Source organism: Carcharodon carcharias, chromosome 10 (assembly GCF_017639515.1).
Source record: "Carcharodon carcharias isolate sCarCar2 chromosome 10, sCarCar2.pri, whole genome shotgun sequence".
NCBI classification, from domain to species: Eukaryota; Metazoa; Chordata; class Chondrichthyes; order Lamniformes; family Lamnidae; genus Carcharodon; species Carcharodon carcharias.
Genome location: NC_054476.1, coordinates 57,906,784 through 58,050,962, shown reverse-complemented (window position 1 = coordinate 58,050,962; position 144,179 = coordinate 57,906,784).

Below are 144,179 nucleotides of genomic sequence, written 5' to 3'. Positions count from 1 at the left end.
AAAGGATGTATTCCAAGCTCTGCATGAAGGCCAGGACCAAATTGATGGTGGATTCCTTATGGCACCTTTACATCTGGAAGGTTTTGCAGTGCACCAACATTTTGGTTGTGTAGGCCATCAGCCTTCTTGTGGCCTGATCCACTGAAGACCTAATCTGCCACCTCTGCAGCACAACTCGTGTGTGGCCTCACACTGAGAAAAAGGATAAGGATTGGGTTGGGGTGAGGGGAGAGGAGAATGTAAGAAGTGCGTGCTTATGCCCTCGGCAGCTTGTGGCCAGTATTTTCTGTCCCCGTTGGCGTTGATGAGTTGAGTGGACAATATAGCGAGAAGGCCAAAATTTGGTTTCACGCCGTTGTGACTAGTTCGCTCCGCCTGTCAATGGCGGGCTGCCTTTCCCACCGCCGCAGGTCGGGAATGTCATTTCAATATACCTGCATTTCATTATGAGCCCTGCTCACCAGAATCATCCCCCTAGGCTGGATCAGCACGCTGACGTGTTTTGCAACTGTACATAAGTGATGTGCACCTGGCGGGCTGCACTTCACTCAGGACTTTGAGGTTTGTTTGCATACCTCTCTTCAGGCAGCACCAGGCTTCACAGGCCTCCACATCACTTTAAGGTTGACACACAGGCAGGTCTCTACCTACCAGATCAGCCGTAAGGCTTTTCAATGTCAGCAGGTCTAGGGCTTGCTTGGGGAATGGGGAGATGTGGCCTCAGACAAGGGAAAAGGTTGCAGGGCAAGGGCAGTACTGGGGATTAGGGTATCCCAGGGTGTGTGTGGGGGCACATGTTGACCTGAGCAAGTGGCCTCAAAATGATGAGGGCTGAGGAGGCAGTCTCCAGAGGAGATGAAGCCAGATGGAGATGTGAGGATGTGTGTGCGAGAGTGAGTGGTGATGTCCCTTGAGCTGGCAGTGAGTGAGATGCCAGTGAACATGCAATGGCCTTGTGGGTGCATAAGTTTAGAATTATGAAATGGTTGCTCTACCCTCACGGCACAGGTGAGATCATTCATCTGTTTCCTGCACTGGATGGTGGATCTCTTATGTGCAGCATTGGTACTGACCACCTCTGCTACTGTCTCCCAAGCTGGAGTGGTGAGACTCATGGTCCTCCTGCTGCCAGAGCAGGAGCAGAGGACATTGAAGCAGCCACAAGGTGTCCACGGGACATGTCACTGAATTGGAGGACTGCATTCTTCTTGGCTTTTGAGGCCATGTCTTCACTGGACTGCAAATATTGAGAGGTGTGCGCGCAGCTGCAGTTTAAATATGGTGCCCTGTGTGAGGAAGTGGCGAGGTAACAGTATGGTGGGCAAATTAGAGGCTGCCCGCCAGTGAGACAGTGTGTTTCCTGGGGCTACATAATTAATGAGGCAGGAATGGGACAATATTGCGCGATAAGCCGCCCTTGCAGCTGGCAGGTAAAATGCCCTTTCTCCCTTCTGCTACTGCAATTATTGCAAATCTGGGACAATTATACCTGTGAGTCAGAAGAGATTGTGGGTCGAGGGATAAGTGGGAAAAAAGAAGGAGGTTAGGTAGGCAGATACCCTTAGCACCCATCCCTTCATTCCCCCCCATACCTCTGATGATGGCCAGCACTGTCTCCACCATAGGGATAAATATGTGGAGGTGCTTGTCCTCCTCCAGTTCTTTCCTGTTACATCCTGTTTGCACCACCTTCTCCTGCAATAAAAGATAAAGTGTGTCAGTGAGTGTGTTGCAATATGTTTAGGTGATGTGGCTAATATGGTTGAATAGCTACCAATGTTTGTGAGCTGTTAGTAGCGAGTGAAAACCTTGCCGCAATGCTATGTATGTGAGGTGAGGTGAGGTGAAGCAGATAAATTGAAGTGCTGAGTAATGATTGACAGAGATTGCTAGTAGGAAGGTGATGAGAGTGCAGTGAATTGAGCAGTGGATGAAGCTAGTGATGCATAGGTTATGCCCCTTGACAATTCATGCAGTATTATGAAACATCTTCCTGCATTGCATCCAGGTTCTTGGTATGGACCACCTGTTCTCACTGCCTCCTGGATAACTGTCTGGGGAGCATTCTGTTCCCCTGAGGATATCGAAGCTCTCTCCTTCTTTCCACATCTTGCACCAAGGCTTCCAATGCACTATTGGAAAACCTTGGTGCATGCTCACTTATCTGTTTAACCATTGCTTCAGTCTTTCACAGCACAGATTCAGTTCATAAAAGACTCCCACCACTTCTTCTGGTCACTCTTGAAGGGGTGCAGGCTTTCTTTAAGTCATGCTCATCATCTATGCAATCAGAACCCGTGCTGATTCATGCAGCCAATGAACAATGTGGGTAGCACTAGCAGAATGCAGAAATCAGTTAAAGCAACAGGCAGAATGAATGTAATGAGCAGCCTATAACACAATGAAGCAGCGTGAGTTAATCACATATCATCAACCTCTCGTTTGTTTTCAGTGGGTATCCAATTTAGCCTCCAACAAATTTAAACTCATATCTGTTGTTTGCATGCCCACATGTTAATAGGTTATATGCCTTTATTTTTCTTCAACCTCAGTCAGGTTTTGTGTAGCAATATAAGCATGGGAAATATTGAAAGACATGATAGCATAAAAATTCAGAACAGTGTGGAGAAGATTAACCTATCTACTTATCTACTTATCTCTTTGCTACAGCAGTGAGTACACTTCAAAAATACTTCATTGGCCATAAAGCACTTCGGAAAGTATTAGTGTGCTGAAAGGCACAAAATAAATGCAAGTAATTTTTTTCTTTCTTCACAATTTATTGGTTCTAATTCTTCATGAAGGCGTGAAACTTAGGGAAGGTTAAAGGGCATTAATAATAGATATTAATAGAATTAGATTTATGACAGTTTTGAACTACAGGCTCCATAGGATGTGCAGAAAGTAAAATCTGTTCTTTAATGAACTTCAGAATATGAATATTTCGATTAACTATGCTGCAGGCAAAGGATTCCATTTTTCTTCATCAGCTCAGGAGGAATAATTGAAAACTGTCATTTTGCATTTTAAGAAAAATGGTTGATCTTCCATGAGATCATCTTGCCAATAGATAGAATGGGCATAAAGCACACAGGCCTGATTTGGGTCAGTGACTGACAGGTCTGAGGATCTGCATCACTACAGAACAGGCAAGGAGAGGAAAGGAGTTGGCTTCTAATGCTTGCCATGTTTATCAGATTGCCACTGGAAGGACAGGGATCAACAAGTGTGTCCTAATTACTGCTCCATTTCCAGCTGAGGTCAGGATATTTTCCCTGTGTCATTGTGAGCACATTTTAGAAGTGGCATTTCACTGGTACGTAGATTGGTAACTGTCATGGCTGCTTTCAGTTTTTCAGCTTATAAAAGGAACTCTGCATTCAATAAAAACAGCCCCTTTGTTGAACAGGTAGATTTAGCAGTGCTAAGGAACAAATGCTGCACTCCAATTCAGAATCAAAAGTGGCATTAGCTTTGCTTGGAGCTGTATCTTAAAAATAAATTTGTCCAAATTTGGTTGTTTCAAACTTGACTGTACCAGAGACTAAAAAAATTCCGTTCACGTATGGAGCAGGTAAAAATTCTACTCAGGTTGTGTATTCTGTCACTTTTCATTGACTGCTGAATGTAGCTCTGCTGGACTAATGGGAATGAGAGGAAGAATGTAAGTGTCTAATTCTTGCTGGTCTTGGGGAAAAGTCAGAATATGCTATAATCCATACCGACCTCTGAGAAAGGAACATGCATCAAATCTGTACTGGTGTAGTGGGGAGAATGAGAGAAGGTTCTAGGTTCACTTGGTTTCCTTCACGGGGTGGGCATTCAAAACACATTCAATTCAGGAATAGATGTATCCAAACTCTGCTGCCCAACAGCAGGTATGTGGTCAAGTCCTTGCGGAGGCTGGGGTTGGTGGCGGGGGGGGGTGGTTGTCGGGGGTGGGGGGTGTTGGGGGGGGGGAGGTGGTTGTTGGGTGGGGGAGGGGAGTGGGGGGGAGTGCATGTTTGGGAGTGTGATTGGTGCCTGGAAACAGGAACAGGTGCAATTGGATTTTCTTCCATCATTAACATGCACTACACATGAGGTAAAAGGACATTCCCAGCCATTCAACCTCACTTTCTAATGTGCCTCACTACAGGCTACCAAATGCAAGACGTCCCAAAAAGCTGACAGTGAGACTTGTTCCAGATGTTCCCCAGACTGCAGGGTCTGCCAAAAAATCAGGAACTCTTCAAAGACTGAGGCCTGGAACAAAGCAAGATTTTCACCATATCTCTTCTGTTTGCAGGGCAATCTTTGGGTTTTGAATTCTAACTGATTTTGTCCAGAAGCAGCCAGAAAGCCCCTAGGCCAGCAGCCCCAACACAGACGCGAATCTACTGACACAGTCTTAGTTCCAAGCCTCCATTTTTCAGTTAAAAGCTCTGCCAGGGGACAGGTTTGCACCAGAAGGCCCGGGCCAGGAAAATAGACTGCTTTGATATTTATACCCATACATGTAATCTCTTCTTGCTGAAGCAGAAATTGTATCTTTAGATTAAAATGTAATTAAGGCTTATGAAATCTTTATTACCCATTTATCATGAATCCTATTCTCTTTTAATATCATGCGCTGGCCCAGGGTAAGTTTCCTTTTATTTTTATCCCAATAGTCATTGAAGACCTGAAATAATTTATGAAGAACCTTCCCTAAGGAGGCTGTATGGGTTAGTGCCTATAATAGGGTAGATTGCACTTGACTTATGGTAATACCATTTTGATGGGTCAAATTTAGCAAATTCAAAGAAAAATAATTAGGCCACCTTGAGGATGTGATACTAATAGATCAATTCATTCCTTCAATACCAGTGAACTGAAAATGTCAGCATAACACCAGTGTCAAGAGTGTAGTGTAAGAATAGAGTAGGATTCATGGGTTAGAGAAACCAAAATAAATATGCTTCCATTATAATTTGACTCACAATATAATGCCAATTTTATTTGACTCCAAAACACAATGTTAATAGTAACCTACAGCTCATGGGATTCACAGCTTTGCAAGCTGCAGTGCTGTTCCTGTTGCTGTTGCTAAGCAGAGCTTGTGTGGAAGCCAATGGAGTTTTGGAATGACAACCAGAGTGATGAGTGAAAAATCTGGTTTGGAAATTCAATTGATCCTAGCCTTGGATCAGAATCAAACAAACTCTTATGTCCTGGGACCTGAAACTGTTACTGAGCAAGAATCAAATTTGATTTTCTTAGATCAGAATGTAATTAGAACATGGAATTTGTGAACACTTGGAGTTGTTTTGGCAAATAATTTTGGCATTTAAGGGGAAGCTGGATAAATGCACAAGGGTGAAAGGAAGAGAAGAACATGCTAATAGGGTTAGATGAAGGGGAGAAGTAGGAGGATCATGTGGAACATAAACAGTGGCCTGTTTCTGTGCTGTCAATTCTATGTAATCTATATTCGGGCATGTGGTCAGAATTGATCTGATGGCTGATTCGATGCACAATGTGGCCATTGTAAGGATGTGTGACACAATGCCTCACCAATGTAATTATCCTTCCCATAATCCAGCACTTTCTATGGAGGATTGATGATACCCCATTCTTAATCCAACCATTGAACTATACCCAACGGCAGGAATCTCCCATTCTGGATTCTAAGTTTGGTGGCATGAACAGAAGTGGGAGTGATTTCCGCTGGAGGGCGGGAAGGCTGACCAGGCATGATCTTGTGCTGTTCAGTTCATTATATATGCATCAGCAAGGAGCTCACTTATTCCCGAGACGCAGGCGGACAGGAAGTCGCTGTTCCCATCATTACCTCATGGGGTTGAAGGTCCAGGAACCATATTTAAAGGGCACCTAAATAGCCATTCAATCACTACAAGCCAGGAGCTCCAATTACTCATCTAGAATGTCCCAGAGCAGACAATGTGCAGCCCCACAATTCAGCGAAGCTTCCCTGGAGATCCTTCTTCAGGCTTGTCCAGGAAAGGCCAGGTAGGAGCAGGAGGCACTCCCATTTGACTGTGGTGGCCTAGGCAGATGTCACAGCAGAGGTTGTTGCCTGTGGGGCTCATTAAAGAACTGACCAGCAGAGCAGGAAGCAGATAAACGATCTGTTGTGCTCTTCCAGGGTGAGTGGCACCATCTACTCACTGCAAAGTGACTCATAAGGACAAGGGTAGTGTAAGTGTGCAAGTGCACAGGGATGTCAGACAGGAGTTTGAGTTGGAGGGCTCAGCAGGAAATGGGACATGTGAGCTGAATGTATGCTGGCCACTTCATGTTGTCAATGTTCTGTCAATTGCAGAACATCCCGCTTGTTAGTCACTTACTGAGGAGGGCTCAGCAGCTTCCATAGGCATGCATGCTCCTATACTGCTCTTGTACCCATTTAGATGACAATCAATCCTTCAGTCTGTCTGCAGGATAAAAAGAATAAGAGGGAGGAGGCCAAGACTGGAGGCAGCATTCCAAACATTCGAGTCCTCACACTTTTGAGGAACAACCAGGATGGAGCAGGACCATGCCTGTGCTGAAGGCGATATAGGACACTCCCAAGAAGCCAGTGAGGATGCCTCCAGTCAGCAGTTATCAGCTGCACCCACAGTGAGACATTGTTTAAATTAAAGATTCTCCTGAGGCATCCACTAAATCTTTATTTTCTCCATTCCAGGTACCAGCAAGAAAAGGGGAAGACCTGCAACAGAACGAAGCCACAGGTCCATTTCAACCCCATCTCTGAGGAGGATGCCTCAGAAGCCTCAGAGGATGCACCATCATGGCGTTCACCTGAACCCTGCAACAGCTCAGAGACATTCAACTCTGTGGGTGCATGTTCTGAAGTAGGCTCGGGTTCATAATGTGTTGAGCACATCACATACATGGGGCCACAGTTGGAGGAGGAAGTGACAGCTGAGGTCTCTGACCCTCAAAGGATTGTTGGAGACAGGGCCTGTGCTCAGTCCCATGCAGAAGATGAGCCTCTGGACTTGGCCAGAAGAGACATGTTGAAAATGAAGAGACAGGCAGGAGAATGTCAGGCAGAGTTGCCATTAGCCATGCGCAGACTAAGCTGAAAGCTGGAGGAGTCTGTCCACGTTCTGCCTGATGTCATGTCTCTGGCATGTGAGTGCTTGGCTGCCTCCATGGAAAGGGTAGCAGCTGCCTTGGAAATCCCAATCCAGCAGAAGACACAGTGAATGTTGGATGTGCAGTCAGACCTGTACTCCATCGTCTAGCCATGGGTACAGTACAGCAGTGGCTAGGCAAGAGGGGACAGGGCATTTTGACATCCCTCCAGGTGTCCCTTCTCCTCAAGGAGTCAGGCAGGTGCCATTGGGCACTCACAGGGAGGAGGAGCACCAGTCAGGCATCTCAGCTTCATCGCAAGACACTCCAAGGGTGGGTGGCATGCTGCTCCGCCTCCCCTCTGCCATCACCTCCAGCAAACCAGGCCAAAGTAGGTGTCCTTGAAACTGAGGAGGAGACTCTGAGCAGGCCAGGACCCTCTACGTGTTGGGCCACCAGAAGACATCTGCCAAAGTCATTACAGACAACAGAGAATAGCAGTCAGCAGGCTGCTTCCATCTCAGCTGTGGATTTCGGGGCTGCATCTAGACATAGTAATGGAAAAAGATAAAGAAGTTTTGAAGGCACGCAAATGGTACAGGTTTACGACTATTGTATGTACTTTTGGTACTCGTACATATATTACACACATATAACTGCACAGTTTGGAAGTTTCCTGGATTTTCATCTTGCTACTAGTTGCTTCAATGGTCACGGGCATTTAAAGGTGTGGAAGTTGGGCCTCCATCAGAGCCCGAGAATGAACTCCCATAGATTCGCTTCTCTCACATTGTCACCATATAATTACTCAATAATCCTACACATGCATGATTGAGCACTGGCAATCATTTGTGAGTGTGTGACCTGGGCACGCATCAAGCAAACCATTACTTGCAGCTCACCATGTTCTATCCTCTGCAAATGTATTCAGCGAGGTCATTGAAGCCCCTATTGCTGTTGCTCTGATATGAGATGCAGGTGGATACAAGGAGTACTCAAGGGGAGTTAAATCTGCTACGTGAGTGGCAAGGAACACCACAGTTTCAGGGTTGAAAGAGTGAAGCTCTATGCTGTCTCATTAACAATAGGAAACCAGATGCTTCCTTACATGTTTGGAGAATGCTGTGGTGGGCACTTCCAGTCATTACTGGCCCCCCTTGGTGATTTGTCACTTTGAGCTAACATGCAGGTGAAGGCTGCAAGTAAGGAGGCAGCGGGTATGTTGGCCTTGAACTGCAAGAGGGATTGAGTGATAGGATTAAAGATGTGTGTGCAGTTGACTAAAACCTTTGTGAAACCTCACAGAGAAAATTGTTTGGCCTGATTGTCTCCTTATCATGGGTTGCAGTAGACCTCGCATAAAGGATTTGCAACAAATGGACCTTATTGAAGCACTGGGGTATTAGCCTATGAGGTGAGCGAAAGTAGAATGGGCCTGTGTGCTGGACCATGCCAAGGACTATGAGGCAGTGAAGCATCAGCAACTCTAACAGGGCTCTGTAGGGTCCATAGAACCTAGAACCATAGAAAAGTTACAGCAGAGAAGGAGGCCATTCGGCCCATCTTGTCCATGCCAGCGCGAGGACACCCAGGTGCCCTTTCTAATCCAACCTTCCTGCACCAGGCCCATAACCCTACTGTTTACAGCACTTAAGGTGCAGATCCAGGTACTTTTTAAAAGAGTTTAGAGTTTCTGCCTCTACCACCAACTTGGGCAGCGAATTCCAGACACCCACTGTCCTCTGCAAAAAAAAATTCTTCCTCATGTCCTCCCTACACCTTCTGCCACTTATCTTGAATCTATGTCCCCTGGTTCTAGAATTCTCCACCAAGGGAAACAATTTTATCCTGTCCACTCTATCTATTCCCCTCATAATTTTGTACACCTCAATCAAGTCACCTCTTAGTCTTCTTTGCTTGAAGGAAAATATACTCACTCTATCCAATCCCCCCTCATAGCTACACTTTTCTAACCCTGGCAACATTTTTGTAAACCTCCTCTGCACTCTCGCCAGAGCTGTTACGTCCTTCCTGTAATGTGGTGACCAGAACTGCACATAATACTCCAGTCGTGGCCTCACCAGTGTTTTATACAATTCCAAAATTATATCCTTACTTTTACATTCTATACTTCTGCCAATGAAGGATAGCATTCCATATGCCTTCTTTACAACCTTGTTTACTTGAACTGCTGCCTTCAGTGACCTGTGTACTTGTATGCCAAGATCTTCACAGTTCATCTACCCCTATTAGTATATTTCCATTTATTGTGTAATCCCTGTAACTGTTTGACCTCCCTAAATGTTTGACCTCACATTTCTCTATGTTAAAATCCATCTGCCACTTTACCACCCATTCCACCAATCTAACTATATCATTTTGGAGATTATGGCTATCCTCTACACTATTCACTACTCGACCAATCTTTGTGTCATCCGCAAATTTCCCAATCATGTCCCCACGTTCATGTCCAAATCATTACTTTATATCAAAAAAGGCAAGAAAGTTGTTTATCTTGAGTGGAGTATCCACAATGACAGATCACTGTCTCGCACCAAATACTAAGGTCAGTTAGGACTGAGACTTGTAAGGGTCTCTGCGATTGAGGGGTCCAGAGTGGTTGCTACTCAGCAACCCATAGTGCAGATGAGGCATTTGCAGTAAGTGGACTCCAAAGTCGCCTCAAAACCGTTTGGCATAATAAAGGTCTCAAGAGACAGGAGTTTATTATGGGTGAGTAGAGATCTGGAGGGTAGGGACATGATCTTCCCTGATCAATCTGCATGGATGAGTGATCTCGAGGGTCAAACGGTGTTCTCATGTGTCTCCTCCCTGTGCAACCATATATCTGGTTCCGCTTGAAAAAGCGCTCTGCAAGGTCTGCCCCCTCCCCCACTGTGAGCAGGTGTGAGGATGGCACGAGTGCATCCTTGCTGAGGTAAGAATTGATATTGTTTCCAAGTTGCCATGCACACGGACTTGTGAGGGCATGGGAGAAATCTCAATTCTGCTTACAGGTGCCCAAGGTTGAGGAAGAACAGAGTGCTGTGCAGATTCTAATGCACACAGTTTGCACCAGGGCTCTGTAAAGCAGCACAGTTTGGCAAATTCAAAGGAAAAACCACAGCAGGGCAGAAGTTAAGCAGTGCAATTTAATTCAGTTATCATAAATAGAGGTACATTAGGGTAAAGCATAATGTCTGTAACCAAAAAGGAGCTGCGGTTTACCAACTAGCAGAGGACAGAAAATCATAACAAAGGAAATTGCTCAGCTGCTTACTCTGCCTGGAATCTGTTAGCTATCAGATTGTCATGGGCTTGTCTGTCACATTGTACCCTTGCATTGGCCTCTGCATGTGTATCTGTGACATCCTGGCCCTCATCAACACCATCCTTTTCACCGTCCTCATTGTCGGAGGAGACATCTTGGTCCTCCATGTTTCCCTCAGCCAAGGCATGTCCCCTTTGCAGCCCGAGGTTGTGCAGGGCAGAGCAAACAACAATGATCCGGGACACTCTCTGTGGTGAGAATTGGAGAGCTCTATCTGAATGGCCCAAACATCTGAACGTTATCTTCAGGAGGCCTATTGTATGCTCAATTGTGGACCTTGTGAAGGTATGTGTGGCATTGTGGCTTGGCTTAAATAGCCAAGTGGTTATGGTACTGGGTTAGTAACCCTAAGATTAAGAGTTCAAATCTCACAATGGCAAAACTATGAAACAATGTAACTTTAGGCTTGGTCTAAATAGCCAAGTGGTTATGGTACTGGGCTTGTAACCGCAAGATCAAGAGTTCAAATCTCACCATGGCAAATTATGTGTGGCATTGTACCTCTCCTTGGGGGCATTCTGTAGACGATGAACTGGTGTCATTAGTCAGGTCTTATAGGGGCATCCCTTATCCCCAGGGAACAAGCTCTGCACTTACCAAAGTCCTTCAAAAACCTGTGGCACCTGGGAGTGGGTCAGAATGTAGACATCATGAGAGGTTCCTGAGACTGAGCACAAGCATGCAGTACCTACCTTCTGTGATCACATATCAACTGCATGCTCAAAGCTTGGAAAACTTTCCTATTAATAAATGTGACTGGCTGTTGCCAGGGATCTCTCAAGGCCACATGCGTGCAGTCAGTAGCACATTACACTTGTAGGAATCCTACGATTTCTGCAAAACACAATGTTCTTGCAGCCTGGCTTTTGGGATCGAGGTGGAATTGGACAAATTGGTGCATTCACCTGAACAGGGCATCTGTCACCTCCTGGATGCAAGTTAGTGTCACTGACTAGAAAATGTTGCACAGGTCCCTGGTGAAGCCCTGTAAAGAGCCACAGGCAAAGAAGTTTAAGGCAGTGGTGAATTTTACTGCCACTGGCATGGGATTGCCTCCAAGTCCTTGCAGCCACAGATCCTTGTGGAGAAGCTGGCAGATGTGAGAAACCACATCCCAGGACATTCTAAAGTGCCTCCGGCATTGCCTTTTGTTCATCTGTGGATAACTGCATTGCCAGCAATATATGTGAGGTTGGGCCAATGCTTGGTGTCACACTGGCCCCTGGTTGCCAGAAACCTGACCTTCTTGAGGCCCTGCTGTCTCTTGCTGCTCAGGCTGTTGCTCCTCCTGGCCCTGGGCTAACCTGCACTGGGCCCTCCTCCTCCTCCTCCTCCTCCTCACCTCAAGGAGATCCAGTAGCAAGGCAAGGTTGCTTGGGGCCTGCATCATCCAAGCCTTTGATCAGTGAATCTGTGAACAAATTGCAGTAATCAATCTACTGAGCATTTTCTATTCAAGTTTGCTTTCACCTCAGAACCACCAAGCCAGTGCTAAGCCCTGTGCCTGGCTTCCATCTGGACATGGCATCTCCTTTCAGGTAAAAGACATCCTGGAGGAACAGAGATGAGTGTTCCTCCCATTCATACATGACTGCGCATGGAGACATTGCTGTTTGACGGGGTGATGACAGTCATGCGAAACCCTCCCTCAGACACTATTCAGCTGCCTCCTTTACTCCCGAGACTCTATAGAGGGACCATTGCCTTTGCAATTTAGAAAGATTTATCAGATAAGCCCTTGGCAGCCATGGCCATTCACTCAGTTTAGAATCAGGAGTTTGCTGCCGCCCACCAACCATGTCCTTTGGGGGCATCCACCTCCCTCCCTCCCACCATTCTTGCCTCTGACTGTAGTAAATTGCACAGAATGAACAGCAGCTTCACATCTTGCTAGGATATTTATGTTATGAGACCCATGAGTCAGGAACAAACCTGCTGCTGCGTGGGCTTCACCATAGAGAGAACACAACTGAGCATGGTTTTCAGCCAGCTGCCACATAACTATTAGGGTGTCCCTTCAGTCGACCAATTGTGCTCACCTTGAACTCCACCCACCTGAAAGGACCCCCTCCCTCTTCAAGGGATTGTAGTTACAGAGCGACAGTGTTGTATAGCAGAGGATACAACAATGGTCTGTCACATTCCAGACTCGCTCCACCACCTTCTATCCTCCCCTGACACCCACCAACTTCACCCTATCACTCTTGACCCACCTAATATAAGCATTGCTCTCCCCTCTGTCACCTTTGAACCCCCCTCCCCATTAGCCTTGTACCCATAACCACCATCCTCCACATACCTTTGTTCTCCTCTGAGCCTACACCCATTACCATCCCCATGTCCATTCTGAGCCTGACCCGTCCCATTATCCAAGCCATCTGTCTCAACTGTTTCTGTGACCACCCCCATGAAACCTTCAGCTATCCTACTATCACCCTGGACCTGCTACCCTACTGCTTCCTACTTTCCCTTCTCACTGACTGTTCCCTCCTCTGCCAACTACCCTCAGTTCAACCCCCAGGACCCCAACGTAGACAACACCCACCCTGTCTTCTAGGACCATGTCTCTACCACTGTCCCTGCCCAGAAATCCCCCTCTCCACCCAACCACAGGACCCCCATACCCAAGAAGCAAGGCGCTTCCCTCCATCCCACATCCTGGCACCTTTGTATTCCCTCACTGCCTCCATCCCTGCCCCGGACAGTCTGTTAAGCTTCCTTCGACAGACTTCTTCCCTGCCCTGAACAGTCTGTTTCCTTCCCTGGATGGACTCCCTCCCTGCCCCAGATAGCCTCCTTCCCTGCCCTGGACAATTTGTCTTCTTACCCCGGGCAGCCACACTCCCTTCCACCCTTAGCCTGACTCCCGTGTCTACCCTCCACTCCACCCTTCCACACTTAGTCTGCCTCTGATATCAAGCCTTCATACAGGTTGGCTTAGCGGGACCTGATCTGAGTCAGGAGGCTGAGACTTATGAGCAATCCCCAAGAAGGCCAAAGCAGTGTCTACTCACTCAAAAGTCCAGGAAGATGTCATGCTCGCCAGGTGCACTCCACTTATACAGTCGTAAATGTGAACATTCTAATTTCTTGCTGGTGGGGAACTTAATTTAGAGGGGAGGCTTAATTCTGGCAAGGGGCCTTTTTAATGAGCATGCATGACTTGCCAACATTGCTCGTCAGGAAGCTCGACCCGCCTTTAACCCACCTTTAAAGTCCTAAGAGCCTAAGTCCTAAAGTTCATCCCGCTGTCAGAAAACTGGTTTTTAACATCACACCAAATTAAGTTTCCTTGCTCCCCAAGCTTCTTGCTGCTGGCGGAACTGGCAGATTCCACTCAATAAGTGTTGGAGGAGACAGATTTGGCTTACAGTTGAGAATGACAATAAGCACACTGTAAAAATAATCTATTTTTAGATTCCATAGAATAAAGGTCTGTTTCACCACTGGTGGCAAGAATGCTGTACAAAATCTCCTGTTTAGACCAGTAGCAAGTGAGACTTGTTTCAATAAAGGAGCACGATGACACAGGATTTTTTTTTAACCAGCTAACAACTTGTGCATTTATTTAAGCTTCACTTCAGTAGTTGGATTGCAGCTGCGTCCCATTTACAATCTGGTCACAGTTTAATTTTTTTTTTAACTGCTTTTCGCTCGCTTCACAATGACAGAGTAATGACATTTCTGAGTGTTCTTTTTTCTCCTTTTCATTATTGTGGGGTCAGCATGCTGCCACCCCAATTTGAGGATTCCAGTGCTTTCTCTCAGTTCCACTTATTACTCTTCACACAGAATTGATTATCAAGATACACTTGCTATTATTTGGACTAAGTCACTTTGACTTGTAGCAGTTGCATCTAACAACCCTGAAAGAATTGGGTTTTTTTTTTCCCAGCAGTCTCCATGAAGCCTTAACTATGTTTTTTATAAGTTCCAACAAAGCTCTAAGCCTAGAAATTACTCATATTGAGGGTGAAATTGGTTAACAACAGTCAGGTAAAGATACATTGTACTCATTATAACTCACTGTATGCTGCAATCTTGTATTAGTGACCTGCTTAAGGATTGTAGGCAATTGGGCGCAGGCTGGGGATGGGGAGTGGCACCAGCAAACTAATGGCTGGGGCAATCAGTGGCCAAAGGGTGGAAAATCAGGCCCGGGCTGATCTTTGTGTGATAATTGGCTGCGTGGAGGTAGCATTGCTTGCGAAGGGGGCTGGTGGGGGGAGCTGGGAATGCAGTGCTGGCTGAGGGGGTGCAATTGGATCCTCAGCTGTTGAGCAGAGTAAGGGTTAATGTGGGACTGGAGAACAGTACTGACGACAGTATGATGTAGAAAGCCACATGATGGTAAACTTTGTGTAGTCGAATCTAGCAGAAGCCAGCATGGAGACAGTACCCATGCAGGACTGTACCTTGGAGACGTAAAGAGTTATGACTTGTTAATAAACAGTTTATGTTCAACCACACAAGCCTCCAAACCTCTTAGTTGGACACAAAACAACCTTATAACATGGTGGCAGTGAAGGATGGACCCCGAAATCCCGAAAAGTTGAAAAAGTAAAGAAACTGTACTCTGACCTGCGGGAAGTGCACCGAAATCAAAGACACAGCTGGAAATCACCTAAAAAAGGCTTTATTGCCAGACCTGGGTGAATGTAGAGTCAAGAGACCTAGGCAGATCACGAAAGGCTGAGCAAAATCCAGAAAAAGAGAAAAGGCTGAAAGACAGGAGAATGATCCACTGTGCAGATGAAAAGAAGAATCTGAATGAACGCAACATCAAAGGAACTAGCCAGGTCACAAAAAGGGCGATCAAACTATTGCAAAGGCAGGAATTACCTTTTAAAATAGGCAGCAATCAGGATCAGCACGAGCATACCAGAGCATAGCTAGGAAAAAGCTGCAGCAATGGGTCTACAGCTGATGCAATAACACGTGGCAGCCGAGCTCAACTGAATAAAAAAAAAATTCTTAAAACAGTAGCTGGAGCTAAAAAATTGCCGTCAATTATATTCTGTAAGCTTAAAAAACTAAGTACCTAGCCCAAACAGCTTGCTTGAAGGATTCCTTTATTTTAAAGAGTCGGACCCGTGATTGCTGCGGGATAGTCATGGGAAGAACAAAGAGAAGAGAAAAAAAAAGGCAACTGCGGTGCCATCTTGAAGAAATTAAAGAGGTACTCAGCTGTTATGAAAAACAGACAGGGATAGTAAGTTTAAACTAACAAATCAATTTGTGCTGATGCAAGGGCCAAATCAGAACCTAAATTGAGTATCGTGGAGAAGAACATTTTTATATTACAGGAGTAGATCAGGATTAAGTCAGAAATCAGAAAAAAATACAAGTTAATACATTTTTATATTCCTTTGGCATATTTACAGATGATGTAATCTGAATGCAAGGCATTGACAAATCCCCAACCAACTTTGATGAGATATTAAAAGCTTTTGACAAATATTTTTATCTTCAAACTGTGGCACAGAGCTTACAAAGAGAGATAGAACACCCCAATAGAGTGATGCAAGAGAAAAAGACAATACCCAAGCATACCATACAATGGCAGCAGACAGGCAGAGAACCAGCTGCAGGTCTTAAAAATGTATCTTTTTGAAACTCCCGAGATAGTGCCTGAACTTCATTTGCAGGTGACAGTGCAGAACAAGTAACTGGATGTGAATGAAGGAAATCTGTCTGATATAACCCAAAAGAGACAAACTCTACAAAAAGAAGATGAAGTAAGACAGGGAAATGTCTGCATCAAAGCTGATTTGGAAGATTTGAAACACAACATTCAAGCTGAATATATGTCTTTGAAAATACATGAAAGCTAAAATTTTCAGTGAACTAAACTTTTCAAGATCTGAACAATCAAAATTCTGACGTGTCACAAATTACAAAGAGGCTTTGAAAGAAACAGAAAGGTTGAATGTTGAGAAGAATGCAATAAGTGAAAATCTGAATCATGTGCAGACTCAGTATGTATCTCCAGAAAAGCACAAGGTGGAAATAACTCTGAATTCCATTGTTGGCAAATCGATGCAGGAGGTGGAAAAACTCAACCCGGAGTACAGCTGGCACGACAGCAGGTAGAAAAGGTACTCAAAGAAGTCACTGCTCTGAAAGACTCTTTGAAGAATCAATACATAGCCCTGGAAAAACATAAGGAGTTAAAAAAGATATTGAATACTACTTTAGAAAAAGCTGCACTGGAACTATCAGTAGCAGCAAAGCAATGAACTGCAGTGCAGAGTGAGATGGCAAGAGCTGAACAATAAAATAAACAGTTGAAAGAACAGCTAATCATCTTTCAAGAGCAAATACAAAATGAGTACATAACCCTTCAGCAGCATTAAGAAATTAAGACTGCCTTGAACAGCAGAATAAAAGAACAGTAGAACAAAGTCAGGAGGACTCTGTTGAATTACAAGAAACCTCAAGATGAAGCAATTGAGATTTGCAAAGAAAAGGAAAATCTGTTGAAGGACCTTCACATGCTCTAAGGATCCTTCTAATCAAAGTTTGTTCCTCTGGAAAATTATGAAAAGAAGCAAAATTAATTTAATGTCACTCTGAACAAACTGAAGATCCAGCTGAATGGAAAAGAGGAGGCATTGAAAGGGAAAGTAGTAGAGCTTTCCAAGCTGTGAGTGGAATATGAAAGCATGAAAGCGTGATTACAGAACCAAAGCAAGTTAAGACTTTACCAGAGATAGACCTGGTGAACAGTGAAACCAAAATGAAGGACAAGGACAAAATTCTGCTGCAGACAGAGAAAGAAAAGACAGAAATAAGATCAGAAAATGTAAACCCAATGCTGAAGATCAAGGGACTAGAAGAAAAAGCACTGGATGCCTCAAACTTACTGAGGACCATAGAGTTGTTGAAAAATGACATGGCTGAAATGAAAATCAAGAGCATAGAATATCAAGAAAAAGTAGAAAACTTGCAGCTCTAACTCAACAGTCAAAAAAAAGAGTTCTCCACCACTTCTTCAGCATATCCAAGTGAAAGTAGAAGTTCTCACAAAGCAGCATGAAGAGTCTCAAAAACAATTAGCAGAAGCATAATTTAAAAATATGAGCTTGAAGGGTAGCACACAGGAATTAGACTCTGCCAAGGGAAAAGTGTTCAGAGCAGAGAACCAATGTTCATGGACAAAAGATGAGTTTGTTAATGAAAAATTAGAACTTGATGAACTTCAAGTATCAGAAGTATCTATTAAGTATCAAGAAAAATGCCTGGAACAGGAAAAAGAATTACTGATGAATCAGAACAGTTGGTCGAATGAAGAATTAACAACCAAAACTGATGACATGTTGGAACTGCATTGTGAAAAGAGCAATGAAATTCTTGAACTTCAATCCAATCTGAAGAATATGAAAGATGAGATGCGCTGTTGGGAAGAGCAAACCCAGACTTCAGAAGCAGAAAAGGAAAATTTTAAGAAATAGATTGAGGATCTAACAATTGAATTGAAAGAGTCTAAGAAGCAGTCAGTGACCATGGGAGAAAGATTCTGAAAGGAGCCGAATGCCCAAGTGATGTTGTTAAGCTTGTATAAGGATTTCGCAGATATCTGTGGAACAAAGACAACTGAACTCACCAGAGTAGTTGCTGAGCTGAAAGAAAAGATTCATAAGCTTGAAAACGAGTTGAAAACAAGAGGGTAAACAATTATTTGGCTGAAATTGTGAAACAAGTGGAAACGAATGTTCCATTTTTGAAACGTTAACTTCCAGGAAGAACATGATGGACCCCACGGACAAAGAAAACCCGAGTTCACTCTACGAATGAATGGAGTGAACATTCCCTACGAAAGGAATGGGACAAACCTATGGTGTCCAAACAAAGCAGACAGCTCATCGATAAAGAGAAATGCAACTCAAAGGATTGCAAAAAAATCAAATCAAACGGAGACAACCAAGTGCTGTAAATACAGAGTACAACAATTTCAATGCCAAACCAACAAAGTCAGCACAAAATAACTGAGAATACCATTCCTCCAAATGTTACAGAATGAGATCTGGAAGAATTGTCAAGACTCTAGACCATCTGAATTTATGAAGTCAGAAACTTGAGGCTGGGAGAAGGGGTAGCAAGTAAAAAAAATTGTAATTGTTGGGCAATTGTAAATATAGTTGGGTAAGGACTTGGGGGAGGTGTAGTATAAGGGTGTTTGGGAAGAGTAAGGGTTAATGTGGGACTGGAGAACAGTACCACTTATGATATGATTGTAGACTGTGTGCAGTCAAGTCTAGCAGAAGGCAGCATGGAGACAGCACTCAAGTAGGGCTGTACCTTGGAAACATATATAGTTAGAAGCTGTTCAACCATAAAAGCTTCCAGACCTCTTAGTGGGACACAAAACAACCTTACAGCACCAGCCTAAGGAATCAATAGCTTTGAGTGATTGTTGGTCAGGGGGAATTAGTAGCAAGATCAGGCTGATGGGGAGCCCATGTCATTTAATTTAGGGGTTGGGTAAAACAATCCTGCCTGCCCCAGCTCCACATTGAGGTATGCATTCCTGTTGGTCAATGCTATGTAGCATGGTGCCAAGTTCAGCAGATGGCAAGTGATGTGCTGGCAGATAATGAAAATCAACAATGAGTTCTGTAATAAGTGCAGGACCACAATTGACATCAATTACCCTTCATTTTTTGATAGTATACACTTCTGCCATCAGGGTAACCTCTTTTCCCAATTTAGCAGGTGGCGCACTTCCTGGTTGTCACATTGGAGGCTTAGTAAGATGATTAAATGTGGTAAAAAAACTGGCTCCCTCTGAACATGCTCATGGAAAATTGATTTTTCTTCACCAGATAACGATAACAAATTAACCCAGCTTTCCTTGGGAAAAAATAATTGGGAAGATATTTGAGTGAATTAGCTCTTAAACATCCTGAACCTGAGTTCAGATAATAGCTTCAACCAAATATTCGTGAGGTCAAATTGTCAACAATCATTAATCAGGACAGTTGCTTAGTCTGTTGATATTTATCAACAGCTAAATACTTGAAGCCAGGTTGGGATAGCAATCCCAAGTAAGTAATGTAATCTAATTTCAATCATGCAATTTCACTCTTCCTGGTTCAAGTTGGGATTCAGTTCTACAAATGGTGGCAGTGCTTCATATGTCAACCTAGATAGTATCTATCAGCAGGTGATAAAAACAAAAGACTGTGGATGCTGGAAATCCAAAACAAAAACAGAAACAGAAATACCTGGAAAAACTCAGTAGGTCTGGCAGCATTGGTGGAGAAGAGTACAGTTGACGCTTCGAGTCCTCATGACTCTTCAACAGCTCTGTTGAAGGGTCATGAGGACTCAAAACATCAACTGTACTCTTCTCTGCCGATGCTGCCAGACCTACTGAGTTTTTCCAGGTATTTCTGTAACTATCAGCATGTGATTTGACTATGCCAGTGTCACAGCGATCTCAACATTTTCTGCATCCTGTGTCCATAAAGAATCAAACAGCACAAAAAATGATTATTTGGCCCATTGTGTCTGTGTTGGCTCTTTAAAAGAGCTGTCAAATCAGCCCCAATCCCCTACTCTTTAACCATACACCTGCAAATGTCTCCTTTTTATGGTATTTATCCAACTCTCTTTCAAAAGTTGCAATCGAATCTGCTTCTAACAGCCTTCCAAGTATGAGTGCTTTTCTGGAGGGAATCATTGGATAGTGATCAACATTGAGCGTTAGATGAGCATTTCTTATTTAGTAAGAGCCTGCTTTCTCCCAGGTCAGCAGCGTGGTTGCCCAATGTCCCAGTCCCCGTATAACTACCCTTTTCCAGATTGCTGGTTCAATCTGAAAATGTGGGGACTCCAATTTAAAAGACAATGTTAAAAGTTGAACCACAGCATCTTTAATGTACATCAGTTACAGGAACTTGAGTAAATGTCTATATGGGTTTGAATAGTTTAGAGACATTCTCTTAATGATCATTATCTGGCAGTGTACTAATTAAGTTTAAAGTAGGCTTTTCCAACACGTGGCCCAGAGGCTGGATGCGCCCCATGAAACCATTCTTTGTGCCCAGTTAAACTGGTAAGTGAAGTTGAAGATTCTGCAAGGGACTGCTCCTTCAATCTCAGGGCTTTCCTGTGAGGTGCAGGAACACAGGGAGAGAGGCTGCCAGGGTGCATGGGGAGAGAGAAGCTGCTAGCGTCCGTAGGGAGAGAGAGGCTGCTGGGCCAGGGGGAGGGGACAGAGACTGGATGTGGGACCTGGGGGAAAGAGGCTGGCTGCAGGGCACGAGTTTGGGGGCTTGGTGGGGGGCCTGGGGGGGGGGGGGGGGGGGGGGGGGGGTTGGGGATGGTGAAGAGATTTACTGCTGGGGGATGTGGGTGTGAGAGAAAGTGTCTGTGTGAGAGAAAGTATGTGAGTGAGAGAGACTGTGTGTATGAGAGAGTGTTTTTGTGTGTATGAAAGAGTGTTTTTGTGTGAATGAGAGAGTGTTTTGTGTGTGTATGAGAGTGTTTTTGTGTCTGAGAGAGTGTTTTTGTGTGTGTGAGAGAGTGTTTTGTGTGTGAGAGTGTTTTTGTGTGTGTGAGAGAGTGTTTTTGTGTCTGAGAGTGTTTTTGTGTGTGAGAGAGTGTTTTGTGTGTATGAGAGAGAGTGTTTTTGTGTGTCTGAGAGAGTGTTTTTATGTATGTGAGAGAGTGTTTTGTGTGTGAGAGAGTGTTTTTGTGTGTGTGAGAGAGTGTTTTTTTGTCTGAGAGTGTTTTTGTGTGTGAGAGAGTGTTTTGTGTGTATGAGAGAGAGTGTTTTTGTGTGTATGAGAGAGTGTTTTTGTGTGTATGAGAAAGTGTTTTTGTGTGTGTGAGAGAGTGTTTTGTGTGTATGAGTGTTTTTTTGTGTATTAGAGTGTTTTTGTGTGAATGAGAGAGCGTTTTTGTGTGTATGAGAGAGTGTTTTTGTGTGTGTGAGAGTGTTATTGTGTGTGAGAGAGTGTTTTTGTGTGTATGAGAGTGATTTTGTGTGTGAGTGTTTTTGTGTGTATGAGAGAATGTTTTTGTGTGTGAGAGAGTGTATTTGTGTGTGTGAGATAGTGTTTTTGTGTGTATGAGAGAGTGTTTTTGTGTGTGTGTGAGAGTGTTTTTGTGTGTATGAGAGAATGTTTTTGTGTGTGAGAGAGTGTTTTTGTGTGTGTGAGATAGTGTTTTTGTGTGTATGAGAGAGTATTTTTGTGTGTTAGAGAGTGTTTTTGTGTGTGTGAGTGTTTTTGTGTGTATGAGAGAGTGTTTTTTGTGTATGAGAGAGTGTTTTTGTGTGTGTGAGAGAGTGTTTTTGTGTGTGTGAGAGAGTGTTTTTGTGTGTGAGAGAGTGTTTTTGTGTGTGTGTTTTTGTGTGTATGAGGGTGTTTTTGTGTGTGAGTGTTTTTGTGTGTGTGTGAGTGTTTTTGTGTGTGTGAGATAGTGTTTTTGTGTGTGTGAGAGTGTTTTTGTGTGTATGAGAGAGTGTTTTTGTGTGTGAGAGTGTTTTTGTGTGTGTGAGAGAGTGTTTTTGTGTGTGTGAGAGAGTGTTTTTGTGTGTGTGAGAGCCTGTTTTTGTGTGTGAGAGAGTGTTTTTGTGTGTGAGAGTGTTTTGTGTGTATGAGAAAGTTTTGTGTGTATGAGAGAGTGTTTTTGTGTGTGAGAGTGTTTTTGTGTGTGAGAGTGTTTTGTGTGTTTGAGAGTGTTTTTGTGTATGTGAGAAAGTGTTTTTGTGTGTATGAGAGAGTGTTTTTGTGTGTGTGAGAGAGTGTTTTTGTGTGTGAGTGTTTTTGTGTGTGAGAGAGTGTTTTTGTATGTGTGAGAGAGTGTTTTTGTGTGTATGAGAGAATGTTTTTGTGTTTATGTGAGAGTGTTTTTGTGTGAGAGAGTCTTTTGTGTGTATGAGAGAATGTTTTTGTGTATGAGAGAATGTTTTTGTGTATGTGAGAGAGTGTTTTTGTGTGTGAGAGAGTGTTTTTGTGTGTGATAGTGTTTTTGTGTGTGTGAGAGAGTGTTTTTGTGTGTATGAGAGAGTGTTTTTGTGTGTATGAGAGAGTGTTTTTGTGTGTGAGGGAGTGTTTTTGTGTGTATGAGAGAGAAAGAGAGCGCGGGTGGAATTTTACAGCCCCGTTACTGTAGGTCGGGACTGTAAAATGCAGCGAGTTGTTCAAAAGTCCATTGACTTCGGTGGAATGTAAAATCCCACCACTGTAAAATTCTGCTGTGTGTATGGGTTGAGTTTGCCTCTTGGCGCGCGGGATTGGCGGGGGGCGGGCAGGGTGTTTGCGAAGCCGCCCGCCGCCCGTGATTGGCAGCGAGCCATGATTTTACACAGGTGGGCCAATTAAGTTGAATGTGAGCAAAGGGGCAGATGGGGATGGGGGCTGAACGTCCACCAGGTCTAATGGCGGCCTGGCGGCCAGATGAAAAGCGGCCCAGGCAATCCCTGGAAGGCTGCCATGGAAGGACCTCTCATATACATTCACTATGGAGTTGACTGCTGCTGGGCATGGCAGGTGGGAGGGCAGGTCGTGTGGGCACTCAGCTCCCCGCTTTTCTGATGAGTGCCATCCTCCTGGAGGAGGTGGATGCCAGGAGGGACACCATTGTCCCCAGTGATGGGAGGAGGAGGCCACTGCACCTCAAAAGGAGGGCATGGAAGGAGGTGGCAGCAATGTTGAGCAGCCATGATGTGGTGCCATGCACCTGGGTCCAGTGCCAGAAGCACTTCAATGACTTGCAGTGTTGGCATGGGTCAGTGTGCAGAATTGTTAAGGTGTGGCCGTCCCCCCATGGAACTCAGGGGCACTGGAGTCTGAGTGCCAGCTGTCACTAACACCGGAGCTGCCCAAGGCGGTGAGCCCAGGCTGCTTGGACTGAGTGTCTTGTGGCTCGAGTGCCACAACTCAGATGTGCCCTGCCAGGTGTTCCTCAGCTGGGGTTGCCAGGCTGCAATGGCACTGCAGGTACAGAGTGGACTTTCAATGCTCCAGGAGAAGAAGGCCCACAACAATATTGAAAGGTTGCGGACAGGTGGAGGCACTGCTAGACTCCTAATCCATTCTAAATATGAGCAAGATGCCCTGGAGCTTGAGAGCTGGCACGTGCCCCGTGCAGCCTATGATCCTCTTTACCACCGCCCTTGTAGAAGCATGACTCATATTGTAATGCTTCTCCGCCTCTGTTCTTGGGTGGCAGAGAGGCGTCATGAGCCACCTCTTCAATGGATATCCCTAATCACCCAGCAGCCATCCATCCAGTTGGGCTGGAGCACTGATTAGCCTTAGTACCTGGGAGTGTCTCAGGATTTAAGCATCATGGGAGCTGCCAGGGTACCTTGCACAGACTTGTAGAATCTACATCCTATGGTCACACACTATCTGGAAGTTCATGGAGAGGAATCCCTTCCTGTTGATGAAGGCACCCGGCTGACCCGCTGGCACCTTGATGGCCACATGTGTGCAGTCGATAACACCCTGGAAACCGGGGAACCCAGCAATCGCTGCAAAAGCCGCTGGCTCATGGTGTCTAGCTGTCCTTCTCCGCACGGTAAAGAATAAAGGTCAGGACCCTCCTGAACAGAGCTTCTGTCACCAGCTTGACCCAACTGTGGACAGTTGATTGGGAGACTCCACACAGATCCCCCACTGACCCTTGGAAAGAGCCAAAGGCTTAGAAGTTGAGGGCCACTGTGACCTTCAGAGCCACTGGCATGGAGTGTCTGCCCACACAGTTGGAGCTGATCTCAGGCCCAATCATCTGGCAAATGGATGTCATGGTCTCCCAGGAGAGACAGAGCCCCCTTCGGCCTTGCACATCGTTCATATCTGCATCTCCGCCTGTAAACCCTGCCAGCAGGATAGTGACATCTTCTGTAGCCCCTTCCGCCTTGGGGTCCCTGCTTGCCCTTCAACCCTTGTGCCTGCGCCTCTCCTCCCACAGGTCACTCCCCTGGAAGCTACATTTGGACACCTGACCTCCTCTCCCTCCTGCCCCTCCCTCCTTTGAGGAGGTGCCTCCAGCAGAGGCCACAATCCCCGTTACCAGGGAAACGGAAGGCAGTCTGATACCTGGAAAGGTCCACCTGGTCTGAATCCTCCAGGGGCCTTGCAGACCCCAATAAGTCCTGAAATGAAGCCTGGAAATGCTAAGAATGAAGCCCTCAAACCACAAGGCACTCAGTCCAAACTGCCAGGACTCAATCCCTTGGCCAGTTCTTACATGATTGACAGTTGGCACTCAGACTCCAACACACCTGAGCTCCACAGGGGGATGCCAGCCATTAACACTTCACCACACTGATCCATGCCAACTTGGTACTCATCTTTCTTGAACGCAGCAGGTCAGTGAACCTCTTGCGGCACAGCACCCATGTGTGCCTACAACGTCATGACTGCTGACCTGGGCTGCCACCTCCTCCCAGGTGTTCTTCATCAGGTGTGATGGCCTTCTTCTTTCGTCCCTTGGTACAGGGTGTCCCCCCTGGCAACCACCTCCTCCAGGAGGACTGTGAGGCACTCGTCGGATAAGTGGGGGAGGTGGGAGGCCAAGTGCCTACCTAACCTGCCCTCCCGCCTGGTGTCTCCGGCTGCTACCGAGGCCATAAGTAGCAGCTCTGCAATGCAGGCTGTATATTTCTTCACTGGAAGCCTTCAATGGGCTGCCTGTGACTTTTTTAAACTGCCCGTCAGGTCACCATTGAACTCTGTGTCCGACACACCCCAGCCTGGCCCTTCCCGACCATTGTGAAGCCTTAATTGGCCCATCAGCGTGAAAGCGCGGTGGTGGGCCACCAATCGTGCCCACCCATCGAGCTGAAAATTCAGCCCGTGGAGGTGGTTCACAGCAAATGAGAAATTCTGAAAGCTCCAATATCATGTTCAGGAAAATCTTCATCAAGTTACCAGTTTTCATTCAATCTTGGATTAGGAAAAACCCCAAAACAAGTTCCAAACTAAAACATCACTCTCCCTAATTCATTGTACTTAATTATAAATCAAAAGCACTGCATTGGCTTGAAAGCACTTTAAAAAAGCCTGAGACCAGGAAAAATGGTACATAAGTGTAAGGGGGAAATGTTCAATAAGACCATGGATTGCAACGCACAATTAACTTTCCATTCCGCGTGACGCAGGCAGCACACAAGCTTAATGCTGCTGGCTAATTTAAATTATCGGGGCATGCAGTCCACTGCTAAGCACACTGCTGAATGATTGCACCCTTAACAGGGGGTCCAAGTTTGTGTGAGGATAGAAGCATTTAAAGCTAGCCTGCACCGCTTAAAGTAAGTGTTTATGAGCAGAAAGAGGAGTTAAAATTGCACAACAGAACAGTAACATGCTACACATGTCTCTAATGCAGCGCTGGGAGTTTTAGTGCAGGAGGTGGAAAGGCAGAGAGAGACACCCTTCTCACAGGGGGTCAGAAGGTAGACATTATGCAGACAATGGGAACAAATAGCCGTCACAGTCATTGTTAGCAGTCTAGTCCCAACGCATGGATGAACTGCCGCAAAAAGTTCAATGACCTCACACAAGTAGTCAAGGCCAGTAAATTTATCTTCACATGCCATATCCTTACAAATGAACACACTTGTCAATGCATTACACCACCCATCACTCACCTCCTAATAATTTCCATTAATCTCTATCATAGAGGTTTCTCACACCTCACATTCATAGCTTCACTTCACCCTTACACACTTAGTTCTGCTGTAAGTCTCACACATACATCTCACACTTTATACCCACTGCCAGCTATTCAACTGTGACAGGTCATCCAAATATATTGCACCATGCTCACCAGTGTAGTAGTAAGGTCCGGTACATAAAGCATTAATATGGGACTGAGTACAATACCACTCACAAATGATGCAAGAAGGCACATGACACAAAGCCAGAGTCAGTCTAAAGATAGACAGAGCTAGGTAAAGACCTAGACTGGAGTCAGCTTCATAGCTGCACCCTCCACTGTGTATATAATTATAAATTGTTAATAAAGATTTGCTGTTAATATACTCAAAGAATATGATGACTACATCTTGGTGCCCGAAGCAGGATTCTTCATGGTGACAGCATCAGGATCAAAACCCTCATCCTCACAAGAATGCTGGGAAACTAAGAAAACAGACATTTTCAACAAATTCTGCACTGAACTTAGCCCCCAACTAAAGCAACAGACTTTGAGAAAACTCACCAGAGAAAAAAGTAATCAAAAAAAAGTCCAGGCACAGGAAAAGGTAGAAGTTTTACTCAAGCAGAAGACTCCATTGCATCTTCCCTGGAAGTCCAGCTTAGAGCTGCAAGGGTGAGACAAAACTTTTAAATTCCAGGCTTAGACTCCTTTTAAATCATTCAGTCAGGAGCATGGTTTGAAAGCAACTCCTCGCTAAACCACACTCCAGATTCTAAGGGCGCGGTTTTCTGCACCCACCCACCGCCATGATCTTCCAGTCCCGCTGTAAGCCAATGGACTTCTGGCTGGGGTGCCGCCTCACCTGCGGTGGGTTCCACCCACGACAGGGCCAGAAAGTCCTGGCCTGAGTCTCAACGCACGGCTTCTGGGTCCAGCAAAAAAAAATCATTAATAATCTATTTCTCCACTCCGGGTACCTCCAGCCCATCTATGATCAGAAACAGTAGCCCCGTGGTTCTTTTCCAAAAGTCCCAACTCATTACATGATACCGCTGAATGAATTAAGTTGGCAGCCAGCTGACTTACACCGTCATAGTGCCCCCTTCTTCTTCAGGCAGAAGCACGCTGCTGCCATTTTGAAAGGCCTGCCAAAAACTGGCAAGCACAGGAAGACCCTTGGTTCAGCAGCAACCGGCAACGTCTTGGAAGTCTGTCTCTTAAAGCTGTACCCATGCTTTTTAAAATGATCAAAATGGATCACAATTTCACACTTCCTGCTTTACTGGGATTCATCCAAAGCGCCCAGACCAGTCGCACAATTGGAGCCTTTGGAGGAGAAGATTTTTAAGGTACAGCATTGGCGCAGACTTCACAGGCTGAATTTTATGTCCTGTGGGCAGGAGCGCACCTGAACCAATTGGGTGTAAAATTGCACAAGAAGATGTCGGGCAAGCATCCCAACATCATCATGCAATTTGTGCAATATTTCGCTCAGCGAGCACAAAAGTCGGAAGCGTGCCCACTGACAACTAAGCGGGCAATTTAGCTCATTAATGGCGCAATTGTCTCCGATCTTTTGCAGCCCATCAAACCTTATGGTTTATGGACTGGTGAATCAGCCAGGTGGCCTTTACATTTTTCATCAAACCTCATCCAAGGCCGGGATGAAATCTCCGTTATTAAATCAAATAAAATTAAATATCTGTGGACAGCATTTTAATCAGCTTTATTTTCAGGGTTGTGATGAATGGACATTTTCTTGCAGCTTTTTAAAGCTTTTTTGATGATTTTCAGGTCGGCAGCTCCCTGAGGCAGCTGTCTGCCTTCAAGCAGCTTTCTTGCAGAGCTCACCTACGCCCACGGAAACGTCATCGCCCGCCCTCTTCCCGTCCCCACCCCAGCAGCACTGAGCTTCTGAGCCGTTCATTGGTCAGCCAGCGTGGAATCATGGTCAGAGGTCCGTTCCCTGATCTTCCCCGGACCCGCCAATTACGCACATCTGCCAAAGGTAAAATTTAGGCCCAGGAAAAATGCTGCAGACCTGCAAGCTAGAGGCTGTCTTACCCCAGGCAAGGCAATCCAGCTACTTGGACTGTCTGAGCTATGTGAGTAATACGGGACTATCCTGGTGGGTGAGAACGCGTCATGGGGCAGAAACCAACCTTTAGTGCACCATATCAAGTCACAAATAGGGACCAGCCAAGTCAGCAAACCCTGAATCGCCCAGTAGAGTGACTTTGCCAGCACTGTGGTGCAAAGCTCCCTCACAGTGGAGATTCACGTCCCAAGAGCACAGCCCAATGCTTCCACTGCCACAGACAGGGACACTAGTAAACTGTGCAAGTCAAAACCCCAGCACCACACAGATATCCCAAAAGTAATCCATGAGATTAAGACTGAAAACCTTGAAGACACACAGCCATGTTTCTTGGATGAGATTAAAGATTGTGGTTCTTCACTTTGAAATGCTGTTGATCTGGTAAGTGGTATATAACAAATTTTAAAGTAGATTCAGGTGCCAGTGTGACAGTTCTGTCAGACAAGGAATCATGGCTCCAAGGCCTCTGGATTCGAACGACAGACACTCCACTATGGAGCAAGGTGAGTCTGACTCCCAGTCATTGGCATGATGCTTGAAACCCTGAGCTATGGCAACAAACAGGTCTTTGAGCTGATATACATTGTCTGGAATCAGCCTTTCTCTCTTCTGAGCAGGGATCCCTGAATAGCCCTCAGACTCCTTCAGGCGGCAGAAGATGTCAAGACTACCACTGTTGTTAGCCAGTCAGAACAGCACAGTCCTGAGTCCACAAACACTAAAGAGTATTCAGACTTTGATTTCACCTGTGATCTCTCTTCTCTTTTTGTGGAGCAGGTTTGTCCATCATCATTCCAGGTCCTGGAAAGTTCCCAATGGTCAGACTAACCTCTGGCACACAAGATTACCATAGCACCTCCAGTGGAAGTGGTACCAGAGAAGGATCAACAGTCTGAGGAGCTGCTATCTCCAATTATGATGATGGTACAGTCAGTAGACACACCAACAACCATGTACACACAGCAACCTCTAGCCAGCGTGCCAGACTACAAGCGACGCTGAAGCCTGGTAGCAGTTGCGCACCATCAGCAACAAAAAATCAGAAGTGAGCATGCTAATCAATCTTCTTCTCACCACAGAAATCCCCTTTCTCAGCCTCAGAGAGCTTCCCGATGGCCCAAATGGAAATGAAAGAACACAAGACACTGCTAAATAGACTAATACAATTTTCGTCCACCCCACAAGCAATCATCAAGACAAACAACAATCGTACTCTGCCAAGCCAGCTTGATGAACCAGGCATGGTTTAACTCCAAGAAGTGGAAGAAATGGATGAAACCATATCCAAACACCAGGCCAACCTCCAAAACAACAACACGAACCAGAAGCAGCAGAGCCTACCACTCTCCTGACAGAATGGTGAATGAGATGTGGAAGGGTTATCAAGCCTCCAGACTGACTGAACCTCTAACTTCAAGGACTTGAAGTGGAGCTGGGGGGTGGGGAGATGGGGTAGTGAGAATGTTGTTAATATTGTTAATGTTAATACTGTAATAACAAAAATGTTAGAATAACGTTATAAGGTTGTAACAATAAGGTTAATGCACAAAACTTATAACAATGAAAGACTTGGAAGTGAATTAAAGTAACTCTATATCCATGGGAAAAAGACTTGGGGGGAAGTGTCGTACTAAGGTCTGGTACATAAAGAGTTAATGTGGGACTGAGTACAGTACCACCCACACAGTGATGTAAGAAGGCACATGACCTAGAGTCAGGGTCAGTTTAAAGATGGACAGAGTTAGATGAAGACCTAGAATGGAGTCTGTACCCTCTACTGTAAATATGTATATAGTTGAAACAGTTCAGAGAAGATTTACTAGGCTAATACCAGGAATGGGCGGGTTTTCTTGAGGAAAGGTTGGACAGGTTAGGCTTGTATCCATTGGAGGTTAGAAGAGTAAGAGGTGACTTGATTGAAACCTTTAAGATCCTGAGGATCTTGACAGGGTGGATGTGCAAAGGCTATTTCCTTTTGGGGGAGAACGTAGAACTAGGTGTCATGGTTTTAAAATAAGGGATCACTCATTTAATACAGGGATGAGGCAATTTTTTTTCTCTGTCAGAGGGCCATGAGTCTTTGGAACTGTCTTCCTCAAAAGGCAGTGGAAGCAGGGTCTTTGAATATTTTTAAAGCAGAGCTAGATAGGTTCTTGATTACCAAAGGGGTGAAAGGTTATTGGGGTAGGTGGGAGGTTACAATCAGATCAGCTATGATCTTATTGAATGGCGAGCAGGCTTGAAGGGCTATTCCTGCTCCTAGTTTGCATGTTTGTATATATGTTCATATGCTAATAAAGACTTGCTGTTAACATACTCAAGATAACAAAGCCTGCTTCATGGTGTCCGAAGCAGGATTCTTCAACCAGCACACTTCTCTCTCTCTCGTAGACAAGGTGGCGTATAATTAGAGGTAGCGGCACCTAACTAGTAGTTGGCTGGAACAGCTGTATGCCCTCATCCCCATGGAGGAGATGGTGCTGATCATTGCTAGTGCAGCTATGACTGAGGCTATGGCAGGGATGAGGCCATAGAGGGTGATGGTCTGTTCCCACCTAAATTACGACATCCTTCTCCATCCTCATACACATCTGATTTACAAGCTACAGATGAAGTAAGCATGCATTTCTTGCTTTTACTTGCTTTCCCCACCCCTTGTGCCTTTATCATTTCACCTGCAGCCTGGTCAAGAACTGATGCAGAAACCAGAATTCCAAGAACAAGACACTATGGAAAAAAAAGACCATCACTCAATCTCACACTGGGGACCACCAGCTCAGATATTGGCCCTGCATGTTCTTTAGGGGGTAGTATAGAGGCAGGATCCACACACGGTCTGTCACTAGGCATGAGTGCACTGTAATCAGGGCAGGGGAAAGAATAGTGTGGTTGCTGTGGTAAAGTGGAATGTTATGTACCTTTAAGAGAGTGTTTTTTATTGACTATGTGACTGTATTGGCCAATCATTACACAGCACAGGCTTCTTGGATAACTGTAAGTCTAGAAGCTGGAGGTGATTGAAGAAGCACACATGGTGTTAGTGCTCTCTTCTTAGTTCCAATAAACCACCAATATTTGTTCAGTTAATCACAGTCTCTGCCTATATTGTTTCAAGCACCAACTAATGTGTTAATATCAAGGGCGCAGCTAGCGTTCACTGGACAAAGGGAACCTGATAACCAAATGTATTAAAGTGGTGACAAGGATAAACTGGATCAATTGATGGCAACCAAGAAAGCTGCGGTAAGCCAGCTACGTTACTTTGCCACTACCTTGAAAGCTGTTTGAAAGCACAGTCCCCTTTGACATCAAGTATGCCACGGTTTGGGCATTTTGAACCATTCGACCCCGTTTCCGATGACTGGTCTCATTGCATCAAAAGCCTAGCGTTCTTTACTGCTAACGACATCGTGGGAGAGGAAAAGAAGAGGGTGATTCTTTTTTCCACATGTGGGAGCAAAATGTATGGGCTGATCCGCAGCCTCATTTCACTGAGCACCCCCAATATGAAGACTTTGGACGAGTTAGTAAATATTGGAAAAAAAAACATCTGAAGCCAAAGCCCTCAGCCACTATGCAGCGTTTTAAATTCAATTCAAGTAATAGGCTTCCAGGAGAGACAATCGCTGGCTATGTAGCTGATTTAAAAGAATTAACGGAATATTGTGAGCTTGGAACTTCAATTAATGACATGTTGAGAGACTGACTGATATGCAGAATCGGGGATGATGCTATTCAAAAGTGATTGCTATCTGAAACTAATCTAGGCTTCAGTAAGGCATTAGAATTGGTAACAGCCACAGAGAGTGCTGTTAGAGGCTCAGAGGCAATAAAAGGTGCACAAAATGGTGTCATCCCTCTTGTAGGGGGGAAGCGCCGGTAACAAAAGGCACGAAAATGTTGGACTCTGCAGAAAATTGAGGAATGCCTGCTATATACAGACCATTGAAGAACAACAGTACTACAGTGAAAACTCACGACATTAATGAGAGAAATGCATCCAGGCAGCCTGCAGGTGATCGACAATTCAGAAATATTGAATGCTTTTTCTGCCACTGCAATAGTCACATAGTGCGGCACTGACAAGAAAGGCTGAGACAGCATTTTAAAAACAAAGGTAGAACTAGCGAAACCTGTCTCATTGAAGAACCAGAGGAAGCAGAATTTGACAACTAATCATTATACAACCTGAAAGTGGGTAGAATTGAGCCAATCCAGGTGGTCATTAGAGTCAATGAGCAACCCATCAAGAAGGAGGTCGATACTGGGGCATCAATGCCTGTCATATGAGAACATACATTCAGACACTTAAATAAAGGAGTCCATCCTTTAAGTTTGGAAGAATCGTACACTAAGTTAAAAGCATGTATGGGCAAAGAAATAAGAGTGAAAGGAATATGTCAAGTCCTGGTGCAGTATGGGGGTCAGTCTGCAAATTGACCCCTTGTAGTAGCTAGGGGGGGCCCCAGTTTAATTGGTTGCAACTGGCTCAAAATGATTAAATTGCAATGGGCTGAGATTTTTCAAATCAGGACAAGAAGCTTACAGAAATTGTTACAAAAATACACTTCCATTTTCAGTGATGAGCTAGGGAGGATTTGTGGGCTATAAACCAAAATCCACATAGGCCCTAACACAACCCCCAGATTTATCAGAGCCAGACCAGTCCCTTATGCTCTATGGGGCAAGGTCAAGGCTGAGATAAACAGGCTGGAAAAGTTCGGTACTTTACAACTGGTGCAATTTTCCAAGTAGGCACCCATGGGCACCCATGGTACCCGTACTGAAGCCAGGCCAAAGTGTTCGCTTATGCGATGACTATAAGTTAACTGTAAGCAGAGTGGCCAAACTTGATAGACACCTGATACCGAAGATTGACAAATTATATTCAAAGTTGGCAGGAGGTATCGCATATTCAAAACTCGATATGAGCCATGCCTACCAGCAGGTAGAGTTGGAAGAAGGCTCTAGGGAGTTAGTGACCATTAATGCGCATTGAGGATTGTATCAATATGCTCGACTACCCTTTGGGGTCTCATCGGTGGGTGCTTTTTTCCACGTACCATGGAAAATCTGCTTCAAGGGCTGGCCCATGTCATTGTTTATCTGGATGATGTCTTAGTCACTGGACGAACTGACGAAGAACACTTAGCTAATTTGGAGGAGGTGCTGAAACGCTTCTCACAAGCAGGGGTACGCTTGAAGCCAGAAAAATGTATTTTCCAAGCCAAAGAGGTAGTTTACTTGGGCCATAAGGTCGATGCACAGGGCCTGCATCCCATGGAAGAAAAGGTCAAGGCTATTCACAAGGCACCTGCACCAAGAAACACTACAGAACTAAAACCCTTCTTAGGCATGGTAAATGACTATGGACAATTTCTCCCAAATCTACCAGCCATAATGGCTCCGTTATATGCATTGCTTAAGCAAAACCATAAATGGATTTGGCAAGCTCTGCACCAGGGTGTGTTTCTGAAGGTAAAGCAATTGTTAAGGTCATTGGCCCTGCTGGTCCACCTTGACCCAAAGAAAGAATTGATTTTAACTTACAGTGCATCCCCTTATAGAGTAGGGGCTGTACTTTCACATCGGATGACGGATGGCTCTGAACGACCCATTGGTTATACATCTCACACACTCAGTGCTGCAGGTTGACGACATTCTCAAATTGAGAAGGAGGGCATGACTGTTGTGTTGGTCTTTGCGAATTCCATCAATACCTCCATTTTCACATTATATCCGACCACAAACCTCTCCAGGGATTGTTTGGAGAGGATAAGGCGATACCCACCATCGCATCTGCTCACATCCAGAGGTAGGCACTGATATTGGCTGCTTATGAAACCACTTTTATTCACTGATCAGGAAGCCAGATCGCACATGCTGATGCGCTGAGCCGCCTCCCCCTGCCAGATAACAACATGAAGGTTCCAAATCCCCAGGAACTTGTCTTAGTACTAAATGTTTTGGATTCCTCCCCTGTCCAGGCCAAACAACTCGGTGAGTGGACAAGCTGAGATCCATTTTTATCTCACATCGGGGATCAGTCCTTGAAAGGATGGTCAGGCGAACCAAACTCTGATGAAATGATGCTCTATTTCAATCGCAGATATGAGCTCACCTGCCAGGACGGCATATTCCTCTGGGGAGCAAGGGTTATCATGGTCCCGAGAGGACGAAGGCCATTACTGGGTGAATTACATAGTGCTCACCCTGGCATTAGTAGGATGAAGATGCTCACGCGCAGCTACTGGTGGTGGCCATGGATGGATGTGGACATCGAAACTCTAGTCAAAAGTTGTCTTCAATGCCAGCAGGCTCACAAGGTCCCCCTTAGCTCCATTGCACTCCTGGGAATGGTGGGGGCGGCCATGGGGCATCGACTACGTGGGGCCCTTCTTGAGCACGATGTTCCTTTTACTAATAGCTGCCTACTCCAAGTGGATGGATGTCTACGAAGTTCTGTCACCCATGTCTGCCACCATAGACCATTTGCAATAGTTTTGCAATGCATGGGTTACCAGGGGTGCTCCTGTCAGACAGCAGGCCTGCATTTACCAGCGGGGAGTTCCACAGATTCACAACCCTTAGTGGAATAACTCACATCAAAACCTCGCCTTACCACCCTATCTCTAATGGTTTGCCTGAGTGGGTGGTCCAAACTCTTCAGCTGGGATGAAAAAGCTGGATGGGGATTCCATCAGCACCAGATTGTCACGGTTCCTGTTCGCATACCGGACAATGCCACACATGGCCACTGGTATTGCCCCTGATTAATTACGAATGAAGAGACTTCTCTGCACCCATCTAACTCTTATCAGGCCGAATTTAGGGGGGAGGGTAGAGAGAAGACAAGAGGCCCAGAAGGCTAGACATAATGGCCATAATCATGAAAGAAATTTCACAGTGGGAGACACAATTCTCGTGAAGAACTTTGGAGTTGGACCCAATTGGCTATTAGGCGAGGAGAGTGCCATAAAGGACCTCTCTCCTATGATGTGTTGGCAAATGGTTGAATAATTAGATGACATGTGGATCATCTCCGGAGAAGAGAGACAGTCCCACAAGAAGGAATACAGTCATCATTTATGTTTGAATTTGAAGTACTTGTGGGCCTGTTGGACGCAAGAGGGTCAAAGACACAAACTTGCCCACTTCCATCAAAGAGCCTGGTGGACAGTTGACCCAAGAAGGGGTTCTCAGAAAAAAACAGCCAAGGCCATTGAGCTACGATATTCGACACATCTGAGGAAGCCTCCTGAGACACTTGACTTGTAAATAGTTATTTATGTAAATAATTGGCATGTTGCAATGCTTATCAATTGTACTTTCAAGTAAAGGGGGAGGCATGTGGTAAAGTGGAGTACTATGTACCTTTAAGAGAATGTAGTTAGTTGACCATGTGACTGTATTGACCAATCGCTACACAGTTTTGGCATCTTGGGTAACTGTAAGTCTAGAGCTGGAGGTGATTGAGGAAGCACACGTGGTGTTAGTGCTCTGTTCTTAGTTCTAATAAACCACCAGTGTTGTTCAGTTAATCGGCCTCTCTGCCTGTATTATTTCAAACATCAACTAATGTGTTAATATCAAGGGCATGGCTAGCGTTCACCAGCCAAAGCGAGCCTGATAACTAAAAACATAAAAAGGTGCCTGCTCGCCAGAGGCTGAACCCATGTACAGGTCCTGCTACAGAGAACTCAGATGAGGTCATTAATGGGGTGGGGTACAGATGTGCATGCACACTGAAATGCCTGGTGGATTGGCAGACCTGCTAAAGAGCCTGATGCCACTTTTAAGGAGTACGGTGGAATCCAGCTCCAACTTGACACAGGGCTTTGCCCAGAGGGTAGAATCCATCTTTTCTAGCATGGAAGTGATGACAAACTCAATGGGAGCTCAACCATGATGCAGCATCTGATTTTCAATGTCTCAGCTTCTAGTGCAGGGCAAACAGAAGCCAGCCAACATCTGCAGTGGAAGCTCAGACTGAGGTCAGGAAATCTCTGCTTGATTCCAGTACTCAAAGGGGCTTTCAGGGTATCACAGCAGTCCAGCTATCTATCTGTGCTTCAGCAGATTTCTAGCATTGTCCTGGAGAATGGCAGTGGTTCCATGAAGAATGACCTCTCAGAACAACAGCATTCGTCTAGCCAGCACTGCCAGTCTGATAGTGCCCTTGCTGTTGCCCATCAGCCAGTCAATTCATGCTGAGGTGGTCCAGTTCAAAGCTGGGCCTTCTAGGGTCAGAGATGGTCAAGTGCTTCCTGTAAAGCCATCTACTGCCTCCCCCACTGAAAATTAGTAGTCTTCCACCAGCCATGCTGCAGCCACTGGGATAGCATTGCGTGGAGCACTATTAAAGCACCTGAAAAACTCAACACTAAGTGAATTTATTAAGGTGATCAGTTGACTTTTGTATGAATATTGAATGGTTCGCTATAAAGATGTTTTGGAATACTTACCTTATGGTAGCTTTCATTTCAGCATTATGTCTAAGATGGCCATAAGAGAGGGATATTAGAGTGTGTGGTTGTTGTATTATGGGAATTTGGAGTTGTCTCATTCCAACTGTAGTTGAAGGAGGTGATGATCGACAGTCCACCCAAAAAGATATTTGCCAGTTACCTCCTCCCTTTCCCTTTCTCCTCCTCAACCTGCTCTTTTTCTTCTCTTTCCTCTTCTTGTTCCTGGGCTGCTTACTGTTTCGCTGGTGGTAAGGGCTATGCCCCCATGATGTCCAGGTTATGCAGGTTATTACAGTCCATCACAATCACACACACCAGCAAGTTCTGGAGGGCTCCTCCAGGGAAGTCCAACCAGTGAGATTGTTGCTTCAGCACCCCAAAGGTCAAGCCATATGATGTTTTGTTTTGGCTCTCATTGTACACATGGTTGGGTAACAAAATGGAGAGGCCTTACCTCCCAGCAGCCATTCCATGAACTTTTGTGGTGGCTCAAGTACTTAAGGAACAGCAGACTGCCGCAGATTGAAAACATCTTAACTGCTGCAGGATATCGGGCATTCACCAGCATAATGTGCTGTACATGGTCACACACATTCAGCTAGTAGTAGCCTAAGCAGTTGCTCTATATCTCAGCATGCATAGGCATGCACACCGTCGATGGCACCCTACGCCATGGTGAACCTCACTATTCTGATAAAGCTACTTTCACACCACACCTGCTTCTCTGTGTTTAGAGCACAGTGAAGTCCACTTTAGGGCCTAAAGAACATGTGTCAGCTTTCTGATGCTGGAGTGGATGGAGAACTGGCAGATGTTACATGCATGATCTGATCCAGCCTGGAAAGATCTATACACAGAGAAATGCAGGGCCATGGTCACCTTCACAGCCACTGAGAATGCTGTGCTTGCCCTGCTCTGAGGCTGCAGCTTTGCTTGCAGGAGTTGGCAGAAATCCGTAAGCTCCTGCTTTGTAAAGCACAGACATTGCACTCACTGTACCTGGTTTAAAAGAAATGCTCTCAGAAGACTCTAACACTCCAACTTTTTCCCAATGTAACCTCATTTTAAGGCTTGAAAATTGGTTCAACCCCAGAGTGAGAGCTAGGGGGTGTGGGGAGTGGAGAGTGGAGTTGTTGTATGAGGAGGAGTTTTTTAGCAGGAGGAGTGGGAGTTGTTGAGCAGGCGTGTTAATGAGTGGGGTGGGGGGGGTGTATTGTTGAACAGGGAGGGTAAGTTGTTAATGGGGTGGGAGTGGTGAATGGTTTTGTCTAAAATAGTTTTGAAGACTTTGATGGGACTGCAGAGCAAAGAATCGTGTGTGCATGCATAATGGAGTCTCAGCAGCAATCCCAGGACCGTCCCACCATTCACCACAACACATGTTCAAAGTGCCTCCTCCGTTATGAGCACATCTAAGGAAGTCCCCAGTTAGCCAGTCGGAGTGCTGAACTGAACGGCCAGTTAGGGCACTGAAAGAATGACCAATCAGGCTAGTGAAAAGCTGTCCCATTGACGAACCATTTGGAAAAAGAAAATTCACATCAGAGTCTCCGCTCAACAGTTCCCATCACTTTCTCAGAACCGGGGTCACGGCCAATGGTTTAGGAACTCTGCTCTAACAGGACAAAGCCTTTTGCTGAGAGCTTTTCTCTCCCTCACTCCTTCCCCTGTGAGCAACTTGGTTCTCTTCTCTACTGCCTCTGATCCATCACCCTTTCGTGCAGCAGCCCAAGGGGTGAGGGGGGTGGGGGGGTGGGGGGAGGGCGGTGGTGATGGTGGTACTATAGCATCCATTTCTGGGGGCAAATGGCCTGACCAAACCATTGAAATCGAAACCAAGGCCTTCTCCATGTGCAGCAATACACCCTGTCGACTTCACCAACTTTAACCCACTCTGCAAGCACTTCTACACCTGAGGCAGAGCTAATAGAATGTAACCAGCAACAAACTTACGAGTTGGATCATTTTAAAAAGTGTTGGTCAGGGTTTTTTTACCCTGCTGCTAAACATGTGCATCTTTATGAGAAGGCATTCGTTGGAGCAGCGAGCTCTGAAATGGTAGCGCTGGTGATCTGCCTACTCTAAGTACTTCTGGCACATGATTCAAATGTTCCGGCTAATGCCCTCACTGTGGTGACATTCAGAGTGGACCGTGCACATGCTATGGATGCCATTTGATAACAAACAAGTTGGAATAGAGCCCAATTTTGCAGTACAAATCTTTCTAACTCATTGATACTGAGGCTGATTCTGGTATATCTCCATCGTCCTGGCTAGGGCTGGCTATTGCAGTCTGTACCAAGAATGCAAAATGGGGCTTCCTTGACCTGTATGAGTGACATGCTAATTTGTGCATCTATATTTAATTACTGAGCCAACATGAAACGGTTGTTCTTAGAATTCTACATAATGGGTGTGATTGAAAATGGTTTTGTCATTTGGAACTTGTACAATGCGAATCAATAGCAAAGGATTTGGGGACATTGAAATTCAAATAATACGAATGAATAAGAAGTGGTTTGGTCTATTGAAGCCCTGTATGCTAAGAGGAAATTAGAAAGGTTTTTTGTAAGGTTTATAAGCACTACTTTTTTCTCAAAATGCCAAACCATTTGGTATTATACAGTATAAATCATGGGGCATCAAGTGATGAAGCTGGGAATATGAAGCAGCTGGGCAAGTGTGAGGCAACTAATCTAATTGTAACAGAATTAGTCAAGAGCAAAAGCAGGCTAGTTGTCAGTTTAACGTGTCATCATCTTGTATAGCGAATAAAACAAAAACAAATGTTCACATTACTGTGTGAATAGGGGATGATTGCTGTGAACTTTCACATAAGTGTATATTTGCCGATGTCAACTTTAACTTTCTGTCAAGCATTTTTTTAAATAATTATTTGCTTGTCTGCATTTTTGAGAATAATTAATTGGATTTGGCTGTGTTTGATATTGTAAATTCAAGTAATAATCCCACATAAATCATTTCAAGTTAATTAAAGGGAGACAGTCTCCATTATGCTCCCACAAAGGACTGACTGAGAATTAGAAATGTAATAACATGCTGATTCAGTTGTCTCAGAAACATTCACATTTCTTTTTTGATAAGATGATACTAATTCACAGTTACCACCTCGTTAATATATATGAAAATACAATTGAAGAGAATGCATACACAGAAAGGCTGTCTGTAGTCTGGCTGACACCAATAGAGCCCTACTATGGCATCATTCTGCTTCTAACTCCAGCATTGCTTAGAATGAGTGGACACACCTTCTCATTGCATTATTAATAATGTGTAAAACTTTTAGATATTTCAACATGAAAAGGGGCTGTATAGTGCGGGGCTTTCCCTGGGATTTAGGATCCCAGCGGAAGAAATCCTGCCTGATGAGTACTGTCAGCCAATTAGAGACTGGCAGAATCCATTGCTGGCAGTGCAGCCAGGAGTGGTGGCTGCTGCCGGTAATGCTCTGAGAACTTCACCACGGATCGCCATTGAATCCCTGGACAAAGATGAGTAAGGGCAGGATGGTGGTTGAGGGGGCAAAGTCATGGAATGGGGGGGGGTTGGGGGGGGGTGGCTTTCAGCAGCTTCCCCCTTTCCGATGCCAGGTCCCTCAATTTTGCACAGAATGCCTGGCAATGAGGGACCCACCCTTCACTACCCACCCCCACCCCGCCCCCCCCAGCAGTCGGCCGCTGGCAAATCTGACATGGTTTTCTGGGCAGCCTTTGAGAGCCATTAAATTCCAACAGGCTCAGGGATAATTGGGATCAACTGGCTCATTAATGAGCCTAATTGACATCCTGTCACGAGTGGGTGAGTTTCTTGCATTGGTCCCTTCCACCTCTGATTTAATCGCAGGGGGGGGGGGGGGGGGGGGCGCAGGGGGGGATTTCCCGCCACTGGCAGAATGGCCTGTAGCCTCTGCCATGATTAAGTGGGACTGGCCACCCCCATTCCCTGCCGTGACAGGCTGGATTAGATTCCAGCCACTGAGGTATATCAGGGAGGCTGATGTGGACCCAGCAGTTCATGGTAGCTGGATGATCAGGCGCCCAATAGGACCACTGGAAAACTTCCCCATTTTGAATGAGAATTAGCTCCCTCTCCAACTACTGAGTCATTTTTCTTGTCTTTTCTCCTCCCATTCCCACTGCCCTCTCCCACTTCTTCACCTTTCCCTTTCCTGCCTCATCAACCACCCAATTTTATGCCACATAGGTGCTGGAAGTGTCTGGTGGGCAGTGAGTGCCACCAGGCATTTTGACGAGGAGGGCAGATCACAGCCAGGCCCAATAACCTCTTTGCCAGAAGCCCACACAGCTACACCAGTTGTGTTAACTTGACGACAATCATTTGAGGAAACCTTGACTTATTTTTCCAAACCCAAGTCCAAGGACTCTGGCACTAATCGAAAACATCACCAAACTACAGCCCTGAGTGAGATCAGCCGGTTCAAAACAAAGTGAAAGTTGTGTTCTTGCCACCGCAGTGTATGTGTGTTTGTCTTCCCATTGAAGTTAAATGAATTCACACAGCAGCTGTATTTTCAGTAGCATTACATCATTCCGGATGACACTGGTTTTGTCATCTAGGATTTGTATTATTAGCATGTTATTTAAACAGTGAATTACCTGTATACATTATAAAGTTATATTGAAAATTTTTCTGCAATTATTCCATCTTAATTAGATGTGGAGTGTGATAAGTTACATACTCATTAAGATAAGCATAAACTGTTGAAATATCCTCATTGCAAATCATCTTATGAATCGTTTTTGTAATTATATAAGAAACACTTGGTGCTTTTGTTTTATTTTGATATGCTGCTCACATCAGTGTACAAGCTTTATATAGAACAAACTTATTCAGCTTTAATTACATTGCCTCTGTATCAGGTATTTCTTAACTGTTTCCTACAGGCTGTTAGTCCCTGTGATAATTTTGGTTTGATGCTTCATTACTTTTCCAGGCCATATGCACATAACCGTACTCATGTGTGTGATTTAATACATACCCTGGATTAATACACAGGCTAGAGTTTGTTATTACAGGATAATTGTGACAAAAGTGAAACATGGGGCAGAATCGTCCCAGATTCGCACTAAGAGCAGTAGCGGGCGGGAATAAGAATGTTTTCCTGCTGGCCTCTATGGCGGCATTCCACACCATATTGTCCCAATCCCGCCTCATTAATCATGCATTCCTGTGAACCACACCATTTTGATGGTGGGCGGTCTCCTTTTGGCAGCCATGCCGTCACCTCACCGCTTCCTCATACTGGCGCCATCTTTAAAGTGCAGCCGTGTGCAAACCTCTCAGTGCTTCCAGCCCAGGGCTGCTGCGCAGAAGATATGGCTCTGAAAGTCTTCTTGACTGCAGTCCCCTGATTTAGTGACGTGTCCCTGAAATGCCTTTTGGATGCAGTGGGGGCCTGATTTCCTTTCTACCCTCTCTGGGCGAAGACTACCAAGCAAGGTCACCAATGCAGCATGGTGGCAGTAATGGTCAGAGCCAACACCTTACAAAAGAGGACAGTCACCCAGTGCCGCAAGAGGATGAATGGTCTCACCCGTTTCGCCAGGGTAATTCACACTTCTCATCATTCTTAACTCATACACTCCCAAATCTGTCACACATCCACTGAGATCTCAAGGGACAACACCACTAACTCACACACACCCTCACATCTCCATCAGGCTCATACCTTCTTGAGCTCATGTCCTCATCCTGTCCATGGCTCCGCTCACCACACAAACATTCCACACAGTGCCATGAGCCCTACTCACACTATCTTCATCTGTTTCCATGCAGAAGAAATTGGCTCAAAGCAGCAGGAAAAGGTCTCAGACCATGGGCGGGCTGGCCCACATTAGGCCCCACATTCACTTTGTGGAGAGTGGCAATGCACTGACTGGTGAGGATATGAGCCGTGCCTGCAGCAACGGTGACATCGGTGGAGACTCCCGCATGAGGATCCTGCACCACGTTATCCCTCTCTCAGCACAACTGTGAGTGCTCTCTCTCCTGCTTTTGACTCTGCTGCTACGCACTAATTATCTCTACTTTGGTTCACAGGGAGCTCTGCCAAGTCACTAACACCCTCAGCCAGCCAGTCCCTAAGCTCCATCCAGATCCTCACCTCTGGTCAAGAGGACACCTTCTCCATTGAAGAGCTGGAAGTAAGCAGCCTGGAAGACCTGGCACAGCACTTACCCAAACCCTCCACCAGTGCCAAGAGACACACCTCGATGGGACCTAGATCTAGGGCAGGTACAGGTTCACAATCTGGTGCTCACTGCACACACATGTGTCCATAGCAGGAGGAGGCAGGTTTAGCTGAGCTCTCCAGCACTTGGAGGACTGCTGGGGAAGAGGCATCCGTGACATCCGAGTCAGATGACAAGACTTTGGATTCGACCTTCCAACTCATTGTGGAGAGTCAGCAGAAGGCAAGGGAACATCACACCAAGCTGTTGGAAGCCCTCAACATAGTGGCACACGAGTTAGAGGAGTGTGTCCACCTGCTCTCTGATGAAGTGGTGCCCACAAGTGCACATATGGAGGTCTCCATGGGAAAGATAGTGGATCCTGGAGATCCTGGTCCTGCAGACGGAGATGTGTGCAGGCTTGCACTCCATCATGGTAGCCATAGTTAAGTTCCTGCAGTGGCAACACAAGAGGGAAATGGGGCACCTCGATGGCCCTCCAGGTGCACCTGCCCCTCACAGAGTCAGGCTGGAGCCTTCGGGCAACCAAATGGAGGAGGAGCATCAGCTGGACACCCCTGGGTCATCCACTCATGAATCTCAGAGGCTGTCCTCTCCCTCCAAGTCCTTTTTGCCAGTAACCCCCTCAAACCTCATCCCCTGTCATTGCAAAGGGAGCAGCTGGCCCACAGGAGGACAGCCAAAGCAAGCTGGGGTCCCCTCCTCGACTCTCCAGAAGACTCACTCCAAATTCATCAGAGGCAACAGGAACAACCATTGCACAGGCTGTCTCCACACCTGCTGTGGATGTCAGGGTAGCACCTAGAAGAAGTGGTAGGCCTACAAAAGTTAAGAAATTCTGATCACATTTGGTTGTACAGGTGAACACATTTTGTCACTTTATAATCTGAAAATATATTCACTTTTGCTGAATAATGTGTAATGGTGTCTTTCAGCTTCATTGACAGGCTTCACAAGTCCTCCCGCTGCATTCCCCCACTAGCAGTTCAACTGCACACAGCTATCCTATGTGTGACTCTGGAGAGAGAAGTGTGTATGTGCCAGTCTTGTGAAGCCTCATGCAAGTACTCCTCCACACACACAGATCCTTCCTTCATCACACTCATTTTAATGGCCTGAGCATTTTCAATGCTGCCTGCTGGAGTTCTCTTTCAGTTGGCCATCTGAGCTGACCTGCATCTCCACCCGCCCACTGATCATTCTCCCTTGTAGCACTTGATCCCACACACCAAGAGTCTTTTGGTTTCAGAAGCATGATGCGTGTAAAATTCTTCTTTAGCTCCCCTTTTTCCCCTCCCCCAGTCACCCCTGGCCTTTCCCCCATCACTGTCGACCCCCCTGGCATCACCTTTGACCTCCACACCGTGACATACCAGTAACAACCCTTTCCTTTCACTGAACTGCAGGTGAACATGCATGTTCCTATTTCCCGAAAATCCCACCCATCCACATTAACCCCCCTGACCTCCTCCTTCTCACCCCAGGATATATGCCTGACTCCGAGTCTCTACCAAGCACTCTCGCTGTCCCTTCTACCAATACCATTGCACCGTCATCATCCCACCCTACTAACTCACTCTGCCCTCTCTCGTTCTCACCATTCCATCCTACCATTCCCACCCTCATTCCACTCCCCAGGAGGCAGTCATCGACTCCGCAGATCCCTCCCTTACACGTTCACCTGGCCATCCTCACCCTTACTCCTTCCCCCTTCAGAGCTTCTTACACCTTCCAAACTCCTTCCCTTACACCTTCCTCCTCCATACACCTACCTCCCCAGTTGCCATATTCTCCCCCATTACCCCCTCCTCCCCTGTACTTCCTTCCCCCCTCCCAACCTCAACCCCCGACACCTTCATTCCCTCCTCCCAACCTCACCCCCCCGACACCTTTGTTCCCCTCCTCCCAATATCACCAGACCCAACATATATTCATCTCTCAGTGAAACCTAGACCTTCCTCTCCCACTCACAGCTGGACCTTCCTTTCCATGCCCTCACCAATCAGCTGTAGCAGACCATGGCCACAACACTGAAGTCCTGAAGCAGACTACAACAGTGAATTTCCACCTTCTATGAGCTGCTTCACGGGGGAGCCATCTCCATGAGGATCCACCCAGGATGCCATGGTTGTTCCTCCAGGGTCCCGTTGCTGTTGGGCTCCAGCATCTTCTGCTCCTCGGATGTCCACGGTGTGAACAAGGCCCTGACAGTAAGTCCCGACTTCTGCACGTTACACTTGTCAAGGGTGTTCTGCACTGGCGTCTTTTCCCACTGACATGGGCAATAATTTTGACCTGGGGGGCTGATTCCAGCACTTTGGGCTTATAATGATATGCATTACATACAGATATATTACAACGAAGTTCTTACAACGACAATGTGAAACTGAATTTTGGCCTTCCTGCCATATTGGCCACTCACGCCTACCATGATGCCCGACATCAGCGGGCACGGAAAATTCTGCCCATTATTTCTTCTGACTAATTGCTTCTTGAATTCTTTCTTGCTAATCACAGCATACCTTAAATTTAAAATTAAGCACTATTAGTTTTTTAATGAGAACCACAAACCAAACATGTAAGCTTAAGAAAAGCAAACTTTGGAGAGATGGGATATATGTGGGTGAGACCTTCTGTACCTGGTATAAAGGTTCTTGTCTTTACTCTGGATAACAACAGCACACAACAACTTGGATGAGGTTTCACTAATTGTGACACACCTTTATTAAACCAATAAGCAATAGTATAGCCTCACAATAATTCTGGTTACTTTGCTTCCCTGCAAGCCAGAGTCTGTTTCGGTGCTCAATCTGCTGACAAGTTCTCTGTGCATGACTTCTGAGTGACTGACCAAATCACTCTAGCCCACTGCAGCAAAGATGTTTCTGGGAACTTTTTCTTTATACCTGTTGCTTTGCTATGGCCCTGTGCTATACAATGTAAAGCTTGCTTTTAGTCCATTTAATTGGTTTTACAACGCTATTCACCTCCATACTTTCTCCAGATGTCCACTGGTTAGGCCCCCTTTGAAGGTCACACTTGAAGTACCATAGTCAGCTTGGCTCCACTTTGTTATCTCTAGCACCATTATCAATCCCCAAAGCAGGGAGAAGGTGGCACATTTCTTGTCCCTTAACAAGGCGCAGTCGATTCATCTTCCCTGGTAGAGTTCCTGGTAGGTTAAGCCACTTTGCAGAACTTGCTGATTCTAGCAAGTCTTTGTCTTGACTAAATTAACCATCCTACCTGGCGTTTTCAAGCCCACAGTGCAATTCAGTATGGTTCTTTGGTCTGGGTTCTTCTTCTACCTCAATGTTCCACGTTACCACCATGAGACAGACTCCACACACAGGGTTACACCACAACTAGTCTACAATGATTAATATAAGAGAAATAAAGAAACTGTTACATGGTTAAAAAGTGATTGTACATTTAAAAGGTAAATAATATGTTGGTTAACACAGAGCTGGATTTTGCTGTCCTGATGCTTGGCAAACGCATGTCAACTGGCTTAAAATGGAGGCAGAGGATGGTAAATTTAAATTTCTCAGCCAACGCCCACTGACTTGCCACTTTGACCGGTGTGGGCATCTAAAGTGACGTCTGTTATGTTACTGGGCTCTCACACATACTTAACAATCACACACTGATAAATGGTAGCAAAGACTTTGGGTTCTTTTTATTGAAGATTCACAATGCCTTATACAGGAACTTTACAGAAGAGTTGCACATGCACGTCCTACCAGAGAATCAACACAACTCCTACTGCAGTATCACATGCTATATGACATCACTTGCTGCAGCGATGACGCTCACTCACTATTTACGTTTTCCATTAAAACGATATCACAACATCATGTTCAGTCTTTTAGGTGCCTGCCTCACTTTTGAATTTCAATGAATTTGAGATCTTCAGCAAGTCAGATGTATTCCTGAAGCCTAATCGAAAGATGAAGCATTGTTCAAACCTCACACTTATTTTACAGCCTTCCTGACTCAACATTGAATTCAACAATTTCAGAACATAATGTGTGCTCCATCTTGTTTCGTTTTCTTTGCTTGTTTCACTTTTTTTTTCTTTCAATCAGCAGGACACTTGCTCTGGCCACATGTTTTATTTCTTTGTTTCTTGTTGCATTACCATTCCCCTTGGCCCTGAAAGACAAACTCTTCTCACATTTAATCTCTCATATCTTTCACCCTATCACAGACCTTCCTTTTGTCTTTGTCCCACCCACCCCTTGCTCAATCCTATTGTACCTCTAAATTTTCCCAGTTCTGATGAAAAGTCACAGACCTGAAACATTAACTGTGTTTCTGTTCGCAAATGCTTCCTGATGTGCTCAGCATATTCAGCATTTTCTGTTTTTATTTCAGATTTCCAACATCCGCCGAATTCAGCTTTCTGATTACTGGAAATTCAAATATCTTTTAAAAAGTTATCGGTCTCTATGTCAATCATAATACCAGGTAAGATCATTGATCAGAATAACAGAACTGAGGGGTTGATCTACATCACCTGAACTTTGAGATAGATTCTGCAATTGCAACATATTGCAGTCTGTTGCTCTACACAATACAGTCAGGAGTTTGTGGGACTAGCTGCATTCTATTTTCAGATAGTTCATCTCTGGCAGTCAGCAGTTGTCACGGTACATAGCGACAAATGGTCAACACCGACGATCAAATCATGCACTTCGAACTGCACGGTACCATCGTACTCTGAATTTCAGTGACGTAACGTTATGCAGAGGAATTGTATATCCTATGGCACTATACAAATCAACAACATAAAATGCTCCAAAGTGGGTTCTTTAATGTACAGAATACAAAAATCACATTGCACATTGTAAAAATTATATACAGACTGTGCATGTGTTTTTGCAGCCAGGGAACTGAGAAAGATGTAGAGATGAAGCCAAATTGATTGCAAAGTGCTATGCTAACAACAAACGTTCTAAGATCTTAGATCTAGACAGCTGAATGGAAGCAGGTGACCATTTTCCTCTTCAGTTCACACATACTATCTTTACTTGTCAAATCCCATTAAAAGATATGAAAAATGCTGTTAAAATAATTTCTATGTGCTAGACACAGATGTGAATCTATTATGTGAAACTGAGGGAATGTATTCTAATAACAGTAAACAACAATCTAACTGCCGTTGTGCTCCATCTTGAGAAAAAAGATGAATCCATTTTGAAATCTGAATCAATTGCCAATACAGATGAATTTGGAAGAAATCCAGATCAAGTGTGATTTTTGAGAATAGGGACAACAGAGATTTGATATGACAGCAATTTTGAGTAAATCTCATACAAATCATTTTAGAAACATCCGCAGTAGATTTGTGAGAGGAGAGAGTAAAATAAAGGTACCAATGATTAGAGCGTGGTGCTTTTCGATGTAATGTTTAGATGGCATTTGGCAATTTTGATCTTCAGAAAATATGTCCATCCACTGAAAGACCATTGTACTGGAGGAACAGTTTTAGATAATGACTTCTAGATTCGTGTAGGTTTGTACATTCAAAATCAAACCCATAGAGTCAGTTCTCTGGCAGTTGCTCACATCCAAGTGCTAACTCACTTTATTTTTATTTTTTCCATTTTATCCACTCCTGTCTTGAAAACACACGATTGATTTTTCTCAACTTGACTACTTTGCTGCATCAGTTCATGGATGGAAAGACACAGTTAAAGGAATTCACTAAACTGTTGGAGTGCTTGTTCTTGTTTTGTGTCTGTCCAACAGGCGAATGGCGAATATAGACAACATCTACCTGAATAATAAGATAATGTCACTGAAGTGGCGCTGTATGGTTTCCATGTCATTTTGCTTTATACGATTTGTTGTCACTTCTAATTATCAGTTAAAATAATAGGCATCCAGGATTGCGAGGCATTGAGGTTATCAAAGAGAGTTTAAAGGGATTTGATTGACAGTTTTGAAATTATTACGCATTGTTTTCTAACTTTTGATTTTGTTTTTTGGGCATATACTTAGGTTCTCATGAGCTATTGTGCCAACTGTTTTAATTTTTTGCCACCGGCAGCATTACTGGCATCAGTGTATCTTTGCAGTCGAATCCACTATCTGAGGTGTCTGAAAGAAGAGAATAAACAATAAGAGGATGAAAGGTAGGTCAGGTTGTGTGACAGCTGGTCTGTGCCCATCTGCCAACCTCTGCACAGACCAAGGTGGACATATCACACAGGAGATTATTACATGTGGGACAGCAGCTCCGAAGGTAATAATGACAGTAAGCTTGATGGCACACTTATATGTGAAAGCCTGCCTGTTATGCTGGATGATTCTCCAGAAGCATTCTAATCACAGCATGTAATGTTCCATGTGCACTGCATGAAAGAAGTCATGCCAGGGTAATAATCGGCCAGCAAAGCTTGCCAAGGTGCCACCAGCCATCCTGGCAGGCAGTATCCTGGTTACATGATGTCAAACTTCTTAATGAAGGAGGAGACCAGAAATCAACTGTTTAATCAGTTTCAGATTTATTCACAAAATGAGGCATTACAAATGTATAGCTCCTTATTCTATGACCCACCACCAGTGTCAGTGTCTCCATTTTTGAGACTAAGTACAGTGGCGGCTGGGTTCTGCTGGACAGTGTGGTGGGAAATCGTGCATGATTTCGTGCTTGGAAGCTCCTTAATTATGGTTCCGCAAGTTTCTCGCCGAATCACATGCCAGGTCGGGAAATGATTTTCCCACCCCGCCATTACCTAATAGGCTCTAATGTCCAGGCACCGTATTTAAATGCCACCCTCACACTCTCCAGCCCAGCTTTCAGAAGACGGTGAATTATCTCATCCACTCCAGTAGGGTAAGTCAATCTTCTCTTTGCTCCAATCTCACACTATCAGAATGACATCATGCACTCAAACGGTTACATTGCTGAGGGATCTCATACAATATTAGTGGGGGACACATCACCACTAATTGTTTCACGGACACTTTAACATCACCAGCATCTCAGCTATCATGCTGCACAAACTCTATCCTCACCCCTTACTGAGGAGGGCTTAACACACACAACTGGTATACATTCTCCTCCATCCCTTCTCATCACATTCCATCCATTTGTTTTCACCTAGGCCAAGTTTGTGCACAACAAGAGGGAGAGATCCTAGACCGGAGGAGGGAGGGCCAATATCATGGAGCTCACAAAATATGAGGAGGATGCTGCCGAGTTGGCATAGGAGGACAGGGAGCATTCCTGTGGTGAAGGAAAGATCAGCTTCTTCCAGCCAACCAGTAAGGATGAGCCCCCATGAGTTGATCACATCCTGACATTCTCTGTGTGTGACTTGCAATACTGTATTCAGTCTGTTTCTGAGCTAAATCTATCTGCTCTCTCTTCCAAGTGTCAGCAGGTCCAGACACACCTCAAGACCCAACATATACCCCAGCCCTCAGGCCAACACAGATGAGGAAGCTGAGGATCCATTAGAAAAAGACCCATCACTGCATTTAGCTACACCCTCCATCAGATCAGAGACACACACCTCAGTGGATCCTAGTTATAAAGTAGTCTCGGGCTCACATTCTGGGTACACTGCATTGATATGTCTCCACAGCAGTCGGGCCAGTGTCAGCCCATGTCTCTGGCACTCAGAGGACTGCTGGAGAACATGCAGCCGCTGCGTAAGAGTCTGATGATGCACCTCAGGAAACGGCCATGTCAAACATGCTGGAGATGTGATGACAGGCAGCGGAACCTCATGCAGAGTTGCAAGTATAGTCAACAGGCTAGAGCGAAGGATGGAAGACTTCATCCGTGTTCTGCCTGATGTCATGGCTCCGAAATGCTGGCATCTCGAGGTCTCCTTGGGGAGTGTGGTGACGGCCTTGGAGACCTTTGTCCAGCAGATCCTTCCAGATTTGTACTTGGACCTGCACCCCTTGCTATAGGCATTGGTGGGATCCATCAATGGCTATGCAATAGGGGTGCAGGGCATCTTGACCTCTCTCCAGGTGTTCTTTCTCCTCAGGGAGTCAGGCAGGGGTCCCCTGGCACCCAAAGGGAGGCGAACCAGCAGCTGGAAACCCAGGGGCTAGCCACAGCAGGTGACTCTGAGAGTCTACAGCCAATCCCAGTCCCCTCTGCCTGTGACCCCATCGCCTCCAACTGTACAGACCAAGGAGGGTGCACCTGCCCCACAGCAGGACACCCATAGAAGGCCGGGGCCCTACAAGTCTCAACTCTCTAGAGGACGCTGGCCAAAGTCATCAAAGATAATAGGGCGTAGCAGTCAGCATGTTGCCTCCACCTCTGCTGCGAATGTCAGGGATGCACCTGGACACAGTGGTAGGCTTAGAAAAATTAAGAAACTTTAAAATCATTTCTGGGTCACGGGTGATCAATCACTGTAAATATAATACAGCTTTGTAAATACATTTGTTGTTCATGAGAATGGCCTCATCATTTGAAAGCATTGTGCATATGCACCTATGTGCCCTCTTATTGCAAGGGTGAGCCATGCTCGCACTCAGTGATCGCCTCCCTTTGTGAGCCTCACATTCATGTGATGTGTAGCTGAATCATGATACTTATTCTACCTTTGTGTTACGTCAAGGAGATGTGTCAAATTCTTTACTAAAACATCTGAAAAAAGCACTAGCAACCATAATCCTTACAAGACAGCATGGAGTTGGGCGTACCCAGTAGCCTTGGAACAGTAGCTGCCATTGCCTCTCCAATGGAGAAGACCTGCAGCCATGATGCTCTCCCCAACCACGCGTCAGTGACCACAAAAAGCTTCTCATAAAGATGGCCACCACTGCATTGAGTCTTTTGATGCAGCGTCTGCACTATTGTGGCAACTACAACTTCCCAGATGCACCAATGGAGCGTTCACTGCTGACCTTTCCAATGAACAGGGCCGAGTGAATCATGAGGTTTGAAGGTGCAAGGGCAAATGCTGAGATTACTCTCGAAGTCACTGGTGTAAAGGTCTTTCAGTCCCCAGGCATAGCAGTAAGGGATGGAATCAACGTGGATGTGTGCTGTTGCCTGTATCTTAATCATCCTGGAAGCTTGTGACTATCAGTGTGGCACAGGCACATCTTCCACATCATGCTTCTTCGATGGCATTGTCATATGGAAGCAGACCCACATCTCCCAATTCAGGTTCCTACCCATGTTGCTCTTCATCATCTGAGGAACTCTCAGCCTTCAGGCCTTCCTCTGGCCAGGGATCCTTCCTTTGGAGTGCCAGGTGAAGGGCGTAACACACCATGATGATGTTGGTCACCCTCACTGGAGAGTTTTTTAAAATTAATTCACTGGATGTGGACTTCACTGGCTAGCCCAGCATTTTTGCCCATCCCTAGCTGCCCTTGAGAAGGTGGTGGGTGAGCAGCCTTCTTGAACCGCTGCAGTCCATGTGGTGTAGGTACATCCACAGTGCTGTTAGGGAAAGAATTGCAGGATTTTGACCCAGCGACAGTGAAGGAACAGTGATACATTTCCAAGCCAGGATGGTGAGTGGCTTGGAGGGGAACTTCTAGGTGGTGGTGTTCCCATGTATCTGCTGCCCTTGTCCTTCTGGATGGTAGTGGCCATGGGTTTGGAAGGAGCCTTGGTGAGTTTCTGCAGTGCATCTTTTAAATGGTACGCTCTCCTGTTACTGTGTGTCAGTGATGGAGGGAACGAATGTTTATGGATATGGTGCCAATCAAGCAGGCTGCTTTGTCTTGGATGGTATCAAGCTTCTTGAGTGGTGTGGCAGCTGCACACATCCAGGCAAATGGGAAGTATTCGATCACACTCCTGACTTGTGCCATATAGATGGTGGGTGGGCTTTGGGGAGTCAAGGGGTGAGTTACTCGTCGCGCTATTCCTAGCCTCTGACCTGTTCTTGTAACAACAGTATTTATATGGCTAGTCCAGTTCAGTTTCTGGTCAATGGTAATCCCCATGATGTTGATGGTGGGTGATTCAGTGATGGTAAGGCCATTGAATGTCAAGGGGCTATGGTTAGATTCTCTCTTGTTGTTGATGGTCATTGCCTGGCACTGTTGATGTCCCCTTCTATTACTTTACAGATGATCGAGAATAGACTGATGGGGCAGTAATTGGCTGGATTGGATTTGTCCTGCTTTTTGTGTGCAGGACATATCTGGGCAATTTTCCACATAGCCGGGTAGATACCAATGTTGTAGCTGTACTGGAACAGCTTGGCTAGGGGTGCAGCAAGTTCTGGAGGACAAGTCTGCATTACTATTGCCGGAATATTCTCATGGCCCACAGCCTTTCCACTATCCAGTGCCTTCAGCTGCTTCTTTACATCACGTGGAGTGAATGGAATTGGCTGAAGACTGGCACCTGTGATGCTGGGGACCTCCAGAGGAGGCCAAGATGGATAATCCACTCGGCATTTTTGGCTGAAGATTGTAGAATGCTTCAGCCTTATCTTTTGCACTGATGTGCTGGGCTCCTCCATCATTAAGGATGGGGATATTTGTGCAGCCTCCACCTCCAGTGAATTGTTTAATTGTCCACCACCATTCATAACTGGATGTGGCAGGACTGCAGAGTTTAGATCTGAGCTGTTGGTTGTGCTGTCTATAACTTGCTGCTTATGCTGTTTGGCATTCAAGTAGTCCTGTGTTATAGTTTCACCAGGTTGATACCTCATTTTTAGGTATGCCTGATGCTGCTCCTGGCATGCTCTTCTGCACTCTTCATTGAACCAGAGTTGACCACCTGGTTTGATGGTAATGGTAGAGTGGGGGATATGCCAGGCCATGAGGTTACAGATTGTATTCAAGTACAATTCTGGTGCTGCTGATGGCCCACAGTGCCTTATGGATGTCCAATCTTGAGTTGCTAGACCTGTTCAAGATCTAAAACAAAAACAGAATTACCTGGAAAAACTCAGCAGGTCTGGCAGCATCGGCGGAGAAGATAAGAGTTGACGTTTTGCGTCCTCATGACCCTTCAACAGAACTAGGTGAATTCAAGGAGAGGGGTGAAATATAAGCTGGTTTAAGGTGGGGGGTTGGGGAGAGAAGTGGAGGGGGGTGTGGCCATAGGGACAAGCAAGCAGCGACAGGAGCAGACAATCAAAAGACGTCACAGACAAAAGAACAAAAGAACACAGAGGCGTTGAAGTTGGGGATACCATCCAAACGAATGTGCTAACTAAGAATGGATGGCAGGGCACCCAAGGTAGAGCTCTAGTGGGGGTGGGGGGGCACAAAAGATTTAAAAATAATGGAAATAGGTGGGAAAAGAAAAGTCCACATAAATCATTGGAAAAAAACAAAAGGAAGGGGGAAGGAATAGAAAGGGGGTGGGGATGGAGGAGGGAGTTCAAGATCCAAAGTTGTTGAACTCAATATTCAGTCCGGAAGGCTGTAAAGTGCCTAGTTGGAAGATGAGGTGTTGTTCCTCCAGTTTGCGTTGGGCTTCACTGGAACAATGCAGCAAGCCACAGACAGATACGTGGGCAAGAGAGCAGGGTGGAGTGTTAAAATGGCAAGCAACAGGGAGGTTTGGGTCATTCTTGCAGACAGACTGCAGGTGTTCTACAAAGCGGTCGCCCAGTTTACGTTTAGTCTCTCCAATGTAGAGGAGACCGCACCGGGAGCAACGAACGCAGCAGACTAAGTTGGGGGAAATGCAAGTGAAATGCTGCTTCACTTGAAAGGAGTGTTTGGGCCCTTGGACGGTGAGGAGAGAGGAAGTGAAGGAGCAGGCGCTACATCTTTTGCATGGGCATGGGGAGGTGCCATAGGTGGGGGCCGAGGAGCAGGGGGTGATGGAGGAGTGGACCAGGGTGTCCCAGAGAGTTCGTTCGCTCCGGCACACCCTGGTCCACTCCTCCATCGCCCCCTGCTCCTCGGCCCCCACCAATGGCACCTCCCCATGCCCACGCAAAAGATGTAGCACCTGCCCCTTAAACTTCCTCTCTCCTCACCGTCCAAGGGCCCAAACACTCCTTTCAAGTGAAGCAGCATTTCAATTGCATTTCCCCCAAATTAGTCTACTGCATTTGTTGCTCCCAATGTGGTGTCCTCTACATTGGAGAGACCAAACGTAAACTGAGCAGCCGCTTTGCAGAACACCTGCGGTCTGTCCGCAAGAATGACCCAAACCTCCCTGTCGCTTGCCATTTTGGCACTCTGCCCTGCTCTCTTGCCTGCGTGTCTGTCCTTGGCCTGCTGCATTGTTCCAGTGAAGCCCAACGCAAACTGGAGGAACAGCACCTCATCTTCTGACTAGGCACTTTACAGCCTTCCGGACTGAATATTGAGTTCGACAACTTTGGATCTTGAACTCCCTCCTCCATCCCCACCCCCTTTCTATTCCTTCCCCCTTCCTTTTGTTTTTTTCCAATGATTTATGTGGACTTTTCTTTTCCCACCTATTTCCATTATTTTTAAATCTTTTGTGCCCCCCCACCCCCACTAGAGCTCTACCTTGGGTGCCCTGCCATCCATTCTTAGTTAGCACATTCGTTTGGATGGTATCCCCAACTTCAACGCCTCTGTGTTCTTTTATTCTTTTGTCTGTGACGTCTTTTGATTGTCTGCTCCTGTCATTGCTTGCTTGTCCCTACGGCCACACCACCCCCCTCCACTTCTCTCCCCCCACCCACCCACCTTAACCCAGCTTATATTTCACCCCTCTCCTTGGATTCACCTAGTTCAGTTGAAGGGTCATGAGGACTCAAAACGTCAACTCTTTTCTCCTCCACCGATGCTGCCAGACCTGCTGAGTTTTTCCAGGTAATTCTGTTTTTCTTTTGGATTTCCAGCATCCGCAGTTTTTTATTTTTATCTCTCTGTTCAAGATCTATCCCATTTAGCACGGTGGTAGTGCCACACAACAGGATGGAGGGTATCCTCAATGTGAATGTGGGACTTAGTCTCCACAATGACTGTGCTGTGGTCACTCCTACCAATACTGTCATGGAAGATGCATCTGTGGCAGGCAGGTTGGTGAGGATGTGGTCAAGTATGTTTTTCCCTCTTGTTGGTTATCTCACCACCTGCCACAGACCCAATCTAGCAGCTATGTCCTTTAGGACTCGGCCAGCTTGGTCAGTAGTGGTGCTACCGAGCCACTCTTGGTGATGGACATTGAAGTCCCCCACCCAGACTCCATTCTGCGCCCTTTGCCACCCTCAGTGCTTCCTCCAAGTAATGTTCAACATGGAGGAGCACTGATTCATCAGCTGAGGGAGAGCAGTACGTGGTAATCAGCAGGAGGTTTCCTTGCCCATGTTTGACCTGATGCCATGAGACTTCATGGGGTCTGGAGTCGATGTTGGGGACTCCTAGGGCAACTCCCTCCCGACTGTATACCACTGTGCCACCACCTCTGCTGGTCTGGCCTGCTGGTGAGACAGAACATACCCAGGGATGGTGATGGTGGTGTTGATTGAGTAGTCTGTGAGACAGCTGTCCCAATTTTGGCACTAGCGTCCAGATGTTAGTACGATTTACTTTGCCAAGTCAACAGGGCTGAGTTTTCCATTGTCATTTCCGGTGCCTAGGTCTATGCTGGATGGCCCATCAAGTTTCATTTCTTTTTGGAGAGTTTATAGCGGTTTGATACAACTGAGTAGTTTGTTAAGCCATTTCAGAGCACATCTTCAAAATGCCAATGGTTTGATCGATGATGGATCACGTTGCCCTGTGTGCCTCTTTGTATCTCTGCTCTGAGTGACTCAGAGGATGATGCACAAGTCATCGTTTGAGTGGCTACCCCTGACCGTCAAGCAGCCAACCCTGTATTTGCTGAGGCCCTTCGAATATGTGGGGCACTGGGAGTGACTCAGGATGTATGAGTCATGGAAACTCACAGGATACCTGGCACAAATGTGCATGAAGTACTTCTGATGTTCACACACCAGTGAATGTTGATGGTGTGGGACCCTTTCCTGTTAATGAACATCAGGGGCTGTTGCCATGAAGCTCTCAATGCCACGTGTGCAATCAAATGCACCCTATACTCTGGGGAAGACTGGGATATCTGCAAACCCCCAAAAACTAGCAGGCTTCAAGTGTGAAGTTCATATCATGATGAACCTTACAGTAGAGGGCATCAGTCACCTCCTTGATACATTTATGTGTTAAGGACTATGAGATGCCGCATAGGTCCACTCTGGATGCGTGCAATAATCCACAGACATAAAGTTTGAGTGTGGTGGTGACTTCAGGGGCACTGGCAGGGGATGCCCTCCCAGTCCATGGGGCAGTAGATCCCCCCACAGAATACCACCTCTTTTGGCAAGCAGAGACATGCACGGTATTTTCTGTCACACATCTCCAGATAGGAGAGTCTTCTTCGGTAGATCCTTGGTCGTGTGAGTTGCCTCCTTGAGAGGAGTCTAACCTCCTCATGCTCTGGGTGTTGCTGGGACCATAGACCTTAGGCTGGGCCTCCTCTCGAAGCTGGGCTAGGCTGTGCCGGGGCCTTCTCCTCCTCAGTCAGGTCACTGCCATCGAGCAGGCAGCATGGACCACATTCAATTCACCTTCCCTCTGGGGAATGATAGGTGCCTGAGATTAATAAACATTGGGCAGAAATAGTATCGAATGCAGCCTATGCCCTGGGGAAGACTGGGATACCGGCAAACTACCAAAATCTAGCAGCCTGGCTAGTTTCATCAAGTGCGTAGACCTCCCACTCATACACAGAAAGACAATGTAATGCCCCAGAGCTATATCTGTACGAAGAACTTTTCACTGATATAGCCTTGCAGCTGAGATGTACACTCACAGATCAAGGTGCCCATGATGCCAACCCTAATACTTTACATCTCAATGGCACAGAACTTGTGAAAGCTCTGGACACATTATGGAATGTGCAACCTTACCAAAGGAACTCCTGTAATCTATTGCTCTCAATTTCTCTTCTTACCCATTCTAACCTGTCTCTTTCTGAAATTGCCACACTCCATTCTCTCAGGTCCAACCCTGACTTTGTCATCAAACCCACTGACAAGGGTGGTGCTGTTGTCTGATGCACTGACCTCTACCTCGCAGAGGCTGAGTGTCAACCCACAGACACTTCCTCCTACCTCCTCCTGGACCATGACCCCACCACTGAACATCAAGCCATTGTTTCCAGGACTGTCACTGACCTCATCTCCTCTGGAGATCTTCCCTCCACAGCTTCCAACCTCATGGTCTCCCAACCTCGGATGGCCCACTTCTACCTGCTACCCAAAATCCACAAACATGACTGTCTCGGCAGACCGATCGTGTCAGCCTGTTCCTGCCCCACAGAACTAATTTCTTGCTATGTTGACTCCATTCTCTCTCCCTTTGTCCAGTCTCTCCCCACCTACATCCGCGATTCCTCTCATGCCCTACATCATATAAACAATTTCCACTTCCCATGCCCCAACCGCCTGCTCTTAACCATGGACGTCCAACCCCTCTACACCTCCATCCCCCACTGGGATGGTCTGAGGGCTTTCTGCTTCTTCCTCGAACAGAGGCCTGAAAAATCACCATCCACCACTACTCTCTGTCTGGCTGAACTTGTTCTCTTACTGAACAATTTCTCCTTCAACTCCTCTCACTTCCTCCAAATAAAAGGTGTGACTATGGGTACCCACATGGGCTCCAGTTATGCTTGTCACTTTATGGGGTATGTAGAACATTCCTTGTTCCAGTCCTACTCAGGCCCCCTCCCACAACTCTTTCTCCGGTACATCGATGACTGCTTCGGTGCCGCTTCATGCTCTCGTCTGGATCTGCAAAAAATTATGAATTTTACTTCCAATTTCCACCCCATTTTCACATGGTCCATCACTGACACTTTCCTTCCCTTCCTTGACCTCTCTGTCTCAATTTCTGGTGATAGACTGTCCACCAATATTCATTACAAGCCCACCAACTCCCACAGCTACCTCGACTACAGCTCCTCAGACCCTGCTTCCTGAAAGGACTCCATCCCATTCTCTCAGTTCTTTCACCTCCATTGCATCTGTTCTGATGATGCCACTTTCCAAAACAGTTCCTCTGACATGTCTTCCTTCTTCCTTAACCGAGGTTTTCCACCCAAGAGGGTTGACAGGTCCCTCAACCGTGTCTGGCCCATCTCTCGTGCATCCGCCCTCACACCTTCATCTCCCTCCCAGAGCCATGATAGGGTCCCCCTTGTCCTCACTTATCACCCCACCAGCCTCCGTGTTCAAAGGATCATCCTCCGCCATTTCCGCCAACTCCAGCATGATACCATCACCAAACATATCTTCCCTTCACCCCCTCCTTGCAGATTTCTACAGGGATCGTTCCCTCTGGGACACCCTGGTCCACTCCTCCATCACCCCCTACACCTCAACCCCCTCCCACGGCACCTTCCCATGCAACCACAGAAGGTGTAACACATACCCCTTTACTTCCCCCTTCCTCACCATCCAAGGGTCTAAACACTCCTTTCAAGTGAAGCAGCACTTCACTTGCACTTCCCTCAGTTTAGTCTACTGCATTCGCTGTTCCCAATATGGTCTCCTCTTCATTGCAGAGACCAAGCGCAGACTGGGTGACCGCTTTGCGGAATACCTTCGGTCTGTCCGCAAGCATGACCCAGACCTTCCTGTCACTTGCCATTTCAACACACCACCCTGCTCTCATGCCCACATGTCCGTCCTTAGCCTGCTGCAATGTTCCGTGAAGCTCAACGTAAACTGGAGGAACAGCACTTCATCTTCCGACTAGGCACTTTATAGCCTTCTGGACTTAATATTGAGTTCAGCAATTTCAGATCATGATCTCTCTGCTCCATCCTCACCCCCTTTCTGATCACCCTTTTTCCAATAATTTATAATTTTTTTTACACTATATATTTTTTTCCCCTCCTATTTTTAAATTTATTTCGATCTATTGTTTTATCTCCACCTTTTAGCCCATTTTGATCCCTTCCCCCCATCCCACCCGCCCTAGGGCCATCTGCTTCCCTTAATGTCCTCATTAGCACATCTTTTAGATAATATCACCACCTTCAACACCCCTTTGTCCATTTGTCTATGACATCTTTGGCAGTGTCTTCTTGGCCTCCACCTATCACTGGCCCCCTATCGAGCTCTCCTGTCCCACCCCCTTCTACCAGCTTATATTCCATCTCATTTCTATATGTCTTAGTGATGATGAACAGTCATATGGACTCAAAACGTCAACTGTATCCCTCTCCGCAGATGCTGTCAGACCTGCTGAGTTTTTACAGGTATTTTTATTTTTGTCCTGTAATCTATTACCTTGCATGATGATCAATCTTAACTTCCACCTCAGCATTGACTGGATGCCCTTTGGCCTGTGATCCATGCCAGCTGAATCAAGCGCATTTCAGGCTTTCTTTGGTGGTTTGGCACATATGCAGCAACTGTGCTTCTAAATGCTTGCCCTCATTAACATCCTCATATACCTCTCTGTTGAAGCTCAAATGGAGCTTGTGAAGCCAGTGATTTCTGCAGTCCCTCTTTAAAATGCTAAAATGGCATTAGCGCCAATGGAACCTTCTCAAGGAAATCTCCCTCTTTTCTATCAGCTCTGGCTCTATTTCAATGTTTTGAGTGTAAGCAAGTTGAGGTTGCCCCCTGAAATGGGCCCCTGAGTGCAGCCCTGGACTCCTCCAACACTGACTCCGACCTCTCCCGTCCAGATTTTTCCACTTTCGACCTGTTACTGCGCCATTTCTTCATGCTGGTGGCGTTAAGATTTTATCATGAGACCAGCTTCGACCCTCCATCTATGAGGGCTACTGTCCCTCCAATCTTCCTGAAACTCCATGGTATGCAAGTAGAGCTCCCTCCCGTTATTCTCCAGCCTTCCCCAGTAATCCTGGATCCCATGGTTATTATGGTCGATATTCCAGCCCTCCCACCTGAACCCATAACTGTAGATGTCCCAATGCCCACTGTGAACCTCATCCCTCCCCATCTCAAGGCTTTGTGCACCGTCACGTACAGAGGAGAGCCCCCGCCCAGAAAAGTTTCGGATACACCCATCTATATTGCCTTTTCCCCTTTTACAGGCTGCAGGTACCTCCCCTAACCCTGACCATCCCATCTGCAGTCCAGAACCAAGCCAGGCAAGACCATGGTGACAGTAAAACTATAACCAAGCCCCGCACGCCAAGCTGTACCTTATCCCAATTGAACACCCAGTCCTTTCCCCTTCCCGGAGTGGGAGCAGGATGTCCATGCCATGCATAGCACTATAGCATGGCCTGCGAAGTTGCAGGACTGCCTTTACTCTCACAGCATGACCACGAGGTTCATTCAACCACAGGATTGCCTTACTCTCACACCATGACTACTTGGCCCCAGACCCGTGACTCATTCCTTCTTTACTGCTGACAACACAGTGTCCCTGACCCCCAGCCACCACCACCCCAACTCCATGAGCAAGTCTTTTCCCTCCCCCACTTCCATGAATCTCTGTGAAAGCCTTTTGCTCTTGTGCCAAACCAACACAAATGCACTTTGCATTCCAGAGTCTGCATGCATCCCCTCCAACTTCTGTTCCCATTCTAACCCCTTCTGTGTCTGTGTTCCAGTCTTTAATGTTGGGCTCCAGCTTCCCCAACCTCAGTCTCCCCTCTGCCTGCCATCACCTCCCCTTGATCTTCCCAACCCCACCATTGTTTCCATGTCTCCATCTTCCTTTCCAACACCCCCCACTCACACCCCACAACTCCCCCCCACCCACCCAGAAGGCAGAGATTTTCACATGGCGGGCAGGTGGGTGGGCATGTGCGTTGACGTAGGCTAAGAGTGCCGACATCAACGCGCAGTCACGCGGTAGTTTGGTCAGCGTGCGTGCGCCAGAGTATTAAGGCCATTGAATAAACAATTAGCCTAAATTTTTCACTGCCCATCCAAACTTACAGTTGGTGGGCAGACGATAAGGCCAAGCGGCCTTTGCATTTTTTTGGAAAACTCATCCCTGGACAGTATGTGAATTTCCAAAAGAAAATAAAAATAAAATAAAAGTTTTACAATTGAATTAGTAACATGTCCATGCTCATGTGACAGAGTCACAAGAGGGGACAAATTTTATTACATTCTTATTTTCTTTATTTTCTTTTTTTAACAACGCTTCATCTCCCTGAGCTAGCTCTGTGCCTCAGGGAGATTATGAAGCGCTCACTCGCGCGCATGCACTAAGGTTACACTCGCACTCCACTCCACACCCCCACACCACCCACACAGGCTGAGCACGGCTACTCATGTTTCACACTGGGTGGGTCTTAACTGGTCCACCAGCATGAAATCACGGTCCGGTGCCGATTGCAGGTCGCTGCCTAGCCCACCCACCAAGGGTAAAACTTTGCCCAAAGTCACAATGCTGGTCTCTGTCTCATATGCAGCCCTGCCTGAGCCCTGCAGAAGGCACCCTCCCATAGAACGAAGGAAGCAAGTGAGCAGAGCAACCCTACAGCCCCACCAGTGCGGTGTCACTGTTATTGGTGAGAACCGGGAATGGTACTGTTGCAGGTAGGCTTTTCTTGTTGCACTCACCTTGAAGTCAGGAGCGAAGTGAGGGCTGACAGCTGCATGCCACTTATATCCAAATGTGTTTCAGACCAGTCTAATTGCCCACTGATGTGGTGCTGGATTGCAAGGGGCTACATGATTCTGGCAATTGGCATTTTACTCAGCATTCATGACATGGTAATGCATTCAAATGGCACTCCTGACATAGATCAGCAGGAAACCTGACCCACCATCAGCACATCATGGAAATGGTGAGGGGAAAATTCCAAACTGTTTTCCCGCCGGGGGTTCCCGCTTTTTGGCCTCGCCCCAAATTTTCCGATCCCACCTGCCATGAAACCCACTGCAGGCTGGAAGAGAAAATTCCGCCCCCAGTATCGATGATGCACCGTAGCCTCCCCAGCATCCACCATGTACTCCCCCTCCAGAGATACCAGGCACGGATGTAACCTTCGAAGATAAGTTGGCCGTCTGGATGAAGGATCCCCTGGACTGCCCCCTGCTTGGACCTGTTAAAGGCCTCCTTGGCCAGGCCCTGGAGCAGTCCAATGAGGAGGTCCCCTGATATGCCCCCGGCTTCCCTCTGAACTTGGTGGCCAAAGGTCAAAAACGTGGAGCTGAAATGCAACCAAACATTTAGGAGCAGTCCATTCAGGTCATGGAAGAGGGGCTGCAACCTCTCGCATTGTATATGGATGTGAAACATGGATCCCTCGAGGCCGCAAAAATTACAGGTGGCCCTGGAATCAGTGAACTGACTTAAACATCTATTGCATGCAGCACTCTCCACAACAAATCCCTGATGGATGAATGGAGGACACCTGTATTGAGAGCCCTCCAGTGGAGTCACTGCCGTGGTGTGTCCAGATAGCTGACTAGGGTGAGGATGTGGAGGGTGTGCATCAGCAGCCTGTACAGCTAACCTCTCCATGCAGAGTGGAATGCCATGGAGGGGATTTCTGAGAGGCCACTCAGGTTGTGGGGCTAAGGCTCCTGAGGGAGAATTTGGGGCCTGATGCTGATAAGAAATTCTATCCAAATGTGGGTCAACTCAGCTGGGAGTGCTCCACACGCTTGAGCTGCCTCAAAAGAGCAAGTACAGTTTGTGCCAAGCACCATGTTTCAAGGAGTCTCGGTGGCTTTGGTCACAGGCTGGATGCTACTTGATGACATTGTCACACAAGTTCTTCTGGCGACATCCAGCTCCTTGGCTATCTAGTACATCTCTGATGCTTGTCACCTTTGTAGCACTTGCCCTCTCTTCCGACAGCCACATGAACCTGTACTGATGGAGGCACAGATTCCTGAGCAGCGACTCCCAGGTGACAGCCGCCAGTCCTGACAGGAGAGAGCTCTGGCAGGAAGAGAACCACCCGGTAAATGGGGTACTTAAAAAAAAACTTCAACGGAAACGTAATATATTAAATTAAATGTCATTAACAGGGCTGCAACCTCACATCTTATGTAGACATGGAACACGGACTCCCCAAGGCTGCAGGAAATACAAGTGGCCTGTGAATCTGTGAACTGCATAAATTGGTTGTTACACGAGAGTGCTGCATGGAAAACCCTCCATGCCAAATCCCCAATGGTAAAGGGGAGGACTCCTGCATAGAGAGCCCTCCAGTGGGGGCCTCCCGGCACTGTCAAGGCGATTCCGGACAGTTGACGAGGGTGAGGAAGTGAGGGGTGTGCAGCAGCAGCCCATACGGGAAACCCCAGATTGGAATAGCACAGAGGGAATTTCCGCCAGGCATCTCAAATTGGGGGGCTGAGGTTCCTGAAGGAGGTTTTGAGACCTGGGGCCAATGTGAATTTCTATCCGAATGGGGGTTAGTTCAGACGGGAGTCCACTGCCCGCCCAAGCTGCCTCGATTCCTTGAGAGCAGTCAGGGCCGAGCGCCACAGTTTATAAGGCTGTGGATGGCTTTGGCCACAAGGTGGACATGAACAGACGCACAATGTGGAAGTTCTTGTGCTATCATCCAGCCCATTACTCTGCCACCCAATGTATTACCGACTCTGGTCACCCAGTAGCCAGAGCCCTCTTTTCCATCAGGCACATGACCCTGTACTGGTGGAAGTGCAGATTCCTGAGCAGTGGCTCTCGGACAATAGCCACCACTCCTCATAGGAGAGAGCTCCAGTTGGAGGAGACAACGTTTCAGACCCTGATCAGTTCCTAGTAAAAGATAGCAAGCTTCTGCAAGAAGATACAGAGGCCCCCAGGTTTATGAACAGGAGCAGTGTGTCATAATTGATGCTGTGCAGCTGCATGGAGCTTGCTGTATAGAATTCTCTGCAGGATCTGAAGGTGAAAGTCACCACCTGGATGCGAAGGAACACCAGTGTCTGACCTCCCTCCCTAAACAGGAAACTTAGCATCATGGAAGAGACCCAGTGCAGCCTTTAGTCCCAGAAGAAGTTGATCAGCCTGTTCCGTAACTTGATGACAAACTCAGGAGGAGGAATCAAAATGATCAACCAGTACCAGAGAATAGCAGCCACCAGTTGGTTTATCACCAGCACTCAACCTGTGTAGGAAAGCACTTGGAGCAATCCTGTCCAGTGTCCTAGGCAAGTGGTGATTTTGGCTTCTAGCTCTTGCCAGTTTGTGGGCTAGGCTTGACAGGGCTAAGATAGACTCCCATGTAGAGGAGGTGAATGGTGCTCCATGCAAAACAGCTCCTCTGGCGGGAGTCTGGCTGCCACTGACCAAACAGGAGCCTAGAACATTTGATCCAGGTGGAGGACGCCTTGGAATGGACACTACTTTGAGGTTTTTTCTTAACAGTTCTCAACCACGGAACACATAGAGGGTTTGCTCTTGGCATTTCAGGGTATAGACCACATCCATGATGGTAACATTTCACATGTTCAGTCTAGGTGACAAAATCCCTGATGATATTTTCCAAGAACACCTTCAGACCCCTATGAGTTTCCTCATAAATGAGGCTGGAGATGTGTTTAATGCTCCCATGTTGAGCGAGGCGACAAATGGTGGGTTTAGTTATTCCCTGATATTATCTGGGAGGACTTTCTGGTGCTTTATAGCACCACCTTTACCGAGACCTTTCACAACTTTGCCCTTACCGGACATGCTACCCAGAGACAAATTTTGTGCACAAGTCATTACGTAATAAGTTCCCCTACCTGTAGACACTTTACCTTAATCTATACAATTAACACATGAGAACAATTGTAAGAACTTTATTTGTAGGATCCATGGAAGTAGAGGCATATACAGAGTAATTGAAGGTAGCATGAAACATAGGAAAGCTGCATTGCTGATCTGAGGGAGTGGTTCCATGGAGTAACACAGACAACCACAATCCTCGCAACACTGAACAGGCCTAAAACAGTAGGTTCCTCTGTCATGGAGACCTGGGGCTCTTAAGTGGTCATGCTCAATAAGCTTGATGATTAATTAGAGAGAAGCATAAGGCAGGGATTTAATAATCTCATTGTTACAATTAAGTTCTCCTGTCATGCTGATCTGTGGCTGCAGTGAGGGAGAACATAGATGATGACATTATCTCAGAATGGCAGCACATTCAGATCTTCCCAACAACTTGAGACTGACAACCACACAAAAGGGTGCAAAGTCAGGCAATCCATGTAATAAAATAAGTAATGAACATGGTCTATCCCTATAAGTTATTTAGGGAATACAACAGCTATTATTCTTATTTGTCCCTGACTTGAAATCATACTTCTATTAAAAATCAGAGCAAATGAAGCCAGAGAATCCTTCCACAGCCCCTTAAATCCGCTGCTCCTTCAGCCGGTCCCCTTGTTCCAAGTTGGCTGCCTTCCTCCTCTGATGCTTGTTTTGCAGAATAAAGTTGTCCAGCCTGAGGCCCATTCCCACAAGCCTTGATACCTTAGCTGATATCTAAGGACTCAAAACATTTATTCAATTATGATGACTGTGGTAGAAACAGGGACCTCATTTTTTTTTCACCTTGTGTCCTTGGATGCTGCAAAGATGTCATGAGCCATTAGTGCAGATGTTGGCAGTGATCACCCAAGAGCTACCCTTACACTTTGTGGATCAAATATTACTGAAATGTCAAATTACTTTGATATAACAGGATTGTGACAGTTGCCTAGGAAGTGAGCATTGACTTATATAATCATGTGATAAAGGTCGCAAATGGGTGAATGGGCGCAAATCATCCAGTAGAATTGATGAAGGAGGTGCTATGGAGTTTGTAGGGCTGCACCAGTGAAATCTATATTCCCTGGGCATTCAGGCCTAGTCAGTCTGAAGAATTGCAGCTCCTCATGCTGCTGCTGTTGATGGTCCACAGAGAAAGATTTTGAAATTGCTCAAGCAAACAAGGCATTTGCCATTTGCCTCATGTTGTAATGGATTGAATTATATGTCTGATATAGCAGTGGTACATAGGAATCATCTGGAAACAGTTATTAACCTGACAGTCATTGCCAGTAACGTGTCAATGGATGAGTTTAGTTCCAGGGTAACTTTTAAGCATGTAATGTAAATTCATCACTGTAAATACAATCCCAATAGAGACCAATAACCTGAAAAGAAAGAAATCCCCAAACAACCCTGAAGAAAGGAACCATTGGAGAAAATTTCACTTTTTAAAACTTTTACTGTCACAGTGAATCCCAACATCAACATAAAATTAAGCATGAATTAACAGTCAAATTGTATTTCAATAGAAACAGTGAATTTCACTTTCAATAGTCAATACAACAAAAATAGGTCTTACAACTGTCCCAGCACAAATGTGGCGCCATGGTGCTCTCTTAAAGTCTATCAAACTCTGCCTCTGGTACATAGAATCTCCTGCTTTTCCCGCTCACTGGATTTGGCCCTCAAGTCACTTACACTGGCAGCTCCGTTTCAACCAAAGTCCAGACACTGTCATGGTGCACCTCTTTCCTTTGGGCAACAAAGGTCCTGATGGCTTCTTTCCCAATTTCCTTTTCAATGACTAACCAACAACACCAGGGTTCATGGTCTGGTCACCCTGGTGCAAATATTCAGCTCTTTAGCATGCCTGCACTATTCACACCACTTTTAGGTTTCAATCCCTTTTAGTTTGTTCACACATTTCCTCACCAAGAGCTTCAGGAGTTCTGTTACTGCTAAACAAACACTATAATCTCCACAAAGAATGCTAACTTTTAAAAAGATATTTGAATTTCCAGTGACTGACTAAAAGGATCACTTAACAAGATTTCAAGTCTTAAGCCTTTTACTGTAACAAATAAACTATTTGATAGGCAACTTACACTTTAAGCTGCAGAAAAGTTCCCCATGTGATGGTTAACATGGCTGGAAACCCCATGCCATGGATATACTTTATGTTGTCCCTTAAGTAGACACTTTATTCTCCAGGAACAAGACCAAAGCTATTCTCTGCCCTCAATAGTCTGCTTTCTTTTACCTTTCCCAGATGAGCTCTAATCCCAGAACTGGCTTTCAGTGGGAGGGTTGCACAGGAAATTCCTTCTCCCTGGTCCAGGTTAGGCAAACCTTCCAACCCTCCTTTAAGATCCTCACAAACTTAGTCTATTCAACCTGAGCATGAGCTCCCACCTGTGTTTTGTGTGGGGAGCAATAGGGCAGCATTTTCTCTGCTTCAAGTGCAGGACTAGCTGTCTATACCTCCTGCTCTCTCTTTCTCTCTCTCAGATCCTTGCAAACTCACTTTTCACAATGAGTTTCAGGGATATCTTAGAAAACCCTGTAACCCAGTACTACAATGGCTTGCTATGGATTCTTCCCTTCCCAAAGCCCATCACCATGAGTCTCATGGGACTAGTATCCATGTGGAAATACTAATTTGCTATCTTCTAGATCCCCAACTCCATTCTATCTTGAAGTTACACAGGCAGTTTGAAGTATAACCATTTATAAAACCGGACATTCCTAACACCTTTCTGTGAAACTTGAAGTCTACCCACCTCCCACAGTCTGCACAACTACCCTGACCATTGTCTACAGGTGCGAACATCTAGCACCATCTTCCCAGTAGGACAACCTGCCTCTCAGACAACCTGCCTCTCCCCACAAACCCCCCTTCACACCCTCCATTTAACCTTTAACAACCAAATCACCCAGGCTTGTTGTCTCATGACCCCTTCATTCCTTGATTTTACTTTAAATTAAAGAGATAGTTCCAAAACATAATAATCTTATACACTTTGTATTTGTAACACAGAAGACTGACCTTTTCATAGGGACTCTCTTCATTCTCCTTAATATACCAGGAGTTCTGTGTGTCTGTGTTCTGCACACCACAAGCTGAAATCCAGGTCCACCCCCTCCCCCCACTAATTAGTTTCAGTTTGACTTTTTTGGTTAACCAGCTTTCACCTCTGTAACAACATCAAGACCAAACATTTACCTATGTCGGGCGGGCCAGGTGGGAGCAGGAGCGGGCACAGAGCCAATCGCCATCCAAGACCAGCTGCGCGTCACCATTTTATGTGGGCAGGCCAATTAAGGCTTACCCAGCGTAAAACGCATTCCAGACCTGTGCAGGCGGGGGGAGGAGAGAGAGCTGGGGAAAGAGAGCATGGAGCTGCCTCAGGGAGATTAAGTACATGTTGACATTTTATAATAAAGAAAGAGAAAAATTATTTACACGTCTCCTTATGTGACAGTGCCACATGCGTTGGGACATATTTGTCAAGTTATCAAAATTTATTTATTGATTTTATTAAAACTTCAGGAAACCTCATCCCGCCCGTGGATGAGATGTCCTGAAAAATGCAAAGGCCGCTTGGGCTCTTTGCCTGCCCGCTAACCTCAAGGTTGGACAGGCAGCCCTGTTAATTATCTAAATTACTTTTCTAATGGCCTTAATAGGCCTTTGACAGTTTGGTGGGCGTGCAGCAGCCTCCAACACGTGGCGTGAAATATCTAAATGACGCACGATGACTTTGGGACGCAGGCCTGACATCATTGTGCGTCATTTTGCATGTCAGCGTGTCAGACCTGCCCATCACACGCTGACGGCAATATTCTGGCCCAAGTCACCAGGTCATTTCTCAGAAATGACTTCACAGCTAGGAAATCCAATTACATATTCCCTTCCCAGAACTAGCTCACTTTGGATTAAGGGTATATTTCACAAATTCAAGCTTCTTTAATGTGCAGGGGTCATCACACTTATAATTTGTAACCTGCGTAATGACTGTTCCTCTGACATGTTGATGTATATACATCTTGATCTATGAAGGTAACAGTGAATGGACAGAGCCTCTGGTGTAGTCTGACCTGCCTAGCATCTCTTCAATGATCCTTCTCTTCTTCCCCCGCAGTAAACACAAGTATAGAGGAATTCCCATAGGGAAACAATTAATGAAGTTAGGACAAACATTGCAGTAGCCTAATAGTTAAGCGCATTGAGGAAACAAAATAGAAACAAGAAAAGGACTTTAACAAGCAAGGGGTAAATTCTAATTGCACTTTTCAGGCATGGGAATAAAAAACACATGTCTAAAATTCAGGCCCTAACAATCCTAGACTCCCTTATTTTCTGTGCAAGTAGGTGAATCAACAACATTGCATAATTCTGGGAAATTGTCCAAAGGATGTTCATGTATTGTTAGAGTCTCATTTCAAGATCAACTATCAAAGTGTCAGGAACCAACTCAGCAGAGTGAAATGCTGGTGGAAGTTTGAACAATGCTCTTCCCACCTCTGCCATTTCTGTGTGGTCTCACCTTGTTTGTACCTTTATGGGACTGAGCTGATTAGAAATTTACACCATCATATCTCCAAGATGGGTCAATATGCGGGGATGCATTACAGCCAAAACACTTACAGTGTTGGTCATCACAGAAGACAGAGGAGGAAACAAACTTCATAGAACATTTTCAAGCTAACAAAGGAAAGTGCATGGAGAAACTAAAGATGACCTGCATCACCTCAAGAATGATGCTCTGAAAGCACAGACTTCAATCATAAATGCTGTTTATGTGGCTATCATTAATAGATGCTGTCAATTTTTACATTATTGTTAGCTTCCAGGTGCAAAAGCAGACATCACAGCAGTAGGGGTTCAAAGCTATAAAGATATGTAGATTTTGGCTTGGAGCCACACCTGTGATTCCAAATGCACATTCATGTACACTTTCCCAGAAGCAAGCATACATCCAGTGGTATTTCAGTGTCATTGAGCTGTTTAAAAGGGATAGTTGCTATAGGAGAACATAAAAGATCAACAACACCTGCCTCCTGAAGAAGCATGAGAGCAGCACTGCCAACTAATTGACACTTGCTTCCCCTCTGTTGCTGTGAGGGATAAAAGTCATGTGTTGGCATTTTATTATTCTGCATATTACCTGTAACTCATTAATGTGAGAATTTATAAATATCACCTGATGTGTATATATCCTTGATGTTTATGTGCTTCTGTGCCTTTAAAGAAGTACTGTGATGGACAGTCCAAATTCAGATCTGGCCCAGATTTGATAGCTTAGCCTATTAAAAAAAGCCCTTCTCATCTGCCTCATCCCATTATATGTCTGTCCCTGTTTCTAAGGGGAGAGAACTCAAGAGTGCATAAGACAGAGATAAAGTCAGGAGTACCTGGAGATTGAAGGTCCAATGGGGAGTATTACAGGAAGGCAACCCAGCTGAGAACGGGGGCATGCCAATAAACCTAGTCTACGGCCTGAACAGGGACCACACGGACTTGCAAGTCGAAGTTGGAAGTGGAAGATGGGCAACAAAAGATCCTGGGAGTAAAACAGGAGGAGCCATCTGAGATTTGCTGACCTCAAAAAGTTGGGACATAATGACCACCTGATCCCTCACTGAGCAGAATTGTCCCAGATTTGCACTAAGTGCGGAAGTGGGTATGAAAAATCGCTTTATCTGCCAGCCACAATGGTGCGTTTTCACAGGGTATTGTCTGCTTCATTAATTATGCAGACACAGGAAACTCTGAATCACCTGCCAAGCTGTTACTTCACTGTTTCCTCACTCTTGGTGCCATATTTAAACTGCAACCACACACACAGTTCTCATTGCTTGAAGCCCAGGACTGCTCCAGTAAATACATGGCCCTGAAAGCCAAGAGGAGTTTGGTGACACATCACTGAAATGCATTTTGGAGGTCTTCTGCCCCCACTCTGGACGCAGGAGGTCCAACAATCTCACCATTCCAGCTTGGGAGATGGTGGCAGTGATGACCAGTGCCAATGCTGCACAGAAGAGGTTGGCCATCCAGTGCAGAAAGAGGATGAATGATCTCCTCCTTGCCTCCAGGGTAAGGCAACCATCTCTGTATTATAAATTCACACACTTACAAGGCCATCACACATTCACAGGCATCTCATTCACCGCCAGCTCAAGAGACATCACTACTCACTCTCTTATGGACACCCTCACATCTCCATCTGGTCTCATCTCTTCTGGAGACTGCCTCCTCAGCCCTGAGGCCACTTACACAGATCAACATGTGCCCCTCACACACCTCGGGATACCCTCCTTCCCCAATACAGCCCTCGCCCTGCAGCCTCTTCCCTTGCCTGAAGCCCATTCTCCCCCTTCCCCAAGCAAGCCCTAGACCTGCAGCCATTTAAAGTCACCCCCACATTACAGCTGGTCTGGTAGGTAGAGACCTGCCCTTGAGCCCCCCTAAAAGTGATGTGGTGCTGTCTGCGAAGCCTGGCGCTGATGACCACAAGTGCTACCCAAAGTAAGGTAGGCAAACAAACCTCGAAGTCCTGAGTGAAGTGCAGCTCGCCAGGTGAACATCGCTTATGTACAGTTGTGAAACAGTGTGCCCAGATGATCCAGCGTGAGGGGATGATTCCAGCAAGGAGGATTTATAGTAATATGCTAGAGTGTTGAAATTAGGTTCCTGATGTGCAGCGGAGAGAAACATGGCCCACCATTGACGGGTGGAGTGGACGGTCGCAAACTCATTTCACAACAGCGTCAAACCAATTTTTGGCCTTTTCACCATATTGTCTGCTCACGCCCACCATGACACCCATCAGCAACAGGACTGAGTGATTCCACCCATTGCTTCTGCCATTGCAGGTGCTGACCATTTCATATAAACATTTATTTGTAAGGAGTGCCAACAACTGAAAGGTCATAACTGTGTGTGAGTGTGTGTTTTTGTGTGTGTGCGAGTGAGTGTGTGTGTGTGTGTGTTTTTGTGTGTGTGTTTGTGTGTGTGTTTGTGTGGGTGTGTGTGTATGTTTGTGTGTGTGTGTTTGTGTGTGTGTTTGTGTGTATTCCATTAGTTCTTGTGCTCCTATCAACTCATTTGAAACCTGTGAGTCCAAATCTAGCTCCACATGCTCTGGACACCAGGGGCAGAATTTAGCCCTTGTCGGATGGGCTTGGCGGGGCAGCGGTGGGGAGGATCGGGAAGCCGGCTGCCAACTGCGATCAAGGCCGGAAGGCGATTTCATGCTGGGGGGCCAATTAAGGCCTGCCCAGCGTGAAATGCGAGCGGCAGTGCTCAGCGCTGCCTGTGCGGGTGGGGGGAGGAGGGCAAGCAGGGCGAGCATGTGTTGTACATGCACATGAGTGCACATTTGCAAATCTCCCTGAGGCATAGAGCTGCCTCAGGGAGATGAACCTTTTTCCAAATATAAAATAAAGATTTCAAAAATGTAATAAAACATGTCCCCTCATGTGACGCTGTCACATGAGCAGGGACATGTTATAAATGAAATGTAAATTTTTAAATTTTATTTTAATTTGCTTTTGGAATCCTCATCCCGACCATGGATGAGGTTTCCTAAAATGTGCAAAGGCTGCTTGGCCTTTTCGTCTGCCTGCCAACTGTAAGGGCAGCAAAACATTTTTTTAAAGTACCTTTTTAATGGCCTTAATAGGCTTTTTAATTGTCAGTGGGCGCGCTGCTGATCTTGGCACATCCCCGCCAACTGAAATATCGCGCAACTGTGTGTTGACGTCAGGACACTCGCCCAAGGTCATTTTACGCTCGAGCGAGTCGGGTGCGCGCTCACCCGCCGAGGTAAAAAATTTTGCCCTAGGTTTTCTAAGTGCAGGCTATTAATTTCCACCTTTATACTATTTGACTTATATCTTCTCCCTATCCTTTGCAATCTCAACGGTGTTCAATACTACGAGCCTTGGTTCTTTACCTAGGAACTTGATAAAAATAATTATGAACATAGGTTTGCTGACAGTTCCCATTCATGGATCAAACAAATTAGTGCTGAGTTTTATACTATGAACACAAACTTATTGCAAACTGCACTGAAGACTTTACAGCTAACATGCCTTCAAGCTCAATGAGATTGAATAGCAGGTCCGAAAGGAGAAAAGACTCTGTGCTAAAGCTTCTCTCCCAGGACTACAAATGCATACAAATCACATTTCCTATTTTCATGTGTATGTAACATTAAATGTTCAAATTACCGAGATTTCTAAATAAGGTTAAAATGGAGGTTTTGAGACTCTGGGATGTGGAATCTTACTCTTAGTCTCTGGAGCCACAACTGGACCATTTCCAGGTTCCAAATCCAATTTCCCGATTAGCAGGCCTTCCAGTTGCTTTTACTGGAAAAAACCAATTAAGAGCTCACCTTGGGGTTCCTCAACTAATTAGGGAGGGTGATGTGGGGTAACACATCCATCTTGTCAGAGGGAGGATTTCTATTTAAACAAACAAATGGCAAGTTTCCAAAAAGCTCAGAAGCACTAGGATTTTTCAGTTAGCAGTACCCACAGGAATGGAGACGTGACCTGGGTCTCTTACTCTGACCTAGAGGTCCAGCTGTGGGGCTGCAATGAGATGACCTCTCCAAAAGATGGGAGGAAGAGGACAACCTCTCCAACTAAGCAGGCATGGACGGAATTGGCCAATAAAGTCAGCAGCAGGTGTGCCTTCAACCTGGAGACACTGCACCAAGAGGTTCTGGGATCTCACTAGAAAGGTGAATGGCATTAACACTTTCAGATGCCAAGCCCCACACTCTGACTTTCCCAGAATTCCCCTGCGTGGAATGCCTCACGTCAACATGCCTGGCAGCTCCACTCATTCCCCTCTCTCTAAGCACCTTATATCCCCACCTGAACAGTCAACACTCACACTCGCCCTCAGCCAATTGCACTTTTGCACCCATACTTAACAGCAACCTTCCACAAATGTTATCCTTTCCTCCCCTGCACACAAGCCATTACCACCACTCACAACTCCTGCTTTCTCTCCTTGTAGGAGAAGAGAGCACACAACTTAGTGAAAGGCAGAGACATGGGGTGGCTGGAGGCAGGTGGTGTGTGCCTCTAGTGGCTGACAGCCCTGCAAGTCATTGGCAATGTATGCCACTTTCTCCATTGGGAAGGCGGTCTTCTTGCATGATGTCAGCAGTGAGATGCTGTGAGAGTCTGAGCCTCCTGATACACTGGCGCACAGGTATGTCAAGAGAGCTGATCCTCTGCCTGTAGACCCTGTCTTGGGGCCTCGCCTCTTTCCAGCTGGATCTCAATGACCATTCCCTCTGCCCTGTGGAGCTAGGGGTTTGTGGCCAAGGAGAAGGCAGCTGCTGCTGCTGTTGGTTCTGCTCCAGTTGAAGCTGTTGGCAGTGGTGAGCCCATTACCTTTGACCCTCAGCAGAGGTTGATTGGTGGAGCTGCATAATCTGCTTCAGTGCCACTTTGGGGTCTGGCAGCAGGGAAGCACAGTTGAAGGTGTGAAGTGATTGCACTGTCTGAGAGAAGAAATGCTTTGCATGGCAGCCTCTTAGCTGACCATGGCTGGAGCTTGTCAGTGTAACTGATCAAAGCCTTCACAGCTTGTGGGTTTCACTGAGGAGTTTCTTCCCACTGTTGTCACAATGATGTGACTTGTGCATGAAGGATATTAATCTGTAATTTCACTGACTGACCAAACATATAATGAATTGTTTAAAAAAGATTTTTTAAAGACAAGAAAAGACACTGACTGAAGATGGCTGCCAAAAGTTACCTGACACCTGGTGTTGTAAAAATTGACCAGTTTCTGGCAAGTTCCACTGTGGAATACAATTCAGACATGCCACAACATCCTTTTCTGGAATTTCCACCCGAGCATGTCAAGTACCACTTCAAAGGGGTTTATGAAAATGTACTGGACATATATTTACATCTCTATTAGAATGTCTGTAGAACAATGTGAAAGATGTTTTCCTATCTCATCAAGTTGGATATTGACTCATTCAGGGGGTTAATGGCTGAGGTATTCCAGAATCCACTCACTCCCAGGTCATGAAACAAAAGCACCATTGGTTCAGAAATCAGACAAAGAACACTTTCTGTAATCATTATAGGGAGAGAGGTCATATGACTGAAGCAGCCATTTTGCAATCTCTTTAGTACAGCATGCAAGCTGCAAACAATGTTCAGTAGTTTGGAAAGCTGCCAATGAAGTAGTAAGGAGTAAGCAGTAACATACCTAGGTGTGTTTTTTACCTCAATAAAAAACAACACCTTTTTTTAAAAAACCTTAACAAAGCCTGTCAGACTTGTTTCTGTGGAATAAGAATGTAAATGGTTAAATGCAGACATTGAGTAAAATTACTTCATCCTTCTAAATGTACAACAAATTCTGCTACAGTCAGGCTTGGGGTGGTACAAAAGTGGTGTCATATTTTACCCCTCCTCACATGTGCACTCACCTTCTCCAACTTACTAGGTTGGAAACAGAGCATAGGACACATCTGCTTTTGGGAAAAATGGAATCCATGTGCGAAACTCCTAATAATGACTTTATAACGATTTAGATTGGCTCCTGTTGCAGCCACGGTTGCTTCCGTTTTCACTGCCAACCTGGAAAAGACGAAAAGGTGTGGGATGATAGCAGTTTCTATAATTTTCCTGCCCCCACCCCGCCCCCACTCCCGAACCCAACTTTCCCAGGCCTAAAAACATTTCACCCAAGCCGTGTGACATTAAACACACACAGGCGATTGATTACAAGTGCCAAGTGTAAGATAAACCTCTTGCTTTTTCAAGTCACACTTTGGCACTCAATAAGTCTCATCATTCCCCATGAAAGAATTTATCTTCCTGTACTGTTTCTTATCAAAATGATGGAGGTCAATCTTGAGAATAGAACTCTTAAGGTGGCATTGAACAGTTGGAACTCTGCAGCCTTATTACCTAGGGTCATGCGACACTAAGTCACATACAGTGAAACAGGAATGACTTAAATCAGTCGAGGAATACCAGAAATACTTCCGGGCATCATGATGGTATCAATAAAGATTTTGGCTGACCCCTTGGACATTGTTTAAAATAACTGGTAACTAAGTTGTCCTATGAAATAAGAGTTCAAGGAGGTTAGGGTAAATCCAGAGAAGAGTGAAAGTTCACAGTTGCTTGTTGCAAAAATTATAACCTGGTATTCTAGAACTAGTCTGTAGTCAATAGTCTGTGATTTTTCTCATTTGTGGAAAAAAAGCTTTCCTGTTTTTAAAATAACATCTTGTTTAACATTCTAACAAAACCACTAACTTTTTTGTTCTTGGGTTAATATCTTTGTTAAAGTAACAAAATGTGATATAAATGTATTAAGAGTTCGGATAACTTTTGATCCCTTCTTTATTTACATTGCTGACTTAGTGGGCTGAATGTTCCAGACTTTGAAATTTCTCAGCCTCCCAGATTCCAACCCCATTCGCAGCAGCAAGGCACCTTCCGGGGTAATTTTGAGGGAGGTGCTCAATCAAGAGGCTGCCTCTGAGATCACTGCTCAATTAGGGATGGCAAGCAGGTTATGGAGGTGATGGGTGAGTCAGTGTGCCAGGCTGCAGGGCTGGCCAGCACCCTTCACTGTGTATACAGTGAGAATGCTGCTATTGGATGCGAGAGAGCTGGACAAAATGGATGAAGCAGCTATAGGCAATGGCTGCTACTTCCATACCAGCACCAACATTCTTTATTGCAGTCTCCTGGAGATTGAAAGGAAAATGAAGAGGAATTCAGGCTTGCTGATTTGCATATTTGGTGGTAGATTTAAGTTATTTGCCGTGGTACACCGACTTGCAGCTTTGCATGCTTTCCTATTACCTGATGAGCTGCACACATAGCAGGAGTCCCTTGTGATGCCGGTAAAACATAATTTGCACCAGAAAATTGCTGTTAATTTGTAGCTGATTAGCCTTAATTGGCTTGTCGCCACTGCTGGGTGGGTTACCATCACCATACTGAAACCGCCTCCAGGAAAAGAAAGGGGAGACAGGAGCATGTAAGGGAACCAGCACGATTTCTCATTGCACTATTTTCCCTGCCCCTCCCTAACTTCCAGCATGCTCCCGTGACTATGGGAAATTTCCCTCCTATACTGCCTATCCTGGTTGCCAGTTTTTGTACAATGATGAATAATACATGAATAATACATAGCCATAAGATAGTTAGTGTGGAGTTTCTAGTTTCGGGGTCAGAAAATTGGGTTTTTGCAGAGTCAAACATGATTCCATTAAAAATCAGGAATGAGAAATCTCCCACTATATGCACACATGATCACTTGGATCCATAAAGAACACATTGGTCAACCAAACCACTGCAGTTAAGAGATTGGTCCCTGAATTTACAGAGAGGGAGCATGGTGTGGTGGTGCTAGGGCAGCGCTGCTGCTCAAAAATCTGGGTCAGATACCCTTAATAGATATACCTATTGGATCATCAAAGATCAAATTAAGTTTAAAAATCTCTAACAGACCATGGGAGATCAGAGGCTCTACATGGGAACTGTTTAGCTCCTGAATGAACAAACCTAATTTGGCGTGTAACACTTTTACACTACCTTGAAAAAGGCAGGGGTGGGATATTGGAGAGAGTGAAAACAAATGAAAATCAATAATGCAGCTTAATTAAAAGCCTAATTTTAGGATCTATACAAATCAGTTATCAGCTTAAATGAAATATTAAAGAATATCAGGACTGCTGGAAGTAACATCCAGCAATACTTGATGCATCACGTTCAAGACTGGAGCTGAATATTCAAATTGGAAAGACATACATTTTTCATATTTTTAATCTTGCTGGATACACCACATACCTGTATGACAAAAAGAACATTTAACTTAACATGCTGTTTTATACTGTGTGGACAGTTAGCTTGAGTCTTCATGCTGACAAGGAGATGAATAAGCTTTGAAAAATCAATGGCCTCATCAGCGGAAGCAAGTAAATTTATTCAATTTCTTAATGTTCAATTGGCTGGAATGCACTAAAATCACTATTTGGTTTGTAACTGGATGAAAATGAAACATAGCATTTCTATTGAAGGTCAAAAGTTACTGTTACAATTCAATCTCTTTCCTTAACTTTCATGTAGAGTTTCTTCAGCAACTCCATGTTATAATACAAAACAGACTGGTTTGTGAATGTTTGAATTGGCATAGTTTCCTTTTTCTTCCAACACCTTAAAATGCTTGAAAAACCATCAGACTTCATGCTACATCTTCCTTGCATTTCAAAAGATGGAAAATATGACACTGCCAGATTGTTTTGTACAGACTTTACCAGTGCTCAAATTTATCAGTTCTTCTTTGGCAGCCTTCCACCTCGTGAGATGATGATTTCTGCCTTGGTGGTCAAATCTGTATTAAGTACCTCCTGAGCATCACTCAGATGCCTCATTCTGGCATGACAGTCTCTGCTGCATTTGCTGCAAGTAAAGACACTGGCCGAGAAGGTACACAACTCGCTGGCCTGTTTTCTTTGGGCCCTCTTCTCGGCCAGCTGATGTATCAATTTGGCCTCACTTGTTCCAATGCTTCTCCGGACAAGGCCTCCAGAGGACATGGCTGGCAATGACTGCCTCCCAGTTGTCTGTGTTAATGACTGTCATCTTCATATCTTCCTTGCAGCTGTCAGGTTCTATTGCTCTTGCCTTTATTTCAGGTGTAAACATTTTGCACCATACTCTTAGTAACTCTTGGCTTGAGTCCCCCTATCCCCTTGGTAACCAAGCCACCTGGCCTTTTGCAGAGCCGGGCTCATAAGAGATTATGTGACTCTCTTCTTTATTCCATTTTGCCTTTAATTAAAAAGATGGTTTATAGCACAACAATCTGATCAACTTCACATTTGCAACACTGTACAGGCAAAGAGAGATAAAATAGGGAGCAAATCATGTGATGTTGGTAGAAACTTGGTAAAGTAGATTATTTTAAATAAACAGTGGCACTTGTCTGCATAATGGGTGGTTCAATTTCTTGTATCCGCCTCCTGGGATTCTTCAGCACAGCTGAATAAACAATAAACAATCGTTGATTGCTTTGTGAATAGGAGCCTGACTACATGGGGAGAATTTTCTCCCTGTCGGGCAGGCCGGTTGGGAGTGGGCACGGAGGTGATCGCCGCCTGTGATCAGCTGTGCCCCACCATTTTACATGAGCAGGCCAATTAAGGCCCTCCCAGTGTGACGGGTGCCCCGTAGCGCTGAGCGCTACCTGTGCGGGTGGGGGGAGGAGGTAGAGTCAGGGCCTGCACTCTTTCACGCACGCATGAGGAAAAGGGAAGAAATTTCCCTGAGGCACAAAGCTGCCTCAGGGAGATTAAGTTCAGTTTCAAAGTTTGAAAAAAAGGCAGATTAAAATTATTCAGACATGTCCCCTCATGTGACAGTGTCACATGAGCTGAGGCATGTTTATGAATTGACAAATTTTTAAAAATTAATTTAATAAAACATTCATGAAACCTCATCCAGCCCGTGGATGAGGTTCCATGAAAAACACAAAGGCCGCTTGGGCTCATCGCCTGCCCGCCAACCTTAAGCTTGGACGGGCAGCATGGAGAATTAGTTTAGTTAGTTTACTAATGGCCTTAACAGGCCTTTGACAGTTCAGCAGGCATGCAGCTGCCTCTGGTGCCCGCCGAACAGAAGATCTGAATGACACACGGTGACGTCAGGATGCACACCCGACATCACCATGCAACATTTTATGCATCAGCTTGCAGGGCCCACTCCTGCATGCCAAAGTCAAAATTCTCCCCATGTCATTCCACTGTTTTGATTGTTGGGGGGTGGGGGGGGGTGGGGGGCAGTGAGTAATCAATTAATTTGTAGTTTCTAACAGAGTATTTGTCATTTTTCAAATGGAACACTTGAAAGTAGTTTTAACATTGCTGCTTATGGATTATTTAGTACATCCTGGTCAGCCTCCACCACAAATGTTTTCTTTGCCATTTTTAGATTTGTCACTTAAATAGCCTGTTCTTGGCAGCTTCACTCAAATCAAAACTGAAAACAGAGGAAAGTTGGTAGAACAGTAGCTATAAAATAAGATTAATACTACCTGAGTGGCTGAAAATGGAATGATTATTTGCATTAGGTGGTGGTTAGCCAATAATAGGGTTGAAAAAGTGGTGGAGTGAGGGGCCAGGAGAAGCCTATTATTAGAGTAGCGAAGGTATGTCAGAATGCAAATTAGGAGGGAATTGCTAAGGTGTGGTGGGCTGAGGCCATGGAGGGATTCAAAACTAAGGACAAGAATTTTGATAAACGCTGGGCCATGGGGAGCCTGTGTAGCTTGGTGGAGACTGGGTGATGGGTGCATAAGATTTAGTTAAGTTTATTGTGTTTAGCATTAAAGCCTTGTGGAGAGGTGGGGAGCTAACTAAAAGGATATTGAATGAATCAAGCTTTGAAATGGTGAAAACTTAGACAAGGGTTTCAGCAGCATGAGAGACATGGTAGAGGCAGGCTCGTATTCATGTATTAAATATACTATATGTGCACTTGGGTTCATACACAGATCTGTACATTTTCAATTACTGTTCCATGTCTCATGCTATCTGAAAATTTCAAACAAAGATTGCATTTCTCTCCTTACCTTCAAAGAATTCCTGATTTTTTAATATAAAATATTTCCTTTAATGCCTTCCGTATCCCCAAACATTCCCTAATTTCCTAGTCAATATTGTTGTGATGTGAAGCATATCTCAAACTGCTGTCAATCACTATCACCTGAAAAGATATGATGTATTGGTCCCATGACTTTGTATTCAATCTACAGTAGCAGATGGTAGCCCACAGACATGTATACTTAGCCTCCAATTAACATTATTTGCATGTAGTCTTATCTTCAAATAAAGGAACAACATTGTTTCACCAATCCTTGTTGTGTGATTGGTATGTTTACCTTGAAGATAAAAATGTAACATGGTGGCAGCATAGTTTTGAAGATCTGACCAATAAATACACAAGCTGCAACTCTTTACATGCAGTGGAAGAAAAGAATTGATATGAAAGCGAAGCAACTCTCAAGCCTCACCATGTGTAAGTGATTCTGCAGCTCTGTAGGAATTCTACACACTGTGTTTTCATTCTGGGATCACACCTCGTTCCAGCCAGCAAACAGCAGGTTCTGTTAAAATTGATAGAATTTAGGAGAGCTTAAGCAGTATAAGTCTACCTGCTGTGAAGTTTCAGCAGGCACAGAAATTAAATAGCTGATTCTCAAAAGTCTAACTTCAAGCAGAACTCACAGACTGGAGAGACTCCATTTCTGCTGATTATTCTTCCCACAGGAGGTCTGGGGAAGCTAAAGACTGCAGCCTGGGCTGGGGAAAATAATCCATCCAGTAACATCTCCAAACAGCCAAACAAAGATTCTTTCACTGCTTTATTTTACCTTTGAAGCCTACAGTTCCTATTCTCACCTAAAATCACTATTTTGTTAGTGCAGCTTCAGTAAACCCAGGAAAACTCAAAAAGAGCCCAACAGCAAGACCATTGCTGTCAAGTGATAATCTATGACCAACTAAGGCAGTGGCCACTTAAGGCACTGCAACTCAAAGCAAAATTAACTTTCTAAGAGTGGCCAAAGCAGCTTAAATAGATGGTAACTTTTCCAGAAAGTATTAAAAATCCTGCAAAAAGCCACAGTATGACCACAAAATTTCCAACACTCTATTGGAAGGCAGCTGGCCTCTTATCTGAGCTTACCTTGTTCCAACAATGTGAAGATAAATATTTTCTGGACCTGAATATTTCTGAACCAGATAAACAAGTCATTACAATTAAAATTTCTATAGCCAATGAAGGCCTCCACAGACTGAGCATGTCAGGTCAGGACTTCCAACTTAAAAGTATGGATAGTATATGATCAACACTGGAAGGTCAACTAGAAGTAAAGCTGAACTTCTGAATATACCATTTAGAAATTATACCTTTTAGGCAACAACTGACAGAGGCCATCAATCTATTCCCAACAAGTTGCAAACTTGAGATGCGTAATTACAAATTCACAGCAGCGGATCTAGCTGGCAGAATAATAGAGCTCATGACAGCATCTACCCCAATGGCAGCATTCCAAAAAGACCTCCAACCCAAAGGTTACACCATGGAAGCACTATTGCAAAGCAGACACAAGTACCAAGCCGTACTACTGGTTATGCATAATGTGTCCACCATTAACAGGATAGCCAATATAGGCAAGCCTAATAAGCACTGTGGATGGTGCAGTTTCATACATGCACCCAGAGATTGCCCAGCTTTTAAGGCATGTGGCACCAGAGGACAATGGAAGAGCCAACGCACAAAGCAAAGGCAAGAACAAGTGGTTTGACATCATGAACAGTCACAACCAAAATCCAGTACAGCATTCTAAACAACCAAACAATGTCAAGACAAGATCTACAACGTCTAACCAAGCTACATGGATAGGATGACTGGACCATCGACACACAAAATGAGCATACACTCAGCACCATGAACATCAAATAATGTATTAACACAGTGGTACCAACACAAGTCTTTTCCACCATCCAGATTATATGCCCACAGATGTAGGGCCAGCATAACCTATATGCAAAACTGGATACTGGTGCAGGTGCAAACATCTTTCCAATTCACACATTGAAATGTAGGTACCCACCAAAGTGGCAAGCAATGATTCAGCCAACCACTGCCAAACTCAACACATACAATGGCTCAGAGATTGCATCACTCAAGTGTCATTACAAGAACTCACCCTGGTCATCCCAGATATTTTATGTTGTGGACACCACAAGCCTAATGCTTGTAGGCTTATTGACATGCAGGGATCCAACGTTGGTTACTATTGTGGGGGAAACTTTCTTTTTGGACTTTGGGTGTTTTCGGGGTGGAAGCCGAGGATCACAACTCCAGGCATGTCTGCGGCTCCAGCACATGTGCAGAGAGCAAAAGAAGGATGGACCACACATTCCCAGTTCCAGTTTTCTTTCAAAGCAGCCCAGGGATGCTGAGAAGTATTTTTCTGCCGTAGACTTCAAGCTGATAGTTTTGTTCACGTCACATTCGGTTCCAGTGGCAGTTGGACAGCATTGGTCTCCTGACCCCAATTCAGAACAGAAGCTGAAGGGCCAGGCCATCCTGACAGTAGTGCATCTGCGTGGGGAAGTGGCATAAAACAATAACAATGGGACCAGGGTTTGGGCATGAAAATGAGCCATTGTGACAAGGTCAGCTGGGAGCTGGAAGAGGCAGCAGCTGAAGTGCTGTCACTAGCTCTGTGCACCTGGGGCTCAGAGAAGCCTGTGAGGAGCTGGGCATAGAGAAGCCCAGGAGCAGTTGATAGCTCTGTGCTATATAAGAGTTGGGGCTCAGGGAAGCCCACGGGCAGTAGTTGTATGGTACAGCTGGGAGTTAGGGCTCAGGGAAGCATAGGCGCTATGGTGTTCAATTCAGAGCAGTTTAAGAGCAGTGATTAGATGCTGGAGTGTAGCCTTGTGAACCCAATGGGATGAATCTCAGAAGAAGGGATTGAGCAACTCAAAGGCGAGCACTCATTGGAGCAACCTGAGTTGGAGCAGCCTTTGAGGGAAATCAGAAGGCATTTCCTCAAAAGAGAGAAGCCAAAAAGGCCTGTGAGGAAGACAGAGTTTAAAGGATTTTTGTGACTCAGTTGTCAGTGGTGTCTGGGTGGGCTGCTGAGGAATTTGCGGGACCTGTTGTGAGTGTGTCTGCCACTTATTGTGCATGTTGTGATGTATTCATCCACAGCTTGCTTGTTAATTCATGTTTACCTCATGTTATTTTTGGATGTTAAAGTTTGAGATTGATAGTATTGACTGGTTGCTTTGTTAACTCATGTATGTTAAAATTCTTCAGCTTGTTATAAACTGTTGAATCTTGAGGCATTATTCTTTTAGTAAATGACTGTAATATCTAGTTTTGTCTGCTTTAAAACAAAAAGTTACTGGTACCGAACGGAGTGCAAAAAAAATTGCAGATCTTATCCAGGATCGTAACAAAATTTGGGGGTGGGGTGCCTGGTCTGCAATCATAATAAAATTGAGAGCTCATCTGGGGTTTCAAATCAGCAGGTAAACACAAATGCTGGGACTGGCTAAGTTTAGGGCTAACAGGATCTTGAGGTGAATTTTACCAAACTTACTGAAAATCAGTTATGGTTTTGTCAGTTGCTATGACTTTTCTAGAGAGGGAGGATTTATCCCTGAGTGATTTGTAACAATTAACCAAGGTTAAGCTATTAGCGTTAGGAGAAAAATTGATGTTAGAGATAAAAGCAGGGGCTAAGAAAGGAGACATAACTGAGGTAAGAGCACAACATCTGAAGTAGAAAAGCCTGACCCGGGTAGAACACTGCTTGAGTTGGCTAGAATTCAATTGCAAGTGAAGCAGCTTGAACAAGAAAAAGAGAAGAAGAAAAAGCAGCTTAAGATAAAATAAGATAGAGAAAAGCAGAAGCCTGAACTTGAAAAAGAAAGAGAAATGAGAAGACATGGACTTGAGCTCCAGAGAGAAAAGCTAGCAAGGGAAGAAAGGGATAAGGAAAGAAATAGAGAGCTTCAAAAAAAGAAAGAAATTAAACAGTATGAACCAGAAAAAAATAAAGCTTAGGTTACATGGCTTAAGAGAAGCTGTTGCAGTAAATAAGAAATGATAGTACATTGAATAAAAGTGATGTAAAGAAACCAGTCTGTTTTAATGTAGGACATGTAAAATTGCTGGAAGCTTGATGTTAAATCAATGGCAATAATAAGGATGCCTAAGAGGTCTTTGGAAAAGATGGTAACAGTAAAGGAAATGGGTGTTAAAACAGTGGCAATAGTTCAATTGAAATGTGTTCCCTCAGAACCTATTGGAGTGGTGGATATGGCCCAGGTTAGTTAAAGGAATTCTTCTCTGGGTACTAATAAAGCAAGTTAGGTTACTGGAGGTTATAGAGATTTTGTCTCTTCCTTTACTCCTCCAACAATGCAAGTAAACAAATTAATATTTGGAGACCCACTGGGGCAGTTCAGTCATTGTGGTGGGTGCTAATGCAATTTGTCTTCCAGATGGTTTGATGGAAGAAAAAGTACTAATAGGGGATATTCATGGGACTTATGAACATGTTCCCTTGTATAAAGTTAATTTACGAAGCAACTTAGTAAACTGAATTGTTGCTGTGGGAATTGGGTCCTAGTTTACCTGTAGCAGGCAATATTTTATGCTGGGTATAGATTTGGCAGTTGTAAAATTACTAGCATCCCCTTGAGTTTCGAGAGAGCCAGCTGAGGTGAGAAAAATGGAGATTTTGCAAGAGCAGCATCCTGGGTTGTTCCCAGATTGTGTGGTAACTGGAGCTCAAGCTCACAAGGCTAGACAGGATGTATTGGAACAACGACAAACACAGGGCCAAGAAAAATTAGTGTCAGAGATGCAAGAATGTCAAAGGCTGTGTTAGAGACCAGAATCTGCTCAGGAACAACTGCTCAGTATAGAGAACCAACTTACACACACAAAAGATGAGTTAGATAATGAAAAACTGGAACTGACGAGAACATTTGAGCATTAGTCACAGAAAGTAGGACACTTGAACAAGAATTTGAAATGTTTAAATGATACACTTGGAGAAGTAAATTCAACAAAGATGGATCTTTAGTTAAAACTTTATGAACTTCAAGTGTCAGAAATCTCTATCAAATATAGTGAAAAATGCTTGGAACAGGAAAAGGAACTACTGATGAATCAGAACGGTTAGTTGAAAGCAGAATTATAAACCAGAATTATAAATTGAAAGAGTCTAAGAAGCAGTCAGTAACCATGGAAGAAAGATTCTGAAGTGAATGGAATGCCCATGTGAAATTGTTAAGTTTTTGTAAAGGTTCTGCAGATGACTCTGAAATAAAGGCAACTGAATTCACCAGGGCTGCTGCTGGCTGAATGAAAAGATCAACGAACTTGAGAAGGAACTGGAAAATAAGGGACTGCACAAATATTTGAATGAAATTGTGAAAGAAGGGGAGTTGAAGGCTCTACTTTTGAAATGTCAGTGGAAAGAACACAAACATGTGCACATTTATTCACCTGGTGTTGATCTAACTGATGAAGCAACAAAATCGGCTCTGAAGGAAGTGATGGAGGAAGCAAAATTTGAAGCTGGTTGTCAAACAGAAATACAAGCTTACCAAAGCAAATGCAAAGGACCCATTGAAGGCATGCTTCCATCAACAGAGGAGAAGAATAAGAAAACCCCTATGTTCTTCTGCATTAAAGTTAGGAAACTTATGTGAAAATCAGTTTTATCATATAGAGTGGCTGCTATGCATCCATTTGTGAAGATGGGGAGGCAGTCTTTCCATCAGAAAGACTGAAAAACTATTCCACAAAGTAAAAACGTAAGCTGGTCAAGATGTTTCTCAAGAAAACCTCAATATATCTTTATTACATTAGGTTAATCATGAAAAGATTATGGGAAAAAGAATACATTTGCTGATGTTCTGTCCAGAATTTAAAGAAAGGGTGTGGGAGAAAATGCAGGCTCTGAGTTATGAAAATTCTATGATACTTAAATCCTGCCAATCTTATTTGTCACAGACACTTGCTTTTGGTTTGGTTAAACCTTTGTAACTTTGTAAATACGATATGTGTAATTGTGAAAATATAAAAATGTTAGATATACAGTATGTAATAAGCTATTTGTTAGTTTATGATGATAAGAACTTGTTGTAAAGAAATTGTACTATAAAGAAACTATGAAGCTATTGCAAATAATCCCTCACTATGGTGAAGGCTTCTTTGCCCCAAGGAAAACATGTGAGGGAATCTATCTTTTTGGACTTTGAGTGTTTTGGGGGTGGAGGCTGAGGACTAAAACTTCCAGAATGTCTGGAGCTCCAGGAAAAGCACAGAGGGCGGCAGGGGGAAGGGCTGCTCAAGCCCAGTTCTAGTTTTCTTTGGCAGCTCCTCAGGCATTTTTATTTTGCTGGGGATTCGAAGCAGACAGTCTTGTTTACATCATGTTCTTTTTTTGTGGCAGTCTGAGCACCAACCTCCAGATGCCTCAGAACTTAAGCTGAAGGGCTTGGCCATCCTGATAGCAGTGCACCTGTGTAGGGAGTGGTATGAATCAACAACTGTGGGACCGGGGTTTGGGTGCACAAAAAAGAGCTACGTAACAAGGTTATTCAGGAACAGAAGAGCAGCAGCTGAAGTGCAGTCACTAGCACTGTGCAGCAGTGTGGGAAGCTGGGGTGCAGGGAAGCCCAAGAGCAGTTGATAGCTCTCTGTTGTTTGAGAGTTGGGGCTCAGGGAAGCCTAGGAGTAGTGGTGTTCTGCTTAGAGCACCTAGAGAGCTGGGATCATGCCGGTGATTAGATGCTGAGGTGCAGTCTTGGAAGAAGAGATTGAACAACTGGGAGGTGAGCAGTCATGGGGCAGTCTGTGCTGGAGTGGCTGTTGAGAGAAATCAGAAGCTATAACTGTTGTAGATTGTTGGATACTCCCTGGTAGGTCTTAATGAAGTCTTCACAGTCTTAAATAGGTTAACTTTATATTTATGAATTGGAAGAGCTATGTACATGTATACAGTAAAGAGTTCAACTAGGAACTGTCTCCATGCTTTCTTGTAGAAACAGCTCTATCTAACACTAGACTGACACCTAGGTGTGGGTCATGTGTTCTTCTACATCTCTGTGTGGGTGGTACTGTACTTAGTCCCAAGTTAAACTTATATGTATCAGACACTTATACTACAATAACCTTGAAAGAGAGGAGCTGAAAGCCCTTGTGAGGAAGGCAGATGGCAGAATTTTGCCCTTGATGGGCGGGCAGGCCCCACTGGCTTGGCGGCAGGCGGGCAGCCAATCACTGCCACCAAAACGGGCCCTGCCGCCATTTTGAGTGGGCAGGCCAATTAAGCTATGTGCTTCCTGTGCAGGGGAGGAGGGATTCCCCAGCTGTCAGAGTGCACTCTTTCATGCATGCACGCGAAAGAGCGCACATCTCCTGAGACTAAGTGCTGTCTCAGGCAGAACGCTGAAAATTTTATAAACTTCAAAAATAGAAAAGTAAAAAAATTATTAACATATACCCCTCATGTGACAATGTCACATGATATGGAACATGTTAATAAATATCACATAAACCTTATTAAAGTTTTTTAAAACAGACATGAAACCTCATCCCACCGGTGGATGAGGTTTCATGTTTTTGCAGAAGCCCACTGGGGCTCCTGGCCTGCCCGCCAGCCTTAAGGTTCGACAGGCAGGGCCTTTAATTGGCTTAATTATCCTGTCAATGGCCTCAATTGGCCATTGACAGATCGGTGGGCAGACAGTGCAATCAGCTGTCCGCCTGCCTTCCTGAATATTTAAGTGGGGCGGGATGACGTCGGGGGCTCCCCCTCATGTCATCCCACATTGTTTTCGCATTGACGAGTGGGCCCCGCCCCCAGCTCGCCTACGGAAAAATTCTGCCCAGAGTCTAAAGAGCTTTTGTGACTCACGGTGATTACTGACATCTGAGTGGGCTGCTGAGGAATTCATGGGATGTGTCTTGGGTGCGTTTGTCATTTATTATGCAGTTTGGTCATGTTTATCCACAGTTTGTCTGTTAATTCAAGTTTACTGCATGTTAATTCTGGATGTTAGAATATAAGATAGATAGTATTGACTCTTTGCTTTGTTAACTCCTGTATAGTAAAATTTCTTCTGTTTGTTAAAAACCTGTGGAATCTTGTGACTTTGTTCTCTTAGCAAATACTTAAGATTTCTAATTTTGTCTCCTTTAAAAAAAAGCTACTGGTCCCTAACCAGATCTTAAAAAAATTGTGGGTCTTATCCAGATCGTAACAACGTTTTCGATGTCTGATCCAGGTCCATAGCAAAATCTGGGGCTTGATTTGTTATGGTAGCACTATCCACACCATCCACAACTTGATGACAAAGACATCAGAACACAGGGACACCCCAATCACTTCAGTAGCCTTTCTAACATTCCTATACCTAGACAGGTTCATTAGGATTGGAAGTTTCAAGGGTGATGCCATATTACATCTGCATGCAGCTGCTATTCATTCCATTGATCCACCATGTAAGTGTAACGTTCACATCCAGAACAAGAAGAAAGCCAAAGCATATAAAATGCAAAGAGATGACGTAGTCCGAAACGTCCATCACCGCACAAATTGGTGAAGCTCCATCACCAGTGTCAGTAAGAAAGATTGTCCTCTCCACATTTTTTTAGACCCAAGGCTTCTGAATGCAGCTGTAAAAATTCCCACACTTGAGGAGCTGAACCCCAAGTTTGCGAATGCCAGATTCTTCTCTAATTCAATGTTAAGAATGGCTACTTGTTGGTGCATCTGAAGGAGACAGCCCAGGAACCAAATACATTCCATACTCCTTTTGAAAGATGGTGTTTTCAAAGGTTACAGTTCGGGCTTTCCATAAGCCAGGATATTTTCCAACAACATATGGACTGGATCACATGCGAGATCCCAGGGTGCATCTGCATTTCTGACAATGTTGTCATTGTTGACACAACAAAGCAGGAGCACATTTGAAACTTGCACCTTCTGATGGAAGCTGCATGCAAAGAAGGTCTTGCATTTGATAGTCAGAAATGCAACATCAGCGCAATACAGATCAACGTTTTAGGATCCATCTGATCTGAAACAGGTATCCATCCTGAGCAGAGAAAGCTAGTAGATGTCAATGTAATGTCTACTCTGCAAGTCAAAAATGATCTGCAGCATTGCCTCAGCTTGTTTAATTTGCTGTCACCCTATGTACCTGACTTGCCCAGAAAGCCTCATCTCTTTGTGAACTTCTGGAGAAACTTTCTGTTTGGCAAGAGGATCATCGACACATTTTTAATTACCTTGAAAGGTCATTAACAGAAGGACTGTTGACTCTTCTGTTTTACTCCCCATTTTGAGGAGACTATGCTTAAGTTGATACATTCCAAAAAGAACTTGGGGTGTACTGTCTCCAGAAAGGGAAGCCTCCAACTCTTGCCTCCAAGAGTTTGTCCACTGCTCAGGCCAATTATTCAAACATGGAACATGAAACCTTGGCACTGGTACTCAGCAACCAGCGGTTCCGCACTTACTTATTTGGAAAGAAATTTGCCATGGAAACTGAACAAAAGCCATTTGAAATGATCTGGTGCAAACCCCTAACCTGTGCACCACCAAGATACAGCGCCTACTGGTCAAAATACAAAGCTACGATTGTGGCGTACGTTACGAACTGTCCAATTCCATGGTCACACCTGATACGTTAAGCCATCTAGCTAATCTATCAAAAATTACAGCCATCTTCCTAGGACTGCAAGTAGATCTCATGGACATTGAAATAGAAGACATTCTGCATGTTGGTCTGATGCATTTTGGCCAATTTAAGTGCCATGCACTGCAACAGGAAATGTCCAATGATCCTGTACTACAGCAACTGGGGAAGATGGTGATTGGCAGATGCCAGAGTCTTTTCAGAATTTTCCAGCACCTATAAGACCATTTTGGCCCTATAGAGATGGACTTTGAATATTTCAAGGAGTCATCTATAAGGAAAAGCAATTTGTCATTTCCAGGGCCCATGAAATTTGATCTCCAACAGTTACACCAGGCACACATGGGAATTGACTGAGCCAGAAGATTGGCCAGAGAGATGGTATATTAGTCAGGACACAATAAAAAGGCCATAAGGGAGTGTGAGGCATGTCAAACCTTCATGCTTAACAATCAAAAATAACCACTATTGCCTTAGGAGATATCCACGCATCCATGGACCAGACTCACAAATTATCTCTTTAACTTCCATGGGGATGAATTCTTGATTGTAATGGATTAGCTCTCCAAATTTTCCATTAACCATCATTTACATGACACAGCTATTGCAATCATTGCAGACATATTGGTCTGTAACTCCTGAGTTCCCCGGTGTCAGATTTGGGGAGAACCGACTGTGTTACACAAATAGTTACTCAGAAAAAGTTAGGAGGATTAAAACCTCTTCTAACTTCTGCGTAATGACAGTAAAGACACAGACCAGCCCAGCCCCATGGGACTCCTGCCATATCTCTGACTCCCCAGCGGACTCCCCCTACATCCCCAAATCCCCAGGGGTCTCCCCACACCCCCCGACTACATCTCCCACATGGCATTCCCCATCCCCTTCCACCAACTCCCCATGAGATTCCCTCTGACCTGAACTAACCTGACCTCCCGTGGGCCCACCGCTACCCCCCCCCCACCCAAACCCGAGCCAACACCCAAACATCTTCCCGACCACTCCCACTCCCCACACCTGACCCGACCAGACAGTCACCTCCCTCCCCCCACCCCAGAAGCCCTACGACTCCACTGACCAAACAGGATCTCCCCCCTGACCTCTGACAGCCCCCTTAGAGGTCCAACCCAATCCCCACCCCCTCGATGTCTGACAGCCCCTCCCCATCCCCCTGATGTCCGATCCACCCCTGTGCTCCTACTGATATCTGACAGCCCCCACCTCTCTGATGTCCAAATGCCCCAACCCCCTCCACCCCTACCCAACCTCTGATCTTCCACATCCACAAATTCTATCCAATTACCTTAGGCACTTACATTCTCCCTGGCCTATCAATTTCAGTCAGACCTATTAACTTACCTGGTCTATGCAGCTAGTCCCATAAAAAAGGGGCATGTCCCTCTTCAGTCCGATGCTGCAAGACTGCGGCACTGGCCTTTGGAGACAGCTGTGCTGCCTGGATCTTGCCGTGCCTGAGTCAGAAGCTTGGGCAAGGCAGGCGTGGAAGATATTCTACGTAAGTATTTGGGCATGCAACGGCAATCCGACGCTGATTGCCACTCTGTGGAAATTACGGCCCATTAAGTTCAATCTTCAGTCTATTTGTGGCACCGCAGCAGATTGTTTCTGACAATGGATCGCGATACACTGGATGACCCTATCGGGCGGAATCACAGAATCACACAGTGCAGAAGAGGCCTTTCGGCCCATTGAGTCTGCACCAACACGGGAAAAACACATGTCCTACCCCTACCTTATCCCATTTACCAGCACTTGGCCTACAGCCTTGAATGTTATGATGTGCCAAATGCTCATCCAGGTGGTTTTTAAAGGATGTGAGGCAACCCACCTGCACCACCCTCCCAGGCAGCGCATTTCAAAAAGATTTTCCTCACGACCCCCTAAACCTCCTGCCCTTCACCTTGAACTTATGTCCCCTTTTGACTGACCCTTCAAACAAGGGGAACAGCTGCTCCCTATCCACGCCCCTCATAATCTTGTACACCTCGATCAGGCCCCTCAGTCTTCTCTGCTCCAACAAAAACAACTCAAATCTATCCAACCTCTCTTCATAACTTAAATATTTCATCCCAGGCAACATCCTGGTGAATCTCCTCTGCACCCGCTCCAGTGCAGTCGCATCCTTCTTATAATGTGGTGACCAGAACTGCACACAGTACTCCAGCTGTGGCCTCAGTAAGGCTCTGTTCAACTCCAACATGATCTCTCTACTTTTGTAATCTATACCTCAATTGAGAAAGGCAAATATCCCATGTGCCTTTTTCACCAGCCCCTCCGCCTTCAGAAATCTATGGACACACACGCCAAGGTCCCTTTGTTCCTTAGAACTTCCTAGTGCCGTGCCATTCATTGAATACTTCCTTGTCAAATTACTTCTTCCAAAGTGTATCATCTCACATTTTTCAGGGTTAAATTCCATCTACCTCTTATCTGCCCATTTGACCATCCCGTCTATATCTTCCTGTAGCCCAAGACACTCAACCACACTGTTACCCACCCAGCCAATCTTTGTGCCATCCGCAAACTTACGAATCCTAACCCCCACATAGACATCTATGTCGTTTATATAAATGATGAATAATAGGGGACCCAGCACAGATCCCTGTGGTACACCACTGGACAGTGGCTTCCAATCACTAAAGCATCCTTCTGTCATCACCCTCTGCCTCCTACAACTAAGCCAATTTTGAATCCACCTTATCAAATTACCTTGTATCCCATGTGCATTTGCCTTCTTTAAAAGTCTCCCATTTGGGACCTTGTCAAAGGCTTTGCTGAAATCCATTTAAACTACATCAACTGCACTACCCTCATCTACACACCTGGTCACCTCCTCAAAAAATTCAATCAAATTTGTTAGACATGACCTCCCTCTGACAAAGCCATGCTGACTATCCCTGATCAAACCTTGCCTCTCCAAGTGGAGACAGTTGCTCTCCTTCAGAACTTTCTCCAAAAGTTCCCCTACCACTGACGTGAGACTCACTGGCCTGTAGTTCCCTGGCTTATCTCTACAACCGTTCTCAAATAGCGGAACCACATTAGCTGTTCTCCAGTCCTCTGGCACCTCCCCCTTGGCCAAAGAGGAATTAAAATTTCAGGTCAGAGCCCCTGCGATCTCCTGCCTTGCCTCCCTCAGCAGTCTGGGACTCAAATCATCCAGGCCTGGAGATTTGTCCACTTTTAAACCTGCCAACACCTCCGATACCTTATCATTCCCTATATCAATTTGCTCAAGAACCTCACAGTCTCTCTCCCCGAGTTTGATACTTTCATCCTTGGGTGAAGATGGATTTGAGGTATTCATTCCAGCGATGTCTTCTTGCTCCACCCATAGATGACCCCCTTGGTCCCTAATGGACCCTACTCTTTTCCTGGTTATCTTCTTCCCATTGGGATACTTATAGAATATCTTGGGATTTTCCCTACTTTTACGAGCCAGAGCTTTCTCATATCCCCTCTTTGCTCTCCTAATTGCTTTCTTAAGCTCCACCCTGCACTTTCTGTACTCCACTAATGCCTCTGCTGATTTGCTTCCCTTATACCTGCTAAAAGCCTCTCTTTTCCTTCTCATTGTATTTTGAATAGCTCTGGTCATCCATGGTTCTCTAGACTTGTTACTCCTTCCTATCACCCCAGAGGGAACATGTTGAGCCTGTACCCTCCCCATTTCATTTTTGAATGCCCCCCACTGCTCCTCGGTAGATTTCCCCACATGTAGCTGTTTCCAATCTACCTTGGCCAGATCCTCCCTTAATTTACTAGAATCCGGTCTCTCCCAGTCCAAAACATTTTTTTGCAACTTGTCTATTTCTTCATCCATAACAAGCTTAAATTGTACCATGTTGTGGTTGCTATCACTAAAATGCTCCCCCACCATCACCTCAGCCACCTGTCCGGCTTCATTCCCCAGAATTAGGTCCAGCACTGCACCGTCCCTTGTTGGATCCTTTACATATTGACCTAAAATGTTCTCCTATACACATTTCAAGAAATCCACTCCATCCAAGTCCTTAACACTATGTCTATCCCAAATAATGTTGGTAAAGTTGAAATCCCCTAATATAATTACCCTATTGTTATTGTTTTTACACACCTCCGCAAATTTTGTACATAGTTGCTCATCAATTTCCCGCTGACTATCTGGGGGTCCATAATAAACACCTAACTATGTAGCTGCCCCTTTTTTATTCCTAAGCTCTACCCACAAAGCTTCATTTGATGCCCCCTCCAAGATATCATCTCTCCTTACTGCAATAACTGACTCCTTAACTAATAATGCAATGCCTCCTCCTCTTTTATCCCCTCCCCTGTCTCGCCTGAAGATTCTATATCCCGGAATGTTGAGCTGTCAATCCTGCCCCTCCCTCAACTGTGTCTCAGTGATGGCTACTATATCACAATTCCACGTGTCAATCCTCACCCTTAACTCATCCGTTTTACCTGTAGAATTCCTGGCATTAAAATAGAGGTTATCCAGCCTTGCCTTACTCCCTTGAAACTTAATGCAGCTGTACTCCCTCTGACTTGATTGTTTTACTGTATTATGATGTGTCCCTATTCTGCTAACATTCTCCCCCTGCTGAATTAATTTAAACTCCTCCCAACATTACTAGCAAACCCGGCCGCAAGGATGTTAGTCCCGCTCTGGTTCAGACGTAGACCGTACCGATTGCACAGGTCCCATCTTCCCCAGAAACAGTCCCAGTGATCCAGGAATCTAAAACACTCCCTCCTGCACCAACTCTTAAGCCACGTATTCACCTGTGCCCTTCTCCTATTTCTGAGCTCGCTAGCACGTGGCACTGGGAGTAACCCAGAGATTACAATCCGAGAGGTCTTGCTTTTTAGTCTACTGCCTAACTCCTTGAATTCTTGATGCAAGACCTCATCCTTCTTTCTACCTATATCATTGGTACCAACATGTACCATGACCTCTGCCTTATTACCCTCCCCCTTCAGGATGCCCTGCAGCCATTTAGTGACATCCCGGACCCTGGCAACACACTATCCTGGAGTCACGTTGACAGCACTATAGAATCCCCTATTACTATTGCTCTTCCTCTCTTCCTCCCCTCCTGTACAGACAGGCTGCTTGTGCTGCCAGAAGCTTGGTTCTGTCTGCACTCCCTGGAGGAATCGGTGACCTCATCAGCGTCCAAAATGGAATGCCAATTTGCGAGCGGGACCCCAGGGGACTTTTGACCTACCTGCCTGTTTCTCTTGGACTGCCTGGTGGTCACCATTTCCATTCCTTCCTCAATTTCCTTCAGCTGAGGTGTGACCACCTCTCTAAAACTGCTGTCCACGATGCTCCTAGACTTGCGCATGCTCCACAGTGACCCCAGCCACCATTCTAGCTCTGAAACCTGAGCTTCCAGGAGCTGCCGCTGGACACACTTCCTGCACACATGCTGGTCCCGGGCATTGGAAATGTTCCCGGCTTCCCATATGGAGCATGAGGAGCATACCGTGGCTTTGAGCTCTCCTGCCATGACTTATCCCTTTAAATTAAACATTTTAAATCAATTACGCTAGGGTCCTTCTTTCCTGTTTCTCGTTACTACAGAATATACAAACTATGAACCACAAAAAGACCTTAAACTGGATGCGATAAAAGTAGTGAATACTCACCTGACTTTACCCACTACTTACCAGTAATTCCTTTCCCTTGTAGCCTCTACTGCTGCAGCAGGGTAAGAACACTCTCTGAAGTTTTAAGAAGTTAGATAGCAAAGAGAAAATGCAAAGGGCACCTCTTCCCCTCTGCACCGAATTCGCACTGTGCACCAAATATCCAAAACCCACACTCACTCTGGTTGTGTCTCACTCATGATGAGGTCTCTCCCCTGTTCATGTGCAAGCACACTGTAATGATTCTGTGATTCTGTGATACACTGGATGACCCTATCGGGTGGAATCATTCCAGGAAAAAGGACATTTTACTTGTCAGCCGCAATGGCAGCTTTTCACACCTTATCGTCCTACTCCCGGCACGTCGCGCCTCATTAATAACGCATTCATGGGAAACATGCCGGATCGCTGGCAGGCAGGCTCAGATTTACCCACCATGCTGTGACCTCAGCATTTCCTCGCTCCAGGCACCATATTTAAAGTGCACCTGAGCGCAGCCCATTTCATGTCTTCAGACCAGGACTGCTCCAGGTGACAGATGGCCCCGAGAACAAAGAAGAAGGAAGGCCCTAAATTTAGTGACACCTCTCAGGGGCACCTGCTGGATGCAGTGCAAGGCCGACATGATATCCTGTACCCCTGGTCTGGCCACAGGAGGTCCACCAGGGGCACCAATCTGGCCTTGAAGGTGGTGGCATCAGTGGTCAGCGGCACCAGAGCACAGAGGGGGGTCAGCCATCCAGTGCAGGGAGATGATGAATGCTCTCATTTATTCCGCCAAGATAATTCAATCACCTCATCACTCTCAATGACACACCCCCAAACCCATCACACATCACAGGGACCTCACACCTCAAGTAACAACAGCACTAACTCCCACACACATCTCCATCAGGCTCATATCCTTTGGAGCTCACATCCTTGTCCCGTCCATGGCTCCGCTCACCACACAAACATTCCACACAGTGCCATGTGTCTTGCTCACACTCTCTACCTCTGTTTTCATGCAGGAGAAGCTGGCTCACATCAGCGGGGAGACGTCCCAGACTAGGAGTGGAATGGCCTATATTAGGCTCCTCATTTACTTTGAGGAGTGTGTTATCGTGCTGACTGGTGAGGATGTGGACTGTGCCTGCAGCAACGGTAAGGTCAGTGGCGAACACCCACGTGAGGATCCTGCACCACATTATCCCTCTCTCAAAGCAACTGTAAGTGCTCCCTCTTCTGCTTTTGACTCTGCTGCCATGCATTAATTATCTCAACTTTAGTTCACAGGGAGCTCTGCCAAAGGACCTACACCCTTAGCCAGCGAGTCCCTCAGCTCTATCCATGTCCTCACCTCCAGCCAAAAGGATCCCTCCTCCAGTGAAGAGCTGGAAATAAGCAGCCTGAAAGATCCATCGCAGTGCTTACTCATAACCCCCTGACCAGCACAGAGACACACAGCTTGGTGGGACCTAAATTTAGAGCAGGCTTGGGTTCACAACCTGGTGGTCACTGCATGGACATATGTCCGCAGCAGGAGGAAGCTGGTTTACCTGAACTTCCCGGCATTCAGAGGACTGCTGGGGGAAGAGGCATTTATGAGGCCTGAGTCAGATGACGAGCCTCTGGATTCAGCCTTCCAACTCTTTCTGGTGAGTCAGCAGAAGGCAGGGGAACATCACACAAAGCAATTGGAAGCCCTCAATAGAGAGGCACGTGAGCTGAAGGAGTGAATCTGCCTGCTCTCTGATGAAGTGGTGCTCACATGTGTGCATATGGAGGTCTCCATGGGAAGGATGGCGGATGCCATGAAGACCTTGGTCCAGTAGAACGCAGAGATGCGCACAGACCTGCACTCCATCGCAGTAGCCATGTAGTGGAAATGTAAGAGGACACCAGAGCACCTCGGTGTCCCTCCAGGTGCTCCTTTCCCTCAAGGAGTCTGACGGGACCCTCAGACTCCCAAAAGGAGGAGGAGCCACAGCTGGACACCCCTGAGTCATCCAATCATGAATCTCAGAGGCTGTCCTCTGCCTCTGAGTCCCCTATGCCTGTGACCCCTTCAACGTCATCCTCTGTCACTGCAGAGGGAGTTACTGGCCCTCAGAAAGACAGCAAAAGCAAGCCAGGGACCCCCAAGGCCTCGGATCTCCAGAGGATACACGCCAAAGTCATCAGAGGCAACAGGGCCAACCATTGCATAGGCTGTCTCCACCCCTGCTGTGGATGTCAGGGCAGCACATAGAAGAAGTGGTAGGCCTAGAAAAGTTAAGAAATCCTGATCATGGATGAACACATTTTTTCACTTTATAATCTGAAAGGATATTCACTTTCACTGAATAATGTGCAATGTTGTCTTTCAGCTTCATTGACAGGCTTTGTGAGTCCTCCCCCTGCATCCCCCCACTAGCAGTTGAGCTGCAGACAGCCAGACCATGAGTAATTCTAGAGGGAGAAGTGTGCGTGTGCGGCAGGGCCTTTCGGAGCCCCGTGCAAGCATTCTGTCACGCACGTGGATCCTTCCTCCATCACACTTATCTCAATGTCCTGAGCATTTTCAATGCTGTCTTTTGGGGTTCTCTTTCAGTTGTCCATCTGAGTTGACTTGCATCTCTGCCCATTCGCTGATCACACTCCCACACTGATCACATGCAGCGCCTGTGCCCATCCAACATGAAGCTCTGCTCACTTTTGATTTGAAAAACAAAGTTGTAGTCAAGCTTCTCGTAAGCTCCCCATTCCGTTCCCTTTCCCCAGTCACCCATATGCGCTCCCCCATCACTGTTGAGCCCCCTGGAATCACCTTCACCTCCCCACCATCACCTACCAACACAAACCCTTTTCTTACCAGGATGTCCAGGTGAACATGCACATTTCCTACCCTCCCCATCAACCACCCTTGCCATCCCTTCTACCGCTACCATCGCACCCTCCCCCTCCCACCCTTACCAGTTCACTCTGCACTGTCTCATATGCACCATTCCCTCCTACCAAGCCCACCCTCAGTTTGCTCCCCACGAGGCCGTAATTGACTCCACAGACCCCTCCCTTTCACATTCACCTGAACATCCCCCACTTTTTTCCTCCTCCACCCTTAGTCCCTGCTCCACTCTTACTCTTTCCTCCCCCTGGACTCCTTTCCTTCTCCGAACTCCTTCCCCGGCTGCTACATAGTGGAGCCAAGTCCATGAGAATCCACCCAGCATGTGGTGCATGTGTTCCTCCAGGATCCGGTAGCTGTAGGGCTTCAGCATCTTCTTCTTGGATGTCGGAATCTGAGCCAGGCCCTAAAGGTATGTCCCAACTTCTGCATGTCACACTTGTCTAGACGTATTCTGGTCTGGCGTGTTTTCTGGCTGGTGTAACAGAAAATCTGGTGTCGGGGACAATTCTGGTTGGGCCTCACTTTGCATCCCATTAGCGGGGAGCTTGGCAATCCACCATACCGAACACCATCGGATGATTCTGCTGTGCTTTCACGCTGGCATAAAACTGATTTTTGGCCTTCTCATTCCACCGCCACCCCCCACCGCCCCCCACCAAACCATGATGCCCAATGCCAACAGAGCCAACGTGTGAAAGATAGGAAGTCAGCCATATCACTTCAGTACTGCATAACCCCAGATCCAATGGAATGGCGGAAGGTATGGCTAGAACTGTAAAATCTTTAATCATGAAGTGCCATCAAACAAAAGACACAATTTACACATAGCCTCATTGCATCTTGTTGGCACTCATTGCAACTGTTCCCCCACCTGCGGAATTATGATTCCACAGGCAATTCTAGGCAACCCACCCCAGTCAGCATTCATTGATACTCCCAGGAGTAAGAGCTGCATCACTCGAAAAACCAGGGAAGATGAAAGGTGCCTATGACCAGCATACCGGACATCGGACAGAAAGTACGACGACAACGCCCAACTGATGGCACATGGAAGCCAGCAGAAATCATCAGCACATGCCCCGAGCCAAGATCATATCAAGTACAAACATCAAATGGCATGACAGTGTGACAAAACAGATGACAAATCAGAATCATATCACAATTATAGCAGTCCTATTGTGCAGAACACAAACAAAGCACCTCTAACCAGTATCAGTATTCTGAAAACATGCAATAGCCTCCAGCAAAGGTAAGTACATTGGATGGATAAGCAAATTGCCAATATATTTCAGAGGCTTGTAAATTTATTGCTCTGTGTTAAAGTATATTCAGTCAAAATGTTATTTTCTTTTGTTGTTATGTAAATAGTTTCATTCTGTAAAAATAAACCTTTAGAAAAAGGGGAATACCGTGATATGGTGCATATGTACCTTTAAGGGAGCATGTCTAAAACTGCTGTCAATCACTTCCACCTTGACAGGATGTGATGTATTAGTTCCATGATTTGTATTCCGTTTACAGTAGCAGATGGGTAGAGTATGTATACTTACATACATGTATACTTAGTCCCCTGGTTAACATTCTTTGTAGATAGTCTTATCCTCAAATAAAAAACTCACATTAGTGTTTCACCAATCTTTGTCATGTGATTCGTATGTTTATGTCAAAGAGAAGAATGTAACAAATGTCTTTTTATGTCTTGTGAAATGCTGAGATGTTTCTTATTTCATGAGGAAAGCTACATAAACGCAAGTTGTTGTTGTAATCCTAGCTACTTGCCCTGTGCAATGTATATGTATACAGGTTTCCTTTAGAATTTCTCTCTGATTTTTTTCTGCTACTGGATCAGCATTGAATCAGTACTGTGAAGAATAAGATTGATACTATCAGTATGAGGAGGTGATAAAGTGAATGAGCCTTGGTCATCGGCTGGTAATACCTCCCCCAACAACACTGCAAATGAGATAGTTCTAACTGCTCCAGGCCAAAGTTTGAACATAACAATTGCTGTTGGGAGATGCCTCTATAGTAAAGATGCTGTGTGATTATTTAGTATAGGTGCTGTGTTAGGTTATACAAAAAGGCCTTGCAATTATGATCTTTGTAAATTCATGTATTCTATGCATTAATGGAATTCTTTGGTATGCAATTGTAACAGAAACATTAACCTCCTGCTAAAATAACAGAGCTAAGAATTTCCTAAAAACATGTTAATCCAATTTCATCTGCCAAATTAAATGAATGGGTCTGAAAATGTTTGTGGTCAAGATAGTCAAGAAATATAAAACAGATCCCAGTAATACACCTCTCAGAATAAGGGACAAGTCATTTAGGACTGAGATGGGGAGGAATTTCTTCACTCAGAGGATCGTGAATTTTTGGAATTCTCCTTGCCGGAGGGCTCTGGAAGCTCAGTCATTGAGTATCTTCAAGACAGAGATCAATAGATTTCTAGATATTAATGACATCAAAGGGTAACGTGGGAAAGTGGCATTGAGGTAGGCTTTCAGCCATGATCTAGTTGAATGGCGGAACAGGCTCAAGGGACTGAATGGCCTATTCCCGGTCCTACGCTGCTACAGAGTACAAAATAGCTTGATGACAAAAAAAAGTAATTGCTGCCTTGTAAACATGTGCAATAAATTAAATACCACTGTTCTATGGAGAGAAAGCCATATTATTCCAGAAAAAAAATTTAAAATAATTATTTGTTTTCATAAGCTGCACACCTCTACTTATATTGCTCTATTTTAAAGGAACATTGGAACAGGAGACAGTCTTTTAACCCTCAAGCCTTTTCCGCTATTCTATGAGATCATGACTGATCTGCAACTTTAACCCCAGATACCTGCCTTTGCTCCATATCCCTTAAGTACAGAACAGTAACACAGTATAGTTTTAAGGCCAAAATATCAAATAAATTAGTGTTATGCTGCCCTTTTTTTTTGGCTAATTTATTGAGGTATCACAGTTGGGACAAGTCTAACCGAAATTTTAGAATTGATTTATGTAAATAATTTGACACAAGGTTACCTTCGTGTATATATTATATGACACATATATTTTGGCATCATGGTTTTAACAATATGCATCCTTCACTCTTGGCTGGTTAGATTTGGTTGGCAGGCTGTGGAATATGGAAATAGGGAGAGAACATTATCAGTTATATCTTTTTGATTCCAGAACTGGCACAAGAGATGAGCGAAGAGAGAGAGAGAGAGGATCCAGCAGCCCCTGTTGGAAACACAAATGCTGTCTGATGACTGAATGTCATGTTACAACTGACTAATGCCCATTTGGGAGAGGCACCAGAAGATAATTGATTACTGCAGAACTGTACATCGGCAAATAATTGATACCTTTGGGGAGAGAGAAAATTGTTGAGAAGATAAGAAGGGACAAAACTATTGCTTTAGTTCAAAGGAAGTCAAAGATGGAAAGTTAAGCATCTTGAACATGGCATTAGAGTCGCCATTCAATCAGTGCTTGTTGAACTGGTAATGTTACATCATTGAGAACTGTATTATAGTTATCACATGCCTCCTGCTGGTCAACAGGCAGAAGAGCAATAATGGAACAGTTTGAAGTTTTCTCAAAAGCGAAGAGGAGAAAGACAGGCAACTTTGCAAAAGAGGAAATGATGAAGTATAAAAAGTATTTACTGTAAATGCTGCATATTTGTGTCACCATAATTGAGTTTTGCTTCACAACAGCATAAGAACTGCATTTTAACTGAGCAGATGGCATTCAGGCGTGGGACTACTTTGAGGGGTAGTCACGCAGCACTGGAATTCCACACTGGTTATTGTATCCTGCAAGCAGAATGAAGTCAACTCTAAAATTAGATACTTCAGGTGATGCACTGTGTAATCTTTTGATTTCTAATACTAAAAATGAAATAATCTCCTCAGTAACTAGATTTAAGTGAAAAAGCACAGATGGGAGAATGTAGGTAAACAAAGCGATTAGACTGTCCAAGTATTTCAGTCATTAAAAGCTAGCCCACAAGTACAAAAGGTGATTAAAAAGAGTAATTTGATGCCAAAGTCCTCACAAGGGCTTTAGATTATAAAAGCAAATAAACAATATTAAAGTTATATAAAGTGCAGGATTGGACCTCATTTGAATATTTGTCTTAGTTTTATGGGGCCTCATGTCACTGGGATATTGCATTCACACAACACAAGTCACTGGAAGATAAGAAGACATGGAAAATGTTGGGTCTCACAAAATTTGCATTATTGTATTCACTTTTGGAAACTCACCTTTGGTGAGTCTTGGACACAGGTTGGCAGATCGTTGTGAGTATGGCTCTGCATTCAAGAGTGAGATGGGGGGTGGGGGGGGTGGTTACAAACAGGGCCAAGTAACTGTGTGTCATTGTTTTGTATCACACTAAAAGCAAGTACTTGTCTTTCACATACCTCCAATATAACAGCAGCAAAACACTCAATAATAAATTGTGCTACTATATAAGCAGCTTACCTGTATTTAAAAGACTTAAAAAGCGATAAATATATCTCCCCATGACTTAGTCATGGGCAAATCACTGCGTATTGTAATAGCGAGCGACTAAAACCCTGAAGGTCCCAGGTTTGATCTCCAATCTGTTTTGAGAGCTGATTTCCACAAGGATAAGTTGGGGAGTTCAATTCTCCTGAGCTAGGGAGAAGGCAAAATCAGTTAGGATCCCTGCTGTTGAACCTATCCAGGAACTCCTTGTGAAAAATGCAGATATTGGGTGAGCACAGAACTATATTCCTCCTGCCCCCACCACTCACCACCCTCCCCAACTACATGATTGCCTAAATTGCAGCTGATCAAGGGGTGATCATAACCCTGCCAATTAACAAAAACCAGATAAGGAAATAGTTACAACCGCCCTGTGAAACTCATCCTCTGACATTTTTGTTAGGCACAGGTATTAAGGATTACAAAACTATGGTGGGTAGATGAAGTTAAGATATAGATCAACCACGATCTAACTGAATGCCTGAATATGCTGAAGGTGCAGAATGGCCTTCTGCTGCTCCTATGTAACCTCCTCCAAGCCTACAACTCTCCAATGATCCTGAGGTCCTTCAATTCTAGGGCCAAATGGTCCCAGATTTGCATTGAGTGTTGTAGTGGGCTGCTAAACAACATTTTATCTGCCAGCAGGTTTTCACACCATATCATCCCAAACCTGCTGCATTAATTATGTTTTCCCGGGAAACATGCCTTTTCCATTGCGGGCAGGCTCTCATTCACCCACCATGCCATCACCTTGCCACTTCATCATGCCGGACACCATGCTTTAAGTCCAGTCATGCACACACATCTTAGTGCTTCCAGCCCATGACAAGTGCAGGGAAGATGTCCAAGAAAGGCAAAAGGACTGTCGCCCCCTCACCCCCACCCCCCACCAGATTTAATGATGGGTCACTGGAATGCTATCTGGACACTGTGGAGGCTCACCGTGATGTCCGCTACCCCCACCCTGGCTGCAGGATGGGTAGCAGCATCACAGATTCAGCATGGTAGGCAGTGACAGTAGCGGTCAGTGCCAGCACTGCACAGAAGAGTTTGGCTATCCAATGCAGATAGAGGATAAAAGATCTCATCCATGCAGCCAGGGTATGGCAACCATCTCACCACTCTAATCTCACACACTCAAGCCCATCACACATTCATTGTCATCTCACTCACTGCCAGCCCAAGGGACATCACCACCCATTCTCTCATACACAACCTCGCATCTCCATCTGGCCCCATCTCCTCTGGAGACTGCCTCCTCAGCCCTCACCATCTTAAGGCCATTTGTACAGATCAACATCTGCCCTCCCACACATCCTGGGATACCCTCCTTTGCCAGTACCACCCTTGCCCTGCAGCCTCTTCCCTTGCCTGAGGCCACTTCTCCCCCTTCGCCAAGCAAGACCTTGCCCTGCAGTCATTGAAAAGCCACCCACATATGGCTGATCTGGTAGGTAGAAACCTACCCCTCTAAAAGTGATGTGGTTCTGTCTGTGAAGCCTGGCACCGATGACTGTGAGTGCTGCCCGATGCAAGGTGGGCAAACAAACTTTGAAGCCCCAAGTGGCATGCAGCCCACCAGGTGCACATCGCTAATGTGCTGAAACACACTGGCATGTTTTCCCTCTGACATGGGTGGATGGTCCAGCGGGGGGGGATAAGTCCGGCATGCTGGCCTTATAATGATATGCTGATGTATTACAACGAGGTTCCCGACATCATTAAGAAGGCTAATGGAATGCTATCCTTCATTACGATAGAAATTAAACATAAAAGTAAGGATGTCATGCTTCAGTTATACAAGGCATTGGTGAGACCACACCTCAAATGCTGTGCACAGTTTTGGTCTCCTTATTTAAGGAAGGATGTAAATGCATTGGAGGCGGATCAAAGGAGGTTAACTAGATTGATACCTGGGTTGAATGGTTTGTCCTATGAGGAAAGGTTGAAAAGACTGGGATTGTTTCCACTGGAGTTTAGAAGAATAAGAGGTGCTTTGATTGAAGTATACAAGATCCTGAATGGCCTTGACAAGGTAGACATCAAAAGGGTGTTTCCTTTTGTGGGTGAGCCCAGAAATAAGGGGCACTGTTTCAAAATTAGGGGTCGCCCTTTTAGGACAGAGATGAGGAGAATTTTTTTTTATCTCAGAGGGTTGTGCGACTTTGGAATTCTCTGCCTCAGAAGGTGATGGAGGCAGGGTCATTGAATATTTTTAAGGCAATGGTAGATAGATTCTTGTTAGGCAAGGGAATCAAAGGTTATCAGGGGTAGATGGGAATGTGGAAATCAAAACACCAGAAGATCTGTCATGATCTTATCGAATGGCGGAACAGGCTCGAAAGGCCAAATGTTCTACTTCTGTTCATATTTCTTATGTTCTTTTGTCCAATGGCAGGGCTGGTGGGCCGAGTGGTTGATCGTAAACTGGTTTCATGCCGTCGTGAAACTGATCGTGCCATATTGTCCACATACACCACTGAACACGCCCGATGCCAGTGGGCATGGAAAATTCTGCTCTAGTCACTTGTACATCCCATCATTCCCTTCACCCCACCATTGTGCCTTCAACTGGCCAGACTCTGAGCTTTGGAATTTCCTCCCTAAGCTTTTCCGCCTCTACATTTCTATAGCTTCTTTAAGGCTCTCCTTAATGCATCTGTTATAATGGCCCAGATATTCTGGTCTCCGGACCCAAAATGTGCATTGGGGCCCCACAGAAGTCCAAAGGCGTTGACTTCCATGGGAATTGCCTGGGAAGTTCTAACTTCTGATGGGCTATTTCCCTGCTTCCAGGACCCCCCGCAAAAGTCCCCAACTCTGAGTTAGTGTTGATGACTTTGGATAGTTCCATGGGATTTACCTGAATATTATGCAGGAAGTGTTAGGTAGCAAAATCATAGTCTAACTCTTGGGTAGCTACAGAGCTGACCCCTCAATCACCCACACTAACCTCCGACTTTCACCCTGACACTCCCGCTACCCTGACCTGACTCGACTACCCCTCCTGACCATGCTAACCATTGACCACCCAATTATACCCCCTTGCCTGACCTGACTAAGCCCTGACCTGCCTACCCCTCCTGATCCAACCCAGCTACTCCCCGACCTGACCTGACCTACTCCCACAACCCGACTACCCCCCCGACACAACCTGGCTAGTCCCAGAACTGACTACCTCTCCCGACCTGACCTGACTACCCCCAACCCACCTACCCATTCACCCTACTACCCATCTAACCCACCTGCCATACTACCCAGCCACCACACTGCCCACTTGCCACCTCATTCACCTGCCACCCTACCCACCTGCCCCCTACCCAACTGCCACCTCACCCACCTATCATCTCACCCACCTGCCACCCTACTCACCACCACCCTTCCCACCTGCTACCCTACCCACTTTCCCTGACCTACCTGCCACCTCATCCACATATCACCTCACCCATGTGGCATCCTACACACCTACCACCCTACCCACCTGAGACCCCTCCCCACCCACCTGTCACAGTGCCCGCCTACAACTATACCTGCATAGCACCTTACCCATCTACCACCTCAGCCACTTGCGATCTGATCCACTTACCTCACCTACTCTACCCACTTACCCAATTACCTCACCCACCTACCCACCCTATTACCCTGCCTATTTACCCATTCACTAACATTCACGCTGGACCTTTAAACTTACTTTATGGTAGCTAGTGCTGCAGAACGATGACATGGCTTGTCTTCCCCTTGATGTTATAGCGCTGTGATGGAGTTCTTCCTGTGACTGTACACTTGGCATTTCCGCAGAAGCCAGGCTCAGAAGACATGGCGAGTAATACGGAGCATCACTGGGGCATTGAAAGGTTCGATCAGAGCAGCAATCCAGCTAATTCGTGGACGATCCGGGCTAATATGTTCTCTATAGTTTGGTGTCAATTATTGTCTGATTGTGCTTCCATTAAGTGCCTTGGTACATTTTGCTACAATAAACGCACTATATAAATGCCAGTTGTTGCAATGACTTTGCCACCAGGTCCACCTAGAAGATGCCTTTTTCTACTTTTTGACTTTCTGTAAGAGGCTGGGGTGGAAGAGGCATGCTCATCTGCACCTCACAAAGCAAGCTTAGATTTCCCCTCTCCTGGGCTCCACCTCCTCACCACTCCAGCCATCTGCCAATCTACCTACCTGAGTCTCAGGGACTGTTTTTTCATTGCCCAGCAGTGGCTACCGGTTGCCCACCTGCCAGCCAGCAGCCACTTCCCACTCTCCTAACAGTTTAGACAGGGAAGCTGGTTGAAGGTATACAGATGAGGCTCAGGGCTTCAAATTACTCTGGGTTTCATGCTGTCAATGTCAGGGAGATTTGCTGACAACTTTCAGTGGAGCAGAAAATCAGGCACTTGTGCAGCGGGTGGGTAATCTGATATCTCCTGTTTTAAAAAGTCTCCAAGTGTTAGCTTAAAGCATTCACAGTTAAATTTTATCCACCCCTACTAATGGCCTGACCGAAGCTGATTACCTCAGCACAGACTATATAGTTAACCTTCTTTTTCTGTCTGTATGGATCAACTGTTCCTTGGTTAGTTATTCCAAGTTGTGCAGTCAATTCCTGTTTCCTTATCCCGGATTTTGCAGTCAATGGCGGAGTGATAGCACTTGCTACTGAGTCAAATGGGATTTCCAGGCATACAGCAACAATCATGTCACTAAGCAGAATAAGGGGGAGGATTATTCCTATGGCAGGCAGGCTGGGCGGGAGCGGGTGGGGGCAGGAGCGGAGCCAATTGCCACCCGTGATTGGCAGCACACTGCCATTTTACGCGGGCGAGCCAATTAAGGCCAGCCCAGCGTAATGCACGGCCGGTAGCACTGAGAGCTACCTGTGCGAGCGGGAGAAGGAGAGACAGTCAGGGCCTGCATTCTTTTGTGCATGCATGTGAAAGAGCGCAGCAATCTCCCTGAGGCACGGAGCTGCCTCAGGGAGATTGAATGGGTGACAAAACTTTTAAATAAATAAAGTAAAAATGTATTTAAATATGTCCCCTCATGTGACAGTGTCACATGAGCTGGGACATGTTTATGAAGTCAAGAAGATTTATTTATTTATTTTGTACAAACTTCAGGAAACCTCATCTTGTTTGTGGATGACATTTCTTGAAAAACGCGAAGGCTGCTTGGGCTCTTCATCTGCCCACCAATATTAGGTTTGGACGGGCAGCATTGTTAACATTGTTAATTACTTTTTTAATGACCTTAATAGGCTGTTGGCAGTTCAGTGACCATGCAGCTGCCTCCGGTGCGCGTCCACCGAATGAAGAATTGAAATGACGTTGGGTTGCATGCTTGGCATCATTGCGTGTCATTTTACGTGTCTGCATGTCGGGCCCGGCCCCTTATGCCAACAGCAATATTCTGCCAAGGAGGTTACCACATTGAACAACTCTCATAGACAGCAAACCAGAAAGTTAAAAGCACTGATTAAACTTCACTTCTTAATATCATTTCACAGAATGCAAACAAATATTTGGATATATACATGGGGTAGAAATTAAAATATCATAAACAAACTTTAAAGAAAATTAAAAATCAGGAACTTTTTTTATCATAATAGAGAATTTTGACATTAAAAATATAAAGTTGGTTTTCAAAGCCAGTGTGGCTGTTCAGCAGTAATTGGGCATTTAGTATGCTGTTAAATACCTACACCACATTCAACAAGATATAACATTTTCAAGGGCTTTTACAGTGAGAAAAGTAGTGTAAGAGTAGATGTTCAATGAATTCCCATTGATTGCTTTACTGGATATACCAACAGCCCACCATATGGAGAAGTATAAAATCACTGACAGCAACTTCTGGATTTCCACATTTCCATGCTGCTGTCAGTTTCTGAGCTGTAATGACGAAGGAGTAATGACGAAAATGATGGACCATTTTGCCATCGCTACTGCCACAAACCTGGGCTAACTTATTCTGTGGGAAATCCAATTTTCTACAAAAGAAACAAAAAACAGACAAATGCTACAAAAGCTAAATGTAGAAGTTAATTTAACTGTACTCACAATTTTATGGGTATGAGTGAAGAATGTTTCACTCCAGTAATATATTTCACCACACTTTGGTTGTTTTGGCTTGCTTAGCTGAAAGGTCAGCCCATATATAAAGTCATAAATTGCAAGCATGAGGTTGAGAGTCAATTATCTGCATCTTCACTAAACATGAAGATTCTCACCGGGAGGAAAATCTGCCATGCCTCAGAAGTATCAATTGTATAATAAAATTTAATCTATTCTTAGGCAGCTTTAGTTGCCATAGCTACTGGGTGGACATGTCCTTTAAGATTCTCTTTTAAATGAACTGCTTACTATAATGAAGTAACAGTAAGATAACTATCATTTTCCAACTCTAAATCTGGACAAAACAGCTCAATTAGAGACAGAACAGATTGTGGAATCACAATTTGAGTTACATTGATTGCGATTCTAGAGATCATAATCATGAAAAATTTTTTGAACTTCAATAATTAATGCTTCCACATTATCAGATACAAATATAAGTGGACAAATCGACTTTTAGAAATCTCTAGATCATCCAGATGGGCAATAAAATTTTGCTGTGAGCATTGGGCCTTGCATTAATACGAAATGTCCACTGCTTTTATGAAATAATTTACTCATTTAAGATAATTGTGTTAGTGTCTCCATCCCATTAAAAAGTAGAATATTTGGATACTTGTTCAGAATATTCACAATGTAAAAAAGTTACAGACAGATATCTGAACATTAAAAGACTAAGCACTCTTCCAGAACATGAAACATCTATGATTCCTTATTCCCGATAATTTAAAGTCTTTGCAAATGGAAAATGCTGCCACTACACACCAGATCAGCCAGCACCCAAAAAAAGAAAAAGGTGATTCCTTCATCAGAACTCATTAACAATATTTCCAAATATACAATCTGTTTCCATTGAAACAAAAGCCATCAGTTTACCATTGACAACTAACTTGTCCTTTGTACATTAAGTGCCCAAGCTTTCTAGTTTTGGAAAATAAGTTCTTAAACCTCATTGAATATCTAACAACGGACATGAGTTGTTTTAGCTACTTTGCATAACAAGAGATGACTGAGCCACATAAAGGTCAGTCTGTACCTAAAAGGCAGCAGTTCCCTGAGCCGCTATCTGCTATTGAATATGACAGGGGCTTTTACAGCTCTGTGAACGTTAGAGAGAAAGAGGATTGCTCATTAAGTCTTTGATTTAAACCCACAGGGAGTAAGAAGTACGTAGAGATCAAAAGAAAAAGAAACTGCATGCTGAAAATTTAAAACAACTAAAGCAGATAATTCTGGAAATACAAGCATCTGATAGAGAGAGAGAGACCAATTAACATTTTGGATAGGACCATTCATCAGAGGAAATAAAGAACACATTAAGAACCAGCTACTAAATTTCAGGATTTAAAGATTGATACAAGTTAAACCTTTTGAATTGAGCTCATGTTCCTGAGAGGATTTAGAACAGAAAATTCAAATAATTTCTTTATTGCAATTATTTGGATGATATTCCCTTAATATTTTGCAACCTTTCTGCCTCTTTATATCATCTGTATTGGAGCAATAACAAATCTTTTCTATTAGGTTGAAATAATTGAGATTGAAATGAACATTAGTAACAAGTGGAAAGAGTTTCACACTGAGGGTGACATGAGGTAAAAAGAAATCAGTTTGAACCTTTGTCAGGGGATGTAAGCCTGTGCACAAATGTGACTCCAAATTGACAGCCTGACCTGCAGAATCTAGCTACTTGAAATGGAAGTTAATCTTGCTCTTTTGAAGCTAAGTTTAGATTGTCAAACCATTAAGAAAGGAAGAATGTCTTGGGACAAAGATTAAAACAAGCAATCTAGAATAAAAGCAAAGTACTACAGATTCTGAAGATCTGAACAAAAACATAACCTGCTGGAAAAACTGAACAGGTCTAGCTGTACCTGTGGAGAGAGAAACAGAGTTAACATTTCAAGTCCAATATGACTCCTCTTCGGAACAGCTCCTAAGAAGAGTCACTTTGGAGTTGAAGCATTAACCCTATTTCTCTCTCCAGAGTTGCTGCCAGACCTGTAAAGTTTTTGCAGCATTTTCTGTTTCTTTTTAAGCTATCTAGAATCTGGGGCAAGAACTGAATGTTACTTTAAAGGGGCAGTACAACAAGGCAATTTTGCTTGGTTCTACACAGACGTGAACACAATGATGTGCTGGTCGATATAATGATTCAACTTTGGCTATAAATATCATGTAACATTGTTTAAAATTAAGATCAATACACAGTACAGAACTCTGCGTTGCAGCCGAGAGTGTAACTATGTTCATCACAAACTACATAAAAACTCAGATCAGTTGAAAGAAATTTAAGACAGAATTCTAAGAACATTTATTAGAAATTCCCAACCATATTAAGTGTTAATAACACATCAGTGCAGCACATGGCTTGATGTTCTGTACACAGTTCCACTGCATATACTCTTGGACCTGATCAGATTAAACCATCACTCAGTCTACTTGTTCAGGTGGACATAAAAGATCTCCTGCAAAAAAGAGCAGGATGTTTTCCTATTGTCCTGGTATATGTGCATCCCTCAACTAATACAACAATGTTTTACCCCAACTTTCTAACTTGTTTTATTTGAATGTGCAATAGGTAGGCTATAGAATTCCAAATGGCTTTAAAGTGGTCCCAGTTGGGCAGATAGAAGGCTGCTTGTTCCAAGCAAAATGGCTGCAAGCTCCAGTTGACTCAGTTCTCTTGGTAGCAAGATTCTGTGTCTCAGGGAAATGGGAAACAACATCATGAACTTAATCCCAGAGTATTCTCTTTTACACTGAACAAGAACAACGAGAGGGATATACACTAATTACTCTGATGCCTGTTCAATAATGAGGCAAAGCAAGTAGAGACAATATTCAAAACTTTTATAATTTCTGATCAGTGCTGTTGTGCATGAAGAATCTGCTGGCTCCCTACTTAAATTGATGCCTGTTAAAGATTTATTTGTGGATACCACAATGCTTTATTAGCTTTCTGGCTAACATTTCTAGTGTGAGTTATGTTAGAATCTGCTTTAATTGTTATACTTTCTAATAAAATCATTCCCAGCTTTGTGACAAGTCATCTAGTCTAAGTCGTTCGCAACCTGAGACCTCTTAAAGCTAGAATAAGTGTGAACATTGCAGCTTGACTGTAAAACTGGGAGGATGGGGCGCATGAAGTCTAATGGATAAGTAACCAGGACAAGTGAGAAACTTTAACTGATGTTCGATGCAAATGGTGACACCAGCTGTGGACAGGGATTAGCCACCATGCCGACATGCTGTTTCAGAAACTCCAAAGTCGATGCCAATGCTGCAAAGTGTCAGTAGAGATCATCCCGCAACGCTGACAAGGGACAACTTCATATGAGGTACTTTTGTCTTTCCAAAATCTGCTTGTTCAGCCATCAAAAGCAGTGCAGCAGATTGTCTCATTTGACCTCCCCAAAGTTCTGAGGCCGCATCCCCATTATCTTTCACAGATGGAAGAATTTCAACTACAATCACAGGTAACCAGGATGTCACCTGTTCATTTGTATCACAGAAACAACCACAGTTTCATATACTGGAGAAGAGGAATCTCATTTTGTTATATATTACTGAGCATCAGGTGACAGAGGTTCTGGATTTTAGTATGAGGGATAAGTAGGGTTTCCCTATAACAGTGAGGTCATTTTGGGCTAAGCTGTTGGGCAGTCAGAAGTAAAACCTAATCACCTCAAGTCTGGGAGAAATGAGATTGTATGTTATGTAACCGTAATAGTTACTGTATTTTTGGTCTGAGTAATAAACTTGCATTTTGACAACCGACTCAGGTCTGAACCATGAGGAATCATTTAACTAATTAAAGGAGAATTCCTTACAGGTTCATATGACAAATCATATGAATACTTCACATGAATGACATCTACAACTTTTAGCTTTTTTGTTGTTTGTAGTCAGATGTGATTGAACATTGCACTTTTACAACTTAGATTATTAAATCCAATTTTGATTCTCAGCCCTCTACCCACCTTAACACTTTCAATTTGATCCTTCTGTGAGGTAAGAGAATCCTGCAGGGATTAAATGTGAAATATTTTGACAGGTAAAAGGATCTTGCAAGTCACCCAGTCAGCAGGAAGCTGGGTGAATGCACAACTTTATTTCCCTCTCCTGTCCTTTAGTGAGACCTTCAGGTATTGGTGCACTCTTGAGCAGAAGGCTAACAATGAACAGTAATGGGGTCTGGAAGTAGCACTATATCAATATGAAATAAGCATCTTAATCAATTTAGGACTAGACTGACTGCAGATGTTCCATCCTCCAGTACTGTCAGTGTTCCACAAGCATGCATAATAACCCTTGTACTCTGTTCAATAAACAGGAATTCCATGTAATTCATACAGTTAACACTATGAATGACTTCTCAGCTCTTACACTGCTGGATTAGCACACATTCTATTCAGGTAGCTCAATATGTGGTAGAACCAATATTTTAGCTCCTATTCTGTTGAATACGCAGGAGGTCTCCATAGTTAAACTTTGAATACTATAACAACTTGCATTTGTATGGCGCATTTAATATAGTCAATTTCACCGAGGCATTAGCATAGGCCTGAATTTCATGCTTGGCATGCACGTCAAGTAGGCAGGCCTGAAAGCAGATGTATAATCCACTCTTGGGAGAGTTCGCATTTCAACGTGATTTCACACTGGGTAGCTAATTAAGGGCTGGCCAACGTGAACCCCGTCTGCTCAATGGTCAAAAGGGCTTGGCGGGGGCTGGGTCCAATGGCGACCCAGGGGGATTTAAAAGCAGCAGAGACAGCTCCCTGAAGGCTGCCAGCGGACACTTTGTAGCTTTGGAGTTGTTCGACGATCATTTTTTTTGAGTTGCAACGGGATTTGCACCTGCTGGGCACTCTAGGCCGGAGGGCAAGTCCTGCGGAATGGGACTTGCCTGGCAATCCTCGTGGAGAAGGTCAATTCCAAGTGGGGCATCCTCATCCCCAGGAATGACAAGAGGAGGCCACCGCACCTGATGAAGAAAGCATGGGCAGAGGTGGCAGCCCAGGTCAGAGGCCATGATGCACATGGGTGCAGTGCTGCAAAAGGTTCAATGACCTGTTGCACTCAACAAGTGCGAGCACTGAGTTGGCATGGATCTGTGTGGGGAAATGTTAACAGCTGGCTGATGTGCTGGACTCTCCGTCCCAGGCTGGGCCTGTAAAGGCTTCAGTAACTAGAGGACAACCGCCAAGGTCATCAAGGCCAACGGGTGATCTCAGTCAGCAGGCTGCTTCTAATGCCACTGTCAGCAAGGTGGGGGGTCACCAAGACGCAGTACACGCAAACGTAAGTTTAAGGCACTGTGAGCGCAACAGGAGCTTTTCATGGGTGCCATGTTTTTGTTATTTTGTATACTGGTGTGACCATTAACACTTTATAGTGTTATATTCATTTTCTGAGTCAGTGTTAGATAAATTTTGCTTTTGTGTTAATGGCCTGAGTATACTGCACTTGTTTTATAGGTACAGGTCATGCCAGTATGTCATGCTGGATGTGGGTGGCTCTAAACTTTATTGCACAGGTACTGACTGGACTTTGGGCTCAATGGGATGGGTCATTTCAAACATCCGGTGAGGAGGGGGCATCCTTGATGTGAGGTGTCAGCAGTGCCTTGGCAGCCTAACTGAAAGAGCGTGAATCAAGGCCTCCCCTGGTGTCCCTGCCTCCCTGAAGGTTCCAGAGGTCTGCCTCCACATCCTCATCGTGTTCTTCCCTGGGCTCCTCTTCTGATCCACCACTGGAAACATAGAAACATAGAAAATAGAAGCAGAAGTAGGTCATTCGGCCCTTCGAGCCTGCTTTGCTATTCAATATGATCATGGTTAATCCTCTATCTCTACGCCGTACTCTCGCTTTCTCCCCATACTCCCTGACACCTTTAAGGTCTAGAAATCTATTTCCTTCTTAACTATATTCAGTGACTTGGCCTCCACAGCCCTCTGTGGTAGAGAATTTCACAGGTTCATCACCCTCTGAATGAAGAAGTTTCTCCTCATCCCAGTCCTTAATGGCCTACCCCATATCCTGAGATTGTGATCCCCTTGTTCTAGACCCCCCCAGCCAGAGGAAACAACATCCCTGCAGCCAGTCTGTCCAGCCCTGTCAGAATTTTATAAGTTTCAATGAGATCCTCTCTCATTCTTCTAAACTCCATTGATTACAGATCTAGTCGGCCCAAACTCTCCTCATACGACAATTCTGCCATCCCAGGAGTCAGTCTGGTGAACCTTCGCTGCGCTCTCTCTATGGCAAGTATATCCATTCTTAGGTAAGGAGACCAAAACTGCACACAATACTCCAGGTGTGGTCTCACCACGGCCCTGTATATCCGCAGTAAGACATCCTTGCTCCCGTACTCAAGTCCTCTTGTAATGAAGGCCAGCATACTATTTGCCTGCTTAACTGCTTGCTGTACCTGCATGCTTGCTTTCAGTGAATGATGTACAAGGGCACCCAGGTCCCTTTGTAGATCAACATTTCCCAATTTATCACCATTTAGATAATACTCTGCCATTGTGTTTTTCCTACCAAAGTGAATAACTTCACACTTATCCACGTTATACTGCATCTGCCATGTGTTTGCCCACTCACTCAACCTGTCTAAATCACCTTGAAGCCTCTTAAAATCCTCCTCACCACTCACATTCCCATGTAGCTTTGTGTCGTCAGCAAACTTGGAAATATTACATTTGGTTCCCTCATCCAAATCATTGATATATATCATGAAAAGCTGGGGCCCAAGCACCGATCCCTGCGGTAACCCATTAGTCACCGCCTGCCACTCCAAAAAAGACCCATTTATTCCTAGGGTAGAAATTTTCGCTCAGCAGAGGGGCGCACACACAACCTGCTCAAGCATGAAATGATGGGCGTTGATGTCAGCCAAGCATGCTGATTTCATCGTGCAATTGCACGATAGTTCAGTTGGCGGGCGCGCGCCGGAGCCGGCAGTGCACCCATCGACAATTAAAAAGGCTTGTTAAGGCCATTAAGGCCATAAAGGCAATTAATGTAAACTTTTCGCTGCCCGTCCAACCTAACAGTTGGCAGGCAGGCAAAAAGGCCAAATGGCCTTTGCATTTTTTTGGAAACCTCATCCATGGGCAGGATGAGGTTTCCAAAAGCAAATGAAAAATAAAATAAAAACTTCAATTTTTTGTTAATAACATGACCCTGCTCATGTGACAGAGTCACATAAGGGGACATGTTTTATTACATTTTTATTTTCTTTATTACTTTTTTTAATATCTCTTCATCGCCCTGAGGCAGCTCCGTGCCTCAGGGAGGTTATGCAGCACCCACTTGCGTGCACGCATGAAGTTTGGTCTCGGCTGGTTGCATTCCCCCCAAACCCCCCACTCCGCACAGGCAGCGCTCAGCGCTGCCACTCATGTTTCATGCTGGGCAGGCCTTAATTGTCCCACCAGCATGAAATCACAGTCCGGTGCCGATCACGGGTGGTGGTCGGCTTCCCGGCTGCCACCGCCCGCCCCCCGCCAAGCCCGCCTGCCAAGTGCAAAATTCTGCCCCTGCGCTCTGTTTCCTGCCTGCAAAGCAATTCTCAATCCATCCTAATATATCATCCCCAATCCCATGTGCTTTAATTTTGCACAATAACCTCTTATGTGGGATCTCATCAAAAGCTTTCTGAAAATCCAAATACACCACATCCACTGGTTCTCCCTTATCTATTCTGCTAGTTACATCCTCAAAGAACTCCAGTAGGTTTGTCAAACATGATTTCCCTTTCATAAATCTTTGTTGACTTTGTTTAATTCTGTTGATATTTTCAAAGTGTCCTGTTATCACATTCTTTAATAGACTCTAACATTTTCCCTACTACTGATGTTAGACTAACCAGTCTGTAATTCCCTGTTTTTTCCCTCCCTCCTTTTTTAAATAGTGGGGTTACATTTGCCACCCTCAAATCTTCTGGGATTGTTCCAGAATTTACAGAATTTTAGAAGATGCCAACCAATGCACCCACTATTTTCATGGCCACCTCCTTTAATATCGTGGGATGTAGATTTTCAGGCCCTGGGGATTTATTAGTTTTCAGCCTCATTAATTTCTCCAGCACTATTATTTTAGTAATACTAATTTCCTTCAATTCCTCCTTCTCACTAGACCCTCAGTTCCCTAGAATTTCTGGGAAGTTATTTGTGTCTTCCTCCATGAGGAAGTAGTTGTTTAATTATTCTGCCATTTCCTTGTTCTCTATTATAAATTCTCCTGTTTCAGACTATAAGGGACCTACATTTGTCTTCACCAATCTTTTTTTCCTTACATACTTATAGAAGCTTTTACAGTCCTCTTTTATGTTCCTTGCAAGTGGCTTTTGGAGCTGCCTCAGTGGGTCCCTCCTTGCCAGAGCCAGCTTGTGAGGAGTGCAGCATGCAATGACTATCAGAAACACACATTCTGAGGGGTATTGTAGTGCTTCCCCTGAAAGATCCAGGCACTTGAATCTCATCTTCAGCAGACCTATGGTCCTCTCAATGTCTGCCCTTGTGGAGGCATGGCTCCTATTATACCTCTGCTCTGCCACTGTTCTTAGGTGTCGGAGAGGCGTCATAAGCCGCCTTTTCAATGGATAGCCTTTGTCACCCAGCAGCCATCCATCCAGTAGAGCTGGAGCCATGAACAGCTTTGGCACCTGTGTCGGAGGATGTAAGTGTCATGGGAGCTGCCAGGGTACCTTACTCAGACTTGCAGAATCTGCATCCCGTGATCAGACGCTATCTGGATATTCATGGAGTGGAAGCCCTTTCTGTTGATGAAGACACCCGGCTGACCTAATGGTGCCTTGATGACCACATGTGTGCAGTTGATGGTACCACGGAGGCAGGGGAACCCAGCAATTGCTGCAAAGCTTCTGGCTCGTTCAGCCTGACTGGCCTCGTCCATCTGGAAATGAATAAATGTCATTACCGGCCTGAACAGAGCGTCATTCACCAGCGTGAGGCAACTGTGGACAGCTGATTGGGAGACTCCACACAGATCCCACACTGACCCCTGGAAAGAGCCAGAGGCTTAGAAGTTGAGGGCCACTGTGACCTTCAGAGCCACTGGCATGGGGTGTTTACCCACACTTTTGGATGTGATCTCCGGCCCAATCATCTGACATATGGAGGTCACAGTCTCCCTGGAGAGGTGGAGACTCCATCGGCACTGCACCTCTGACATGTTGAGGTAGCTGCATCGCTGCCTGTACACTCTGGCAGCAGGATAGCGGCATCTTCTGTGGCCCCTACTGCCTTAGATTCCCTGCTGGCCCTGCGTCTCTGTGCCTTCATCTCTTCTCCCACAAGCCTCTCCCTTCGACACTGTCTATGGTAACTTGCTCTCCACTCCCTTCTGCCCCTTCCTTCTCCTCAGAGGAGGTGCCACTAGTGGAATACTCAATCATCATTACCGGAGCAACAGAAAGCTCTCTGGTGACGTGAAGGGTTAGGGGTCTTGGGGACACCAATGAGTCCTGAGATGAAGGCTAGCAATGCAAAGACTGAAGTTCAGAGCAGAGAAAGACCTGACAAGTTTCACTCAGCAACCAGCAGCAAACTATCCCCTAACTCCTCACTACTCACAATGGCAATGCTCCAGACTTTTTATCCCACCCTTGGATGACAATTCATTAAAAACAGGCTGCCCGCCTACCCATTTTGTCAGTCCAACTAGCGCAAAATCACATGGGTAACATAAAATTGAGTACAGTTGGCTTTTTAACAGCCTTAATTGGCTCTTTAGTTGTTGGCAGGTGCTGTTCCAACTCCCCAGCACACCCGCTGACCTCAATATTGCTCATGCATGTGATAACATCGGGAAGCATGTACAACATCACCTCATTCAATTTCACGTGCCTTCGGGTCAGGCGTGCACCTGACTTCAGAATGTAAAACTCAGACCATAGAATTATACAATATGGAAGATGGCTATTTGGCTGTTGTCGAGTTGATTTTCCAGACAACTTTTCTTGGTGGCAACATTGAACTTTATTAACAAGACAGCAGCAGCAACTACATGCATGTATCATGTTCTATAACTAAAGAAAAACTCCCTTCGAGAGCTTCCCCATGCTGTTAACTCATTGGTTTACACAGATCATGTGATCTTTCAACACAGAATTCTTCTTAAAAATATAGCCCTACGTTTATCAAAACTATAATTACTACATTCCTCCCCCATTATCTTTTCTGTACATTTTGTATTTACAAGGATATTTATCTCATGACATTGCAATATTTACACAGGTCATGAAATTATAAGTTCACTCTTTTGGGTATGTTCGTGATCTGCGTGGAACGTCGCAACTCCAGGACTTCCGAAACTTTTGCAGCAACCACATTCTCTGGAACTGCATTAACATCAGGTACCACATTGGGCACAGGCAATTTCAGTGTCTTCCACTCAAACATTGGACATGTCTGTCCTTGGTTGAACAAATTCAACAGGAACCACAGGTTCAATAATAGTTACAGGAGGAACATCATTTTTGTTGAGGTATCTCCCTTTTTCTTAAATGATCCAAGTGCTTATGGGTGATGCAGCCCTCCACTTCTACGTGGTATAACAAGGGTCTGGTTACAGAACTTACTTTACCAGGTAACCACTTTAGTTCTGCACCGAAATTCCTTACATATACTGCTTCACCAACAGTATGCAAATCATGAGTCGCTTTTGGGTTTCCTTGACTTTTCTCTCCACCTACTCCTCCAAATTGGGAAGTATCAGGCTTGGCTTTGTTCGAAGACAATGCCTCATCAGTAAGCCTGCATCTTCTTCCTATGTGTCTTCCTCTTCTTTCTACCACAGAATTTAGTCTTGGTCTTCTTTTTGATTTCACTGTCAGCCAGACTTCTCTCAGGTGAAATCTCAATTGGTCTTAGTTCGGTAATTGAGCTGCCCATGACTTCGTTATCTGCTCGCACCTTGGAAAGTTCCATGGCTTTCCCTGCCAATGCCTCTTTAGCTTCATTCAGCTGTTTCTTCAGGTCTTCGTTAGATAGCTAGCTTCACTGAGCTGGCACTGCCTCGGAGTTTATCCAAACTCATGTCTCCTGGCTGCATCCAGCTAGATACAATTCCCACGGCTTCTTGTGAGCCCACTCCGATTACCAGAGCTTCCCCTCAGCCCTCTTCAATCACCAGAGCTTTCCTTGAGCCCTCTTCACATTTCTTCTGCTGTGCTTCCATTCTACTGTTTAAGGCAGTCTTTATTTCTTCATATCACTGAATTGTTACACATTCCTTTTGCATTTGATCTTGAACATCAATCAACTCTCCTTTCAACTGTTTACTTTCTTTTGCCCTCTCTCTGGGGTCACCTGTGTCCTTGGCAGAGCCGCCCTCTCTCTGGATCTCTTGTTCCCTTCGGCAGAGTCGCCCTCTCTCTGGGGTCTCTTGTTCCCTTCGGCAGAGTCGCCCTCTCTCTGGGTCTCTTGCTCCCTTCGGCAGAGTCGCCCTCTCTCTGGGTCTCTTGTTCCCTTCGGCAGAGTAGCCCTCTCTCTGGGGGCTCTTCTAATTTCCTATCCATAGCCATTTCCAATGTGTTGACCACTTTAAATGTATTACCGCTTTAAGAACAGTCACCCTTTTTTTAACTTGGGCTGTCTCTGTGGCTGTCGGCTTTTCTTTGCTGTGTTTCCCACAGTTTTCGAATTTTGGCGGGATCCCTGCAATCACGAGCCTTTTTTTCTTTTAGCTTCCAATTTTTAAAAAAAATTCTTATCCAAAAGGAAGGGCACTGCCAGGATCTCTGCAAGTTTAAATTCTCTTCCTTTTCCCTCTCTCAACGCCGTGTTTCTTTTACCTGAACTTCCAATGTTGCGCATTTTGGGAGACTGTTGGATCCTGGTTACCAGTTTATTGCGACTTATGGATCCTGGTTGCATGCTTGTTTTGGGTTGGCTGAGTTGGTACAATAGACAGAGTAAATCGGCAGACAGTTCATAGGTGAAACATATTCTGTTTACATACACAAGCTACACTTGTGTGCTTTTAACTCAGATCCTGTCTCCATACTTCTCCTTACTAACTCAGACTACTGACTGCAGGGATAGCCCACGCTACTCCTCTATTGGTTACATAAGATCATGTGATCTTCCTTTATAACATCCTTCTTAAAGGTACACTACACATTACATAAAACTATAATTACGGCAGAGCCCCAGCGGACTCATGGCCCAATTGGGGCCGTTTTTAAAAAAATTAAAGCTACTATACTGCTTTCTGCTCTGATTGCCTTTTTTTAAAAATGTGCAAGCTGTTAACTCTACAGCAAGCATTTTTTTTTTATTTTTCACTCTGCAGTCTCTTTTTTCTTACTTGCAACTGTGTGCCAGCTTTTCTCACCTACTGAGCTTGTGGGGCTGCCACCTATTTTGCAAATTTAAGTACAGATTCTGTTTTCATTTTTGCCCCTTCAGGTCCTATTTTTTTAATGTTGGGAGCGCTTTGGGAGATTTCTCAGCCATTTGGATCAGGGTCCTTTCTTTTAAACTTAAAATGGTAGCGCTTCTGTTCTTCTGTTTGAACTGTGCAGCATACGTGGTGAGTATATTTTCCTTTCAGTTTAATTGTGTAAGCTACTCACAATCGCTGGGTGAGGGACAGCACCGGATATGATCTATCCTCATTGCCAGTTTGTTATTGAATTAATTTTCCAGGCAACTTTTCTTGGCGGAAACATTAAACTTTATTTACAAGACAGCAGCAGCAGCTACATGCATGCATCAAGCTCTGTAACTAAAGAAGGACTCTACAACACAGAAATATTCTTAAAGCTATAGTTCTACGTTTATCAAAACTAAAATTACTACATCAGCCCAATGTATCTGTGTCAGCTCTTTAACAGAGCTATCCAATTCCCTTACTCATTCCACATAGCTGTGTAAAGTATATAACAAATTCCCCTTGAAAGTTTCGATTGAATCTGCTTCTGGTATCCATTCAGGCAAAGCATTCCAGATCATAACAATTCACTTCTCATCTCCTCTCTGGTTCTTTTAACAATTACTTAAATCTTTCTACTTAAATCTACTGTCCTTGCTGCTAATGGAAACATTTTTTTTATTTACTCTTATCAAAACCCTTCCTAATCTAAGGAGAACAATTCCAGCTTTTCTACTCTCTACACATAACTGAAGTTCCTGATTGATGGAATCACACAAGATAAGTCTCTGTTGCATCCTTTTCAGATAAATGTTAATTATCATTAACATTTTATTATCAGAGTATTTTAATATACACGAATATAAAAATTTGTGTTTTAAAATATTGGATTTTAAATAAATGAATTTAAATCTGGCTGTTTTGTACTCATTTTATGTATTTCATTAATTGTTTTGGTCCATTTTGTTCTATAGATTGAATGAAACCTGTGCCATGACAATGAACAAAACAGTTCTTTTTAGTTGTTAAGGACAAACCAAATCAAATTTTACTCTTGAAGGTATCTGGATTCGGCATTTTAGATCTGTTTTCAAAGAAGTGAAATTAGGTTCAATGCAGGTTCAACTCCGGTTTGGTAGCAATGTTGTACAGAGCTACACAATATCCCTTTGGGCAATATGGTGCCAGTTTCAGTGTCTGCCAGAGTGATCAGTGGGAAAAATCACATTTTCAGGCATCTGTCTGAGTAAAGAATGAGCACATTGCCATGTTTGGGGTCTACTACAGGGGAGAATGGATGGGGTACCATTTTATATGCAGTGCGTAGGCGCAATGCCAATATTCTGCCAGAATGTTGGCATCATTATCCTTCAATTAGGCATGGTTCTAGGAAAATAAGTTGCCTTGCACACCTGTGCTGTGAAACAAAACACACTTAAAAGAAAATTTTAGATACTCAAAATACTGCACACTATGGTAACCGAAGAGTGAAACAAATGGTACACAACTGCCCACCTACATCCGTGATTCCTCTGACACCTTACGTCACATCATCAATTTCCAGTTCCCTGGCCCCAACCGCTTCCTCTTCACCATGGACGTCCAATCCCTCTACACCTCCATCCCCCACCAGGATGGTCTGAGGGCCCTTAGCTTCTTCCTCGAACAGAGGCCCGAACAATCCTCATCCACCACTACTCTCCTCCGTCAGGCTGAACTTGTTCTCACACTGAACAATTTCTCCTTTAACTCCTCTCACTTCCTCCAAATAAAAGTTGTGGCTATGGGTACCCGCATGGGCCCCAGCTATGCCTGTCTCTTTATGGGGTATGTGGAACATTCCTTGTTCCATCCTACTCCGGCCCCCTCCCACAACTCTTTCTCCAATACATCGATGATTACTTCAGTGCTGCTTCATGCTCGCGTCAGGACTTGGAAAAATGTATTAATTTTGCTTCCAATCTCCACCCCTCCATCATTTTCACATGGTCCATCTCTGACACTTCTCTTCCCTTCCTTGACCTCGCTGTCTCAATCTCTGGTGACAGACTGTCCACCAATATCCATTACAAGCCTACTGACTCCCACAGCTATTTGACTACAGCTCCTCACATCCCGCTTTCTGTAAGGACTCCATCCCATTCTCTCAGTTCCTTCGCCTCCGTCGCATCTGTTCTGATGATGCCACCTTCAAAAACAGTTCCTCTGACGTGTCCTCCTTCTTCCTTAACCGAGGTTTTCCACCCACGGATGTTGACAGGGCCCTCAACCATGTCCGGCCCATCTCCCGCACATCCGCCCTCACACCTTCTCCTCCCTCCCAGAAACATGATAGGGTCCCCCTTGTCCTCACTTATCACCCCACCAGCCTCCGCATTCAAAGGATCATCCTCCGCCATTTCCGCCAACTCCAGCATGATGCCACCACCAAACACATCTTCCCTTCGCCCCCCCTTGCGGCATTCCGTAGGGATCATTCCCTCCGGGACACCCTGGTCCACTCCTCCATCACCCCCTACTCCTCAACCCCCACCTATGGCACCTCCCCATGCCCACGCAAAAGATGTAACACCTGCCCCTTCACTTCCTCTCTCCTCACCGTCCAAGGGCCCAAACACTCCTTTCAAGTGAAGCAACATTTCACTTGCATTTCCCCCAACTTAGTCTACTGCATTCATTGCTCCCAATGTGGTCTCCTTTACATTGGAGAGACCAAACGTAAACTGGGCAACCGCTTTGCAGAACACCTGCGGTCTGTCCGCAAGAATGACCCAAACCTCCCTGTCGCTCGCCATTTTAACACTCCACCCTGCTCTCTTGCCCACATGTCTGTCCTTGGCTTGCTGCATTATTCCAGTGAAGCCCAACGCAAACTGGAGGAACAGCACCTCATCTTCCGACTAGGCACTTTGCAGCCTTCTAGACTGAATATTGAATTTAACAACTTTAGATCTTGTACTCCCTCCTCCATCCCCACCCCCTTTCTGTTTCTTCCCCCTTCCTTTTGTTTTTTTCCAATAATTTATATAGATTTTTCTTTACCCGCCTATTTCCATTATTTTTAAATCTTTTATGCCCCGCTAGCCTTTCCACCCCACCCCCGCCTTAAGTGCCCTACCATCCATTCTTAATTAGCACGTTCGTTTAGATAATATCACTACCTTCAACACCTCTGTGTTCTTTTGTTCTTTTGTCTGTGACATCTTTTGATTATCTGCTCCTATCAATGCTTGCTTGTCCCTACAACCAAACCAACCACCCCCACCCCCACAACTTCTCCCCACCCACCCACCCCCACCACCTTAAACCAGCTTACATTTCACCCCTCTCCTTATATTCGCTCAGTTCTGTGGAAGGGTCATGAGGACTCGAAACGTCAACTCCTTTCTTCTCCATCGATGCTGCCAGACCTGCTGAGTTTTTCCAGCTAATTCTGTTTTTGTTTTGCATTCTTCATGTTTTTAACACATTATTTAAATATCATTGTACCTATTCAACTGTAATTCTCTTGTAATTCCTATCCTTGGTGCACACAGACATTAATCCCAATAATACCAAGGCAAGCTTTGTGTTGTGGGGTGTGAAACAGGTGGGAAATCCAGGAGATACTTCACTGCATTGATTTATGGCATTTCAATGGATACATTCATCATAACATTACTTCTGGGATTGGTGTTGAAAACAAAACAGCCAACATGCTACAGACTGTATGATGCAATCTCAACTGCATTTAAACGGTCAATTCAAAGATAGAACTTGGAGGAGTTAGGAGTTTGCACAAAGAGGTTTCATCATGGATTCAGGATGGTCAAGGTCTGTGCCTTGATTTACTTATGCACCACTCTAGTACTGTGTGCAGTGAGGAGTAGGAAAGAAAAACTCTTCTGTAGCAACGGGAGGAAGAAATCTGCTGCTACCACAATAAAGTGCGGCTGATGGTGGCAGAGAATGTCAATAGCAGAATTATTGTGCCACGGTTCTGGATTCAGTACAGGAAGTGCTTTAATGACCTAACCAGGTAGGAAAGGTGATTACAGTTGCGCACTCACCTATATTTTGTTCTGCACTTCACCCTCCCCTCACTCTGCCTTGTTAAACTTACTTGTTAAACCTACAAGGATAACTCCTTTCTTGCCTTGTCAGTGCACCCATCATTCTCTTTATATTGTTACAGCACCCCCACCCCAGCCAAGAACATTAAATGTGAAAAAGAGATGTGAATTTCCCAGTGTCCAACTCAAAGGATCACATGACAACAGTCCACGTTTTAAGACTTTAATTGTAACAAAGGGCTGGGTTTTACACAGTGTGGCAGCAAACCCACCCCCACTGCCCACCTGGCTAAAAAGTCAGTGGGGAGCCCACACACGGGAAGAATGGCTGCCTCACTGTCAATTAATTGGTTGTTAATAGGCCAGAGGTGGGATTTCTGCTCCTCAGGGACAGGAAGTCCTGCCTTGTGGAGCTATTGGCCAATTGGATGGCCAGCAGCTCTGTAGTCCCAGCAGCACCAGGCAGAAGTGGTGATCACTGCTGGAACTACAGGCAATCCCCAAAGGAGATCATAATGAGAGCCAGACATCCAGGTAAGTGAGGGGATTTCTCCACCATGGCCCAGGTGAGGGGCGGGGGGGGGGTGGGGGGGTGGGTGGTGGTGTGGTGACAAGGATGAGGGCTGGGGAGGCTGTGAGGGGAGGGAGGAAAGGGGGAAGTTTGATCTTGGGGTATGATTTGGATGGGCACAAGGGACCCGCAATGAAGGTCCCCCTCCTTGACCGATGACAATCTATGCAGCTAAAGCTGCTGGGCTACCCGATTACCGTGAGCCTCCTCTTGCTGCGGGTAAACTAACGGCAGGGATGGGATGATACCCTTAAGTGACCATTAACTGGGAGGCAATTTCATACAGTGGGGTGTGGGCAGGCAGGTGACAGGAAGATTGTATGCCTAATTTTATGAGCTCCCCTGCCTTCAGACACCTCGGCTGGGGAACATAAAATTCAGCCCATAGAGAATAAGATCAACATTGACTAAACATTACTTCATAGGCAACTATACACTAAGCTATAGAAATGGTATCTCTTAACTTCATAACACAACCAAAAATCTAACACCACAGTTATACATTATACCGTACTCTCAGGAGAAATGTAGTATTTATTTTAAATTCCAAATTCCTCCTGACTATACAACAGGTTCTTTTCTCTCTGCTACACAGAGACAAATCTTCCAAAGTAGAATCAAATTGACGTCCAACAGCAAGGCACCCACTGCTGACTTCTTGGTCTTTAAACCTCTAGCAGGTTCATCTTTCAAATGGGAATCCATTCTCACCAGCATTCTGCTCTCACAGCAATAGCTGCCCTGCATCTTCACCCAGCAGCATCTCGTTCTCTCTCCCTCTCTCTCTCTCTCTCTGCAGGGTCTTTGAATCTGACTGACTGAGAATCAGTAAGTCTGCATATAGCAAGGCCAGTTGAACTTTCCTTTGTGTTCAGGTGTTAAAGGTGGCACTTGAGTTTCAGTAGGATTTGCCCTGGGTCCCCCATCCCCATGATAACTGGTTCACATGAACCTATCGCTGGGCAGAACTACTAGGAGGCCACAAGCCCCTCTCCATTACTCTATTTTACCTTGAATTAAATGCGACAGTTTAAAACATAACTGTCCTACAATGTCCAGCAGTCATAACATGAAGCACTGCCTCATGTCATTGTCACTGACTAGTATTCCAGAGACCCATGCTCTGGGGGCCTGTGTTTGAATCCCACTATGGCAGATGGTGAAATTTGAATTCAATACAAACCTAGAATTAAAAGTCTGATGATGACCAGGAAACCATTACTGATTGTTTTTTAGTGGTTCACTAATGTCCTTTAGGGAAGGAAATCTGTTGTCCTTACCTGGCTGGCCTACATGTGGCTCCAGACCCACAGCAATGTGGTTGACTTTTAAATGCCCTCTGAATAAGGGCAATTAGGGATGGGCAATAAATGCTGGCCTAGCCAGCAACACCCACATCCATGAACAAATTGAAAAAAAGAACACCCTCTTACATCTATTCTTCACTGCTATCAGGTCCAGTGAGGAGGCTGCAGATGACTGCCACCTGAAGAGACAATCTGAACTTGCGGCCCTGTTCCAAGAGGGTCAAGGAAGCTGCTATGCGGTTAGTGCCTCCAGCGAGCTTGACCCCTTTACTGCTCCCTTCTCTGCTGACCACCTGCAGGCACCTCCACTGCAGGCAGTTTCTGCTACTGATGGCCATATTGCTCCTATTCTGAGTCAAATCTAAGGCAGCCATGACACCAGCCAACTGATTTTGATTTCTATACCTCCAAAGAACATAAATTTGCCTTTCAACACAAGTACTTCCAACAAACTCTTTCCTTCTGAACCATTATAAAATTGCTGTGAGCACTGAGTAGATAATGGTACCTGCATGCCTGACTTTTAATGAGCCCTTGAACTGTTGTTCAGTCTTCTTGCCTTGGTTGTAATGGTAAATTCAGTAAGCCCAGGAAACCCATGGGTGTGAAGTTAAGCTTAAATGTCAGTCAAAATGTTATACGAGAAACATTTAAAAATTATAAGCAATAACCTATCTCTCCAGAAAAGGAACACACACACACATGCATCAAAACATACCTGAATTAAAACCAGAAGGAACAAATTGCATATGGCTTTTGGATGTGCCTCCTGAACCCAACCCCATGCAATGTTTGCTATTAACATTCCCATTGAGTCACAATCCAATCCAAAAGTCTGGGATGGCATTTTACAGAAATAGCATGTGTTTTACACGCAGAAAGTGCTACGTTCAAGAATGAGAGATCTTTGAGCTTCCCTGGTGGCTCAGCTAATTGAGCCAGTGAATAGCTGAACCATAAGGATCAGTAGATCCCAAGTGTCATGAAAAACAGATCATAGGCAGTACTTACTTACAGGCATAATAGGCAGAAACTTCCGTGCCTGTTGGTGCCAGGTGTCACGATGGGTGTGAGTGGGCAATATGGTAGGAAGGCCAGAAATCGGTTTCATGACGTTGTGAAACCAGTTTGCAATGGTCTGCTCCGCCTGTCAATGGCGGGCTGGGTTTCCTGCTGTAGGACGGCAGGCATTTCCTTGCAATAAATTTACAAATCATTATAAGCCCAGCCGCTGGAATCATCCCCCCATGCTGGATCATCCGTGATTGCACGCCAAATTGTTTCACAATAGCACATATAAGGCATGCATCTGACGAGCTGCACTTTGAAGGGAACTCAGAGGTGAGTGCACAGTAACATTGTGCAGTGCTCGCAAGGGCCACCTGTTGTACCTCAAGGGCACAGGCAAGTCACATTTTCCAGGCTAGCTGACAGTGCGGTGCTGGGGCAGGGGTTGCACTGCGGTTGAGGTGAGTTGAGGAGGGGCAGAGGGCCAAGGGCTGTGCTCCAGTTGATGGTACTGCACACACACATGCAGGGGTTGGGAGGTGGGGTGGGGAAATGGCCATGCATTAGAAAAACCTTGTGTAAAGTCACCATTCCCTTGCAGCTGAGACAGCTCAATCGCAGCCAAGTTGACATGAACTGAGTCTAGCTTCTCTGTCTATTCAAGCAACGCAGAGGCCTGAAAGTGCCACCTAGCGCTCCAGCCCTTTTCACCCCTCCAGCATAGACTGCAAACTAATGAGCATTTTAGTGAAGTGTAGGACAGTTGGATGACTGTGCACGTTGTACAATCTCCTTGCAAAAACTGGCCATGGAACAATCACTGGTGGAGGCATTCACAGCCTCTTGCAAGATCATCATTCCGGATTGGACCAGTCTCCCCCATGGTTCAATGTAACAGTGCAGCCTTGCAGTGCCAGAGAATACCTGTCCCTGAGCTGAGAGTACAGCATGCTGGAGTGGGGCAGAGGTGGGTGGGCTTTCAGGCAGCCATGCAGCGCACTAAACTTTGGCCATCCAAGTGGTGGCCGGCACTCTCTGGGATACATTAAGGGGCCCTCAGACTTAAGCAAGAGAAATACTCAGTACAACCATGCTAACCCATGTGCCTCTCTCTTTAATTCTGCAGGAGTACGTCAGAAGCATGGAGCCGGGTGACCTAGCTGTATGCCTCATGGCTTACAGAAAGCAGAGATGAAGGAGAAGAGAGTGACAGCTGTGCTGGCTGGGCAGAGAGAGGAGCCCCTTAGGAAGAAGGGGCAGCTGGGGCTCCCGCACACACTGCTAAAGAGCCAGCCTTCACTGGTTGGCACCTAGCATGACCCAGGGTCTATAGAGAGGTCATTCCTGCATATGACCAAGAACCAGTGTTGCTGAAGACTGTGCATGTCCAGGGAACTGGTTGGACACATCTGCCACCTACTGCAGGATTTGGTGCCAAGGGGACATGGAGGGCATTCTCCGCCAGTGGCCGTGAAAATGACTGTGACACTGAATTTTTATGCCAGTGGCTCCTTGCAGGGCTCCACAGGTGACCCCTGTGGGATATCACAAGCCTCCACCCACAAATGTATCCATGAGGCCACAGAAACCATCTTTGCAAAGGCACACAACTAGAAAAGCAAAGAAGTAAGAGCAGTGGGATTTGCTCAGATCTCGGGTTTTCCACAGGTGCAGGGTGCCATTGACTGCACTTACATGGTGCTCAGATCTCCATGGCAACACGCGGTCAACTGTGTCAACCGCAAGGCCTTCCATTTGCTGAACATGCAGCTGGTGTGCGGCTACCACAAATGCATCCTGCAAGTCTGCACAAGGTGCCCAGGGATTGTCCATGACTCCAACATGCTTGGTAGGTCCCAGATTCTTAACATCTTCTAGGGTTCACAGAGGCTGCAAGGTTGGCTCCTTGGCGACAAAGGCTACCCACAAATGCCGTGGCTGATAACACCCATGCGGTGGCCTCAGACCTCAGCAGAGCGAAGTTACAATGAAGATCAAGCTGCAAATCACACCTTGGTGGAGCAAACCATCGGAATGTTGAAAATGAAGTTCGAGCGCCTGAACTGGTCTGGTGGAGCCCTGCAACACAGTCCGTTAACCCTAACCCTAACCCTAACCCTAATCCTAATGCTAACCCTAACGCTAACCCTAACCCTAACCCTAACCCTAACCCTAACCGCATTGGGGGGAGAGGAGCTGGCTGAGGAGGAAATGGAGGATTTGCATGTTTCCTCTGATGAGGAGGACATCGACGGGTATGAGGGTGAGGAGGTCCTTGAAGGCAAGGGTGACAGCGATGAGGCCATCACACCAGCCAGACGAAGCAGGCATGCTTGGGAGGCTCTCATAGCTGCTAGATTCATGAGGACAATGATGACATGCAGTGAGGTGACCCCATAGATCCTCATATTGCATCAGTGAACATTTGACTCCTGCCTGCCTGATGGCAGTATACATACCCTCTGCGATAAGGGTCCTGTCATTGTGAGGCAGAGGTTGCCCACAGTCCCTACATTCCAAGAGGATGATGACAATGTGCAGAGGGGACAATCCATATTCCCTCGCATAGCTTATGTGAATGTCTGACTCCTGTCAGGCTGATGGCTGATCGCTTGTGCTCTGTGAACAGGGTCTTATCATGGAGATGCAGTGGGGAAACTTTAACTTCTCCTAATCCTATGCATCCTCCATGAGCTGAACCCTTCAGGGCCACAATGTCACCGGACATTGATGCTGATGAGATGCTAGCTGCACTTCAAAGGTACTGGGAGCACACAGAGAAAATATTGGATCTCTGGCATCAACGATAAGCCCCATCGAGCCACAGGCATGAGTGATGTGACCAGTGACAGTGAAGGTACACCACCAGTGTGCTGGGAAGGTTGCACAATGCACAGGGATGAGGCCCTGGACTGAGACACCTGCCTTTACCTTGTGCAGAGCACAAGGTTTCAAATCTGAGTGACATGAACATCAGAACAAGGAGTCAAAGGCAAGGAGACATTCTTGGGAGTTTATTGACAAAGTGAACATTATCTACAAGTGATTAATGCCCATGTCCAGACTGTGCAACTGCACCTTCTTAACCTTCCTAACCCTGCTGCTACATCTTAGTACCCTCGCCCCCGACATCCATATCGAGTTGCAGGCAACCTGCTGACTGCTACGTGCTGTCTGTGATGACTTTGGCGGGTATCCTTTGGAGGGCTGAGACCTGGAGGGCCCCAGCCTGCTTTCGGGGTCCTGCTGTGTGGCAGTGGCATTCTCCTTGGCTGGTGGAGCTAGACGTGCTGGGGTCACAGTAAGAGAGGATTCAGATGGGCTGGACATTGCCAAAGTCACCTGGGTGGATGGTCCGGGGGCGTTCACCTGCTGCGCTCCTCCCTAAAGGTGCCCAAGGGCCCCTGGTTGACTCCTTGAGCAGAAGGGGAAGCTGGAGTGAAGGGGAAGCTGGAGTGAGATAGAGCTGCCCCACACCCTTCTCGCATACACACCTTTGTAGGCCAACTATGGCATCAGCGATGGAGTTCAGGCTGCGCAGCAGTGCGGAACTGAAGTCCTGGACCAAGGTCTCCATGATGGATGCCATCCTGCCAGTGTTGACCTTGGTGCGTTGGCATGCCAGCACTATCAACTCAGGCTGAAGGTGGATGGACTCCTCCATCGTGCCTTGCAATCTGAGGAGTGCAGCGAATATCCCCTCCTGATGTTCCTGAGCTTGCCTTTGCATCTCCAGCAACTGAGGTATGACTGAGTCCAGAGGCTCATCATGCAACTCAGACTAAGCAGGTTTCTGGTCTCCAGCAGTCCTCCGAGTGCCATAATTCTGGAAAGTCCCTGCTTCCGCCTGCTGTGGATCAGAAAGTGCGATGTGCCCATCAGATTGTTATCCCGAGGCTACTCTAAAGCTTGGTCTCACTGAGGTGTGTGTCTCTGGACTGGTGGACGGTGCAGCTGAGCACTGTTTCAAGTTTTCAGTGAAGGTTTCAGGAGGTTCCACTTCTGAAGTGTCTTCTTGATTCGTGGACCTGGCTCATGGACCCCCTCAGCTGTCTCCCAGGTGTGCCTGCGAAAGCAAGGAGAAATAATTAGTGTATGGCAGTGGCCTGTGAAACAGGACACATCATACATGGCATGGTTGTCTGATGAATGTTGCACTGCTGGATTCTCACTTGATTGACTACCATTGACCTCACCATCAGCATAGGAACTGTCCAGATCTTCACCAGCTAACTGGATGACTCTATCCGTGAGGACCTTGATTTCAGGCATTCCTCCACCAGTCTGTGAACTTTCCCTTTTGTTGTGTACCAGCTTCTTCTGCATGAATAGAGATGGAAAGAGTGTAAGCAGGACACCTGTCAGGCTAGATGATCAATATGCCTGGCCTGTGTATGTGGTGAGTGGTGACATGGATGGGATGCGAACAATGAAGTTGTGTGTGAGAGAGTGAATGGTGATGTCCCTTGATCTGGAAGTGAGTAAGATCCCTGTGAATGGTTGATGGGTTTGTGACTCTGCAAACTGAGAGGATGAGAAAAGTGACTTACCCTGGTGGAATGGAGGAGATCATTCATCCTCTTTCCGCACTCGGTGGCTGTCATCTTTTGCAGGGCGTTGGCACTGGCCACCGCTGCCACTACCTTCCAAGCCAAGTTGGTGATGTTGCTGCCCCTCCTGTGGCCAGATTTGAGGGTAGAGGACATCATGGTGGATCTCCGTGTTGTACAAAAAGCATTTCAGGGATGTGTCACTGATTTGGAGGGCTGCAATCTTCTAGTCTTTCAGGGCCATGTATTCTGCATAGCTTCTTGGGCTGGAAGCCCTGAGTGGTGTGTGCGCAGCTGCACTTTAAATATGGCTCCCGACATGAGGAAGTGACGAAGTGATGGCATGGTGGGCGAATCGGAAGCTGCCCGCCAGCGAAATGGTGCATTTCCTGGGAAGCTGCCCGCCAGTGAAATGGTGTGTTTCCTGGGAAGCTGCCCACCAGCGAAATGGTGCATTTCCTGGGAAGCTGCCCGCCAGTGAAATGGTGTGTTTCCTGGGAAGCTGCCCACCAGCAAAATGGTGCATTTCCTGGGAAGCTGCCCACCAGCGAAATGGTGTGTTTCCTGGGAATGCATGATTAATGAGGTGGGGTTAGAAGGATATGGCGTGAAAAGCCGCCATTGCAGGCAACGGATAAAACGTTTTTTATCCCACCTGCTAATGCACTTAGTGCAAATTGGGGAGGATCCCACTCTATGTTTTCCACAAGATTGACAGTGTGAAACCTGTGTTCACTGGTCTTCATCACATCAGTTTCTAGTTTGTCAATTACCTCATGTATATGTTTCTGACGGGATACCAAATGAATGTCCTTAAAGCTTGATAGTAGCCATTGTGTACAGTCTGTTTGGATCTGTGCACAGCTCTTTGGAGTTGCATCAGCCTTTGCTCTAGTACATTGCCACTGCCAATGGCCCTTTCTACCACATGCCTTGCAAAACTGTTGGAAAGCTGGGCATTTCCTTGATGTATGCAGGAGTCCACACCTTCCACATGTCTTGCGCAGTTTGGGTGTCCTAGTGAGTGTGCCAAGAACTGGAGCTGTGCTTTGAACCTGCTAGCTTTGTTGACCTGCAAGGATTGCTTCGTACTTACATCGCTGACCCAACAATTCTGTCAGCTAGCTCTGCATCAGAAAAATCACAGCACCTAGCCTTTTCTCTACACCCCCTGACAAAGTTGTATTTTGTTTCTGTCAGTTGTGGTCAAAATTACACATATGAAAAGTTAACATGATTCTGAACTGGTCTCCCAATGTTGTCCATATCTTTTGGGGATCCTTTAGACTCTTCTGCTGTTAATTCTGCTGTGTTCAGCCTGTGTAGACCTTCATTCCCAATTGCTAAATGAATTTTTATGGCTTGCTTGTCTGGTCCAGACACAACTGAATCAAGAAACCATAGACCTGTTTAAAACTATTGAATTTGGATAGTAGGATGCATCCCGATTCAAACTGTGGAACTTTATGGACAATCTGACAATAAGCCTTTGATCTTTATTCAGTTTATTGTTCAGCCTCCCATTATAATTGCAACCTTACCTGGCCCGATTTGTATGATGGCTTTGTTTGCTTCTTTTTTGTTTGGCTCCCCCTCGCTCACTATCGATCAGGCCCACACTTTGATCACCCGCCTTTTCCAACTGAGCTATCCCAGTGCTGTTCCTCTCAATGTGCTGTCCACCAAACTGACAGGCTATGCACTGCAATCTCACCACAAGGGATCAATCTGCTTAGCTGCTCTTTACTTGAGTACAGTGTCTTCATTTTTTTTTCTGTGCAGTCACCACACTGCGATTTCAACACTCTCCAACACTGCAAACTTATTGCACTCTGACCAAAGCATCGAGAGTCATCTCATGCCATGTAGCATGATCTAAGGCTGTTCGCCATGCCATAACTGTACTTAATCTTTCTGTCACGCTGTTTGACAAGCGCTGAACACCATGTTGTATTTTTATAATGATAAAGGCACCAATCACTCAGAAGAGTTTGTGTAAACCTGTTATGTGCTTATTTAAACTGGGAACATGAGAACAGATGTACATTGATAGCTTGAAGGCATCAGCAGCAGAACAGTGTGTGCTGTGTTCTGCACACAGGCAAAAGTGAAACTGAGACTGGATCTCACGACACACTTCCCTTCTCATGATGGTATTCTGTTATTCCTTAAAGGCATATTACAACAGTGGATAACTGTGCAATTGATAGCAGAAGCGCGGTGTAAAAAAAATAGAAAGAATGAAAAAGCACCATCCAAAATGTCATAGAACCCAATCTTTAGTCAATAAGGGACAAAGGAAAGCAGCTAGACTTGAACTGGTTGGGGTCAGCTATTATTCTCCCATCCCTGAAATGACCTGTCCCACAGTGCAGTAGTGTAGCACCATATGTCATGTGCACGACCGGGAAAGAAAAGCATTTAGTTGAGAGACGGAGCTTCATAGGCCCTGATTTTAAGAGGGAGGGTTCAAGTACAGTGTACATAACCCTTAAAGTGAGAGGTGCACACGGGGAGTCTGAAAACCAAGAGGTGTCCTCAGTACCATAACCTTCAATGGAATTCAGCCTGCACCCAACAGGTGTGTGCAGTAATTATGATTTTATTTAGTGTGCAATGTACCGTTAAGAATAATACTTGTTAAGGAAGATCACATGATCTGTAATAACTAATAGAAGAGTAGCATGGGCTACCTCTGCAGTCAGTGTAGAGGTAGAGTGGGAGTTGAAAACACATGTGAGTTGCTGCTGAGTATATTATAAATAAACTTAAAATTTCCACCCATTAAGTGTCTGCAGATCAATTCAATCACTAATACTACAACTCAGCCACCCTAAAGCAAACTGGCAATGAGGATAAAATATGATTGAACAGAAGAAATCAAATTAGAAAGAAATTGGAACAACACTTCACCCATTGATTGTAAGTAACAAGCTCTGTTAGAATTGAAGAAGTTATCCCCCCTCAAAATGCCACAATTTGGGAAAATTATTCGTTTTGAACCAGCCACAGATGATTGGTCTCAATACATAGAACGACTCACATTCTTTTTTAAAGCAAATGAGCTAACAGGGGAAGAGAAGAGTTGAACAATCCTCTTGAGTACTTGTGGAAGCAAAACCTATGGTTTGATTCAAAGTTTGATGGTACCCAGTGCCCCAGATTCAAAACATTTTAATGAACTGGTGGACCTCATGAAGAGTCACTTTCAACCCAAGTCCTTAGTCATGATGCAGAGGCTCAGTTTTAATTTGTGAAATAGAGCCCTGGGTGAGACAATTGCATGCTAGGTGGCAAATGTGAAGCAGCAAATGGAACGTTGTGAGTTCGATACAACTCTGAATGATATGCTCAGAAATCATTTAGTATGTGGTGTAAAAAGAGGACACTGTTCAGAAAAGATTATTGTCTGAAGAGATAATGGATTTCAAGAAAACCAGAAAATTTAGAGATAGTGCTGGCCATGGAAAGTGATGTAAGAGCAATACAAGGTGCAAAAAGTGGTGCTCCATGCTCCACATCGGGTGGGAAACCTCAGCCGAAAGAGACACGAGAAAGCGAGACACTGCCAGAAGTGGGAAACAGCCACTGCTAGCCAAAGAATAAAGAAAAATAGCTTAGCAACAAAATCAAAGGATAATTTTTATATAGGTGGAAACAATTAGTCTTTTGTCAATTGGCAGTTTTAAAAAAATGAATGCTACTATTGTCATATTGTCACTTTTGATCCAACAGAGGGTGGTAGTGAGACGTGACTGAGAAGCATTCTGGGAGAAGTCAGCGCAGTCACCGCAACTCAGAAGGGGATCAAGGAGAAGGACTCCTGCCCTCAGCAAGAGGAAGAGCACCCAACAGAGGGTGGTAGTGAGATGTGACTGAGAAGCATTATGGGAGAAGTCAGCGCAGTCATTGAAACTCAAAGGGGATCGAGGAGGATCCACTGTCAAAGAACGGAATAGCCCCAAACATTACATTGCTGTAGTGCTTAAATTCCTCCCTCCTTCTCAAACCAAAAAAGAGAGAGAGGGAGAGAGGCAGTACCTGCAGGAGTGCACCAGACCAGCGAGAGACACACTTCTGAAAGTGGATTTTTAAAAAAAGCAGCTTATTGGTGAGTAAATCCTGGTGAGCTTTTTTTTTCAATCTATTAAAGTAATTCATTGCTTAATACTGAGGCAGGGGCTAAGAAAAATGGAAAAAAAGGTATAGTAGTACTGTACAAGTATAGTTAGTCAAGAAACAAGGTTCCTAGCTAACATAAATAAAGCCCCGAGCTAGCATTTGTTTTAAGGGTGTAATTAGCTTAATTGAGAGGGATGTCATGGTAGGAGAACTCAGACCCGTGATATGTTCCTCCTGCAGGATGTGGGAAATGAGGGACGCTTCAAGCATCCCTGGTGACCATGTGTGCGGAAGATGTGTCCAAATGCAACTTCTAGCTAACCGGATTTCGGAGCTGGAGCTGTGGGTGGACTCAATGTGGAGCATCCATGATGCTGAGCAAGTCATGGATAGCACGTTTAGTGAGGTGGCCACATTGCAGGTGAAGATTACACAGGCAGAAAGGGAATGGGTGACAATCAGGAACAGTAAAAGACTCAGGAAGGTAGTGCAGGAGTCCCCTGTGGCCATCCCCCTCTCTAACAGATATATCACTTTGAATACCATTGGAGGGGATGGCCTCTCAGGGAAAGCAGCAACAGCCAAGTTCACAGCATCGTGGGTGGCTCTGCTGCTCAGAGCGGTGGGAGGAAAACAAGTGGCAGGGCTATAGATAGGGGATTCAATAGTTAGGGGCACAGACAGTTGCTTCTGTGAATCAAGGATGGTATGTTGCCTCCCTGGTGCCAGGGTCCAGGATGTCACGGAACGGCTGCAGGACATTCTGGGAGGGAAGGTAAACAGCCAGTGGTCGTGGTACACATTGGTACCAACAACATAGGTAAACTAAGGGATGAGGACCTGCAAGCTCAGTACAGGAAGTTTAGAGATAAATTAAAATACAAGATGTCAAATGTAGTAATCTCAGGATTACTCCCAATTCCATGTGCTAGCGAGAGCAGGAATAAGAGGATACACCAAATAAACATGTGGCTGGAGAGATGGTGTAGCTGGGAGGGATTCAGATTTTTGAGGCACTGGGACTAGTTCTGTGGAAGGTGGGACCTGTACAAACTGGACGGGCTGCACCCAGGCAGAGCTGGGACCAGTGTCCTTGCAGGGCCTTTTGCTACTTCTGTTGGGGAGTATTTAAACTAGTGTGGCAGGGGATTGGGATTCCAGGAGTAGGATCAGATAGGTCAGATTCAGCTCAGAAAAATTGAGGTAGAACATTAGCTAGGGATGTTGTGATAGACATGGAGTTACAGGAGAAGCAAAGTTTACAAAGTGTCCAGCAAGGGAAACTGACGGGGTTAAACTGTTTATACTTCAATGCAGAGCATATTACAAACAAGTTAGATGAGTTAAGGGCACATGGCAGCAGGATGTCATTGCTATAGCGGAGACCTGGCTAAAGGAGGGATAAAACTGGCAGCTTAATATCCCTGATTATAGAGCCTTCAGACACGATAGAGTAAGAGATAAAAAAAGAGGGGGTGTAGCACTAATGTTAAAGAATCAATTCCAGTTATGAGAAGGGATGAAAAACTAAATGGGTCAACAAACGAGGCTTTATGGATTGAGCTTAGAAATAAAAAAGGGGCATTCACACTACTGGGAATATACTACAGACCCCCAAATAGTGAAAGGGAGATAGAAGAAAAAAATGTTGGCAAATTTCTGCTTGTAACAACAAGAGGGCAATAATAGTAGGAGAATTCAACTATCCTAATCTCAACTGGGATTCAAACAATACAAGGGGCACTGAGGGAGGAAAATTCATGCAGTGTGTCCAGAAAAATGTTTTCAACCAATTAGTGACAAACCCAACGAGAGGAGATGCAATTCTAGACCTAGTCTTGGGGAACAAAGAAGGGCAAGTGGGTGAAGTGACAGTTGGCAACCATATCGGGGACAGTGATCACAATTCAGTTAGATTTAGCATCACCATGGAAAAGGACAGAGATAAGGCAGGAGTAAAAGTCTTGAACTGGGGGAAGTCAATTTTTACAGAAATGAGAAGGGACTTGGCTGAGGTGGATTGGACAGCACTGCTGGAGGATAAAACAGTGGAAAACCAGTGGGAAGCACTAAAAAGCGAAATCCTACTTGTACAAAGTTGACATGTCCCCTACACAAATAAGAGTGGTACTGCCAAATCTAGACCCCTCTGGTTGTCTAGAGGAATACAGGGGAAGATCAAACAGAAAAAGAAAGCTTACAATAGGCACAAAGAACTCAGCACTGCAGATAGCCTAGACGAATTTAGGAAGTGCAGGGGCGAAGTAAAAAAGGAAATAAGGAAATCAAAGAGAGGGCATGAGAAAAGATTAGCAAGTAAACCCAAGAAAGATAACCCAAAGGTGTTTTGCCAATACATTAATGCTAAAAGGTTAGTTAAGGAAAAAGTGGGAGCTATCAGAGATGAAGATGGAAACTTGTGTGTAGATGTAGAGGCTGTGGGAAGGGTTTTAAATGAATATTTTGTCTCCATGTTTACAAAGGAAAGGGAGGATGCAGATATAGTGGTCCAGGAGGAACACTGTGAGATATTGGACGGGATAGTCATAAAGAGAGAGGAAGTACTCGAAGGGTTGAAATCCTTGAAAGTTGATAAGTCACCAGGGCCAGATGGATTGTTTCTGAGGCTGCTGAAGGAAGTCAGGGAAGAGATAGCAGATGCTCTGAGGATGATTTTCCAATCTTCACTAGATACAGGGGAGGTACTGGAGGACTGGAGAAATGCAAACTTAGTTCCATTGTTTAAAAAGGGATCAACGGAAATGCCAAACAATTATTGGCCAGTTAGTCTTACATCGGTGGTGAGCAAATTAGTGGAATTAATTCTGAGAGATAGGATTAACTGTCATGTGGAAAGGCATGGACTAGTCAGGGATGGTCAGCATGGATTTGTTAAAGGAAGATCTTGCCTCACAAATTTGATTGAATTCTTTGAGGGAGTGACAAGAAGGGTTGATGAAGGTAGTATAGTGGATGTTGTGTACATGGATTTAGCAAGGTATTTGACAAGGTCCCACATAGCAGATTGGTCAGGAAAGTAAAAGCCCATGGGATTCAGGGTAATGTGGCAAACTGGATAAAACATTGGCTTTGTAACAGGAAACAAAGGGTAATGGTCGATGGATGTTCTTGCAAATGGAAAGTTGTCTCACGTGATGTTCCACAGGGCTCGGTGTTGGGACCCTTGCTGTTTGTGTTATATATTAACAATTTGGACGTGGACGTGGGGGGCACGATTGGGAAATTTGCAGATGACACAAAGATTGGCCGAGTAGTGGATAGTGTAGAGGATAGCCGTCATCTCCAAAACAATATAGATGGGTTGGTGGAGTGGGTGGTAAAGTGGCAGATGGATTTTAACATAGAGAAGTGTGAGGTCATACATTTAGGGAGGTCAAAGAGTTACAGGGATTACACAATAAATGGGAATATACTAAGAAGGGTAGATGAAGTAAAAGATCTTGGCATACAAGTACACAGGTCCCTGAAGGCAGCAGTTCAAGTTGATAAGGTTGTAAAGAAGGCATATGGAATGCGCTCCTTCATTGGCAGAGGTATAGAATATGAAAGTAAGGATATAATGTTGGAATTGTATAAAACACTGGTGAGGCCACAACTGGAGTATTGTGTGCAGTTCTGGTCACCACATAACAGGAAGGATGTAATAGCTCTGGAGAGAGTGCAGAGGAGGTTTACAAGAATGTTGCCAGAGTTAGAAAAGTGTAGCTATGAGGAGAGATTGGATAGGTTGGGGTTATTTTCCTTAGAACAGAGAAGGCTGAGAGATGACTTGATTGAGGTGCAGAAAATTATGAGGGGAATAGATAGAGTGTACATAATAAAATTGTTTCCCTTGGTGAAGAATTCTAGAACCAGGGGACATAGATTCAAGATAAGTGGCAGAAGGTGTAGGGGGGACATGAGGAAGAAATTTCTTTTGCAGAGGGTAGTGGTTGTCTGGAATTCGCTACCCAAGTTGGTGGTGGAGGCAGAAACTCTAAACTCTTTTAAAAAGTACCTGGATCTGCACCTTAGTGCTGTAAGCTGCAGGGCTATGGGCTGGGTGCAGGATGGTGGGATTAGAAAGGGCACCTGGGTGTCCTCGGGCTGGCATGGACAAGATGGGCTGAATGGCCTCCTTCTGTGCTGTAGCTTTCCTATGGTTCTATGGTTCTAAATGGACATATAATGAGGCAGTGCTAGGAAAATTTCAAGTGGGCTTGTAAACAAAAGAAGAAGCCCAGTGAAATCTATAATCTAGAAGATGCTGAAACAACAAATTCAGACATTTAGTCATTGTTTAATCTGAAAGTTGGAAAAGAAGAACCAATAATTGTCATAGTGAAAGTAAATGGCAAACCTGTTGAAATGGAAGTGTCATGGGAGCTTCCACTACAGTAATTGGGGAACATAACTTCAGATATTTGAACAATGGTGAACATCAACTAGAAGAAACAGCCACCAAGCTAGAACCTCATATAGGTGAAGACATTCAAGGAAAAGGCATAAGCAGCATAACTGCCCATTATGGAAGCCAATTGGCAAAACTACCCTTGATGGAGGTAGCAGGTGGAGGGCCAAGCCTCTTGGGGTGAAATTGGTTAAAGGAGATTAAGTTAGAAAGGACTGCGATGTTCTAGTTGAGAGCAAGTGGGCTACCAGGGCTACTAAGAAAGTGCTCCACCATCTTCAAGGATGAACTAGGGAAAATCTAGGGCCTGCAGGTGAAGATTCATGTGGATCTGGCAACAACCGCTCGCTTCATGAAGGTGAGATCGGTGCCATATGCCCTGTGAGGAAAAAGTCAACATTGAACTGAACAGAGTAGAGAAACTGGGCGTTATACAACCTGTTCAGTTCCCAGATAGGGCAGCACCTATAGTCCCCGTCCTTAAACCCGACCAAAGCATCCGAATTTGTGAAGACTACAAACTGACAGTTAATAAAGTAGCTAAGCCAGACAGGCACCCCATTCCAAAAATCGAAGACCTGAATGCCAAGCTGGCAGGAGGGACAATGTACACAAAGCTTGACATGAGTCATGCTTGCCAACAATTAGAGTTGGATAATGCCCCTCGGGAATTTGTCACAATTAATACCCACAAAGGGTTGTACCAATATACATGACTGCCTTTCGGTGTTTCCTCCGCTTGTGCCATCTTTCAGAGAACAATGGAAAGCTTACTGCAGGGACTTCCCCAGGCTGTAGTCTATTTAGACAATATATTGGTGACAGGATTCACTGAAAAAGAGCATTTGGCAAACTTCGAAGAAGTCTTAAAACGTTTCTTGCAAACTGGAGTGGGTTTAAAAAAAGAAAAGTGCACATTCCAAGCAAGAGAGGTAATCTACTTGGGTCACTGGGTAGGTTCACAGGACCTCCACCCTGTTAAGGAGACAGTGAGAGCCATAAGAGAGGCACTTGTGCCAAAGAACGTCTCAGAGCTCAAATCATTCCTCAGAATGAATAACTATTATTGGCAGTTCTTACCCAATTTGTCTACAGTGTTGGCCCCCCTGCATTCTCCACACAAAAAGAACCAACATTGGTCTTGGGAGGTGCCCCAGAAAGAAGCTTTCATAAAGGTGAAACAATTGTTGCAATTGTCCAATCTATTATGGACAATAGCATTGGTGCTGACATGTGATGCATCTCCCTACAGACTAGGAGCAGTGATCTCTCATCGGATGGATGAGAGCATGGAATGGCCAATAGGTTACCTATCAAGAACAATCACCACAGTGGAAAAGGGTACTCGCAGATAGAGAAAGAAGACCCGTCCATCATCTTTGATGTCAAGAAATTTCACCATTATGTACATGGCTGTTATTTTACAATGGTTTCAGACTGCAGGCCATTGCTAGGATGGTTTAATGAGGAAAAGGCTATACCACCCATAGCCTCAGCTTTAATTCCAGAAGCATATGAATACACTTTCGTATATAGGCCTGCCTATCAAATCACAAATCCTGTTGCCCTTAGTTGTTTTGCCTTTACAAGAAAATTATGAGTATGATATCCCACAAAAACTTGTTTACTGTTAAATTTCTTAGATTCCTCGCCGGTATGTGCTCGACAGGTCAGAGACTGGACAAGTCAGGCCTCAGGTACGAGAACAAGTGCTACATGGTTGGTCACAGGAGTCTGTATCTGATGAAATTAAGCCTTACTTCAACAGAATACATGAAATAACCAGCCAGGATGGTATCTTATTGTGGGGAGCACAAGTGATAGTTCC